The sequence below is a fragment of the Delphinapterus leucas genome, unplaced genomic scaffold (assembly GCF_059928025.1).
Source record: "Delphinapterus leucas isolate spDelLeu-1000000601 "Yukka" unplaced genomic scaffold, BTC_Dleu_Yukka2 spDelLeu_asBTCV2_sq31, whole genome shotgun sequence".
Classification (NCBI taxonomy): Eukaryota; Metazoa; Chordata; class Mammalia; order Artiodactyla; family Monodontidae; genus Delphinapterus; species Delphinapterus leucas.
In genome coordinates, this window is record NW_028322240.1 from 14,194,099 (window position 1) to 14,326,428 (window position 132,330).

General features: G+C 38.5%; 1 protein-coding gene and 1 pseudogene across 6 annotated transcripts; both read left to right on the forward strand.

Moving 5' to 3' along the window:
- Positions 1-3,804: 3,804 nt before the first annotated feature.
- Positions 3,805-5,120, forward strand: LOC111183185 (RNA-binding motif protein, X-linked 2 pseudogene; annotated as a pseudogene).
- A 19,497-nt stretch (positions 5,121-24,617) lies between these two features.
- Positions 24,618-87,371, forward strand: LOC149743984 (clathrin interactor 1). Of its 6 annotated transcripts, XM_089905911.1 has the most exons (13): positions 24,618-24,799; positions 47,739-47,793; positions 60,262-60,366; positions 60,904-61,000; positions 62,562-62,670; positions 63,622-63,786; positions 66,625-66,802; positions 68,669-68,915; positions 70,985-71,054; positions 78,238-78,312; positions 82,084-82,376; positions 84,226-84,430; positions 85,657-87,371. In XM_089905911.1, exons 3-13 carry the CDS (start codon positions 60,275-60,277, stop codon positions 86,001-86,003), a joined length of 1,878 nt encoding a protein of 625 aa, XP_089762037.1. In that variant the 5' UTR covers positions 24,618-24,799; positions 47,739-47,793; positions 60,262-60,274; the 3' UTR covers positions 86,004-87,371. The 6 variants fall into 6 exon arrangements, with proteins under 6 accessions (XP_089762037.1, XP_089762033.1, XP_089762035.1 ...); XM_089905907.1 differs by lacking the exon at positions 47,739-47,793; XM_089905909.1 differs by lacking the exon at positions 47,739-47,793 and having other exon boundaries at positions 24,619-24,799; positions 84,280-84,430.
- The last annotated feature ends 44,959 nt before the right edge of the window (positions 87,372-132,330 follow it).

A 132,330-nucleotide genomic window follows, 5' to 3' on the forward strand; every position in this document is an offset into this window, starting at 1 on the left:
ATCTCTTCCCCAACCAGGGGAGGTGTTTCCCCTAGGGAAAATATCTCAAATTCTGAGTTACTCAGTCTGACATTACACTCAGATATTTGTCGAGGAGGTGCGCTGTAGGGGAGGGGGTTGTTGATACTCCAGGTGTCCAGTCCTCTTTGGTGTCTCTCTTGACATGGTAGGTGACAAAGATCTTCTATCTTGGCCTGTCAATAACTTTTGGACCTACTTGTATCTTCCAAAACTTAACATTAATCATCAGAGGCAGTTAAATCTAAACCAATCCACAGGGATATAGAGAATCATACCTAAATGCTTCATAATTTGCAAATGTATCTTTCTCAACACTGGAGTTAGTGCTCTGGATTACTACGGTTCCTTTATTTGCTTCACTGTCCCCCTCTCCTCAAATAGGGTTCCCTTGAGCAAACTACCTTCCTCCCCATAACTACTTGGGGTGGATGGGAGGTGTGTGGACGAGGGTATGAAGACTTAGGTCTTCCAGCTGCACCACAATGTAAATAAGGTCATCTGAGACTTTTTTTTTAAAACATACTTCCTCTATATTCTAAGTCATCAATAAAAGACTATAGTTGATATTATTCAGTCACATTTTACCCCAGCACCAAAAGTATTCGTTGAGAGTTCCCTGAGAGCTTGGTTGTTAATAAACGCTGTATAACTACTTTCTGTGAGGCAAGTACCAGGGCCTGGCCCTTACCCAGCTAAGTTGTAAGAAATCTCATATTAATGTTTTATTATTGTAAACATCAGTTGGGGCTGGCCCCAAGCACAGGGATAAATTGGTACTGTAAACAATTCAAGGGCAGTTTTTAGAATGAAAGCAATTCCTAGAATAAGAAGTTTTCCAAAGCACTTTTACACCTACTGCATTGTTTCAGTCTCACGATAACTCAGAAAGGTCGTTAAACTTGTCATTATTACCTGCATTCATAGAACAGGAAATTGAGAGTTTAAGTGATTGGGCAAGGTCACCCAGTTAATTAATCAAAGTGCAAAGCTTGCTTTCGGACAACCTAGTCCAACTTTTGCCAAAGCATTGACATTTGCCTTCTTTATATCTGTAATGCATTTCACAGGATTAAAACTCATTTAATCCTTGTGATGGTTAATTTTATGCATCAACTTGTCTTGGCTAAGGAATGCCCAGATAGCTGGTAAAACAGTGTTTCTGGGTATGTTTCTGAGGGTGTTTCAGAAGCGGTTAGCATTTGAATTGGTGAAACGAGTAGAGCAGATGGCCCTCCTCAATGTGGGTGGACATTATCCAATCTGTTGAGGGCCTGAATAAAACAAAAAGGTAGAGGAAGGGTGAATTCACTCTCTCCCTGTGAGCTGGGACATCTGTCTTCTCCTGCCCTTGACATTATAACTCCTGGTTCTTGGGCTTTCAAACTTGGACTGGGACTTACACCATTGTCCTCCCTCAGCCACCTCCCTTAGTGGGTTCAGCATTGTGTTAATCAAGAATACAAGTCTGGGACTTCCCTGGTGGTGCAGTGGTTAAGAATCTGCCTGCCAATGCAGGGGATACAGGTTCGAGCCCTGGTCCTGGAAGATTCCACGTGCCACAGAGCAACTAAGCCCGTGCGCCACAACTACTGAGCCTGTGCTCTAGAACCTGTGAGCCACAACTACTGAGCCCATGTGCCACAACTACTGAAGCTTGCGTGCCACAACTACTGAAGCCCGTGTGCCTAGCACCCGTGCTCCGCAACAAGAGAAACCACTGCAATGAGAAGCCAGCGAACCGCAATGAAGAGCAGCCCCCACTTGCCACAACTAGAGAAAGCCCGTGTGCAGCAAAGAAGACCCAATGCAGCCAAGAAGACCCAATGCAGCCAAGAATAAATAAATAAATTAAAAATAAATAAATAAAACAAAATAAAAATTAAAAGGTAGATATGGGGGGAAAAAAAAAGAATACAAGTCTGAGATCCTGGAATGACCTCTGAAACAAAAGTACCCAAATTGAAGGAGACAAAAATTCTTCATGGAAAATAAGAGCCAGCAATAATTCTAGTCATTATTATTGACATTAGGAATAACTTCTGACAGTTATCATCAATCAACTAAAATAATTCATTGGGAAAAGAATAATCTTTTCAACAAATGGTGCTGGGACAACTGGATATTCACAAGCAAAGAATGAAATTCACACCATATACAAAAATTAACTCAAAATGGATCAAGGACCTGAATCTAAGAACTAAAACTACAAAACTCTTAGAAGAAAATATAGAGGTAGATCTCTGTGACCTTGGATTATGCAGTATTTAGGTACAGCACCAAAAGGACAAGTAACCAAAGAAAAAAAATTAATAAATCGGACTTGATCAAAATTTTAAAATGTTGTGCTTCAGAGGACATTATCAAGAAAGTGAGGGACTTCTCTGGTGGTCCAGTGGGTAAGACTCTGAGCTCCCAATGCAGGGGGCCCAGGTTCAATCCCTGGTCAGGGGACTAGATCCCACATGCACGCCACAAATGAAGAGTTTGCATGCCGCAGCTAAGAGTCTGCATGCCAAAACTAATTAGTCTGCATGCCAAAACTAAGAAGTCCGCATGACACAACTAAAAGACCCTGCATGCCACAACTAAGGATCCCACATGCCTCAGCAAAGATCCGGCATGCCTCAGTGAAGATCCCACATGACACAACTAAGACTTGGTGCAGCCTAAGTAAACAAATAAATACGGACTTCCCTGGTGGCGCAGTGGTTAAGAATCCGCCTGCCAATGCAGGAGACATGGGTTTGATCCCTGGTCCGGGAAGATCCCATATGCCACAGAGCAACTAAGCCCATGTGCCACAACTACTGAGCCTGTGCTCTAGAGACCATGAGCCACAACTATGGAAGCCCGCACACCCTAGAGCCCCTGCACCGCAACTACTGAGCCCACACACCACAACTACTGAAGCCCGCGTGCTCTAGGGCCCGTGAGCCACAACTACTGAGCCCGCATGCTTCAACTACTGAAGCCCGTGGGCCTAGGGCCCATGCACCGCAACCAAAAGCAGCCCCTGCTTATCACAACTAGAGATAGCCTGCGTGCAGCAATGAAGACCCAACGCAGCCCAAAATAAATAAAGTTAAAAAAAAGGACTCAATTGACTGGTCTTAAATCATTATTATAAATAAATAAGATTTTTTTTAATTTTTAAATTTTATTTATTTTTGGTTGCGTTGGGTCTTCATTGCTGAGCGCAGACTTTCTCTAGTTGTGTCGTGCGGGAGCTACTCTTTTGTTGTGGTGCACAGGCTTCTCATTGCAGTGGCTTCTCTTATTGTGGAGCATGAGCTCTAGGTGTGCAGGCTCAGTAGTTGTGGCACACGGGCTTAGTTGCTCTGTGGCATGTGGGATCTTCCCAGACCAGGGCTCGAACCCATGTCCCCTGTATTGGCAGGCAGATTCTTTTTTTTTTTGCGGTACACAGGCCTCTCACTGTTGTGGCCTCTCCCATTGCGGAGCACAGGCTCCGGACGCGCAGGTTCAGTGGCCATGGCTCATGGGCCCAGCCGCTCCACAGCATGTGGGATCTTCCCGGACCCGGGCACGAACTGTGTCCCCTGCATCGGCAGGCGGACTCTCAACCACTGCGCCACCAGGGAATCCCGGCAGTCAGATTCTTACACACTGCGTCACCAGGGAAGTCCCTAAATATTTTTTTTTTAAGTGACAAAGACAACGTACAAAATGCGAGAAAGAAATGCGCGCGTAGCACCGGGGCTGCGCATGCGTCAGACGTCTTCTCCCGGAAGCCGCTTCCTAGGTTCTGAGCGTGAAGTCGGTTTCTAGCTTCTGAGTGTGAACCCGCAGAGATGAACCCTTTAACTAAAGTTAAGCTGATCAACGAGCTGAATGAGCATGAGGTCCAGCTGGGGGTAGCGGAGAAGGTGTCTTGGCACTCCGAGTGCAAGGACAGCGCCTGGATCTTCTTGGGAGGGCTTCCTTATGAGCTGACTGAAGGGGACATCATCTGTGTGTTCTCACAATATGGCGAAATTGTTAACATTGTTTTGGTACGGGACAAGAAGACTGGGAAATCCAAAGGATTCTGTTTCCTCTGCTATGAAGACCAGAGGAGCACAATTCTGGCTGTTGACAATTTTAATGGGATCAAGATCAAAGGAAGAACTATCCGAGTGGATCATGTGTCTAACTATTGGGCCCCTAAGGACTCAGAAGAAATGGATGATGTGACCAAAGAGCTGCAGAAGAGGGGGCTGCGGGGCTCACACTCCCTCACTGAGTTCATCTGAGGGCTCTGAAGATGGCAAACCCACCAGAAAACACAAAAAAGACAGAAAGGAAAGGAAGAAAAGAAAAGAAGAAAAAGAGAAGACTGACCAGGAGGTACAGGCAGAGCAGCCAGCCTCCTCTTCATCACCCAGAAGCAAAATGATAAAGGAAAAGGATGACCCTGGCTCTAAAAAGCACAGTGGCAAGAAATCAGAGAGGGGTCAGAAGTCAGAGTCTAGGGAGGTGTGGAAGCCCCAGCCCAGCTCCCCTGAGATCAGGACGACCTGCCATGGTGGAACAGAGGACCGAGAGAGGGAGCCGAGGAAGGAGAAGCCCAAGCACGAACACAAGTCATCAAGCAGGAGGGAAGAGAGAGAAGACAAGAACAGAGATAGAGACAGAGGTCGAAGCTCAGACGCACATTGCAGCCGGCACAGTGAGCGCTCTGAGGGGCTTAGTCACAGAAGTAGAAGTAGGAGTCAAGATAAATCCCACAGGCATAAAAGGGCCCGGCACTCCCGGGACCGGGAGTCCTCTAATCCTAGTGACCACAGGCATCACTGAAGCCACAGCCTGTTCAGCTGCATGGTAGAATTGGAAATGAACTGTGTTTTTTGTTTGTTTGTTTGTTTTTTCTGTACGCGGGCCTCTCACTGTTGTGGCCTCTCCCGTTGCGGAGCAAAGGCTCCAGACGCGCAGGCTCAGCGGGGATGGCTCAGCATGTGGGATCTTCCCGGACCGGGGCACGAACCAGCGTCCCATGCATCGGCAGGCGGACTCTCAACCACTGAGCCACCAGGGAAGCCCCTGAACTGTGTTTTTAAAATGCAGTGAAATTCAGTTATGCTTTTACTATTTCTATATGTAAAATATCTGAGGATGAATTCTTTTATTTTTTTAAAATTTTTTTACATCTTTATTGGAGTGAGTATAATTGCTTTACAATGGTGTGTTAGTTTCTGCTTTATAACAAAGTGAATCAGTTATATATATACATATGTTCCCATATCTCTTCCCTCTTGCGTCTCCCTCCCTCCCACCCTCCCTATCCCACCCCTCCAGGCGGTCACAAAGCACCGAGCTGATCTCCCTGTGCTATGCGGCTGCTTCCCACTAGCTATCTACCTTACGTTTGGTAGTGTATATAGGTCCATGCCTCTCTCTCGCTTTGTCACAGCTTACACTTCCCCCTCCCCATATCCTCAAGTCCATTCTCTAGTAGGTCTGTGGCTTTATTCCTGACTTACCCCTAGGTTCTTCATGACATTTTTTTTTCTTAAATTCCGTATATATCTGTTAGCATACGGTATTTGTCTTTCTCTTTCTGACTTACTTCACTCTGTATGACAGACTCTAGGTCTATCCACCTCATTACAAATAGCTCAATTTCGTTTCTTTTTATGGCTGAGTAATATTCCATTGTATATATGTGCCACATCTTCTTTATCCATTCATCCGATGATGGACACTTAGGTTGTTTCCATCTCCAGGCTATTGTAAATAGAGCTGCAATGAACATTTTGGTACATGACTCTTTCTGAATTATGGTTTTATCACGGTACATGCCCAGTAGTGGGATTGCTAGGTCATATGGTAGTTCTATTTGTAGTTTTTTAAGGAAACTCCATACTGTTCTCCACAGTGGCTGTATCAATTTACATTCCCACCAACAGTGCAAGAGGGTTCCCTTTTCTCCACACCCTCTCCAGCATTTATTGTTTCTAGATTTTTTGATGATGGCCATTCTGATTGGTGTGAGATGATATCTCATTGTAGTTTTGATTTGCATTTCTCTAATGATTAATGATGTTGAGCATTCTTTCATGTGTTTGTTGGCATTCTGTATATCTTCTTTGGAGAAATGTCTATTTAGGTCTTCTGCCCATTTTTGGATTGGGTTGTTTGTTTTTTTGTTATTGAGCTGCATGAGCTGCTTATAAATTTTGGAGATTAATCCTTTGTCAGTTGCTTCATTTGCAAATATTTTCCCCCACTCTGAGGGTTGTCTTTTGGTCTTGTTTATGGTTTCCTGTGCTGTGCAAAAGCTTTGAAGTTTCATTAGGTCCCATTTGTTTATTTTTGTTTTTATTTCCATTTCTCCAGGAGGTGGGTCAAAAAGGATCTTGCTGTGATTTATGTCATAGAGTGTTCTGCCTATGATTTCCTCTAAGAGTTTGATAGTTTCTGGCCTTACATTTAGGTCTTTAATCCATTTTGAGCTTATTTTTGTGTATGGTGTTAGGGAGTGATCTAATCTCATACTTTTACATGTACCTGTCCAGTTTTCCCATCACCACTTATTGAAGAGGCTGTCCTTTCTCCACTGTACATTCCTGCCTCCTTTATCAAAGATAAGGTGACCATATGTGCGTGGGTTTATCTCTGGGCTTTCTATCCTGTTCCATTGATCTATATTTCTGTTTTTGTGCCAGTACCATACTGTCTTAATTACTGTAGCTTTGTAGTATAGTCTGAAGTCAGGGAGCCTGATTCCTCCAGCTCCATGTTTCTTTCTCAAGATTGCTTTGGCTATTCGGGGTCTTTTGTGTTTCCATACAGATTGTGAAATTTTTTGTTCTACTTCTGTGAAAAATGCCAGTGGTAGTTTGATAGGGATTACACTGAATCTGTAGATTGCTTTGGGTAATAGAGTCATGTTCACAATATTGATTCTTCCAATCAAGAACATGGTATATCTCTCCATCTATTTGTATCATCTTTAATTTCTCTCATCAGTGTCTTATAATTTTCTGCATACAGGTCTTTTGTCTTCTTAGGTAGGTTTATTCCTAGATATTTTATTCTTTTTGTTGCAATGGTAAATGGGAGTGTTTCCTTCATTTCAGTTTCAGATTTTTCATCATTAGTGTATAGGAATGCCAGAGATTTCTGTGCATTAATTTTGAATCCTGCTACTTTACTAAATTCATTGATTAGCTCTAGTAGTTTTCTGGTAGCATCTTTAGGATTCTCTATGTATAGTATCATGTCATCTGCAAACAGTGACAGCTTTACTTCTTCTTTTCCGATTTGGATTCCTGTTATTTCCTTTTCTTCTCTGATTGCTGTGGCTAAAACTTCCAAAACTATGTTGAATAAGAGTGGTGAGAGTGGGCAACCTTTTCTTGTTGCTGATCTTAGTGGAAATGCTTTCATTTTTTCACCATTGAGGACGATGTTGGCTGTGGGTTTGTCATATATGGCCTTTATTATGTTGAGGAAAGTTCCCTCTATGCCTACTTTCTGGAGGGTTTTTATCATAAATGGGTGTTGAATTTTGTTGAAAGCTTTCTCTGCGTCTATTGAGATGATCATATGGTTTTCCTCCTGCAATTTGTTAATAAGGTTTATCACATTGATTGATTTGCATATATTAAAGAATCCTTGCATTCCTGGAAAAAACCCCACTTGATCATGGTGTATGATACTTTTAATGTGCTGTTGGATTCTGTTTGCTAGTATTTTGTTGAGGATTTTTGCATCTATGTTCATGAGTGATATTGGCCTGTAGTTTTCTTTCTTTGTGACATCCTTGTCTGGTTTTGGTATCAAGGTGATGGTGGCCTCGTAGAATGAGTTTGGGAGTGTTCCTCACTCTGCTGTATTTTGGAAGAGTTTGAGAAGGATAGGTGTTAGCTCTTCTCTAAATGTTTGATAGAATTCGCCTGTGAAGCCATCTGGTCCTGGGCTTTTGTTTGTTGGAAGATTTTTAATCACAGTTTCAATTTCAGTGCTTGTGATTGGTCTGTTCATATTTTCTGTTTCTTCCTGATTCAGTCTTGGCAGGTTGTGCATTTCTAAGAATTTGTCCATTTCTTCCAGGTTGTGCATTTTATTGGCATAGAGTTGCTTGTAGTAATCTCTCATGATCTTTTGTATTTCTGCAGTGTCAGTTGTTACTTCTCCTTTTACATTTCTAATTCTATTGATTTGAGTCTTCTCCCTTTTTTGCTTGATGAGTCTGGCTAATGGTTTATCAATTTTGTTTATCTTCTCAAAGAACCAGCTTTTAGTTTTATTGATCTTTGCTATCGTTTCCTTCATTTCTTTTTCATTTATTTCTGATCTGATTTTTATGATTTCTTTCCTTCTGCTAACTTTGGGGGTTTTTTGTTCTTCTTTCTCTAATTGCTTTAGGTGCAATGTTAGGTTGTTTATTCGAGATGTTTCCTGTTTCTTAAGGTAGGATTGTATTGCTATAAACTTCCCTCTTAGAACTGCTTTTGCTGCATCCCATAGATTTTGGGTCATCGTGTCTCCATTGTCATTTGTTTCTAGGTATTTTTTTATTTCCTCTTTGATTTCTTCAGTGATCACTTCGTTATTAAGTACTGTATTGTTTAGTCTCCATGTGTTTGTATTTTTTACAGATCTTTTCCTGTAATTGATATTTTGTCTCATAGCATTGTGGTCGGAAAAGATACTTGAAACAATTTCAGTTTTCTTAAATTTACCAAGGCTTGACTTGTGACCCAAGATATGATCTATCCTGGAGAATGTTCCATGAGCACTTGAGAAGAATGTGTATTCTGTTGTTTTTGGATGGAATGTCCTATAAATATCAATTAAGTCCATCTTGTTTAATGTATCATTTAAAGCTTGTGTTTCCTTATTTATTTTCATTTTGGATGATCTGTCCATTGGTGAAAATGGGGTGTTAACGTCCCCTACTATGAATGTGTTACTGTCGATTTCCCCTTTTATGGCTGTTAGTATTTGCCTTATGTATTGAGGTGCTCTTATGTTGGGTGCATAAAAATTTACAATGTTATATCTTCTTCTTGGATCGATCCCTTGATCATTATGTAGTGTCCTTCTTTGTCTCTTGTAATAGTCTTTATTTTAAAGTCTATTTTGTCTGATATGAGAATTGCTACTCCAGCTTTCTTTTGTTTTCCATTTCCATGAAATATCTTTTTCCCTCCCCTTACTTTCAGTCTGTATGTGTCTCTAGGTCTGAAGTGGGTCTCTCATAGACAGCAAATATATGGGTCTTGTATTTGTATCCATTCAGCCAATATGTGTCTTTTGGTGGGAGCATTTAGTCCATTTACATTTAAGGTAATTATCAATATGTATGTTCCTATTCCCATATTCTTAATTGTTTTGGGTTCGTTATTGTAGGTCTTTTCCTTCTCTTGTGTTTCTTGCCTAGAGAAGTTCCTTTAGCATTTGTTGTAAAGCTGGTTTGGTGGTGCTGAACTCTCTCAGCTTTTGCTTGTCTGTAAAGGTTTTAATTTCTCCATCAAATCTGAATGAGATCCTTGCTGGGTAGAGTAATCTTGGTTGTAGGTTTTTCTCCTTCATCACTTTAAATATGTCCTGCCAGTCCCTTCTGGCTTGCAGAGTTTCTGCTGAAAGATCAGCTGTTAACTTTATGGGGATTCCCTCGGGTGTTATTTGTTGTTTTTCCCTTGCTGCTTTTAATATGTTTTCTTTTTATTTAATTTTTGACACTTTGATTAATACATGTCTTGGCGTATTTCTCCTTGGATTTATCCTGTATGAGACTCTCTGTGCTTCCTGGACTTGATTAACTATTTCTGTTCCCATATTAGGGAAGTTTTCAACTATAATCTCTTCAAATATCTTCCCAGTCCCTTTCTTTTTCTCTTCCTCCTCTGGAACCCCTATAATTCGAATGTTGGTGCATTTAATGTTGTCCCAGAGGTCTCTGAGACTGTCCTCAGTACTTTTCATTCTTTTTTCTTTATTCTGCTCTGCAGTAGTTATTTCCACTATTTTATCTTCCAGGTCACTTATCCGTTCTTCTGCCTCAGTTATTCTCCTATTGATCCCATCTAGAGTATTTTTAATTTCATTTATTGTGTTGTTCATCGTTGTTTGTTTCATCTTTAGTTCTTCTAGGTCCTTGTTAAATGTTTCTTGTATTTTCTCTATTCTATTTCCAAGGTTTTGGATCATCTTTACTATCATTATTCTGAATTCTTTTTCAGGTAGACTGCCTATTTCCTCTTCATTTGTTAGGTCTGGTGGGTTTTTATCTTGCTCCTTCATCTGCTGTGTGTTTTTCTGTCTTCTCATTTTGCTTATCTTACTGTGTTTGGGTTCTTCTTTTGCAGGCTGCAGGCTTGTAGTTCCCGTTGTTTTTGATGTCTGTCCCCAGTGGCTAAGGTTGGTTCAGTGGGTTGTGTTGGCTTCCTGGTGGAGGGGACTAGTGCCTGTGTTCTGGTGGATGAGGCTGGATCTTGTTTTTCTGGTGGGCAGGTCCAGGTTTGGTGGAGTGTTTTGGGGTGTCTGTAGACTTATAATGATTTTAGGCAGCCTCTCTGCTAATGGGTGGGGTTGTGTTCCTGTCTTGCTAGTTGTTTGGCATAGGATGGCCAGCACTGTAGCTTGCTGGTCATTGAGTGAAGCTGGGTGCTGGTGTTGAGATGGAGATCTCTGGGAGATTTTCGCCATTTGATATTATGTGGAGCTTGGAGGTCTCTTGTGGACCAGTGTCCTGAAGTTGGGTCTCCCACCTCAGAGGCAGAGCACTGACTCCTGGCTGCAGCACCAAGAGCCTTTCATCCACACAGCTCAGAATAAAAGGGAGAAAAAGTAGAAAGAAAGAAAGGAAGGAGTTAGGGAGCGAGGGAAGGAGGGAGAGAGGGAGGAAGGAAGGAAGGAAGGAGGGAAGGAAGGAAAAAAGAAAGAAAGAAGATAAAGTAAAATAAAATAAAGATAAAATATAATAGTTATTAAAATAAAAAATAATTATTAAGAAAAAAAATTTTTTTAAATGAAAACAAAAAAATGGACGGATAGAACCCTAGGACAAATGGTGGAAGCAAAGCTATAGAGACAAAATCTCACACAGAAGCATACACATACACACTCACAAAAAGTGGAAAAGGGGAAAAAATCATAAATCTTGCTCTCAAAGTCCACCTCCTCAATTTGGGATGATTCGTTGTCTATTCATGAATTCCACAGATGCAGGGTACATCAAGTGGATTGTGGAGCTTTGATCCGCTGCTTCTGAGGCTGCTGGGAGAGATTTCCCTTTCTATTCTTTGTTCTCACAGCTCTCAGGGGCTCAGCTTCGGATATGGTCCCGCCTCTAAGTGTAGGTCGCCGGAGGGCGTCTGTTCTTCGCTCAGACAGGACGGGGTTAAAGGAGCCGCTGATTCGGGGGCTCTGGCTCACTCAGGCCGGGGGGAGGGAGGGGCACGGAGTGTGGGGCGAGCCTGCGGCGGCAGAGGCCAGCGTGACGTTGTACCAGCCTGAGGCGCGCCGTGCGTTCTCCCGTGGGAGTTGTCCCTGGATCCCGGGACCCTGGCAGTGCCAGGCTGCACAGGCTCCGCGGAAGGGTGGTGTGGATAGTGACCTGTGCTCGCACATAGGCTTCTTGGTGGCGGCAGCAGCAGCCTTGGCGTAGTATGAGTTCTTTAAATCCCTTGAGTGTTAGAATCATTCAGAGAGCTGTAGTTTTTAACAGCTAAATGTCCTGGATTTTTGAGCAAAATCCATTGTCCCTGAGAGTATACTTGGTACTTTTGGTACTTAACCAGAGTATATATCCTAGATTTGGGTTCATTTATGGCCCTTGAATTTGAGACCCCAATTTATGATGAAATGGCCAGGAAGGGGAAATACCAGGCAATTCTAGAATTCCAGTCTTTGTGAGATATTTAGAACACTTGCAGTAACATTTCCAGTTGGCAGGTATAGCCCTAGAGTAGAGAAGTGTAGCTTCACTAGGCTCAGACAGCTTGCTGTGAATGTGGTAAGGATTCTTAACATCAACTTGCTCCCTTCCCACCTCCCCACCCCTTTTTTGAAATTGTAGACTTTTTTTTGTTTGTTTTTGTTTTGGTTGATATGTCTCCACATCTTTTCCTTACAACTTTATTTATTTATTTTATTGTGAAGAAATTAACATAAAATTAACCATTTTTAAAGGGAAAAAAATGAGAGAGAGTACTTGCAAATCATATATCTAATAAGGGACTTGTATCTAGAATATATAAAGAAGTCTCACAACTTAACAACAAAGACAAAAAATTCAATTAAAATATGGGCAAAGGACTTGAATACATAATTCTTCAAAAAAGATATACAAATGGCAAATAAGCACATAAAAAGATGTTCAACATCATTATCCACCAGGGAAACACAAATCAAAACCGCAATGAGGTAGCACTTCACACCTACTAGAATGGCCATTATCAAGCTCTAAAGAGGATGTGAAGAAACTGGAACCCTCATACATTGCTGTTAGGAATGTATAGTGGTGCAGCCACTTTGGAAAACTCTCTGGCAGTTTCTCAAAAAGGTAAACATAAAAAAAAAAAAAGTAAACATAGAAGTATCATATGACCCAGCAATTCCACTCCTAGGTTTATACCCAAGAGAATTAACATATGTCCGCACGAAAGTTTGTACACAAATGTTCATAGCACTATTTATTCAAGGTAACTGAAAAGCAGAATGAATGTGCATCAACTGATGCACAGATATACAAAATATGGTATATTCATACAAAAGAGTAATATTCAGCCATGAAAGAGAAATGAAGCACTGATGTATGCCACAAATGAATGAACCTTGAAAACATCATGCTTAGTGTAAGAAGCCAGACACAAAATGTCACATATTACATGATTCCATTTATATCTATTGTCCACAGTAGGCAAATCTACAGAGACAGAAAGTACATTAGTGGTTGCCAGGGACTGGGAAGACAGGGAGATGGTAAGTGACTGCTAACAAATACGGGTTTAATGATAATGTTCAGGAATTAGTGTGATGTGAATATGCTAAAAATCACTGAATTCACACTTTAAAAGACTATTATGATATGTAAATTATATCTCAATTAAAAAAATAAATTCCAGCTTCTTACAGGTGCTACATTAAGGAAAACAGATAAATCAATTCAGGGCATCTAAGCCCATCATCAGGGAACCCAGTGAGGAAAGAATAATGCTCAGAAAATCACCAGGGAGGTCAGATTGGTTGTTATGACTCTAAAAGTATTCTAGTAGCACTCCATGTCACTCTCTAGGAAATTTGCATCATGCTTTATACGATGACTAGCCCCAAAGTGAAGCTATGGCCTTAGGACCAAGCTGCTTTCATTTCTCATTAACCTCTATCTTGCCATCTTTCAGGTGTTTCCTCTGCAGTATCAGAAACAAGGACCGTCAAGTTTATGACTCTCAGATAACTGAACTCAATTCATTCAACACATTTTATTGAGTACCTGGAAAGTGCCAGGCACTTGCTATACCCAGGGAATCAGATGTGATCAGGATAAATGCTCCCTTCTCTTGATGAAACATATTCTAATATGAAAAATGGATAATAAAAAATATGCTGCTTCTCTTCAATGGCTCTCCCATCCCCAACCTATTCAAAGGCCTTTTCTGACCTGCTTCTGGAGAGGTAGGGTTCACCTCTGAGAACTGTGTAAACCAGGCTCCCTTTTACTAGCAAGAAATTAGGCAGCAGGAAGAGAGAGGTGAGGGTATTTCTTCTCCCTGCCTCAGCCTCACAGTTCTGGCAGTAAATTTCAACTACTACATCTCCTGTAGGATAGACTTCCTCTATAGCACCAGATCTCACTGGAAATTCTACTTTCTTCCTCTGTCTTTTCATACTGAAGCATGTGTGGCAGATTATCTGAAAAGACAGCTACTAATGATTCATTTCAACCTATATATTCAAGCTGATCCTCCCCTTAAAAAGTAGTATCTAGTTCACCTCCCCTTGAATCTGGACTTGCCTTGTGACTTGCTTTGACCAGAAAAATGTGGCAAATGTGATGCTCTGTCTGTTCTGGGACAAGTCCTTAAGAGGCCCAGCAGCTTCCACTTTGACTTTCCCGGGACCCAGCCACCTAATAAGCGCTCAGGCTAAATTATTAAACAGGGAGAGATCACATGGAAAGAGAGACAAGTCTAGCCCACTACTCACCAGTCCAGCCACCCCAGCACAGAGGTACCAGATGTATGAATGTACCCATTTTGGACCCTCACTCAGCTCCAGTTGAATTTCCCCAGCCAACTCTACCAAGTACAGAGCGGAGATGAGCCATTTCTACCAAGCCCTGCTCAAACTGAATAATCGTGAGCAAATAAATGGTGGTTGCTTTTTTTAAGTCACTAAGTTGTGGGCACCTTGTTACATAGCAATAGAGACCTGAAACTGATGGTAATGGGTCCTCAGTGCTGCTTAGTCCCAGATGCCTCGACATCCTTATTAATACCCTTAACCCTGACCTTGGCTCCATGAAGGGTCCACTGGCTTCATTCTCTTCAATTAAACCCTCTTGAGTTCTGTTTTATGTTCTGTTTTGAGCTCTGAGACACTGCCCAACACAAGTAAATAAATGAATAAGACAATCACAGATCCTTGTTGGTACCAGGATGAAAATAAGCAGGCTGCACGATAGGCAATGACAGAACCAACTTCAGGCAGGGTATTCAGAGAAGGCCTTTCTAACTAACTCTGCTTAAGCCAGCTAACATCTGCAGCAAAGAGGCTGAAGGAAATGCAGTGCTAGTGGAAGCAAGGTTGGTGACAAACTCAGCTGAGGAATACACTTCAGGTTCAAGTCACTTTTTCTGGTGTCTCTGTCCTGTGCCACAGAGCTAAGGCTTGCAACTGCTTTCATATCTCTGGGTATATCACTCATTTCATTCATCCCATTAGGCTGAATATCTGAAGTAGAGAAAAGACAAACAAAAAGAATGGGAATGGCTCCTTCCCTGCCATGCTTGCCTCTCATCTCCCAATACACCTGAAAATACAAGTTTGAAGGGTGTGAGCCATACTGCCTAAGAAGAACCAGGACTAAAAAATGGGAGGGATGTTAAAAAGGACTTTTACATAAGGTATGAAAACATATTTTTTTCCCACAGTTAGGAGTAATTTGAAATTAAGGCAACATATTTTTATCAATACAATTGGCAAAAATTCTAAAGAGCAATAGCATCTAGTGCTGGTGAGGATGTGACAAAATGGGCTTTTCAATATGTTGCTTGGTGAGAGAAAGAACTGCTATCCTCTCTTTGGTATACAATTTGGCAACATCCTTAAATAAAAAAACATATAACATATCTTTCCCTGGTCCCACTTTTGAGAATCTACTCTAAACACCATATGTAAAGATAGATGTGCAAAGATCTACTTTATTGCAATATTGTTCACAGTGGCAAAAATAAAAAGCAGGAACAACCTGATTATCCATCAATAAGAAAATGGTTCAATAAATTACGGTACATTCATATTAAGGAACCACACCAGTATTAAAAAGAATGAATTAGATCTATATTTATTGAACTGGAGGGATATCCATAATATATTATTAAGCAGGTATTTTAAAAAGCAAGCATCATGTATAGTATGATCCTAAAGCAAAAGTGACATATGTGCACGTATATTTGTTTATATTTATAGGAACATGAAGACAGTGTAGAAAAATACATATGCTTTTAACAGGATTACCATAGAGGGGTGAAAATAAATGGAAAAGGATCAACTTTTCTTTACATATTTTTGGACTGTTTCATTTATTGAAATGAGTGTATATCACTTTCATTTTTAATTCTGCTGTCCCCACCCTTCTTTCCACCTCAGGCAACCAGTTCTGATTTACTTCACCTTAGATTAATTTTAACTGTTCTAGAATTTTATATAAATGGATTCATAATTTTTTGTGTCTGGCTTCTTTTGTTCACTGTTGTGCCTGTGAGATTCATCCAGGTTGTTGTATACATTGGTAGTTTATTCCTTTTTCATTGCTAAGTTGTATTCCATTCAAATGGTGTATCACAATTTGTCCATATCCTGCTGATGGACATTTGGGTTGTTTCCAGATTTTGGCTATTGTGAACAAAGCTGCAGTGAACATTCTTGCATGAGAATTTTTTTTTAATTGCAGTATAGTTGATTTACAGTGTGTTAATGTCTGCTGTACAGCAAAGTGATTCAGTTATACATATACATACCTCCTTTTTTATATTCTTTTCCATTGTGGTTTATCAAAGGATACTGAATATAGTTCTCTGTTGCACAAGAATTTTGACATAGATTTCCATTTCTCTTGGATAAATACCTAGGATTTGAATTGTTGGGTCAAAGGGTAGATATATGAGGATGTATGAACATATTTTACTTTTGGTAATTAAAAAAAAAAAAAAAACCGGCTTCCCTGGTGGCGCAGTGGTTGAGAGTCCGCCTGCCGATGCAGGGGACGCGGGTTCATGCCCCGGTCCAGGAAGATCCTACATGCTGTGGAGCGGCTGGTCCTGTGAGCCATGGCCGCTGAGCCTGCGTGTCTGGAGCCTGTGCTCCGCAATAGGAGAGGCCACAACAGTGAGAGGCCCGCGTACCGCAAAAAAAAAAAAAAAGTTGAAGGAAGAGTATGAATCTGTACTTCAAAAAGGTAATAATCCTTGCTATCTTTTTCTCCATCCTTCCCCTCCCAACAGGTGTTTGCATCTGTCAGTTCTTAGGCTTCCCAGGCCAGATCAGTGACCCACTACTTTTCAGGATGAATCATCAAAGATGGGGAAATTCTAATGTTATACCCGCCCAACAGGAACTAGGTTTAGATAACGCCCACCAGAAGGCTTAAGACTCAAATGATAATTCAAGAGAACTGCTAACACACAGGAAAAGCGGCTTCTATAGTCAGAAACTTATTGCAAACCAAACAAAACTCATGACACTCCTTTTCTATAATAACAAGTTGTCACCAGAATAGATACTTAGCATGAAAAAGAAGAAACGAGTCAAATCAACACATCAACAAGAGTAGCAGAAGTAACCCTACTGCAAGGGAGGGTTTACAAACAAATTGTGAACCAAACCTTGGCAACTTTCCAAACTTAAACTGAAAGTCCAAGATGCTATAAAAATCCAGTCAATACCATGAAGACCTATTCTAGGAAGGATTGGCTGGAATAAACATATTTTTTAAGTGTTAAAAAAAGGGGTACTGCCACACTGTCAATGACAGATTTTAGCACCCTTTTTCTCAGAACCGGCCTTGAGCCTTAACCCATAAGAGGGTCACAGTTTCAGTATATCCTCCAGGATACAGCTGTTTAGACCAGGGATGGACCTCAGACAGTTCAAGTTTGGATTCGAAGTGCCATGGGAAGCCAATAAAGTATTTTGTGCAAGTAGTAACATGGTCTGATTTATGATTCAAAAAGATCTTGGAAGAATAAATTAGCAAGCATTTGCAGTAGTTCAGATGAGAAATGATTATGGTTGACGATGGCAGTGGAGAAGGAGAGAAGTCCTAGGCAGCCCCTCAACATCTACAAGCCAGGGAGAGGAACAAAGGGTTTGTGAAGGAGTCGACATGTAGACCTAAAAGACTGTGGGGTCATGAAAGCTAAGAGAGAGGGAGTTTTGGAGAAGGAAGAAGTGATCAACTGTGGCTTCAGAAGTAATGACGAGGAGCCTGTCTGTGAAGAAGACAGCCCTCTGTTAAAGGGAGCAGAGAAACGGGGCGGTAGCAGGAAGAAGATAAAGTGACAAGGAAGTGACTAAAGCATGTTTGTAGCTTCTTTTGCACTGCAGATAGAAATCTAAAAGGCCAGGTTCTTAACTTGCCATACAAGTCCCTCCGTAGCGTCACTACTTCTATCAGTCAGGTTCCCAGTAGCAGACGCTGGCACACTCGGAGTTTAGCCGAAGAGAACACCGCAATGGGACAATTTACAGCCGTGCAGGCAGGGTGAGGAAACACATCGTATGGGGAAGCACCCAGGTGTTAGCTTCAGGGTGAGAACATTGCCACACAAAGCCTGAAGAGAAAAGGGAGGGAAACTTAGAGCTGGGGCCATGGAAGGGGGGCCACCTGACACCAGCAGTGGCCACGGAGGGCCAGAACCCTGTTGCTAAAGCAGGAAGGAAGGAGAAGGAAATATCTCTCCCCCTGTTTTCTGATCCACCCTCACAACATTGAACCCAACTGGAAACCACAAGCCATGAGGATGCAGATGATGTACTCCACAGAGGTCAGGAGGGCACGGAGAAAGGCAGAGAAGTCCCTGGGAAGTTGATTGAGCAGCTGACTCACCAGCACACCCTTGCTCACCTCCCCAGCTCATCTCTGACCAGTTTCCCTCCCCTCCCCCCCACACTGAGCCTTCTTTCACATCCAGGAACATGCCGAGCTGCATGCTACCTTGGGCCTGGGTACAGTCTGTTCTTTCTATCTGGAATACTCTTCCTCTCTCCGCCTTGTTAGCTCAAAATTATCTTTCCACCTTCACTTTAGATGTCACTTTCCCAGAGAGGCCTTTCCCTGCCCTTGTCCCTATCCCATCTTCAGGAAACACCACTGTTACATTCTCTCATAGCACCCTGTTCTTTTTCTTCTACAGCATTCTTCATCGTGTGCAATGATAGCTTTACCGCAGCGTTATTTGTTTAACATCCACCTACTCCCTCAGACTAAACATCATGAGAACAGGAATTTGTGTGTTTTCACAGGATGATTTTGGCAATGGGGTAAATGCCCAAACACATATTTATTTAAAGACTTAATGAACCTGTTATAATACCCTCTCCACCTCACCCATGATCTCTGAACACAAACGGTTTAGCAGTGATAACAGATCTTATTTAATCCGTCCTTGTTACATGTCAATCAGTGTGCTAGAAATTTAATGTATGTCATCTCATTCACCGCCGACAACAAAGTCCTAAGAGTCAGGGACTCTTTTCAGTCCCATTTACCCAGAAAGGGCGCCAAGGCATGAGAGGTCAAGGAATTCAGTCAAGGTCACACAGCTATGGGTTGTGAACCAAATCCCACTGATATCACAGCCGGTGCTCTGACCTTCCTCCCCCCACCACCCCCATTATACTGCCTCATTAAACATCTCTCTCTGGTTTTTGCTTGTTTGTTTATAAGTCTATCTTCCATATTAGACTATAAGCCCCTTGGGTAACAACAGGTTTTAGTCAACTATTTAACCCCACTGCACATTGCAGATGCTCTATAAACACTGAACGTCAACCCTTTCCTACCAGAAAAGCACGTCTTGTGCTGACTGACCTCTCCCCTCACCTCCAGTCTTTACCCACATTCATTCTGTTTATTAAAGAACAGTGGTCTCTCAGTCAGACTCTTTTGATGTCCACTGCAGTGAGCTCTTCCACTACAGCACAATTCTTTTAATGAACTGATAAAGAGTTCAAGGACCAGCAAAGCCTCCTGTGAACTCTGAACACCTGGGGGCTTTCCCAGGACGCTTGCCCTTATGCAGAAAGACCCTGCCTCAGAAACCAGCCAGCCCATCCTTTCTGACATCCACCCAATTCAGCCCTGAATCTCACTTGACAAAGCAGGATCAGTTCCCACAGTCACAGGCTGCCTAGTTGCTTCACTGACGGCAACTTGCATTCCTGTGAATAGAGCTTTCAGAGGCCCAGCCACTGGGAGCAGCACATCTACCCTGGGCTCCCCTGTGGTCAGGGGACAGAAGGGGAGAGAGCATTCCAGGAGGCAGAAAAATGATTCCAAGAGCACTTCTGCCTCCATCTCACCTACTGCCAGCACCTGCGCATTCTTGCAGAAGGACCTGGAATGTGTTAGCCCTTTAGAGAACTTACCAGGCTCTCTGAATAGGTCCACCCAAGCCCTCTAACAGCCCTGAAAGGAGACCGAATTTCAGCCAAGAAGAGCCCAACTGTCAGCAGAACAGAGAGTTAGGGAGGGCATGCCCTCCTACCAGCTTACCTGCTGCACGGTGCTGCGGCTCCACTTAACTCCTTACTTCTTCATCGCTTCTTTTTCTTTTCAATTATCCCCATGGCACTCTTTTCTCTTTTGCTCTCCACAACCCAACTTCTGTGTGATGTGGACCAAAAAAAAAAAAAAAAAAGTCAGAGCTAGAAAGAAACTTGTGTCATCTAACCCAAGGCATCCCAAGCCCTGGCAAAATCACTTAAGAGGTTTTTTAAAATACAGATTTCTAGACCCTACCTTAGACCTGCAGTAGTAAATAACTATTGCTTTCGTCTGTCGAGGCATGGCTTTCTTCAGCGTTTCTTCAGAGAACTTTTCTTTCCCCAGCCTACATGGTTCTCCTAGGACTAGCAATTCCATGATGCACGGCCCTAAGATAGGTACATGATCCAAACTGGGCTAATCAGTCATCCCCAGTGCTATCAGACTCAGTGGAGGAAAGACTAAAGTGTCCCTTTCCCACTGGTTGCCTAATCGAAAAAAATGCAACCCACTCTCCACACAGTGGTAGCCCTATTTCCTGCCAACTAGAAGAAACTTATCTGCAATGAAGGAAAGTGAAAATCAGAGAGAGTTCTGACCATATCTGCTAAGTTCCTGAGGCAAATTCTATCTCCAAACTCCTCTGTCTCCTGGGTCAACAAATTCTCTTGCTTTGCTTAAGCTAGCTTTGAGAGTTTCTGTCATCTGTGACCGAAAGTATAGGGATTAATACATCTACTGAGTCAATAACTCAAAGGTTAGGAAACAGAATCTGAAATTTTGAAAGATGTGCAGGGATTTCTGATGTAAGGCTAGGTTTAGGATATTCTGATAGACCAACCCCTCAGCTTATAAGGATAAAAGCTGAGATCCACATAAGGGATTTGATAATAACGATGAGGTAGAATTTAGTGAGCACTTACTACATGCAGGACTCAATGTGAAATGAGTTATATGTATTACTTCAATCCTCAGCACATCACTTTGAATTTAGTATGTTTACCATATCTATTTGCTTGTTTACTGTGTCTGTTTTATCTACAATTATACATCTACCACCTTACCACCTAGCACAGTGCCTGCAACATAGTAGGAGCTTACTAAATACTTGCAATATTGAATAAATTTTACAGATTAATACAATTACTAGCAGCAGCAGTAGTAGTAGTAGCAGCAAGGTTACTAACATTTACTGAGTGTTTATTTTGTGTTAGATTCTATTCTAAGTTCTTTTTAAACATTAGCTTAATTGTCTGAAAAAGCTTTTAAGGTAGGTTTCTGTAATCCCCATTATGATAAGAAAACTGAGTCACGGAGATGTCAAATAATTTCCCCAAGGTCACATAGCTAGTAAGCAGCAACACTAAGATTCAAACCCAGGCAATCTGGCTCCAGCGTCCCTGTTCACAACCACTATGCTATACTGGTTTAATTAACTTATTCAGAATGACCAAGCTACTGAATAGCAGATACAGAATTTGGGCCTAGGTTTGTCTGAGTCCAAAATCTGCACTTTTTAACCACTACTTTATACTTCCTGCCTGTGGTTAATTGTCTGACAGTTCATGGTAGTCCACATAAATGGTCCTGGGGTCGTGCAATATACAATCTGCCTAGCTCTTGTGGTGACCCTCATAATATGATTCGAAACCAAGTATCCTGACTTCTAGAGAGGAATAGTTAGGTGTGATCAAAAACAGCCCTCGCTGGGCCAAGTACTGAAACCAAGGTACAACTGTTTGCCTCTTGTGTCAGTTTGGATACTGCAAGAAGCAAAAGCCAAGATGGAATTAGAAGTATAAGAGATTTATTGAAGGATAAATGGAAGAAGGAACAGGAGTATGTGGGAAGAGTTTCAGACTACAAGGAAGTTCTGTCAAGAGAGAAAGGAGAAGGAAGATTGGGTTGGAAGAGAATCTGTCCAGTTGCAGCAAAGCTCCGAGGAAATGTGGGCCAGGTCAGTGGGGAGCCCAAGGCAATGCTGGCCCAGCAGAGGAGTCCTGCTTTGGGCAGAAACAGCCTCACTCCAGAACACCTTGCTCAGTCATTACTTGGGAGCAGCCCAGTGACAGCACAGCCTTGGCATAAATGCTGTGGCTGATCCCTAAGAAGTGGCTGTCAGAGCTGCTGGTCATCCACACTCCTCTCAACTGGTCCTCTTAAAGATAGATCTGGCCGGAGCCTTCCCATGGCTGCCACAGCCCTGTACTGGGAATCAAACTCCTCTGGAGGAAACACCAAGGAGCCAGTCATAGGAGAGAAGCAGTGTTTACAATTGCTCCTGGCACATAAATAACACTGCTGCGTACATTTGCTTTCAAACCTTGTGTTGGTTTGGCCTTACTAAAAGCCCATTTAGTGAAAAATATGTTTTCCTGAAGAGGGGTAGGTGGGACTTTTTCTTGTTTATTTTTCTGTGGACACATTTAAATTGCCACAAAGAAGTTACTATGGAAACTGCTCCCAAACTTGCAAGATAAAGGGTAAAAATGGAACACTTTGTTAAAATGCAAATGATTAGCCTTTAGAGACCAGAGCACTTTTTAACAAACTCTCCTTGTCTGGCTCTTCTGAGTCCATTAAGGGCTCTCTTAAATCAAAGGTAGACAGGCAGGTTTTTTGTGTTATATTCTAGATGGCATTGGTCAACTGTGAAAACACCACAGGTGACGACTCTGGAATAAATCTAGACACTTTCAAACTTGTTGGATCAGGCAAAGTAGATAACAGTATTGTACTCTCTGGGTAACTCTGGTGAAGCTGACTATGAATTACTATGAATGTGCAAACAGGCCGAGGGCAGGGAAGGTGATTATTTTTATGCCAGGCTCATTCTGCTGGTGTACCCTGAACCCGCTTGTTTGAAAGTTAACTTGCTGAGCTCTTATTTATGGGAAGCAGTTTCCCTTTCTTATCTCCCCAGGCCACATTCCACCCTTTGAATCTTGAGCTGGACAGTCCTTTCAACACGAAACACAAACTTCTCATTCGAAAGGCCCATTTCTCTGCCTATCTCTTTACCTGCCCCTCCCCACCCACTCTCCAACTCACTTTACTTCTGTCTGCCTGAGCAATCCTATCTTGACAAAGCTCTCAGATAGCTTTGTCCTGATTTCTGCTTTTTGTACTTTTCTGCCTGGCAATTCTTTCAACTTGCTTGTCTTGTTGAAATCCCGGAAGTCTTACTGAAACCCTTTTTCAGAGGTGCTTCCAGTTATTAAGTGGATGCAATACGAAGGGGTGATTTGACCTGAAGAACTAACTGAGGGGTCACATGTTCTAGATTCTTGATTTGATATCATTGTTACCTAGCTTCATGACTAGCAGCAATCAATTTCAGGTCTCCTTTGTGAATCAGGGTCATCATCTGTTCCCTTCACCAGGAATTCTTTTCTTGCAGTTGTTTTGTTTGTTTGTTTTTTGCCAGCTCCTTTTTATCATTCAAGTTTCAGCTTAAATAAAATGTCATCAGGGGAATTCCCTGGCGGTCCAGTGGTTATGACTCCAGGCTTCCACTGCAGAGGGCACGGGTTCAATCCCAGGTTGGGGAACTAAGATCCTTCATGCCAAAAAAAGAAAGTCCTCAAAGAGGCTCTAAATACTCCCTAATGTTATTTTCCTCGAACATCATTCTTCATAACATTATCTTCTGTTTTCTTCAAGCACTTTCTATCTGCAATTATCGTAAATGTTCCCTTGATTACTATGTTTTCCTCCAAAGGACCTTTAAGAGCCAAGAGAGCTGAGGCCTTGTCTGTCTTCTTCCCAGCTGTATTCCCCACTCCTGGCACACAGAAAATGCTCTGTAAAAATTTGTATAATGAAAAAAACTATAAAATTTAAGCAGTTGGACCAAATGAACTTTAAGGTTGCTTGTGGCTTTAACATGAACACTGTCAAAAATGAGTAAGTTAAAAATAAAATGACAACAACCATTTAAATAAAACAATGAATGCAGTGTGGATGTATACTTACGCTTTAAGGATATACACCTGCCAAGTTCTTGGGCCTGTCATAGTGTTGTACTGCTGTTTTTATACAGTTTCCCAGGGAGTATGAACTGAATTTCTGAGCTTTATAATACAGTATTTAACAAGGATATCAAGTAGCTGTCTAAATATAAGAGCCCCGTATCACAGAATTAGAGTGGGATAGGTTTTAAAATACAATCTCTTCAATTTACAAGGATGTAAACTAAAGCCCTGGGAAGGAAGTATATTTGGACATTTGGAACCAAATTCAGCGTTGCTTCTGTCAGTGAGGAATACATACACCAATCACACTTCTTTATATGTAATCATTATTCATAACATAATAATGCTTTATATTGGAAAAACAAGTTTGTGTGACGAGATTCTATACCGGTGGTTCTGAAATGTGAGCATGGAGGATTTGTTAAGGCACACACTGCCGACCTCACCCCTAAAGTTTCCGGTTCTGTGGGTCGGGGGCTGGGGAGGGGTGCGGAGAACCCCGAGAGTTTAAGAGGAGCCCTACTAATCTTACCTCAGGAACTCTCTCAGCTTAACTGGCCCGCTTGGCGCGCTGAAAGAACTACAAGTCCCAGCGTGCCCCGCGCGCAGCGGGAGGAAAGTCGGGCACTTCCGCTCCACGCAGAGCCTCTGTCCCCGCGTCTCGACGTGTCACTGGTGGCGCCGCGGCTGTGGCACGATAAGGCGCTGACTGGGGGAGTTTGAGGCGGCGGCGACCTCGGCCTGGATCTGTCCCGGCACGGAAGGGTTCTGGGGTCCGTGGGGAACAGGAAAGGGAGGTGGCGGCTCAGCCCGCTCGGGGCACGATGTTGAACATGTGGAAGGTGCGGGAGCTGGTGGACAAAGCGTGAGTATCTGGGGTCAGTTGTGGCCGAGGCCCACGCGGGGGAGGGGCGGGGGGAAAGGGGAGCCTGGTGTGCGCGCGGGGCCTCCCGCGTCACGCCCCCCGTGTCGGCCGGCCCCATCATGGCGGCGTCCGGCTGTCTCCTCGGCCCCGGGCCGCGTCCCGAACCGCCAGTCTGGGAAGGGACCCTTCCTCGTTCGAAACATCCTCTTAGCCCCCTTCTCTCCTATGCAGGCCGTCCTCACCCTGCCCCTACCGCCACCCTTCTAGGCACAGACACTTTGGTCGGGGAGGGGGCGGGGTTGTCTAGAGATGGGTCAGTGCCCTGGCCGGAGAGCTGTCTTGGCCCCAGGCTTTGGGCTTTTGACTCCTGGGCAGCAGCGAAAGCTTGTGGGTGGAGGACTCACTTCACTGGCTCTCTGTGCACCTCAGAGTGTGGTGCAGAGACCTTAGGCCTGGTCGGGAGGTGTCCTTTACCTTGCTGGGTTTCTTTTAATTCCTAATGAACCTGAAGTGTTGGAGTGGGTGGTAGGTGTAACAAGTGGCCACTGTGGTCAGACTGAAGTTACTCAAGAGGAGACTCATCCTTCGCTTTTCTAACATCAGTGAGAGTAGATCACCACATAGCTTACTGTGATTCTTTTCCTCTGTTTCCTTTTCCACTACACTTCATTTTTGGAGGGCCACTTGTTCCATTTGGTTTAATTAAGAAGTCATTGAATTAACAAGAAATTTCCCCTAAAGAAGGAAACAACCCAGGTTTATATCCTGTTGATCTACTTTTAACTTCCCTGACAGGTAAAAAGACTAATATATAGTTGATTTTCTTTAAGATTTAAGTCGTAACTTTAGTATCTTACACTTAAATTGAGTGTATCAGATAGATAACAATGGTTAAGTAAGGTCTGCTAGGCCAGCAGGAAATAAAGTTTAAGAATTTTCCCCTTCCTCTCGGGTTTTAGTGATGAAACAACGTGTGGTGACAAAAACATTTCATTTGTGCCACTTACCCAACCTAAAATCAGGAACTGTAGATGGCAAATTCTTGAGGCTTTCTTGACCCCAGAAAAAATAATTCATTAAGGGATACAAACTACTAGGTATAAAATAAATTAGATCCAAGGATGTAATGTACAGCACAGGGAATATAGCCAATATTTTATAGTAACTTTCAACAGAGTATAATATATGAAAATATCTAATTGCTGTTGTATACCCGAAGCTAATATTATAAATCAACTATACTTCAATAAGAAAAAAATTCACAGTGGCTTGGGTAATACATCAGATAGAATTTAGAGTCTGACCATATTTTCAAGTTTTCTGTGCTACCAAGAAGGCAGTAGAGTGCCTAAGGAGCACAGGTTTGTGAACCTGCAGAGCTGGATTCAAGCTCTGTAACCTTGGCAGATTACTTAACCTTGAAGTGCCCCAGTTTTCTCAGGTGCAGTATGAAAATATGATAGATACTTAGAGTGTTGTTGTGAGAATTAAGGGCTAAGGACTTAGCATATAAAGCCCTTAATACAGTAGGTTTAGATCAGTATGCTTTTGATAACTATAGCAGATGTTCTGCATCAAGAGTAAGATTAAACTTCATTAAGAGAGAAGCTCCATGTTTAGAAAGTGATTTGGTGATTTTGCTTTATCAACTATTTATTTGACCGTTAAGTTCTCAGTCCTTTATTTTAGGTTTGTTTTGCTATTTATATAACCTTTGCTTTCCAAAGATAAAATAAAATCATGTTGCCTTTTTTTTTCAGATCCAGGTTCGTTGGTTTTTTAATATTTGGTGTAAGTCTAGGATACCAGCTTAAATAGTCTTTAAAAATCCAAAAGCCTCTACAAAACTCTCTCTTTATTTCTTAGCCAGATGACAGTGGAAGAAAAACCACTAAAAAAACACGTTCTTATCTTAGGGGACTAAATCTGTAGTACTCAAAAATTTGAAGAGACTGTACATTTTTTAGGAGACAAATCAAGGCAATATTTCTGCTTTAATTGTTCATTTCATATTGTTTTTAACACTTTTGTTACTAATTTTCAAGTGCTTCAGGTTAAATTTGTCACATAAATAGTCAGCAAGTCAATCTAATGGAAGAGCTGCTGTTGAAAAATAGCTTCTCTCTTCCTTTTTACTACCCAATTTAGAATGGAGACTTGAACCAAGTTATTCAAGAACATGTAAGAACGTTGCCACCAAGGACTTTTTAAAGATTTCGTGGGTGTCTGACACATGATATTAGGATTACAACATGAGGTTATTTTACTGATGAATACTCAGAACTTAATTTTCATCTTTCACTGGCAGGAGAGAAGAAATTGTTCCCCCCAAATGAAAGCATTTTACAGAACCAGTACCTGTGGCACTGTGTGCATTTAGACTCTTCACCTTAAATTGCCATAATGAAGGTGAAGCAGATCCATAGAACCGCTGTTCTGATTATCAAGGGGATAAGGTGATGAGGAAACTTGCAAATGAGGAAACAATGAAGTGACTAAGGACTGCTCTGAGAGCTTTGTTGAATAGAAATGAGGCTTTATATGATAGAGCACTGGTTAGAGGTTTAGGAGACCTGGGTTCAGGTTCTGATACTGCCTTTTAAATTAGCCGTATGTCTGATCTGAGGCAGACTCATATGACTCTCTAGACCTTGGATTCCTTATCTTTAAATTGATGGGATTGGGCTAGAGTAAGACTTTTGCCAACAATATGCCAATATGCCAATATGCCAACTGGCATATTGGAGGCATGAATTTCTATCAGGGGGCAAAGAAACAGAGCAGATATTTCATAAGAGCAGATAAATTTTAGGAAGTCATTATCCTCCAGAGACAGTTTCAGCTGAAAAAGGAATTTTGTTTAAATGTGGCAATCAATAAATGTTATATTTAAATGCTTTATGCAGTAAATAAGTGCAACCCATGACTCTGGAAAATTAGGACTTTCATTTAGCATATATCCCTACCTATTAAGGTTTACTTCAGAAAGAAAAATGTGGTCTTTCAAAATGTGTCCTCTGGAGCTACTGTTAGATCCAGCATGGTGGCAGTTCTTAAGTATAATGATATATTTCAAATACTGGCTTTTGAGATTTTATGGAAGGTTGGGGAGGTATTTTCCACAATTGTTGCACCTGCTGGTGGTATTAAATGGCTCTGTTTTGCAGAACATTGTGGAACTGAGGAAAAGCAGATAAAACCATAGGCCAGCCAGAGCTTGGAGTGCCAGTTTCCTCCCACTTGTACTTGAGTTGCATTAAAGAGAGCTGTGGCAGGAGAGGATAAGTGGCACCACTCCCACCAACTGGGAAAAGCTTGACCATTGTCATCCTTTGACCTGCCTCCCTTTATTTGAGGCTGTAATAAAATTGAACAGTTTTATATTTTGTTATCCTGTTTATCGTATAAATTGAAAGTTGCTACAGTTCTGTTGTCTTTTTTCTTCAAATTTTGGAAATGCAGTGAAGGTAACCTGGTAGTGGTCAATCAAACTGCTACTTACTGTTCAAGCCCAGCCAATCCTTCTCTTTCATGCAGGGAGTAGTATTAACAGTAAATCTATTTCATCAGTGGCCCCTATTTTTTTTTATGATAGTGATTCAAACAGGGCTGGCCAAGGTCCTAAGGCAACTGCTATAGATACTCCATTTTAAGTTATTCTCTTAAGCATAGCTTGCATTTTTTTCCCCCATAAGTTGATTTTTTGGTGTTACTTGCATGATTTTAGTTTCTAAATGGTCACATAATGTAATAGAACTGTGGAAACTACTGATCTAGTCTAGCTGACTCCAGAGGGAGAACCCTTTGCTTTTATAGAAAATATTTCATTCAGTTATTTCAACAGATAATACATTTATTATTTCTTGGAATAGTACTGTATTTTCTGAACTTGAAAAATACAATACCTGCCTTCAAGAAATTTGCCACTGCAAATTGGTGCACTTGAACTTATCATTGGTTTTCCACTTCAGTCCTCGGATGTGTTCCCCCTGTTTCCCTATCTTACCAGTAAATCTCTGTTCAGTTTGCTTCTTAGAACTTGAAAACAAAGGTGATTTTCAGCTTTCTAGTTTCCCCCATCAACTTTTCTTTAAACCAGTTGTTATTGCTGTAACAGTAAATTCATTATCCTTCCTTCCTCTCTTCTAGTAACTGGACACAAGTAGATATTAAGAATTTAATTGCAAAGAAAGATGATTTTATCTTTGCCAGCATTTCTTAGGAGTGATTTTCTGTAGTTCAAATTAGTCTGTTTAGTACCATTGCCAAGGTGCTTTTAAAAAGCTCTTAGCTGCCTCTTACATTTTCCTGTGCCCTTCCTGTTTTCAAGTAGTTTTTCATTTGTTTACTATGCATCCACTCAAAGTATTTGGCCTTTTTAATTTTAAGTACCACTTAATAGTACTCACTCCTAGGTTTTACAGTATGACTCCACAGTTGAACCTTTTTCTGTGCTCTTGTATTATTTTCTTACTTATTTCCAATGTTTATTTAATATTTCCTTTAAGAAAAAAAGGAAGAGTATAGGCAGCTTAAATAACTTTTTTTAGTCTTGAAGAAATTTTATTGTTTTATCTTTAATATTTAGATCTGTCTGGTTGGAATTTACTTTTTGGCTTTTATTATGGAAGATTTCAGATATATCCAAAACTGGAGGGACTGTTGTAATGAACCTCTGTGTACACAGACCTAACTTCAACAGTCTGACTAGTCTTGCTTTATCTGTGCCTCTGCCTCCCGCCCCCACTCCGTATTATTTTGAAGCAAATTCCTGACACTGTATCATTTCATCTATAAGTATATCAATCTACAAAAAGTAAAGAGTCAACTTTTTTTTATCATAACCATAATACCATTATCACACCTTTTAAAAAGGATGATTACTTAATATCAAATGCCCAGTTAGCATTTGTTTCTCATTTGCCTCATGATTCCTCTTTGATGTTTCTGAGTTGGTGGGTATCTCTTGATTCTTTTAATGTGTAGGCTCAATCTCTGCCTTCTTTTTTTCCCTCTTAAGGTTTACATGTTAAAGAAACTGAGTTTTTTGTACTTTCCTCAGTTTGGTTTTTGCTAATTGGATCCCATAGGGTTGTTTAAGTGTTTTTCTAACCTCTGTATTTCCTGCAATTTGGTAATTTTATCTACTCGATAAATTCAAGTTCCAATTTGGGGGGCAGCAAGACTACTTCATAGATTCAAAGTACATTTTTAGTACTTGTAATGGGTCTTATGTATAAAGATTTAGCTCTCTTTAGTCTCAGCTGACATTATTTAACATTCTGGGACAATGTATTTAACTGTTTATTCTTTTTTTTCCTAACGTGTCACTGCATATGAGCTTTCATTGTTTAGTCTAATTATGTGAATGTGTGCATATATGTATATTTTAAAAATATATTTATTTGTTTATTTTTGGCTGAATTGGGGCTTTGTTGCTGCACGCGGGCTTCTCATTGCAGTGGATTCTCATATTGCAGAGCACGGGCTCTAGACGCGCAAGCTTCAGTAGTTGTGGCACACAGGCTCAGTAGTTGTGGCTTCTGGGCTCTAGAGTGCAGGCTCAGGAGTTGTGGCACTGGGGCTTAGTTGTTCCGCGGCATGTGGAATCTTCTCGGACCAGGGCTTGAACCCGTGTGGCCCGCATTGGCAGGTGGATTTTTTTTTTTTTTTCTGACTGGTGACAATGTTCTTTATTCTTTTCCTTCTTTTCTACTAATTTTTTTTTTTTTTTTTTTTTTTTTTTGCGGTACGCGGGCCTCTCACTGTTGTGGCCTCTCCCATCGCAGAGCACAGGCTCCGGATGCGCAGGCTCAGCGGCCATGGCTCACAGGCCCAGCCACTCCACGGCATGTGGGATCCTCCCAGACTGGGCACGAACCCGTGTCCCCTGCATCGGCAGGAGGACTCTCTACCACTGCGCCACCAGGGAAGCCCTCTACTAATTTTTTTTTTTAACATCTTTATTGGAGTATAATTGCTTTACAATGGTGTGTTAGTTTCTGCTTTATAACAAAGTGAATCACCTATACATATATCCCCATATCTCCTCCCTCTTGCGTCTCCCTCCCACCCTCCCTATACCACCCCTCTAGGTGGTCACAAAGTGCCCAGCTGATCTCCCTGTGCTATGCAGCTGCTTCCCACTAGCTATCTGTTTTACATTTGGTAGTATTTGTAAGTCCATGCCACTCTCTCACTTTGTCCCAGCTTACCCTTCCCTCTCCCCGTGTCCTCAGGTCCATCCTCAATGTCTGCGTGTTTATTCCTGTCCTGCCTCTGGGTTCTTCATTAACCTTTTTTTTCTTAGATTCCATATATATGTGTTAGCATACGGTATTTGTTTTTCTCTTCCTGACTGACTTCACTCTGTATGACAGACTTTAGGTCCATCCACCTCACTACAAAAAACTCAATTTTGTTTCTTTTTATGGCTGAGTAATATTCCATTGTATATATGTGCCATATCTTCTTTATCCATTCATCTGTCGATGGACACTTAGGTTACTTCCATGTCCTGGCTGTTGTAAACAGAGCTGCAGTGAACATTGTGGTACATGACTCTTTTTGAATTATGGTTTTCTCAGGGTATATGCCCAGTAGTGGGATTGCTGGGGCATATGGTAGTTCTATTTTTAGTTTTTTGAGGAACCTCCATACTGTTCTCCATAGTGTCTGTATCAATTTACATTCCCACCAACAGTGCAGGATGGTTCCCTTTTCTCCACACCCTCTCCAGCATTTATTGTTTCTAGATTTTTTGATGATGGCCATTCTGACTGGTGTGAGGTGATACCTCATTGTGGTTTTGATTCGCATTTCTCTAACGATTAGCGATATTGAGCATTCTTTCATATGTTTGTTGGCAATCTGTACATCTGCTTTGGAGAAATGTCTGTTTGGCTCTTCTGCCCATTTTTGCATTGGGTTGGTTGTTTTTTTGATATTGAACTGCATGAGCTGCTTGTAAATTTTGGAGATTAATCCTTTGTCTGTTGCTTCATTTCCAAATATTTTCTCCCATTCTGAGAGTTGTCTTTTCGTCTTGTTTATGTTTTCCTTTGCTGTGCAAAAGCTTTCATTAGGTTCCATTTGTTTATTTTTGGTTTTATTTCCATTTCTCTAGGAGGTGGGTCAGAAAGGATCTTGCTGTGATTTATGTCATAGAGTGTTCTGCCTATGTTTTCCTCTAAGAGTTTGATAGTGTCTGGCCTTACATTTAGTCTTTATTCCATTTTGAGTTTACTGTTGTGTATGGTACTAGGGAGTGTTCTTATTTCATTCATTTACATGTAGCTGTCCAGTTTTCCCAGCACCACTTATTGAAGACGCTTTTTCTGCATTATATGTTCTTGCCTCCTTTATCAAAAATAAGGTGACTATATGTGTGTGAGTTTATCTCTGGGCTTTCTGTCCTGTTCCATTGATCTATATTTCTGTTTTTGTGCCAGTACCATACTGTCTTGATTACTGTAGCTTTGTAGTATAGTCTGAAGTCAAGGAGTCTGATTCCTCCAGCTCCGTTTTTCTTTCTCAAGATTGCTTTGACTATTCGAAGTCTTTTGTGTTTCCATACAAATTATGAAAGTTTTTGTTCTAGTTCTGTGAAAATTACCAGTGGTAGTTTGATGGGGATTGCATTGAATCTGTAGATTGCTTTGGGTAGTATAGTCATTTTCACAATGTTGATTCTTTCAATCCAAGAACATGGTATATCTCTCCATCTGTTTGTATCATCTTTAATTTCTTTCATCAGTGTCTTATAGTTTTCTGCATACAGGTCTTTTGTCTCCCTAGGTCAGTTTATTCCTAGGTATCTTATTCTTTTTGTTGCAGTGGTAAATGGGAGTGTTTCCTTGATATCTCTTTCAGATATTTCATCATTAGAGTACAGGAATGCAAGAGATTTCTGTGCATTAATTTTGTATCCTGCTACTTTCCCAAATTCACTGATTAGCTCCAGTAGTTTTCTGGTAGCATCTTTAGGATTCTCTATGTATAGTATCATGTCATCTGCAAACAGTGACAGCCTTACTTTTTCTTTTCTGCTTGGGATTCCTTTTATTTCCTTTTCTTCTCTGATTGCTGTGCCTAATACTTCCAAAACTACGTTGTATAATAGTGGTGAGAGTGGATAACCTTGTCTTGTTCCTGACCTTAGTGGAAATGGTTTCAGTTTTTCACCATTGAGAATGATGTTGGCGTGAGTTTGTCTTATATGGCCTTTAATATGTTGAGGAAAATTCCCTCTATGCCTACTTTCTGGAGGGTTTTTATCATAAATGGGTGTTGAATTTTGTTACAAGCTTTTTCTGCAGCTATTGAGATGATCATATGGTTTTTCTCCTTCAATTTGTTAATATGGTGTATCACATTGGTTGATTTGCGTATATTGAAGAATCCTTGCATTCCTGGGATAAACCCCACTTGATCATGATCTATGATCCTTTTAATGTGCTGCTGGATTCTCTTTCTCAGTATTTTATTGAGGTTTTTTGCATCTATGTTAATCAGTGATATTGGCCTGTAGTTTTCTTTCTTTGTGACATCTTTGTCTGGTTTTGGTATCAGGATGATGGTGACCTCACAGAATGAGTTTGGGAGTGTTCCTCCCTCTGCTATATTTTGGAAGAGTTTGAGAGTGATACATGTTAGCTCTTCTCTGAATGTTTGCTATAATTTGCCTGTGAAGCCATCTGGTCCTGGGCTTTTGTTAGTTGCAAGATTTTTAATCAGAGTCTCAATTTCAGTGCTTGTGATTGGTCTGTTTATATTTTCTATTTCATCCTGGTTCAGTCTTGGAAGGTTGTGCTTTTGTAAGAATTTGTCCATTTCTTCCAGGTTGTCCATTTTATTGGCATAGTTGCTTGTAGTAATCTCTCATGATCCTTTGTATTTCTGCAGTGTCAGTTGTTACTTCTCCTTTTACATTTCTAATTCTATTGATTTGAGTCTTTTTCCTGTTTTTCTTTATGAGTCTGGCTAATGGTTTATCAATTTTGTTTATCTTCTCAAAGAACCAGCTTTTAGTTTTGTTGATCTTTGCTATTGCTTCTTTCATTTCTTTTTCATTTTTATTTCTGATTTGATCTTTATGATTTCTTTCCTTCTGCTAACTTTGGGTTTTTTTACTTTTTCTTTCTCTAATTGCTTTAGGGGTAAGGTTATTTGAGATGTTTCTTGTTTCTTGAGGAAGGATGTATTGATATAAACTTCCCTCTTAGTACTGCATTTGCTGCATCCTATAGATTTTGGGTCGTTGTGTTCTCGTTATCATTTATTTCTAGGTATGTTTTGATTTCCTCTTTGATTTCTTCAGTGATCTCTTGGTTATTAAGTAGTGTATTGTTTAGCCTCCATATATTTGTATTTTTTACAGATATTTTCCTGTAATTGATATTTAATCTCATAGCATTGTGGTCAGAAAAGATAATTGATACCAGTGTAGTTTTCTAAAATTTACCAAGGCTTGATTTGTGACCCAGGATATGGTCTATCCTTGAGAATGTTCCACGAGCACTTGAGAAGAAAGTGTATTCTCTTGTTTTTGGATGGAATGTCCTATAAATATCAATTAAGTCCGTCTTGTTTAATGTATCATTTAAAGCTTGTGTTTCCTTACTTATTTTCATTTTGGATGATCTGTCCATTGGTGAAAGTGGGGTGTTAAAGTCCCCTACTATGATTGTGTTACTGTTGATTTCCCCTTCTATGGCTGTTAGCATTTGCCTTATGTATTGAGGTGCTCCTATGTTGGGTGCATAAATATTTACAGTTGTTATATCTTCTTCTTGGATTGATCCCTTGATCATTATGTAGTGTCCTTCTTTGTCTCTTCTAAGAGTCTTTATTTTAAAGTCTACTTTGTCTGATATGAGAATTGCTACTGCAGCTTTCTTTTGATTTCCATTTGCATGGAATATCTTTTTGCATCCCCTCACTTTCAGTCTGTATGTATCCCTAGGTCTGAAGTGGGTCTCTTGTAGATGGCATATATACGGGTCTTGTTTTTGTATCCATTCAGCCAGTCTGTGTCTTTTGGTTGGAGCATTTAATCCATTTACATTTAAGGTAGTTATTGATATGTGTGTTCCTATTACCATTTTCTTAATTGTTTTGGGTTTGTTATCGTAGGTCTTTTCCTTCTCTTGTGTTTCTTGCCTAGAGAAGTTCCTTTAACATTTGTTGTAAAGCTGGTTTGGTGGTGCTGAATTCTCTTAGCTTTTGCTTGTCTTTAAAAGCTTTAATTTCTCCGTCAAATCTGAATGAGATCCTTGCTGGGTAGAGTAATCTTGGTTGTAGTTTTCTACCTTTCATCCCTTTAAATATGTCCTGCCATTCCCTTCTGGCTTGCAGAGTTTCTGCTGAAAGATCAACTGTTAACCTTATGGGGATTCCCTTGTATGTTATTTGTTGCTTTTCCCTTGCTGCTTTTAATATTTTTTCTTAGTATTTAATTTTTGATAGTTTGATTAATATGTGCCTTGGCGTGCTTCTCCTTGGATTTATGCTGTATGGGACTCTCTGCGCTTCCTGGACTTTATTGACTATTTCCTTTCCCATACTAGGGAAGTTTTCAACTACAATCTCTTCAAATATTTTCTCAGTCCGTTCCTTTTTCTCTTCTTCTTCTGGGATCCCTATAATTCAAATGTTGGTGCGTTTAATGTTGTCCCAGAGGTCTCTGAGACTGTCCTCAGTTCTTTTCATTCTTTTTTCTTTATTCTGCCCTGCAGTAGTTATTTCTACTATTTTATCTTCCAGGTCACTTATCCGTTCTTCTGCCTCAGTTATTCTGCTATTGATCCCTTCTAGAGAATTTTTAATTTCATTTATTGTGTTGTTTATCACTGTTTGTTTGCTCTTTAGTTCTTCTAGGTCCTTGTTAAACGTTTCTTGTATTTTCTCTATTCTATTTCCAATATCTTGGATCATCTTTACTATCATTATTCTGAATTCTTTTTCAGGTAGACTGCCTATTTTCTCTTCATTTGTCAGGTCTGGTGAGTTTTTACCTTGCTCCTTCATCTGCTGTGTGATTTTCTGTCTTCTCATTTTGCTTAACTTACTGTGTTTGGTGTCTCCTTTTTGCAGGCTGCAGGTTCGTAGTTCCCGTTGTTTTTGGTTTCTATCCCCAGTGGCTAAGGTTGGTTCAGTGGGTTGTGTAGGCTTTCTGGTGGAGGGGACTAGTGCCTGTGTTCTGGTAGATGAGGCTGGATCTTGCCTTTCTGGTGGGCAGGTCTATGTCTGGTGGTGTGTTTTGGGATGTCTGTGGCCTTATTATGATTTTAGGCAGCCTCTGTGCTAATGAATGGGGTTGTGTTCCTGTCTTGCTAGTTGTTTGGCAGGTCTATGTCTGGTGGTGTGTTTTGGGGTGTCTGTGGCCTTATTATGATTTTAGGCAGCCTCTGTGCTAATGGGTGGGGTTCTGTTTCTGTCTTGCTAGTTGTTTGGCATAGGGTGTCCAGCACTGTAGCTTGCTGTCGTTGAGTGCAGCTTGGTCTTACCATTGAGATGGAGATCTCTGGGAGAGCTTTGGCCTTTTGATATTACGTGGATCCAGGAGGTCTCTGGTGGACCAATGTCCTGAACTTGGCCTCCCACCTCAGAGACACAGGCCTGACACCCGGCTGGAGCACCAAGACCCTGTCAGTCACATGGCTCAGAAGAAAAGGGAGAAAGAAGAAAGAAAAAAAATAAAATAAAGTTATTAAAAAAATTATTAAAAATAAAAGAATTTAAAAGTAATTTTTAAAAATGGACAGACAGAACCCTAGGACAAATGGTAAAAGCAAAGCTATACAGACAAAAATCACACAAAGAAGCATACACATATACACTCACAGAAAGAGAATAAGGAAAAAATATATATATATCTTTTTCCCAAAGTCCACCTCCTCAATTTGGGATGATTTGTTGTCTCTTCAGGTATTTCACAGATGCAGGGTACATCAAGTTGATTGTGGAGATTTAATCCGCTGCTCCTGAGGGTGCTGGGAGAAATTTCTCTTTCTCTTCTTAGTTCGCATAGCTCCTGGGGTTCAGCTTTGGTTTTGGCCTTGCCTCTGCCTGTAGGTCGCCTGAGGGTGTCTGTTCTTCACTCAGACAGGATGGGGTTAAAGGATCAGCTAATTAGGGGGCTGTGGCTCATTCAAGCTGGGGGGAGGGAGGGGTACAGAATGCGGGGCGAGCCTCTGGCGGCCAAGACTGGCATGATGATGCAATGGGGCAGGTGGATTCTTAACGACTGTGCCACCAGGAAAGTCCCATCTATATATTTTTATAGTAATTTGCTAGCTCTCCAGACTTTTTTTATTAAATTTTTTTTGGCTGCTTTGGGTCTTTGTTGCTGCATGCAGGCTTTCTCTAGTTGTGGTGAGCGGGGGCTACTCTTCATTGTGGTGCACAGTCTTCTCATTGTGGTGGCTTCTCTTGTTGCAGAGCACAGACTCTAGTCCCGTGGGCTTCAGTAGTTGTGGCAGGCGGGCTCAGTAGTTGTGGCTTGCAGGCTCAGTAGTTGTGGCACACAGGCTTAGTTGCTCTGCGGCATGTGGGATCTTCCCGGACAAGGGCTCGAACCCATGTCTCCTGCATTGGCTGGCGGATTCTTAACCACTGCGCCACCAGGGAAGTCCTATACACACTTTTATATTTAGACAGCGCCATGTGATGTTTACTGGATCTGGGAAGAAGTGTGGTTCAGAGATCGGAACTGGATTGAAATCTTACGTCCACCACTAAGAAATAGTGATCTTGGGGATTGGGACAGTATCTCCAAACTTTCCCATCTATAAAATAGGATGGTATTTATTTTACAGGGTTCTTGTGAGGATTATATTTATGTGAAACACTTAGCATAGCACTTGACATAAAATAAAGTCTTGAAACACTGTCATTATTGTATAATTTAAAAAGTAATTTATAACAATTTATAACGTGTAGAAAAAAGTGAAAGGAATATAGTGTTTGAAGGAGTAAAGAAAATGTCAGAGTAGATTATTTACAAGTATATAAGAGCTGTGTCTTAATCCATAAATCATCATTTTCAATGTATATTCACCTCAATAGACATGTTAAGCAATGTATAGGAGAACTTATAAAAATATCTGTAATATGTGCCTTATGTTGTGTTCACCAAATCACAAATGCCTTGAATATTGTAAAGCATATTACAGAAATAACTCTTTCAAAAGACATAAGTAAGGAATAAAGTCTTTGGAAGGACATATTGCATTTCCATCTGCTAATTTTTATTCAGCTTGTTTTGTATTTTCTCAAGATTTTAAAGATGCTGCTAATCTAAAATATTTCTTCTAAAATATAAAAAGATTTATTTTGTGAGGGCAATTTGAAGTTGACAGTCTATCCTTAAAGAAACTGAACAAAATCAAGAAAAAGAATCCTCTAAAATGTGATATCCAATTCATAATCTCTGATAATGGATGAGCAGTATATATAAGGAAAGCACATTGCAGTGTGCTTTCCAGTTTTTCAGTACACTCTCCCAAACTGGCAAGAAATTCTTTCGGCTTACCAGAGCCCTTTAGCCAGAAAATTTCATACAGGTAAAATAACATAATGCATTCCCATGTATTGATAGCTCCTCATGACTATGACTGTAGTAAATATGAGTGATTTTGTTAATGTGCAACAATAGCCAAGAGTGTTTTGTACTTAAGAGAAGTCTAGTTAGCCAATTATTTTGGAGTGTCTTCTCTTGACATACGAATTGTATTTAGTTTAGAAATTCTTAGGAGAGTAAGTTCTACCTAATTCTAATATAAATAATTTTTTTTATAACTTCCACACAAACTCACCATTATGTGATAAACGTGTATGTATGCATTTAAAAATGTTTCACTCAAAAAATTTCTCGTCCAGATAGGGTTTTTTTTTTTTGGCCATGCCTCATGACTTATGCAATCTTAGTTCCCCGACCAGGGCTTGAATGGGACCCTCTCAGTGAAAGCATGGAGTCCTAATCACTAGCCTGCCAGGGAATTCCCTTAGGTAGCTTTTATTTTTATAATAGAAAGAAGACATATATTTAAAATTCAATTTCTTATTTTTCTTACTATTTGTTTCTATGAAGTTTTAGCAGTTTTAGCAAATCATTAAAGAACAGTGCATATTCATCACTTGTAATTTTTAAAAGTGACTTAAGATTGTATGATTAAAACTTTTTACTTGAAGTTAAACCATAATGGTTAAAAATAATATCCTTAGTTTGATATGTTTGGTTTATAGTTATAAGTTTGGTACTGAATGGGTTTCTGAAGTGTGGCTCATTTCTCATGAAGCCAAATAAAAATTTTAATCCTATAATCTGTTCCGTCTGCTGCCTCTGGGATATAAGCTCCTTGAGGGCGGGGACTTCGTTTTGTTTACTGCTATATTACTTACTCCAAGTACAGTGTGTGACGTACAGTAGGTGTTCAATAAATATTCTTTTGAATGAGTATGTTAAATTTGGTAAGTTGTTTTATATTACTGAGGAAATCTTTTAAGTACAGATATTTCTAATAAAAACAAATCGTTATTGAGCATTTGTCATGTGCCAAGAACAATAGTGACAACATTATTATTATTCTCAATTTGTGGTTGAGGAAAATGACCACAGAGAAGTCCAGAAACTTGCCCGAAGTAACACATCTAGAAAATAGAGTCTAGATTTAAATCTAGTGTCTGCTTTCAGAACATATATTTAACAGTTTTTGCTAACTTGTACAAGACATTATTCACTGTAATAGAGGTGAATTACTAGTGTATGCCTTAAACAAGTTAAAAATTACTTGAAAAAAGTTTATAATAAGCTTCTGAACCAAATTCAATGAGTATTTATTCCTTTCTTCCGTATATGTACCAGTCATAAAAGAAAATTTTTCTGGCCTCTTGTAATACTCTGAATAATGTAAGTAGGATGCCCCTCAATGATCGAGGAGCAAACAGTTGTAGGTGAAAAAGGAAACCTTTTTTTTCTTGTAATGAACTTGCTCACTGTAATTAATCCTAAAAAAAAATGTCACGACAGTCATGAGCTGTAGTATGTGTTTCAGAATTAGTCCCCTGTAGCCAGCTTCCACAACTTTAATAAGTTTCACACAATTTTTTGATCTTTATATTGTGGTCAGTTAGCTGTGCCTGTAGTGCTATGTCTTATTACCCTGATTTATGTACAACTTTTCCCAATTTTTCTTATGCTCAGATTGAATAATTTGGGAATAATTTTCCTTAGTTCGTTATGTACCTATCCAAGGAGTATGTTTTTGGCATAGGTTTTTTTTAAATGGTATATAATAACTGAAAATACATTACTGATATCCTTACTAATCTTTGCCATATCTTATAAGGATCTTTCAGTGAGTGCTTATTAAATATCTACAACAAGCACTGTACAGTACTGTAAACTGACTGACAGACCTTATGGTTCCAATAGCAGCTCATGATTCTGTGAAGTGGATGCACATGACAAGCACATGAAAAAGACAGAATAATATAAGATATGATATCTGAATTTGGGGTATAGGTATATATACTGTAGAAATTCAGAGAATGGAAAGAACAATTAAGACAGAGCAAAGGCTTAATGAAAAAGATAGATCCTGGTATTTCAAAATATGTGTTTGCTGAAAGGAGGATAAGGCCAAATAAGGAATCAAACATGGAGTGAAAAATCTTAAACACAGGTCAAACGATGTGGGCTCACTGATAAGAACCTACTCCCAAATGGTTCCAAGCAGGGGATGACATTACTGAATACTGTCTAAGCTGTTCTGTTGCAAAGGGAGGTCCCCCTTCTACCCCAATCACATAGTCCAGATTAAATAATTTAAAGTGTAGATGTTTGCTGGTTTGTGTTTGTTTGAGTTTGAGGGGAAATAAATTATATAGGCTTCAAAATTTTAGTAGTGAGGTTCTGGAAACAATTTCCTTCGTGTCAGAAAAATTGAGCCTAGTTTTTGGGATTTGGAAATGCATTTGAGTAAATCTAAGTTTAATCGATCATGGATGAAAATGGGGGAAAAAAACTATTGCTGACTTAATATTTTTAAGTTTTAAATTTTATTTAAAAATTTTAAATTATTTGAGTTCACTTACAGGTAGTTTTACAAACTTATCACTGCTGAGGTGCACGATTTCTCATTTTATTATTCTATTGATAGGATTTCTTAGTTATATACTTTCAGTTAGTGTTTGATATTTGGCAGTGCATCTGAACTTAATCACATAGAAGTGAAAACATCTATAAGTGATGTGATCAAACTACAACGTCAAGCATTTGTGTCTACAAAGATGTAGTTTTCACATATTGTCCCAGTGCAGGATGTTTCATAATTTTCTCATTCTCTTAGAAGGGTTTTATGCTTTTTTTTAAGCTTAAGTAATTTTAGTACTTTCTTTTAGATTTTTTTCCTGAAGGAGTCTCATAATACAGTTAATAAACTTATCTTAATAGGGTATTTTAAATAGGGTGCCACATATTTTAAAAGATACTTTGTTATGAGTATGCCCAAGCTGAGCAAACTTCTTTGGGTTTCAGTTTTATTTTTAAATGAGGGGTGGGAGGAGTAATTTGAGGGAAGACATCATAAGTCAAGAGACTTTTTGTGCATTTCTGTATGAAATGGGCATAAGGTCTACCTTCCAGGAATGTTGAGAGAATTAAATGAGTTAATATATTGTGAAAAGGTTTACCATTGTGTTCTCAGTAAATAAGATATAGGTGAACAAAAACTGTCATTCCTTAGATTAGTTCTAAAGAGTAGGAATTTAAAAGTTGGCAAATAATTTTAATAAACTTTAAACCCCTTTAACAGTAAAATTTTTACTGTTATTTTAGTAGCTACTCTTTTATTATACCTGTAAAAACTAGAATTGGGATTTATAATGCTAAGAATTCTTATGCTGTACTCTTTTTTTAATACACTGGGTTATTTGATTTGCTTCTGAAACCAGTTTAACATATGACATCTCTTGATAAGAAAAACATCACACTGTCCTTTCTTTTTTGGAAAAAAAAAAATTGATTTACTAAGTAACCTGAGCAAGTGACCTTAAGCAACTGTCAGCAATAGGAAAGATTGTTTCACAATTAAACTTACACACAAAACAATGCAAGTCTGAAGCTGCTTAAAGTAGAGAAGGACTGTTTCTGGTTGTTGAATAGGAATAATATTCCCATACTTTAAAAAAAATATGGACCTCAGGAGCTTACGCTTTCAAAATTTATTAGAAGTTGCATTTGAGGAACTTCTGCTTGAATTGTTAACGTGTGTCATAAGATATACAGTTGAATTTGAAATGACTGGTATTTCCAGAACAATTTTCAAATAAATACGTTATGCTAAATATTTAACTAAAAGTTTTTCTAGCAAGTGGGAATGGGTGTCCTAGTTATTTAGAGTCATAAATAGAACATTACTGTTGTATCTAAATATAACATTTAGCTAGCTTTTATTAACTTTTGTCATTAAAAAAATGGTAATAGATTACTGTTTTTCATGAGAACTTTGTAACTACAATAATCCTAAGAGAGTCCTTGAGGGTGTGATTGGCCTATTTATAAGTTGTGTGAAATGTTTAACCTTGAGGATTTTTTACTCATGTAAGTACTTAACACTGCTTGACATGTTAACGTGGTTTGGGGTGTGTGTGTGGTAGTTGGTGTACCAAAAGAATGATTTGCATATGCTATGCTACTAATTGTTCTTTTTTACTATAATTTAATTATAAAATAGAATGATACTAATTATAAAAAGTTAGGTGAGCCTAAATTTCATAATGCATTTTAACTGTGATAAACTTCCTTTACATTAAAACTGATGCATTCTATATCTAAAAGCATAATGTATAGTGTTCACTGTATCGAAACTCTTCGATGCTTTAATGGAGGAATGATTGCACTTGAGAAAGCTAGTTACTGCCTAATTTGACACTGAAATAAATTTTCTCCAAATTATAGAATCAAGAAAATGACAGCTTGAAATGAAAAAGAAATAAACCAATCAATCCTTTCATGAAGTTTGACTTTGTTGCAAGTTATTTGTGTTACTTAGAGGGGTAGTTTTAGGGAAAAAAATGTTTTTTATTGCCGTTAAGATTCACATAGCATGAAATTAACCATTTTAAAGTGTTGAATCCAGTAGCGTTTAGCACATTCACAGTGTTGTGCAGTGAGGCAGATTTTTAAATAACTTTTTATTTTGAAATCAAAGTTTTAAGAATAGTAAAGAGAATACTTGTATACCCTTTATCCATATTCACCAATTTTTAAGATTTTGCCATAATTACTTGTCATTTCCCTCCTCTTCTACTGTCTATTTCTCTGTGCGCGTGCACACACTCTCTCTCTCTCTCTCTCTCTCTCACTCACTCACTCATCTGATCCATTTGAAAGTAGGTTACATGACCCCTTTGCCTCAAGACTTAAGTGTGTATTTTCTAAGAACAAGGTTTATTCTCCATATGGCTATGATATAGTTAGCAGATTCAGAAGATTTAACGTTGAAACAATAATTTTATCTCCCTGTAGCCCATATTCCAATATTGCCAGTTATCCCACTCCAGTACAGGATTCTATCCGGGATCATGTATTTAATTGTCATGACTCTTTACTCTCCTTTAATGAAGTTCCTTAACCTTTCTTTCCTAACAAAAATGACACTGGCACTTTTGAAGGTTACAGACCAGTTATTTTATAAAATATTCCTCAATTTAAGTTTAGCTGATACTTCCTCGGGTTATGTTTTCTGAGCTGGAAAATTCCATTAAGTGATGCTGTGTCCTTTTCAGGGGGAAAACAATTTCTATATGTTGCTCAATAGTGATGTTAATTTTGGTCACTCAGTCAAGGTGTTGTCTGACTCCTCTACCATATAGTCACTATTTATCTAATTGCAAGTAATAAGCAATCTGTGGGGAGATACTCTGAGACCCCCTCCTCATCAGACTCCCCCCTGGATTTAGCATCTACAGATGATTGCTTGAGCCAGTCTTTACTATAATGGTTAAAAATAGTGATGCTCATCCCTCCCCTTCTCTTCAGAGTTATCAGTTTACTTTAAGCAAGAGCTGTTATTTTTTTTCTTTCCTCCATCCCTCTCTCATGGATTTTCATTTTATTCAGTGGATTGTAATCCATTACTGTCTGCCACTTATTTCAGGACTCAAATTGTCACTGATGTAGCCAGTGAGAGCCCCATGAAGCTGGCCTGTATCCTTTCGTCATGCCGTTTTATTTTTTTTCGCCCTTTCTGGCACAAGGTGTTTCAAGCTTGTCCTGTATTTTCACTGCTTCAGCCCTGGAGTCAGCCATTTCTGCAAGGACCCCTGGCTTTGGTTCTTTTTAGCAGTGGGACAGATTTTAAAAAGATTTTTTGGTAGATTAGAGAGATTTTTGTCATAATTAAGATGTTGCTAGAACTTCTTACATGTAGGAACACCTACAGTACAGAGAGGTGGCACATGGGATAAAGACCTCTTTGGAAATGTGGTGGTGGTATTTTTCTTTTGGATAATTAAAGTTTAACATTTTGTTTTCATATTTTTAAACCTTAAGAGAATAAGATTTGTGAAGGATGCTGCATTGCTATTCTCTCCTGCTATTCCCACATCCAGCAATGTAATTTGCTTTCAGTGAATCAATTAAGTATGAAAAGACAAAAATCAAAGCACTTGCTATACAGGTATATACATTGTAGATAATCTGATTATGTCAATAAAATGCTGTCACAGAGTACACTTTTCCTAATGGTATTTCATGTTACAGCCATCTACCTGTACTTCACATACTTTTTATTATATCTCCTGTTTGGCTTTCGAATTGTTTATACTAGCAGCTGATTACTGAGTAATTTAAGTCTCACTTAATTATGGCAGTACTGTTCTAATTAGAATGCTGGATGTTGGTGCTTTATTTAGCTAGCAAATGTAAAATACTTGTGTTTGTGATGTTTGTAGAAATAAGTATTGAAGATTAATTTCCTGTAGATAATCTTAGGATGTATAGCTTAAGTGTAGACTTATGCCTACTTTACCCCCAAACCAAATAGATAAAACTCATTTGGAATATGAAACGCTTTTGACTTAAATTGGAAAAAACTGGCCATATGTTGAGAGTCTCATTTTCTGAACAATTAGAAAAATAACTATATATGCATAAATGTTAAAACGCAGCAAAATTGTACAATTTTAAATAATTAAATAAAAGTAATTTGAACATTAAGAGTTAGAAGAGCTTGAGAAATTTGCTGGAGATACAACACTGGTGTTTGAATTTAACATAGGTAATATCCCTTTGTTCATGTTGAGATTTATAAGGAATAATTTGAAAATAATAACTACATAATTAACATTCCCTTTAGACTGATAATATTTTTCAGATGAGTTTTTTGGAATAAATGGTAATGATCATCTTTTAATGAATGAGTTATATTCTTAATGCTTAGATAATCTCTGATAGAGAAAACTCAAGTTATAGGTATGCTTCTCATGTCAGATACCCATACAACAAAGAGAATGAGGTGTTGTACTAAGGATTGCAGGAAGCCACAGCACAACCTGGCTTATTCACTTAATGAGTATTTACTGATCATCTGGAACTCTTTCAGATACTTGAAGTATAGTTGTAAGCAAGTTTTGGTGGGGAGAGATAAAAAGAACAAGTAAGCAAAATAATTACGTATTTTTTTGAGTGTTATGAAGAAAAGGGGCTGAAGTAGAGAATGATGAATGGGGCTGTTTTAATTAGGGTGGTGAGATGAGACCTGAGAATATGGTATCTACATTAAGACTTAAAGAATTTAGAGCACACAGAGTAAAGGAGGAGTGTTCCAGAGAGAGGGCATTATGGAGTGAGCAAAGACCCAGAGTGGGGAAAGAGCTGGTGAGAAAGTTAGAGAACAATATGGTAAGAGCATGTGGAAGAGAAGGGATAGCCTCAGGGACTTGTAGGCCATTCCATGGAGTTTGGATTTATTTTAAGTGTATAAAGCCAGTGAGGAATTTTGATAAGCAAAGGAGTGAAATGATCTCACTTATGTACCTTACTCTTGGTACTGAGTTGAATAATAGATTGAGGGTGGGGACAAGAGTAGGAGGGGGGGCACTGGTTAAAGTCATGATTATAGCATAGCAGTTAGGAGTGTAAGCTCTGGACCTTTATCTCCGGAGTCAGATCATCTCGGTTCAAATACTGAGGTCACTAATGGTTGTGTGGCCTAGAGTGAGATAACCTCTTTGTACCTCAGTTTCCTCATCTGTAAAATGGGGATAATAATACTGTCTCATAGAGTTGTTAGGAGAATTAGATGAATTGTTTTTAAAGGGCTTAGACATTGCCTGGCCTGTAGAGTTACATAAGTGTTTAAGAACCAATAAACAAATATATATGGCCATCTTATGGAATAGAATGTGAAGCAGGCAATAAAATGTGCTCATTTACCTCTGCCATTTGTGTTACTTTGGAAGGAACACACAAGAATTACTGCTATGCAGTCTTTGCTTTGCTCAGTTCTTCTGTGGTAATAGATTGTGCCAAGTGAGGGCCTGGTCCAGTATGTATGAGTTTCAGTTAACAAGGTGCCATGCAAAGGGAGGGCTGCTTGTATATTAGAATTCCAGCATCTAGAGAAGTGAAATTCATGATGGTCTCAAATTCGTAGTTGATACTGAGCATGAGTAGGAAGTTTAAAGTGTCTGAAGTTTTTGGGGGGGTTTTTTTAGCCTTCAATTTCATATTTAGCTCTTTACATGTTTCTGTGGGACACAGAAGTCCTATGCCAAGGTATCTTAACTTTTTAAGTCTTTGCTAGGGGTCAGTAAGCTAATTTTAAGGGATATATAGTAAATTAACAAGTCTTTCTTGCTGTGATTCCAAAAAGCCTGAGATTGAAACATTCTATGTCAGCTTTTTAAAAAAGAAATTTTGTGAGGGTAGTATTTCTTATGTCATTCTCTTTGGTGTATTTGTTGGTCAGTGGGTGTTTATTTTAGTCCTCTCTATTCATATCTTAATCTCAGCTTCCTTATCTTCCATCCGCCCCTCTCTGTTACCAGGAGATCATAGATTTCATTTATGTATTCACCGGTCAGTTATTAAATACCCATTTTATGTGAGGCATTCATTGTTAGGCACTGAGAGGGAAACAAAAATGCATAACATGGAGTACAGTCAATTCTGATTATTTGAGGTAGTTATGTTTTAAAAAGTCACTGCAAACACTGAACCTTTGTTCATAGGGGAAGTACTGGGTTAGTTTCCTGTAGGCCTCTGGTCACATTTTCATCAACCAATTAGTAACCTTCTTTTATGTGTGTTTCTGTTTAAAGTCACCTTCTCTAATATTGTTGATTCATTAACATTGAACTCAGGGCCAAGTACCCTATACTTCATGTCTTATCTAACATAGGTATATTCTCTGTAAGGCACATCATAAGCTTCTTACTTTTAGAAACACTAGACAGCTCTTCAGCAGTCAGCTTGGGGGCCATATTAAACAATGAAATCAAGAAAAATCATAAAGATGTGAAAAAGCAGTACTGAATAGACCAGAGAAAGGATGTTTGTTTACAGTACAAGAACTCAAACAAGAAGACAGAGCATCAACTTTTTGACTTCATCTGGGAATGCATGACAGATGACTCAAATGTTTTGCTGCACTCTTCACAAATGACCACAAAAGCACTGTGAATATTGATTTTGGTGTTAAAAATACATTTCAGTGAGCAAATATAAACTAACAAATACAGAGTCCTCAAATAATCAACTCTACTTGCTTTTTAAAAACTTATATTTTATTAAGGGAATTAAGATAAATTCATACATAGCCGTTGTACGGGCAGAATATAATTCATAATGTTTATTTCTTCATAGGAAAGGGAGACTATGGGCTGGAAAGAGTCAGGAAGTCTTCATTTTTGCATCTTTGTTTAATACTAGGCTTGATTTTAACTGAAAGAAGAGGTGGGGATTCCAGGAGTGAACAGTTACTCAGGTAAGAAAGTAAAGGGCATGTTTAAATTCCAACTAGTAATACAGTATGATTATCCTGTAAAGTAAATGAAACAGAAGTAGTGGGAGAAAAGGCTAGACAGATAGGTTGAGTCCAGATTATGTAGGTCCTGATCACCTGCATGATCAACAAGGACTTTTTTTAGTCAGAGGAAAGAAGCTATAAGGATTTTAATCCTTTTGTTTAATTAGTCAATAAATATTTATTAAACATCTGCTGTCACCAAGCCTGTTCCTGGTACTGGGGATTTTAAGTGAGTTAGACAATTTGTGTCCTCTGGATGTTTTCAGTCTAGAAGGGGAGACAGGCAAGTAAACAAACACGTCCATTATATAGTGCACTGGTTTTAGTTTTAGTTCAAGGTAATAGAAAGCACATAATGTGCTTTGCTGTGTAGAGCACATAGGCAGATCCCCAGAGTTGAAGGAAGATTTCTTGGAAGAAGTAGCATTTAAGCTAAAATCTGATGATAAGGTGGGATTAGGTGGGGGGGATGGGATGTTTGGGCAGAGGATTTAGAAACAGAGGGAATAGCATGTGCAGAGACCTGGAGAAAATAACAGTGATGGGACTGAAGAAATAAATTGGTATCTCATATGAAGGAATGTGGACTTCATCTTGAAGGTAATAAGGAAGACTTTGCTGGATTTAAAATGGGAGCTGAAGAGTCATGGACATATACACACTAACAAACGTAGTAAGGTAGATAGCTAGGGGGAAGCAGCCGCAAGGCACAGGGATATTAGCTTGGTGCTTTGTGACAGCCTGGAGGGGTGGGATAGGGAGAGTGGGAGGGAGGGAGACGCAAGAGGGAAGACATATGGGAACATATGTATATGTATAACTGATTCACTTTGTTATAAAGCAGAAACTAACACACAATTGTAAAGCAATTATACCCCAATAAAGATGTTTAAAAAAAAAAATAAATAAAATAAAATAAAATAAAAAAAAATAAAATGGGAGCTGAGATAGATAGGATTTGTATTTCAGCAAGAGTTCACTTTGTTTCTAGCCTGTTGGAAGATAGAGGGGAAGCAGAGAGACTGGTTACAAGGTTGTTGGCAGGAATCCCTGTGAGAAATGGTGGTCACCCTGGACCAAGGTAGTGGCAGTGTGTGTAGCTAGAAGTGGATGGACATATTTGAGAGATACTTAGAAAATGGGGTTGAAAAGACTTGGGAATGGATTGGATGCTAGCTAGAAGACGGGAGAGAAGTAATCAATAGTGATGTTCAAGCCATAACCCAGGATGGTACTGTTCACTGTACAGGAGGAGGAAGATGTTTCAAGGGGAAGGTGGTAATGAGTTTGTGGTAGACTAACATGACCAACACTAAATATTAGGAAGATGAATCTGATTGTGCTTTGGAGGATGAATAAAAGGAGAATACACCTGAAATGGAGAGATTGTTAAACGCTTTTGTAGGAGTCTAGGCTAGAGGTAGTGCCTGTATTTTTAATGCAGATTGAACAGGTTTTGGAAATTAATGGGAAGTAGGCATTGAGGGAAAAGACTCCTGAAGATGACTCCAGACATCCCAACAACTGCACCCAGCCTGCCCAGCTTTATGATGTGCCCTGAGATTATATATCAGGATGCAAAACAGTGAAGCTACCTTCATGTTGCTACCTCTCAAATACATAGGAACTAACATTTTATTGTTAGAAAGCAGCACTAATTTGTAAGAATAATCATTTTTTTCCCGCTCTTGGGACTTTCTTTTGGGGTATCTCATATATGTATTTAATTGATCCTTGTGAAAAATGTTAGCTCTGCATGAGGGAGCCTAGAAAAGCAGCTACCAGTGTGAGAGTAAGGGGCCATGGGGAGAGGCCATCCATCTCTTTTCCTGAGCTCTTTGCTGTGGTTCTTCTTGTTCAGCTGTGCATTATAAAATATCATAAAATAAGTAAAATATATAGGAAATAAAGATGTTTAACATATGGTTATTAAATGAGGATTAAGAAATTAAAACTTGAAGCTGAAATAAAGTGAGAACTTTGAAGGGGTTGGAATAAAGTTTTAAAGTTTTTTAAAACCCAATGCAGAAAGGACTTTACAAAAAGAGTAAAACAGATGAGTCTTAAAATAATATTGAGGGAATTCCCTGGCGGTGCAGTGATTAGGACTCACTGCTTTCACTGCCAGGGCCTGGGTTCGATCCCTGGTCAGGTAACTAAGATCCTGCAAGTTGCATGGCACAGCCAAATTTAAAAAAAGAAAAAGTATATGTATAACTTAGATCAACAATAAAGTTCAATCAAGAGTTTTTTTAAGTGTGATAAAAATAAATAAGAAGTAAAGTAAGGTAAAAGGCTGAAAGCCAGTCAACAGATAAGAGTTTAAAAACATAAAAGGTTTTCATTAGGTTAAAAATGAGAAATAACAGATACTAAAAATAATGGTAAGGTAAAAGGTATCAACTGACAATATTTTTGGAAGTTTGGAAAAAAGGGCCTTTTTAAAAAAATACATCAAAGTGGGTTTCTTGGGACACTTTCAAAATGTCCCAAGGGAAAAGGTGTCTTGTCCCCAAAGTTTTAGAAATGTTTAATATAGTCCCTGTTGGAGATTCATAATGCACTTGAGAATAGTAAAGCCTCCAACAAGTGTTGCAGTAATAAAGTTGCCTTTGTTTTACATAACATTTCCTAAACCTTACCATGTAACACATTTCTCACACAACACCTATTAATGTCTCCCAGAGTATTTTTCACAAAACACTAGAGTACTGTTTCAAAAGAAAATAAAAAATGAAAATCATAACAGTTACAGAGATATGTGATAAAAAAAAAAGTCAGCTGGAAATAAGAAAATGGTTTTGGGTTGGGACTGGCATTCATTCCTTGGGTATGTCTCCTGTTGAGGCAGCAGTGTTCTGCAGGAGCCAGGGGGCAGAGAGCAACCTGATACCTTTACCTTCTGGCCCTCCATCCATAGCTGTCTTCTTAGAAAGCTTTTTATCTGTGCAGACAGAGCATTGATATAACACACAGGCTGCTGAGGCAGGGGGGTGCAAGCTGATCCTCCTCCAGCCAATGGACACTTACCTAGCAAGTGAAAAGAAGTTTTATATACAAGTACTGTTTTTCTTTTCTTTAAAAAAAGATCATGTTTTTTCATTGTATAAGTGAAATTTTAAACAAATGTGCCTCCACCTCAACACTTCTTACGGGCTTTTTTCCTTTAGGCTTTGTCCACATGCACATGTGTTTTTATATAGTTGGTAGTGGTTAATGTTCATACAATTTTGTGTTGTGAGAGCTTTTTTCCTATGGCCATGAAAGGAAGAATTTCCTAGTGGTGGCTGCCTCTGCCTGTTCTGTTGCTACATTGTTCCAAGCACCATTTCTGCAACGTCTTGGGAGGAGCTTTTCATTCTGCTTCCCTGAACCACTCAAAAAGTCTTCCCTTTTTCCAGCCTTCCCAAACCTTACTGCTGCCAGAGTGCCTCTCTGGAAAATAATAACTCCTTAGCATTGTGGGACTAGCCTATGTTGGGACAGCTTTTTTCTAAGCCTGTCGTCTGCTGCCCAGGTCATGTTAGCAGTGCTTATGCTAGAGAGACATTAGAAGGGCTTCCATATAAACCATCAAGACCTGTGAACATCCAGACATTTCCTAGTATAATGATTTTGCTGTTACAGAGGAAACAGGATAGAGAAACTGGGTGTCATGGCTTTTCTAACATCCTTTGTTCAGCTAGACACCTCATGGAGTGAGTTACATGGGCCTTATTTTTGGTACTTCGAAGCTCAGAATTCTGCAACTTTTTCAGTATCCCCAAATTGTAGATATAAACTTCATGCTAAATATGTTTCTTCTTATAATAGCTTAAAAGTCTTTGTTTTTTGTGTAATTTGCTTTGGGATGTGTGGCTTCAGTAGCTGATATTTATGAGTTAGTTTAGTGAATCCAAAAAAATTAGAGACATTATCAGATGATGTCAGATTACCACTACAGGAGAAATTGCTGCTTAATGTAAAAATAAAACCCTAGCTCATGGTTGGTGGTGTACCAAGATTAAGGAGAGTGAACTTCAAAATACAAACTCTGTTAAGCATAAAATGGCAGTTCTGTGCTAGGGCTTGTATTGATACTTGTCCTGTCTCTTAGTGAAACTCATTTCCAGATCTTTGGCCGTTTTTAAATAATAGCCATCCTGCCTTGTTGTATAGTTACAATAATCTTCATTTCAGTGTGCACACCGGGGTCAGATAGGCTGCCAGTTACCATGACTGTAAAGTCCCACAGCAGTGAATGAGATGGGTAAGTAATAAGTATTAATGCCAGTGTACTCTAAGGAGCCATATAAAGAATATCTTCAAACTAAAAATGATAAATACTGGCAGAAAAGTAACCATGTGTGCTAAATGCTTTACATGTCATTTCATTTAATCTCTGTAATACATAGGAACTACCTTTCAGATGGGGAAACTGAGACACATCAGTGGTTGATTTGTCCAGGGATCTGAGACAAGATATGGGCCCTATTCATTTCTAATAAATTATTGATCAATTAATATACATATCACTTTGCTTTTCTACAAAATAACCATAAAAGATGAATCAGATCATGAAAATACATAGATGTGCAATGTTTTCCTCTAGTGTGGCCCTTGTGTTTTGGAACAGTTCCTGGAGTCAAGGCTCATTTTAATGTCTGAATAAGGGCTGCTATAAAATGGGTTATGTAATTTGCTATTGCTAACCACTGAAGTTGTAAGGAAAGGGAAATAGTTTTATAGTTTCTCCCACAGGTCATAATTTAGTTGTGGACATCAGGATGTTTTTCTTGGCTTATCTCATCCATGTAGTTTTCCTTTGCACATCTGTTACATAAATTACTAAACTATTTTCTTGAAAAGTTGCCAGTTTAAGTCACACTTAATAGTGATCAAGGGGTTGGTACCTTTTGGAAAAATGAATTAAATGACAGACTTTGAGGGGCAGAAATCCAACTACTATCCCAATTTAAGTATTTTTTTGTTTTGGATCAATTCCTGTATTTTTTGAAAATTGAAATAATTATATGTGGTTTCTAGTGTTTCCCAAAAGACTTTATGTTGGACTATAAATATTTAATGATCTTTCATATAAAATGAGGTATTTTAGTTACTGCTTCTGTAAATTATCTCTCCAGTGATCAATTTATGTATACATTCTAGTCTGGTACAAAGTTTGCCATTTGAAATTAAATTTGGAGTATTGACTTCTTTAATGATTATTCATCTTATGTACCCTTACCTTGAATTCTACATAAACTATAAAATAATGATTTTTCTGGGGGGTTTTTTTGGGGGGGAAAATTCATAAGATTTATTATTTCTGCTAGTTACATGTTAGGACTACTTTATACTTAAATGATGAACAAGTCAGTTAGGAATCTCAGAAATTTTAGATGTGGGTCTGGTTAATTTTGGCTTGTGCAAACTGATACTGAATCAATACTGGAAATTTTCATGGAATGTTTGGTAAACTGTTACATAAGCAAGGGCCCAAGTATTTTTTTAATGCACATTGTGAAATTGTGTAGATTTGGAATGCTGGTTTTTAAGCTTGAAATCTTTAGATAAAGATATCATTTAGAATACTGATAATCTGTAATGGCTGTTTTTAGAGATGGGAAGAGAAAGTACGTTATAAGTCGGTGTCAGTTACTGATAAAAGTTCTTAGATAAAATTTTTTTACATTACATTTCCTACTGTGTAACCGTTCTCCTTTCTAAATTACGGTAGAGTCTTGATAGATTTTTCTGTTCAGAGTTTTGACTTTTTATAACAGATCTTAGAAGATTTGTTAACAGAAAATAATGTATAATTTTGTGATGATCCAAATCTGACTTGCAGTATGGGAATTAGTCACTTAGCTAATAAGCAAGTCACTGGCATCCACCTTGCAGCTCAGCCCTGTTGTGCTCCAGTTCTGGGGCTGTGGTAACACCTTAACTTTTTGTGTGTGAAAAACGACTCAAAAGAAAGCCAACCTCTGGTACTGGTATTGAATGTGGCAGAGCCTAAGAAAATGATGATTCACAGGCAGAAAATAGAAGTATTATGTGTATTTAAAGAGGAACACATTTAAGGGTTTGGTAGTACCTTGGACTGATGACACAATCAAATCCATATGGAATCAGTAAAAGAAATTTATGGAAAGTGTTCTGCCATGCAAAAGTTTCTCACCTAAGAGATAAAATTTAGTGAATCTAAATATTGGTTACCCTGTGTTAAGGAAGTATAATATGCACAGGATACTTTAATTTTTGATTGAATCTGGGAGATTGTCAGGAGTCTACATTAACATTTTTATTTTCACAATTTTAAAGATACACAAAGGTCTTCAGCTCATCTTTCAAGAATGCTACGGGTTTATTATAGTTCCTTCTACCTGCAGAGTAGTGTTTAGTGTTTTATTTTGCTCTCTGCCTTGTCCCCCCCACCCCGGAATGAAAAATACTTTTATAGAAAACAGTTTTGTACAATTTATCTTTCCACTTTATCTGTAAGTGTACAAATGCAGTGTAAAATTTTGAGTTAAGATTACGAGAATATTGAGCCATATCTATCAACAGTGTTCAGTAATAGTAAAACATCACAGGTGATTAAAATTCTATAGTTCATTTCTCCACCCCATGATAATACTGGTCTGAAGTATTTATTGAAATTGAAGGCCAGCATCACTCAGAATGGATCAAAGAATTTGGTAGTAGAATTGATGTGAGAATAGCTTTTGATTAAGAAAAGAGTATAAAGTCCTTAATTTTCTTACAACTTAAAACAATTAGAATTTCAAAAATAGTTATGTCAGTTAGGAGTACTTTTCATAATAATATGTGGGGAGGGAACAGTTAAAATGGTGTTTTGAACATTAATACATTTTCTGTGGTTTTAATGTCATATTTTAAAAGTTAGAAGCTTTAAAAAGGACTATGGGACCCCCTTCCTCCCTCAATAAAACCTGGCAGCAGATTGCTCTTTAATATTTATTTGGGTTTATTTATTTATTTTTTTTACTGTGATAGCTAAAGGAAGAGGTGTAATATTTCAGTGCATATTCTTGTTGATTATTTTTAGAAGTAGCAATTAAATATTATAGCATTTTAATGTTCCCTGTTGAAAAGTGAAGAAGAGAACAGAAGGTACATAATCCAGCACAGTCCTCCGTGTAAATAGGTGAAGTCATAAATAATATGCACATGAGCATACTACATACCTATAAGTGGATTGAAATAGGGCATTTTTTTTTAAGTAAGCAGGTTATTCTTTTCTGAAATCTTGTTACTGCAGAAGAATGGTTGAGAGCCTCAGGTTTTAGATGTCTTCAATTTCAGTTCTTTCCTATTTAAACTGTTTTCTTTACCTTGCTTTTAAGAATATGTATGTTTAAGAGGGGGTACATTGATTTCCTTATTTTCAACTGGATAGTTTGTTTTTAATTTTACTAAAACCAAAGAAAATGTAATTTCCATGACCGAGAATATATCTTTTTAAACATTAATTCAGCATTTAGTTCTTTTAGTAGCACAATTTGTGATGTCATCTTACATATTAATTAGTAGACTTTTAGCTCAGATGATACTACTAATTCTCTGATTTTAGAGCATTATGGCATAATAGAAAATGGGCTACATTTAATTAGAATTAGAAAGCCTAACAAAATTTGGACATCTATTGCTATTTACTAGTCATGTGATCCTGAGTGTAAGTTTATTTAAAGTTCTCTACTAAGGAGATGCTATTAAATATTTTTCCCTCTCTCCTCACTCAAATTTTTAAATTATTTATTTTTTGGTAGGGGGGCTTTTCTAGTAATGGCAGCGTGGTAGCACTAGAGAGAAAGTGGCAAGCATCAGATTTGTTATTTGTTTCTTCTGTACTTATCAATATTTCATTAGTTTTCTTTTTATGATACAGATGGAGTACTGTAGTTTTTTCCTTGCTTTAGCACTGTAGCTATATAACTATGTTACTGTATAATCAAATATGATAATAACATCTGCTTTAGCAACATTAATTCTTCTACTGAACCATTGCTTGTGTTAAGACATAATTCATTGCTTTGTGTTTCATTTTCAGATCAAGAAAAAGCTTTTTTTTTTGGATGGGTAGCAATATGAGTATTGAACCTGTAAATGTTCACCTTGCAGATAAGGGTAATGTGGTGAAGACCATCATCCCCTGATGAAAAATGAATGTCACATGGTCCATTATCTAGCTTTTAGAGCAAGTATTCTTAAAACTGTTTCTCTGCTCTTTTGGTTAGAAACATTTTTAAAAAGGAACAGATTTTTCTGGCATAAGTAATTTGTTACCTAAGAAAACTGTCTTTTTCACTGTTCATTTTAAGGGTATTTTATTGTTTTTAAAAAGTTTCTTAAAGATTGATATTTTTAGAGGGAGCGTAATAGTTTTACCTGTATCGTAAAAGTATCTTCTGAAATCTGTGGCATTAAGATCAAGAGGTCACTTTTAAATATAGATTTTGATGTTGGGAATTATTCTTCCCTAATACAGTTTTTTTTTTAATCACATTAATTTCAATATTATGTACCTAAGTTGTCCCTGTGGTTTTACACACATAGCATTTGGTATACATATTTTAGTTTGTATACATATATTTTAGTTACTAGTTTGCTACACTTACTAGCCTGATAACAAGACATTGTAAGTACAAATAATACTAATTTGGTCTACCATGATGCTTATTTGCCTATAAATAGTTAAAGTGTTGCTAATGATGATATAGTACTCGATTTGTATTCTTAATGGCATTTTAATACTTTTCCCTTGGTTACAATATAATGTTCATAGGGGAAATTTTGGAAAATATAGAAAAAAAGAAAACACAGTTTGAAGAAAAAATACATTATTTAAAGCCATTACTTTGAATGCTGTATTTGTCTCTGTCTCTTGCTGCCTCTGTTTTTCTGACTCTCCTGTGTTTGTAAGTGTGGATGTTCGTATGAAAAAACACAAGTTTAACCACCTAATAGAAAATACTGCTGAATATTTTTTCCTGAGCTCGGAATGAATAAAGTCTTTACAATAACTTTAAAACAAAACGAAGGGGCTTCCCTGGTGGCGCAGTGGTTGAGAGTCTGCCTGCCGATGCAGGGGACACGGGTTCGTGCCCCGGTCCGGGAGGATCCCACATGCCGCGGAGCGGCTGGGCCCGTGAGCCATGGCTGCTGAGCCTGCGCGTCCGGAGCCTGTGCTCTGAAACGGGAGGGGCCACAACAGTGAGAGGCCTGCGTACCGCAAAAAAAAAAAAAAAAAAAGCAGTGGTTCAATATTACTTTAAGGTAAAAATCTTCAGAACATGAGCAGCTTCTTATATTTTTCACTCTGGTCACTCCCTGGTAATTTCCTTTAATTTTGTTTGCAGAACAGATCCTTGACCTTTGTCTGAATTTTGTGTGTTTTAAAAAACTGATGAGAGATCCCCCTCTAGTGTCTGAATTATCCATTCTCAAAACATTTGTGTCAGTCATAAGAAGTTTTAGGAATTAAGCTGAATGTTTTTTCCTTTCACATCTGGACATAACTTTTTTTTTTTAACTTTTCTTTTTTGGGGGAGAGGGGAGGAGTTATTTTCCTTTCTTAAAAAGGGCATTGGAATTATGGGTAGGGTGTGGATTGAGGGCAATAGAAAACATGGGAAAGGAAGGATCAAAATGCCATTTCTACCTTTTTAGAAACAGTTATTTTTAAATGACCTGGAATAAGGCCAAACTATACAGTGTTGTTTTGTTTTAGTTTATATTTGTTTCTGAATTAAGTGCAGCTTAAAAATACTTTGTTTTGGAATTCTTTATGCCATCGGATCTCATCTTGAGCATTCCAGTCTCTGGAAAGCAGCGGTATTGTTAGAAAATGGTTTTAAAATAGAGCCTGATACTCTTCATGGAGGTGTTCTAACTTTGTTACTTTTTGTTACTATTGTTGCCATAGTTTTCCATGTTGTTGCCATTTTATATTTTATGTTGTGTGTTTAATGGCAAATTGTCCTTTTACATAGTTCCCATGGTTTCTTAACCAAGGAAATAGGGAGATTCTTAAGCTATTGGCTCTCTGCCACCTCTTCCTCTTAAACACACAGCACTCAAACACATATAGGCCTTCAGCTAAGAATCTTGTGAAGGGTTAGGGAAACAGGACCTTTCTCATTTGACCCATGGGTTTTTGTAGCTTGAACAAGGAAAGTAGTGTTCGGAAAGCTACAGCATTTATGAAGGCTCTAGTAAAAATATTTCATGTACATGAGCTAGAGATTAACTCTTCATCTTGTTCTCCAACAAATTAAACAGTGCAAACAATTTCAGGTGCATTCTTGGTCATGAAATGCTTGGATGAATTATAATTCTAATTGCTATTGTTCATTCCCACAGCTACACTTTTAACTGCCTAAGCCGTGCATTCTTCAGCCAGTAGGATAAACAACAACATTTTGAAATCCATTATTTTGTGGCATCTTAAATTGCAAATGTGTCATTGCCTGCCTTAATTTTATTTTGATTCAGTTGTTAACAAAATTAGAAAAAAAGTTACTATTTCTTTATATTTATACATAAAATTTTTAATAGAATGATTATGGGGTTTTTATAAAAATACATTCATTAATAGTCTTAAATTTTGAAGGAGGCAGTGGAGACCAGGGATTTATTTTAGTGCCATGGAAATAATCTGTATTTGTTATCAAACAGTTGATATTTTAGGAGAAAGAAAGTAATAGGATTTCGCTTTTCTACCTTAATAGAACAGTATTCTGAATGTAAATCTAGAAGCCATATTTATTCTGTGATTTGTCAATTCATATATATGCATAATGGTTCCTTTAAAATTTGAACTGTTTATTAATTGAAGTATTTGTAATAAATTTGAAATTTATATTTGAGAGATTCGAGTGCCAATTATAATCAAGCCTTCCTTATTTAAAACAACTTTTTGATGACTGAAAAACCGTACAGCAAAAGTGGGGTAGATGTAAGTAATAAGAGTTAACCAAATTCTTATTTTTTCACTATTTCTAAAACTCAATTTTAAGTGGAAGATTTGAATTACCATATTTACAGGCATCTGTTATATAACAATTATTCAGTAATAATTGGAGTGTTACATGTCAAATGAGTACTACTATAATATGTCACATTTCCACAGTATGTATTCCTCAGAATGTCTTTGAATTCTTCAATCCATATAAGCATGAGAAATTCTTTTTTAACAACCACACATTTTGCCATCTCATCTCTTAATTGTAAGATATTCTTTTCAAAGTTAGTTCTTTCTTATAAAAATATTACTTAATATTGATATTTTAAAATTCTAATAGGTGATATTATCTCTAATAATAATAGCTAACTTTTATTGAGCACTTCCTCTATATGTCAGACACTGTACCATTGTGTATCATTTGGTATGTTACCCTTTGAGATAGTAGTAGTTTTCTTCTTTATTCCCATTTTACATTTGAGGAAACATTAAGAGAAGTATTGGGTTGGCCAAAAAGTTCGTTCAGATTTGTCTGTAAGATCTTATGGGAAAAACCCGAACGAATTTTTTGGCCAACCCACAAAATAATTTTGCCAAAGATCACAAAGTAAGTTAATTGGAGTCAGATCTTTCTGACTCCTAGAATCCATGTTCTTGACCACTGCTGAAGTCTTAAGTGAAAGTTAAATACATTATGATGCAGTCTCCAGATGGAATATTATGTAGCCATTAGAAATGAGGGCTGGGACTTCCCTGGCGGTCCAGTGGTTAAGACTCTGCGCTTCTACCACCGCAGGGGCGCGGGTTCGGTCCCTGGTTGGGGAACTAAGATCCCACATGCTGTGCAGCACAGCCAAAATATAAATTAATTAATTTAAAAAAAACAACCACTGAGGGTTACAGTGACTACACAGTGACATAGAAAACACATGTGGTACAGTAAGTGAAAAAAGACAAGGACTACAGTTAAATGTTCATAGTGGTTCTAAACATCTTTAGACTTATCTTTGATTTTTCATTGCTTTTTTTATACAGTATAAATAACATTTAGCTTTTATATAATTTTGCTCATTAAAGAATTTCTGTGAACAGGAAACCTAAGACTGCATGTAAACCAGGTCTGGCCAGCAAAATGACAGCTTTATAATAGACTGTAGCATGTTCAGTTTCCTTTTTAATTTGACCTAAAGCCATTTCTTACTGGACTTATGCCAGCTCTAATGTAATCTCTCATCTGTATTCTTGAAGCCTAATGGAATAGTAAAATCTTCTTAAAGATAACTTAAATGTGTTATATAGTGTCCTCAGGGTAGCTTGTGCACAAAAGATGTTTTCTTTCCCACCCTGTAGAGGTATCTCATTAGGACACCCAGTAGTGTCATTATTAAGTTTTCATGTGTTTCTCAGTTTTGATGCTAATCTTTGTGCGTATGTGCATGCATTTTTTTTCTCTGCAGCACCAATGTGGTTATGAATTATTCAGAGATAGAGTCTAAGGTTCGAGAAGCAACGAATGACGATCCTTGGGGACCTTCTGGGCAACTCATGGGAGAGATTGCCAAGTAAGTGATAATTTGACTCAGCAGTGCAGAAAGAATGCAGCTATCTTCACCCAGAAATGTGAAATTTGCTTTCAGTTTTAAACTGTTTAGCTGCCAGATATAAATTTTGCATATAATCATTCATGTATTAGTGGGCGAAGTTCTACAGAGGATCCATTCCCCTTAGATATTAGCTCAGAAAAGTAAAACAAAATTTTTCTTTTTCAATGAAGTTTAGACAAACTTTGTTAAAATTTTGACAAATGCATATAAAATGACTTAAAATAAAGCTAGGAAAATTTTTTCCTGATGAACATCTGGACGATTATACCAGTGAATGAAGGGCTTGTAAAATATGATATTAATTAGTGGGACTTATGAATGTGCTCAATGTTGTATAAAATATAAGAAAGACATTTTTAAGGAAGCATATCTAAAGTTTTTTGAATTAAGCTTATTAATTTTTTAAAGCTCTTTAGGAAAACACAGAACAAGCCTGCCATCTACTGTCAGAATTAACACACTGCAAACTCTTAAGGAAAATTATTCTTTTTTCAGGGCTACATTTATGTACGAACAATTTCCAGAACTTATGAACATGCTTTGGTCACGAATGTTAAAAGACAACAAAAAAAATTGGAGAAGAGTTTATAAGGTATGGGTTTTAGTCTGTATTTATTATTTGACACGTTGAAGACAAATGCTTGAAGTTTTAAGGTGTACATACATAAGTGATTATGAAGGATGTTGAATCCTAGAATAGAATATTCTAAAACAGGTAAAAGAAGTAGATTTGCTGTTTGTGTTCTGTTTTCTAGTCACCATAAACCACTCTTCATATATTTGTCCATATCGAAAGTAATGAATCTATAGTAGTATGCATGTTTAGTGTATGAGCAATTAGGATGAAAACCACCCTCTAATATGCTTTGTCATCTCTACATAAAAATTTGCCAGTATTATTACAGTATTGTACACCAAAAATATGTGTTAAATTTAAGCATAACAGGAGATTCTAAAGCATTAAAATTCTAACTTTTTAAAATTTGCAAATATGTACTCTTTTGTTAGATTCTTTTCATTTAATACTGATCTCATCATATAATGTAGAATTCTAAAACAAGATAGTAATCTGTTCTTCCATCCCCACGATATTTTCTTGCTGCTCAGAAAGTTTTTCTGTGCTTTCCAAAATGGTGTTATTATATTTATATTTGAAACTTTGAAAGCAACGTTTCTGGCTTTCAGTATTGAAAATCAATGCTTTATTTAGTTCCATGTTTTTGATGTTGTTTGTCTCTGAAAACATTCACTGTCATTCCTTTAGCTTATACAGTAGTAGTGATGAAATAGTTTAAATTTCTATAAATTAATTTTTTAAATTAGAGCTTTTTGTTTGTTTTAATAATTCTTGGGTAAACTACTTTTTTAACGAATAAACTCCTGGTAGAATGAGGGTTTTTTGCCCCTCAATTTCTTCAACCTAACTAGATTTTCATAGATCTAATCATCTTTATGTGAGGTTTGTTCCAAACAAATCTAAGTTCAGAATTCATAATTCATTGGTTTTTAGTGCATTCACAAAGTTGTGTAGTAATTACTAACGTCTAAACCAGAACATTTTCATCACTTCAAAAAGAAATCCCGTAAACATTCTTTTCTCATATTTGTTGGCAGCGAGTTTTTTTTTTCCTTTGATTCTTTTTTTTTACGTGTCAGCATAAATCACCTTTTTAGCAGAAAATATCTATATTTTCCAAAGCAAGCAGCAAGAACAAAAGCCATATCATAAACCTCCCAAATTAAATTTTATCTGGGAAAAATGCTGTGAGGTCATATAATTACCAAATAATTGTTCTCTTTAAACTGATGCTTCTAACACTAAAACTGAACCAGCTTTCTAAAAAGCTTAGTGTTCATTTATATCATACATTCAGATATTTAACATCTAAGTTTTTTTTTTAATCTTTTGACACGTGTATCCAGTGGACAGTTTACAATTACTTAGTACGCTTGGTATAAGAGGAACTTTAAGTTGATAGTAAGAGTTTTTAAAGGTACTTTAAAAGTCTAATGTAAGGTAAAGAACCCACATACACATACGCACACAGAGATTATTTATTTGCAATGTTAGAATTTTTTTTTTTTAGCCATTTACCAGAGCTCTACCAGAATTTATTTCATTAAATCTCATTTGGTGCTTTGTATTTTTACAGTCATTGCTGCTCCTAGCTTACCTCATAAGGAATGGATCAGAGCGTGTTGTTACAAGTGCCAGAGAACACATTTATGATTTGCGATCCCTGGAAAATTACCACTTTGTAGGTGAGCAATGGAAAAACCTATAAGCAAATTAAAACAGTAGTTGGAGTTGTCAGTCACCTGAACCAGCTTAGAAGCTTCTCCACTCTAATTAGAATGTGACTGTTGCTGGTTGTGTGACGAGTGCAGAATCCAAGACGTGGGGCCCTAGAGTATTAATTAGTGAAGACAAGAACTTGCAGAAAATACTGGCTAATAACAACAGAACCAACACAACATGAGTGTTCGGGTTTATATTAAAATATGCACTGGAGACTGGTCCCCTGTGGTGTCCATAAAGGAATAGCTTTAATCATATGGGAAGAAAAGGTTAGAGCTCCAAAACACACACATCTGTTTGAAGCTGGGGGTTTTTTTTCCTCCCACCAAATAATATTTACTGTGCAAAGGCAGCAAGGCCAGAGTGTGTTTTGAATGTGAAAGAGGATACAGAATGAACCACATTTCATTTTGTAGCATACCCCAGTTGAAAGCATTTTAAAAATTCAGTTTTTCAGCTACACTAAATCCTGGTAATTAGTGTTTCCAAACTTGTATTGGGGAGACAAAGGCGTTTGGGTGCTTTTCAGTCATTAAAATGTACGTTTTGTTTTGTTTTGTTAAAATACCATAGAAAAAGAAAATAACATTTTTGGATATTAGTCCATTTTGTATGGTTATTGTTAGTAATCATTTTTAGTGGATCTTTAATTGATTTTGCATAGAACCGTTATCTGTGGTCCTTTTTAGTTCATCTTTGCACTCTCTTATAAGCCAAAATTGCATCTCAAGACTTAGGATTTGATGAGGAAATGACAAAATTCAATAACACAATTTGCCTCTTTTTATTCACTTTAAAATATTGAAGTTGGTTTCTTGTGTTGAAATTTTCATGTCTTTTTTGTGTGTGTTAAAGAGTTTGATACATATTAACTGAATTCTTAAGGTTTTGTTTCTCCCTTACCATCCTCACAGATGAGCATGGCAAGGATCAAGGTATAAATATTCGCCAGAAGGTGAAAGAATTGGTTGAATTTGCCCAGGATGATGACAGGCTTCGTGAAGAGCGAAAGAAAGCAAAGAAGAACAAAGACAAATATGTTGGGGTTTCCTCAGACAGTGTTGGAGGATTCAGATACAGTGAGTATCAAAGACAGACTGGCACCTAAGCATCAGTTTAGCTTCTTGGGTGTATTTTAAGAATCATTGAAATACAGAAGACAAAAATGCTATTTTGAATACATACAATACTGAGATATATGTAATACTCATTTTGGCTCCTGTGGATCTTAGGAATCTTTCTATTTTTTACTTTTGTGTTTCAAGAATATGATTTTAACCATTAAGCATTATTGAATGACGAAACTTTGAGTTGACATACAGAGAATAAAATAGATATATGCCCTTTCCTCTTGGGGTTCCCATTCTAAGAAAAAAAAGGATTTCTGTAACTTACCATGTAGAGCATTAAAAAAAAAGTTTGATGAAGAGATTCATCCTCCTAATTCAAAACCAGTTTAGTTCTATTTTTGGCCAAAAATAGAGCTACAGTTTAGTCCATCCTGAGTCTGTTCCCTTAATTAAGCACTGCGTTAATTTGATGTAGAAAAAGGTAACTGACAATACCATCAGTTTTTCATCTAGGCCTATCACTGTATTGTTCCTAACATATTTAAGAACAGCTAGAACATTCATCTCTCATGTTTATTTTTAATGTAATAATATGGTTTTCCTAAAATAGATCACTAGGCAGGTGCTTGAAACAGATACAGAAAATAAGAACTCTCTTTCATGTTCCTTTGGACTCGTTCTGTCTTCTCTGAACACTGACAGTCCCTTGTCATTTTGTATATACACAGACAGGCCAGTGCCACGTATACTTAGCAGCTGCATATTGGGGATCTCTAACTGCCCCCCCAACCATATCTAAGTTTGTTTATATTTGAATTATACTGAGATCTCGTAGCTCCTTCATTGTAACTGTGTAAAAATCTTCTATTTCTTACCTTGCGGGTATCTATAAAATGTCTTCGCTCCTTTGCTCCTCTGCTTTCTTGCCCTCAAATTAAAAATACTGCACTTAATTGGTTAATGTTTCTAACAGCAGAAAAATTCTTTTTAATGTCCCATATCACATTTAAGTCAGTTCTTGAATTGGGCAAAAATGTTTCTCTTAAATAAATCACATAAATATGTTTTGGAGTTTTTATTTGTTTAGGGGAGTAAGAAGTCTTTCAATTATTTACCCAAGTAAATATTTTATTCTTTAGATTTTTCAAAGTAGCTTTAGCAGTTTAATGTGTTTTTGAGTAGAAAGAGCTGTTCGCCACTCCTTTCCTCATTCTACTTGCTAGTAGTCCTTTTTTTAATCAGCACAATATATAATTAGATAAATTTAGACAATTGAGTAAGTTTTTAGACTTAGAGTGAACTAATTACATCATCTGCATTAGAGATAGAGTTGAATGTCCTGTGCATTGCCTTCTTTTATAAATTATTTTTAATGTTATATATATTATTCAGAGACTTAATCAACTTTAGCTATTTTACATGCTTTTTATTTTGACATTAGATAATGTTTTGCCAATATCCAGTATCTCTGGCACTCATTTAGTATGATGTCCACCGTGCTAATTTAGTTTTCACCTGCTTTCATTTATCCTGTAAATTTGTTTCTTTTCAAAGTCTAGTTCATCACATTGTTACTGAAGTGTACATATACATTGTTGGAGAGCCATTCATTTTTATAATACCATCCTGGCTTAAATTTTGTCTAGAAAACATTTTTTTCATGTTCTCTTTAAGTTGGTGGTCACTTTCAGATTTAGTAGACATATTTTTAAATCCTCAAACTCTCACAGAAAATTTTGGCTTTGCAGTTTTACTGAGTAATTCAGCAAAATGGTTTTGTTCGACCTCCAAAGGGCATGTATGCCATCAGAACTTGTTAACCAAAGTTTAAACAAAAGCTCAGTTATCCACCTTTTGATTATGTTGCTGTTTCTCATTGGTCTTTCCTTTTTCTCTGCACCCTGCCTTAATTTTCGGTCTTCTTTTTAACCACGCATGATTTTTCTGCACCTTGTACTCTTGCCTCTTGAGTTTGGACATGAAAATGGAAATGGAAAAGGGTCCATTTAGCGCCTGTAATTCCTATCTCTTCTTTAGGCCCTCAAAGTCAAGGACTAAAACAAATCTTGACATTTTGGGGCTTTTTTCACTGCCAGTGATCTACTATCTCCATTATCAAATTCACACAGAGGCTCCCTAGGTTTTGCCAGTCCCAGCATAATGTTTGGACTTGGTGTTCGAATAGATCATCACTGTTCTGAACTGCTTGAGCATATTTCATGATTCTAGTCTGTATAGTTTTTGGTAGTTAGAATATTCTTTTCTTTTTAAAATAATTGAAGGATGCTTTCCCATGCCATGAATTACATTTATTTTTCTAGTTTGATGGTAAAGAATGACAGTTATGAGTCTTTACAGTATATTGGGATATGTAGCATTCAGAGTAGTGTTTCCTGTAGTTGGTGTTTTGTAAGAGATTGTTGCTGTCCAGTGCTTTTCTAATAATTGAAAAACCATTAAGAAATGGGAATGAAATATAATGCATTAAGTGACTTTTGTGAAAACAAAAGATTTCCATTTCTCTTTTGCTTATATAGCTCGTGTTGGTTTTTGTGTTTTCCTCTACTCCTTTCAGCAGCCCTTAAGAACTTCCTGATATGCTGTGCTGTGCATTAAGGTTGTGTTAGTTTCCATAAACAAAAGCTTTTGAATCTGCATTCTTGCCACTTAATGACTGGCACTACATGCTGTGCCTTGCTGCAATTGTGTTGATTCAGCACTGTGGGAGCTTTCTGTTTTCCTTTGAAAACTATTTTATTATGAGGAAAAGTTTCAGAAATAAGGACTATAGACACCTTTTGAATTTAATGTCCTTAGAGTTGCTTCTTTTTTTAATGCTTTATATAGGTGAACGATATGATCCTGAGCCTAAATCAAAATGGGATGAGGACTGGGATAAAAGCAAGAGTGCTTTTCCATTCAGTGATAAATTAGGTGAACTGAGTGATAAAATTGGAAGCACAATTGACGACACCATCAGCAAGTTCCGGAGGAAAGATAGAGAAGACTCTCCAGAAAGATGCAGGTATTATTAACACTTTGTCTCCTGGGTCTCTTGGAAAGGGTACTAAATTGACACAGCTGGGTCTTGGGTTTTTTTATTTGTTTTGGGTGTTGGCATTATCTGAAATTCAGCTTTATTTGTTTGTTTCTTTAATTTATTTTTTAGAGCAATTTTAGCTTCACAGAAAAATTGTGCATAAAGTACAGGGAGTTGCTGCATAACCCCACCTCTCCGAGTGCAAGAATGCATGCACACACACACGGTTTCTCCTGTTATTAACATCTTGCATTAGTGTGGTACATTTTTTAACAATTGATAACCAATATTATTAACTAAACTCTTCAGTTTGCATTAGGGTTTACTGTGTTGTATAGTTGACAAATGCATAGTATCCACCATTACAGAACCATACAGAGTAGTTTCACTTCCCTAAAAATGCCTTGTGCAAAAATATGGAAAAATTCATGAATTTGCATGTCAGCCTTGCATGGGGACAGGCTAATCTAGTTCCCTGACGAGGGATTGAACCGAGACCATGGCAGTGAAAGTGCCAAGTCCTAACCACTGGACCACCAGGGAATTCCCAGGTCATGCGAATTTTCACTGTATTGTTCCATTTTTAGTATATTTGCTGCTGATTTATACATATATATAGTGTGTGTGTGTGTATTTACACACATATATACAGTGCAGCTGTTTATAAGATGCTATGTCAGACATTTGCATTTAGTATTGACACACTTTCCTTGTCTGTGTCCATTTATTTCTAAAATTGATCACATTTCCTGTATGTTTTTATTCAGGCCATTTATTGGAATTTTTTTTCCCAGTAAGAACTTTGATAGCTTATTTTGCAATTGGGCATCTGATGATCCAGGGATCTAAGGTATTGCTGAGGGATAATGAAGTTCATTATTTTATTAGATTTAAACAAAAGTTAGGGGTTTGAAAATTCTTCCTGTGACATTTCATTAAGATTCTGTGTCAGTTTATACCAGAAAAAAAAAAATCCAGATGGATATTTGGACTAAAATGTTTTTGAGTATGACCTATATTTTCATAGATTACTGACATATTTAATTTGGGGCATATGAAAAACACAGTTCTTTTACTCGTTCTGTATTTTTTTCCTTTCGCATGTTAAGAAGAAGAAAAAATCTTTGAATGTGCCTGAAAAGGAATTCTTTTAAAATATTTTAAATATATTTAAATTTTCTGTAAAGCAGTTTTCTTAGTTTTGTGAAAGTTTGATCTCGTGATTCTATATAGTAAAATAGAGCATAGTTCTTGTAAAGTGCATTACCTCATTTTTCTGCATTTACAGATGAGAGTTTAATCATTTGAATGCAGATAGGATAATATTTAAAAGATATCCATTGAAATTATAGTATTTTATTATATATTTGCATTAGTATATGAGAGTCAGTGACAGAATCATGTTATATAAATGGAACTGTAGTTGTTGCACAGTCCATTTCAAGAAAATGGTTATCAAATGCAGCTATTTGAGCTCCTAGACTCTAATCAATTGATTCTGATATGAGAATAATCCTGCTATTTTATTTTTTAATTAAGCTTTAAATCTATAATAAATAAGCACTTGAATTATTTCAGGCTTTTTTATTTGTACACATTTATGTAAATACTTTTTTGTAGCAGTATTTTAGACTTACCTGGGGAATTTGATGGGTTCCCACTTCCGCTCCCCAGTGCATACATATGATTATTCAGATAGCTTAGATAACATTCTCTTGATCCCTGTCAGATAGTCAAAGTGTGGAATTTTGGAGTTACTACATTTGAAATTCTTTAGCTCAAATCACTGAGGGCTCCATTTTAAAGTAATCCCTAGTCTTATTATTTTCCTTCTTTTTTAATATCTTTTAGTGACAGTGATGAGGAAAAGAAAGCAAGAAGAGGCAGATCTCCCAAAGGTGAATTCAAAGATGAAGAGGAGACTGTGACGACAAAACATATCCATATCACACAGGCCACAGAGACCACCACCACAAGACACAAGCGCACAGCAAATCCTTCCAAAACCATTGATCTTGGAGCAGCAGCACATTACACAGGGGACAAAGCAAGTCCAGATCAGAATGCTTCAGCTCATACACCTCAGTCTTCAGTTAAGGTGGGAATGGCACGAGTTTACACATTATACACAGTTTTATTCTTATAAGTTACTTTTAGAATTACTGCATTAGTAGTCTCAGGCATTTCTAGGTAATCATATTAATTATAGATCATCTGGCATGTATTAGTCATTAATAATAAGAAATCTCTTTGGAGGAAGAAACCTGTCCAATTGCTGAATGATTATCTATGTACTTTCTATGAAAATAGTAATAACACTCTTGGTTCACTTGGGAAAGGTTGTGAATCAGAATGTAGTGCATCTGTTTCCTTCTGGACACCACCACTGGTACCAAGTGTGAGATTCACTAAGGAAAACATGGTAGTGTTTGGAAATTGTAAGAAATGACCACTTGTATATATGACAAGTAGTTATATAGCGGAACTGGTCTTGTTTAATACAGAGATCGTTCCTCTGAAAAGAAGGTTTATTTGCCCTGTGGTCAGTATTGATCAGTAGCAGCACTAATTCTTGTAACTGTCTTCACTTTTTATTCCGCACAGAAATGAAATCCACCTGATAGATACCTGGCTGCAAGCTAGTCTTTTGGACAGAAATCTGCCTAAGAGGGAGGTTTGCCCTGAAAGCCTCAATAGTTGTTTTGTTACTCTCCCCCCACTAGTATTCACCCAGCTTGTATCTTTGCATCAAATGTAGCTGAAAGCTAGGGAAAATATTTTTCTAATGTATCTTGCAAATTGCAGGGGACTCTAAAAATAAAGCTAGTCCTACTTAGTGTCAAGAACTGTGTCAAGTTTTCCCACATATCTTCTGGTGTATAATTTCACCCATATTGTGCTCGTTTTAGTTTTGAGGAAAACCTCAAAATTACAAGTCAACTTTAGTTGTAGTTAAAAGGGGGAAATGGATGTGTTATTTCCTTGTGGTCTTAGTTTTCCCCTACTGTGGATACAGTTGCTTACTGATGACTGTCTAAGATCTGGTAGATAGTCATAATTAAAACCCAAATAATACATGATGGCTGTTATATGAAGAGTTCATTTATGGTTGCATGGGGAAAATCATCCAACCTGTATAATTTTTTTAACAGTAAACTGAGACTTTTATATCTTAAAAGGATTTTAAGTATCAATATGTAGTACAGCCTGAATGTATGTCACTGCCATAAATACTTTAAATTTATAGTGTAAGCTTTTTGACTTTGTTTTTATTACCAAAAAAATGCATAGAACTCTGAAGTTCTCAGCAAGTTACTCAGCTGCTTCAGATCTCTTTCAACCTCAAGGCCTTTTTGAACCACAGTATATAGTGTTTTAATCTTCAAAGCTCAAATTAACATGCCTAGGAATTTACAGTGTTTTCCTATTGCCTAGCACTTCTGTTCTAATTTAACGTGTATGTATTGAACATTGAGGACCTATGCATTAGGGTGCTTAGAACTATGTATAGGAGAAAAATCATATTACAACTCCAGCCCCACAGTTTAGTTTTGGAACTAAATATAAAACAGATGTCAAGGTATATCAGACCAACATAGAATTATACTGACCTGAGCTAGATAGGAGCTAGATAGGATGTTGGCCTTCAGTCCAGTAGATCTCAGACCTTCTTATGCATTGGAATTACTTAAAGGAGCTTTCTAAGACTGTACAGACCAAGATCCCAACCTGGGCAATTATGATTCAGTATCTTGTGATGGAGCTGGGCATATATATTTCTTTAATGCTTCTCAAGTGATTCTGTGTTAAGATTTGAGTGGGATCTGGAAGGTATGTTTTTTCAGAGTGAAATGCAGTAAGAAATGAGAAAGTAACCCAGGAGTAGTGGACATGGCTAATCTTGTCTGATCTCCGAAAAGAAGTGAGTTAGGGAAAAGAGGAGTGTGGATGTTAGGGACTTTTACAATGGTAGGCATTTAAAAATACTATCTCTCCATAAGGATTCAAGGTCACTTCTCTTTTTTCAGAAAAGGAAATCTACCTTTATTAAGATAATTACAGGTATTTGTGTCTCAGTTGGGAATTAAAGATGAGTAGAGCAGATTTTTTAAAAAAAATAGTAGAAATAAGTTTTCTAAGCTTATTTAGCTCTGTGTGTGTTTTCAGACTTCAGTGCCTAGCAGCAAGTCATCTGGTGACCTTGTTGATCTGTTTGATGGCACCAGCCAATCAACAGGTAAGCTTCCATATTGGCTTTTTCTTTTTATCAATAGTATTCTTGGTTTCAGAGTAATTTTTTTTAATGGCACATAAAAGATGGAATGAAAATTTTAAAAAAAAATTTTTTTGCATTAGATTTATTTTTAATGTGAAATTAATTCACTTTGAGCATTATTTGGGAGGAAGTGTTTAATTGCCTTAAATAAGGAAGGTGAGCACTTAAATATTTGACTGGTAATTCAGTAATCTCTCTCAATTTCTTTAGCACTGAGTATTTGGGGTCCCTTTGCTTTTTCTATAAGCAAAATGGACTGCTCTGCCCATTTCACTGTCTTTCCATAAATCTTAATTCTGGCTGTCAAACTACCCACGCCTAGAGTTCATTTAAACTTTTCATTCATTTATTCACTAAACATTTATCGAACCAGACACTGGCCTGGGTGCTTGCAGTATAATGCTTAGTAAAACAGTTCTTGCCCTCATGGTAAGGTCAAGTGGAGGAAGTAATCATTAACCAAAGAGTCACAAGTAGTTACCTAGTTACAAACATACAGAGTGCTTTGGAGGAAAGGGGCATTCTGTGAAAGTGTGACATATTTTAAAGAGGGCTGCAGCAAAAGAATAGTCCATTTACCAAGATTTTCTCACAGAGAAGATTAATGGTTTCTTCAGTTTGATGTCCAGTATGTGCTAGATTTTTTTGAGTAATTCCCTATAAATTGTTTTCAAGAAAATTGATTATTTTAGGTTGCATTTGATGATTATGGAGTCGTAATAAACTGTACTGCAAGTCAAAACAGCTTAAGAAATAAGACTTATGTTTAAAGTTCATTTCACATTAAAATGTAACTGGCGAGATTGGCATAGAAATAATGTCAAAGTAAATCTGTTGTTTCTAGTTGTGTGTAATAATTTTTCAAAACTGAATTGTTTTAAAATCTACATTAGTGTTTATGATGAAAATTACTTCTCACTGATAGTTTAGTACATATGATTAATTTAAAGTCTCCTATTATTTTCTCCCTGTCCTTGCCTACTATCATAAAATTAATTCTTAGACTAGGTGTGAACTTACTAGGGTGTCTGGTTCAATACAATTTCTGAGATTCTTCAGTTCCCACTCCCTTTTTTCTGTAAATGTAACTTCGTAAAATTATTCCTTAAACTCTATTGAACTGTCATGCCCAAGTTTGCAAACAACTACATTAGTTGTTTAACAATTTATGTGCTGTCTTTTTGTACATTGAAGATTTTCATAGTAGTATTAACTGGTAGCTAGCATGTAGTCATATAATACAGACTTAGTGTCACAGAATATCAACTATTTTGGATTTCCTGGTATGAAATATTAAAGAGCCCTTTTCATGCATCTGTGAAAATTTTTAATGGAGCAATCAGAGAAGAATTAACTAGGAAGGTCAGATGAGTGAATCTAACTTTTTTCCTTGGTGTTAGCCAGATTGCTTTGAGCAGAGAGAATTATTAAATACCAGCATGCTTCCTTTGCTTGGCAAGAAACCTTTGAGTGGTTTTTCTTCTCCAGTGCAAGCAGTAGATTGGCTAATTAAATAGAAGTAGCAATTAATATTAATACAGTAATTGAGACAAAGTCTGAATGAAATTTGGAATATTTCTTGCCTTAATGTTTTTATCTTAATAATTTCTAAAAACCAACCGAAAATGGGTTGACAGCATAATTTTTTTTAATTGTTCACTGTTTATTGTTACGGTCACTTTTTTTTTAATTAATTTTTTTTTTTTTTTTTTTGGCTGCGTTGGGTCTTCGTTGCTGCGCGCGGGCTTTCTCTTGTTGCCGCGAGCAGGGGCTGCTCTTTGTTGAGGTGTGCGGGCTTCTCATTGCGTTCTCGTTAAGGTGGCTTCTCTTGTTGTGGGGCACACGGACTCTGGACGTGCGGGCTTTAGTAGTTGTGGCACAGGGCTCAGTAGTTGTGGCACAGGGCTCAGTAGTTGTGGCTCGTGGGCTCTAGAGCGCAGGCTCAGTAGTTGTGGCACATGGGCTTAGTTGCTCCGTGGCATGTGGGATCCTTCTGGACCAGGGCTCGAACCCGTGTCCCCTGCATTGGCAGGAGAATTCTTAACCACTGTGCCACCAGGGAAGTCCCCATAATTATTTTTTAAAGTTCACTCCTATTTGAAACAGTTTAACCACTTTGTGTAGAACCCCCTCCAATCAGTAAGATGAATTTCATTACTATGAATTTCTATTTAAATATTTTAGTAGTAATATATTTTAAATTGAATTCAGCAGTGGAAAAGAAATTGGATGTTAAATCTTTAGCACCTACATGTAAGAAAGTCTAAGACTCTACCATATTAGCATTGCTATTTGGTATGCCATTTGGGTGTCATTTCCCATATGTGCCTATATTTATAATACTGCTGTCATGCAAGTAATATGGACATGAACTGTAAACCTAAGCAGATACAGCTTCTGTACCATTCACCAGATAAATGTCTCCTTGGAGAAAATGCTCAGATTTTCTTTTTTTATGTGTTATTTCGTCCTTCTTGTTAGCATCTTCAGAAGTATATGTGGTAAAATCATTGTGGAATATCAACCAAGTTTAAAAGTACACATGTGAAACCCATTCATCAAAATTTTCTTGAGACTCTGATGATAAATGTCCCACTCTGGTGATGTTCTTTTAAAATCTGTACTCAAATGATATTTTGGTGACATTTATACATAGTATGTTTCTAAGTAAACATTTTTTAAATGAATAATAATGTATTTAGAAAATAAGCCAGTTACAAATATAATGCCAAGAACCATTCCACTTCATTTTTAGTATATCTCGACTTCAGAGTTTTCGTTGTCTTCTTTTGTCCCTTTTGTAATTAAGGAATTTAGGTCTTGATTAACATACTACTACGTAAGTTGTTTTTAGTACAATGAATGAGGTTGAAGAGAAAATATAAAGACTTTACAAGGCTTGCAATATCTTTTGAATTTTTGGTTGTTAAAAAATATCTTTTAAGATTAACATATAAAATCCAAAATGTTCATTACATTTACATTTGAACCTGTTGCCTTGTACTCCGTTATCACTAAAGTTAGTTGAGGATATTTACATGGATGTGAACCACCTTGTTATAGCCAAGTTACTGGTTATTACAACCCAACTTACATATTAGAATTTTCATGGGCGTTGTCTCTAGTTTAACCTAAGTTTACTAAGAATAAAATGTTTTACCATATTCTGTTTTCACTAATATAAAAGTAGTGTGTGCTCATTTTAGAAATTTTATGGAAAAAAAGTAATTCACCGTAACTTAGGTGCATAAAGTTAACTATTAATAATTTTGGTGAATAGTCTTTCTTTAAACATTTTCTATATAATCAGTCAATATATTTATTTAAGCATTTATTTATTTATTTATTTTTCACAACTCACACACACACTGTATTTTATTTTTACAAGAGATAAACTGACACCAAGCATTGTAAATTAAGCATTTATTATGTTGCAAATCTTTTTCAGGCTTCTAGATAAAGATTTTATTGTTATTATATTTTTTTGTAAACTCTTTTTCATCTAAAATCTCATGACCATTTCCTTATTATAGTTGGTATTTTACAGACCTTTTAATTGCTTTATAATCTTAACATTGTGTAAATATGCTGTAATTTACTTGACCAGTCAGCCTCTTATTTTTTGGACATTAGGTTTTGATTTGTTTCCAAACTTCTCTCTGTTATAATATTTCATTCTATTTTGCATGTGTTTGATGACTGACTTTGAAACTTTTCATGGTTTTATATTGCTAGTTGTAACTTGTCTATTCATGTCCTTTGTCCTTTTTTTTAAATTGGGGTTGTTTATCCTTATCGATTTTTTAAAAACTTATTTATATTAGTTCTTCATCATATGTTTACAATTTTTGGCATTTCTATTAATTTTGTATTTATTAGAACTCCTTGTGCAAAAGTTTTCATAACGTAATCTAGATTAAATTCTTCGTTAAAGAATATTTCCGTTTATAGTTAAAGCACTGTCTAGTTCAACTATATTTTTCCTGTTCACAATGTTGCTTTGGAAAATACATGTTCCCAGCTGGTGATTGTAAATAACCTCCTTGCTTCCCTGAAAAGGCAGATGGAAATGGTTCATTTATAATGACACCTCTTGTGGGAATCTTGAAGGGTAGCTCTTATTGTGAAATTTAGCAGTCTTCCACATGCAGCAATTTTTGGTAGACTCTTATTTAGATAGAAGTTATCTGGGAAAAATGCTTAAGTATAGAAAATGTCTGTTAAATTTAAGGCATTGGTATGAATAACATCATGCATATAGGTTTGGATAGTCCCTCCTAGGAGGGAGAAACTTTTCCTAATTGAAATAAGAGATTTTTAATTTCTGAGATAGTTTCCAAAGTTGAGGATCACATTATGTAAAACACAGTAGAAGTATAGTCTGTGGCACTTCAGAAGATGGAGAAAAGTTAAATCCTTTTCAAGGAAAGGTGGCTTCTATTTGTTAAATTCTTAGGTGTGTTTCCACTCTTTTACCTCCAGTGTTCTTAAATTAGTCATGTTTGAAATTAAACTCCCTGTAGTGTGGATGGAAAGAATAATATTTGCTATAGACAAGTTATGAACGTAGTATAATTTTAGCTTAGGTGTTAGAATGTAGAGCAATAGAATAACAAAATAATTATTTGAAATGTTAAATTCAGGATAGGACAAAAATAAAATATGTCACCCAGTTTGAAGATGTGATTCACAGTATTCAGTGCTATACTCCACAGCATGAATTTTCTTTGTAGCCCAGACTGGATACGGTTTGAAAATTCCGAACTCATTTGGCATAATAAATTACATATTGATGTTTATTCACTGCTTGGATGAAGAAAATGAAAATAATCCCCTATTTTCAAATCCCTTAATGTTATAATAAAAGATGAACTATCATTCTGTTACCTAACAGTATACGTTGATCAATATTTTTAACATGAAGGAATATTACAGAAGACATACTTATGAATATTAAGCAGCAACTGTTCACACCATTGATTTCCCTGCTAGATTTTATTAATATATGTGCTTGTTTATATAGTTTAAAAATATAGCTCATTGATCTTTTGTACCTATTGTCACATTTATTATGACATATGTACCTTTAAAGAAGAGAAAAATCACTGTGATATTTTCCTTTGGATAAAGCAAAAGCAGACATATGAGCTGTAGTTGTTGCTAGGAGTAGAGAACCTTGGCCTTGGTGGAAGTTAGTTCACGGTGAGTGAGTATACATGTGAATATGTGCATCTGTAATGAGGTGAAGGAATAAGGAATTTGTTAGGCCTGCTGATAGTTGACTACAGTAAATGTGCCTTAAAAAGAAATACCAAGTTCACCTGTGTCAGAAACTGATTTGTTCCTTTTATTACTGCTGGCTATTTATTAAGAAGGGGAGATGGTTCTAGTTTAATTAACCCAGTTGAGTGTAGCAGATGGGACAGAATGTCTTGCAGCGATAAGACAATTCAGAAATGGCACCAGATGTTGGAAGCTGTCCCTGGTGGTATTTGAGTGCAGCCCAGATGTTCCAGTCCCACCTGGCTAGTTTCTAAGCACTGCAGGCTAAGCAGCTGTGATGTAACCTATATAATGTTCACATAACAGTAAAAGCACAATAATTGAACTGCCGCTCTAAATTTCTAAGGTTGTGACTCTTAAGAGGTGAAATCTTTAAGGACAAAAATAAGGACAACTATTTAAGGTTTTAGATCCTTTGACTATTGCTGTTTCATTGATAACTGAATTGAGGAGAAGTGGAATATAAAATTTAACAATGTTACTGTTCAAATTATAGATAAAAGTAAATATTCGTACCTGTTTAGTGTTTACAAATGAAAATTTGTATGAGAATGTGATGTTATGCATGCAGATTGATCTGCAGCCTTATGATTTGAATCTCACCCCTTTAAAAACACCAGTCTGGAAGCAGCAAAAAGCTACTGGTTTTTTTTTCAAGGATTAAAAATGGAAGTGTTTTGCAAATATTTGCAAGTAAACAATAGGAAAAAATAGTCCACCTTTTCATTGCATTCATTTTTCTTCCTATAGCTATTAAAACTGATTACTATGCAGATCAACTTAAAGGGTTTTTTTTTCCCCTTTTATTTAAATAAAAGTCAAACTGCAGAAAATTTGTCACATTTTCTTTGTCTCTCTCTAGTTCTTTTTTGGTTTTGTTTATTTATTGTGCACCGTTTGAGAGAATTGCAAACATCATAACATTTTGCCCCTAAAATACTTCAGCGTATATCTCCTTACAACAAGGACATTCTCCTTCACAATCATAATATAATTATCATATTTGGGGAATTTAACAGTGAAACAGTACCGTTGTATAATAGACCATATTCACATTTCCCTGGTGTCTCAATTACATCATTTCAGTATAGCACTTACTTAAATATCCAGAGTCCAGTCAAGGATCACCCATTTCATTTACTTGCCATGTTTCTTTAGGCTTCTTTAATCTGGAGTGGTCCTGGTCTTCTTCTTTTATGATGACATTTTCTGAAGAGTCTTGACAGCTGTTTTGCAGAATGTCCCTCAATTTGTATTTGTCTGATTCATTCTTCGTGACTGGAGTCAGGTTAAATATTTTTGGGAAGAATTTGGATGATGATTTCTTTTTTAGTCTCTTTATATTAGAAGACCCATGAGTGCTATTTTGTCCGATTGTTAGTGACATTAAGTTTGAGCACTTGTTTAAGGTGGTATCTATATGATTTCTGCACTGTAAAAGTAGCTTAATCTCTTTTTATTTGTAATTAATCTGTGGAGTGATGATTTGATTACCCAGCAACATTTTACCCAGGTTTTAGCATCCACTGAAGATTCTTATAAAGAGCATAATTGGCCAGATAAACTACATGCCTACATTATGTTCGTGAAATGTGAGTAAGGGGTAACTGTAACCACAGTTGTAGTATCTATTATATTACTAGTTACAGAACTGAGAGATACTGTAAGAGAGTCTGTCCTGTGGTAGCTTAAAGGGAACATGGTGACATGAAAAGCTGGATCAACTAACTAGCTGTTTATGATGGGTCTTGGGGCTCTAGTATTGGGTATTTTTTGAGTGCAGTGCTAAAATGGCTTCCTAAAAGTGCTATCAGTTGTGCTGTGGTTCTGACAGTTTTTTTTCCTCATACTTAATTTCTAGGAGGATCAGCTGATTTATTTGGAGGCTTTGCTGACTTTGGCTCAGCCGCTGCATCAAGCAATTTCCCTTCCCAAGGTACGATATGATTTGATTGGCCAGAAATCTAGGGGCAGTGGAAATGTTAACCAAAACAAAACAACCCTTCACCACCCCACCCCCATCTGCTGCTTTTGGCCATTTTCTACTTGTAGTAGTATTTATAATTCCCAATTCCCAAAGAATTTATTCACAAAGGTACTTTATTGGGCCAGTATCCTAAATGTGCCAGACGAATTAATCTGGTTGCAGACTACTCAGGTACACCTAAATAAAATTGCCCTCACTCATAAGTGACTCTTGTTTTATTTTTGGGGGCGGGGGGGGGGCAGGGAGTAGGTGCGTAGGGAGTGTGAATAAGTATAAATCTCATTTTAGCAGCAAGAATATTATGGTTTATGTTTAGCTTATATGATTTTCTTGAATGAAATTCAGGGACATTGGAGTTGGGCAGACCATCTTACCAAAATTCATTTCTTTATAATTTAGATATCTTAAAAGAATTTCTGTGAAAAATAACTGAACTTCATTTTGGCATATCCTTAAATGTGAGCAGTTGAACCTCAGGCAAAAAAGAATTCCTCATTCCATGTTAAATTAGAAATTTTAAAATACTCTAGATTTGTTGTGATCATTTCACAATATTTGTAAAGATCAAATCATTATGTTGTCCACCTGAAACTAATATAATGTTATGTGTCAGTTAACACCCTCAATTTTTTTAAAATGGCAAAAAAAAAAGCTAACATCCAAGCAGAATATAGGCTTAAACATAATGGACTGAGGTGAAGGGCTTGTATTTTTCCCCCTTATTATTAATATTTTTATCTTACTACCTCTGCCATATACTTTGGTAGCTATTTAACTTTATGAAAGCCTCTGAGCCTCCACCTTTCTAAAATTGGGAATAATGCTACTTGTCATGGTTCTTTATAAGGATAGAGTAACGTCTGTAGAGACGTGTAGAATAGGGTCTCAGTTCATTATTAAGTGTCTTTTAGGTTGTAAAGGGGTTGGTTCTAATGTTTTTTTCCATAAAATTTGGTCAGTCTGAAGTTTGAGAGATAATATAAAAAATTTAGCTATAAAAATCAAACATGAGGTGAGGCAAGGAGGAAATATTTAACTGAATTAGTTTTATTCATTTCAAGTAGAGTCATCTATCCCCATTAATTGGATTAAAATTTATATTTAGTACTGTCTAGTTTAGGTTAGTGAGGATTTAGGAAGAAAGACGCATAGGTTTTAATGTGATTTGGGTTATTTGGACCACTTGTGTAAATTCCAAGTATTTCCCAGAAACCAGGATTGTGGAGTAATGAACTGCTTCATTTTAGAAGTGTGGTTATACCTTGTAAGGGTTAATACCTTGCTATAGGCAAATCAAAGTGGAAAATGAACATTGCCCTAATTTTACAGACTGCCTGTGTAATTCTCAAAGTTTTTATGTATATAAAGTTGCCTACTATGCAAATAATTCAAATATGTTAATGTTGCTAAGTGATAACATCTCTTCATCTTATGTGATTAACATAACCTGATCACCATTACGCAAGGGGCTGAAGCTGTTGCAACAATGATTAATGATTGCTGAACAATGTATGCCTCACTAGAAATCTCTTCCTCCCATGATTAATCATCTCAGATAAAGTTTTCAGATGGGGCAACACATTTTGCCCCAGTTTCCATTCTTATTCTGTTTTCTAGATCAAGCAGATAGAAAATCAGCATAAAGTTTACCTTTATCCAGCAGTCTTCCTTAAATTAGTTTAAATTGTTTAATACATAGAACTAACTGTAAAACTCTTAATTCAGTCTTTTTTGTAAAGAAGATCAAAGACATATTTTAGCAAAACCCGGAAGTAATGAATATCAGCCCAGTTCTTATATTAAATTGTTGGTAGAACTTGGGGTTTCTAAGTGAATTATTTTCTCTTTTGAGGGTGCTTACATTACAAAATGGTAATAGAACATATAATTTTAAAGACTTAATGTTATTGTTCTCTTGATATTTAGCATAATGAGACACAATATCATAGTGGGTGGTTACCTTTTAGGCTAGACAAAATGTATTTCCTAGTTGTAAGTGAACATGTAGTGCAAAGAAATTAACTTGAGCTACATACTGTTCGCTTTCAGATGACAGTTTATATGTAGCTCTTTCTTCACCTTTGCTTTTTTCAACTTCCATTAATTCATATTTATCTGTTTGTCCCTTTCTTAAAGCAAGGTTTGTTTACTTAGTATAGCCTAGTTTAAAAAAATTTTTTTGCAAGTATCACTTGCCTTTATATTTATTGTGTTCCAAATAGTATTATGTATGCAGAATTTATAGAAGCTTGACTTATACTTTTATATGGCATACCTAAAGGAAAGAAAGTGTGATGCTTTGCCTCTCCTCTGTCTTTTCACAATTAATCCAAAGTAACAATAAACCTCAAATGGCACTTACTATATATTAAGTTATTCAGTCTTCGCAACTTAGATTTTTTAAAAAGTATGGCACGGGGGACTTCTCTGGCAGTCTAGTGGGTAAGACTCTGTGCTTCCACTGCAGGGGCATGGGTTCGATCCCTGGTTGGGGAACTAAGATCCCGCATGCCTCACGGTGGGGCCACATAAATAAATAAAAGCTCTCCTTTAAATAAAATAAAAATACAAAGGCACAGAGAAGGTTAAGTAAGGTCACACAGCCAGTAAAATACAAAATCCGTTCTCTTAAATATTTCAGTCTATTAATCTATTAATTTTTTTTTTTTTTTTGCGGTACACGGGCCTCTCACTGCCATGGCCTCTCCCGTTGCGGAGCACAGGCTCCGGACACGCAGGCTTAGCGGCCATGGCTCAGGGGCCCAGCCGCTCCACGGCATGTGGGATCTTCCCGGACCAGGACACGAACCCACGTCCCGCACATCTGCAGGCAGACTCCCAACCACTGCGCCACCAGGGAAGCCCTAACCTATTAATTTTTATATTATTAAATGCATTAAATCTTTTCTATGCATTAAATCTTAAACTTGTTACAATTATACTTTGAAGCATAGTGATAGTTTTGTTTCTCTTTTTAAATATTAGCATGAGTTCCCCTCTTAAGACTATACCCCGCTTTTTACTTAAATAGATTGAACAGTCCCATTTGAAGTAAACAGTGTACTAAGGTTATATATCATGGCTCTCTGTAGCCTTTGTGTTGTCAGTGGAAGCATGGCCAAATGGGTGAGAACTTCTTACAGAAATTTAGTAATCCTAGTCTTAATTTTATTGAGTTTTTGAGTTTTTCTTTTTAATGAATTTGGGGTTTTATTTACATGAGATGGTATAAATCATAGTCTGATTTCTCTTTGAACCTTTCCAAATAATGATTGAACAAAATGAGCTGAACTGTCTGATTTTACTGAGTTACTCCTTGCATGAGGATTCTGGATCTCCCAGCAAAGAGTTTAACCAGTTTAGAGGTTTTTTTCTTGTTTTTTGGGGATCTCAGGCTAGTTCATATTTGTTTAGCTAGAAACTTATTTGATATGCAAACTTAGGTTGAAGGAAAGCTTTAGTTTCTGTAATTTCTTTGTGTCACCTCAGACCTGCCAATGCCAAGAGATGGATTTTACTTTATATGTGGAAGTTTTTTTTCTTTGCCACCTTGTTAACACTGGTGGAATATTCATGAGAAAGAATAATGTCCAGATGGAGATGGTACCTGCAGATGTTAATCTGGATGGACACAGATCAGCTCTAATTTGTTTCACTTGGAAGACTGTCATATGTGTTCTGTGCATTTCAGAAACTTTCTTACCCTTTTTTCTTTCTCAGTAACAGCAGCAAGTGGGAATGGAGACTTTGGTGACTGGAGTGCCTTCAACCAAGCCCCGTCAGGCCCTGTTGCTGCCAGTGGTGAGCTCTTCAGCAGTGCCTCACAGCCAGCTGTAGAGCTTGTCAGTAGCTCACAACCAGCTTTAGGCCCACCTCCAGCTGCCTCAAATTCTTCAGACCTATTTGATCTTATGGGCTCATCGCAGGCAACAATGACATCTTCCCAGAGTATGAATTTCTCTATGATGAGCACTAATACTGTAGGTCTGGGTTTGCCCATGTCAAGATCACAGGTAAGTTGTCTGCCTCCCTTGGAAATTGTGATTCATAATCTTTGAGATGCTCTAACTAGCTAATGGCAGATTAGCATAAAACAGAAAAATAAGCAAGTGACACATAGATTACTTTTGTACATTGGCGTTTACCTTGTGTCCCTACCCTGGTATAGTCATTTGGGTTCTCCAGGGCAAGGCCTTCTCACTCATCTTGCTGTCCATGCAAAGCCAAGTGTGATGCCTTGCACAGAGGAGGCATTTGTTGAAAATTTATTGAACTAATAAACAAATTGGAATTTAATAGTTTAAAAAATTGTTTTTAAGATTAAGGAATAGAGGAGTTCCCTGGTGGCCCATTGGTTAAGACTCTGCGTTTCCACTGCAGGGCATGTGGGTTCGATTCCTGGTTCGGGAACCAAGATCCCGTGTGCCGTGCAGCACGGCCTAAAAATAAAAAATTAAAGACATTAAGAACAAGAAAAGAGGGGCTTCCCTGGTGGCGCAGCGGTTGAGAGTCCGCCTGCCGATGCAGGAGACACGGGTTCGTGCCCCCGTCCGGGAAGATCCCACATGCCACGGAGCGGCTGGGCCCGTGAGCCATGGCCGCTGAGCCTGCGCGTCTGGAGCCTGTGCTTCGCAACGGGAGAGGCCACAACAGTGAGAGGCCCGCGTACCGCAAAAAAAGAACGAGAAGAAGAAGGAATAGAGATATATTGCTAATATAGAAAATTATTCTCTAAAATAATGAATGTTCTTCCCTATTCTGGACCTGCTCTACATTATATAATGTTTATATAGGCTCTTCTTTCAACTTTTATTTTCATAAAGGAAAATAACTAAACAGGAACTTTTAAATTCAGTTTTTAAAATTAAATCTAAATTACCTAATACTAGCTTAGAATTCAAACAAGTGCAGAATATATGTGTCTGAGCTGTATCAGGAACTTGCTATTTTTGACTCAGGCTATTCTGAATATTTGTTTATGATGCTAATTATTCATTTTAATATGTAGAATCTCCTATTTTGGGTGTTAGGATGAAGGAAGAGAAGAAAGAAGCAGAAAGGTGACTGATCTGTATAACAGATATTAGACCTAACATTAAGAAAAAGGACATGAAAGCCATACCAGTACCATTAAATTGAACTGCAGTTCACTGTTTCTTTCATATGGTCTAAGCATAAAGCCAATCTACTAATTTTCAATCTTAATCGCAACTGTGTTGTGAGTCTTTGCATTGGTCCATTTTAAATTATCCTTCCTATTTGTATTTATTTCCCTTTTTCTGTCCTTGTTACAATTATTCTGGTAGTAACTACCAGGCACCTCTGCTGCTTTTTCCTGAATTTCTCCTTTCTTCTGTATTGGTCCATACTGTACCAAATTCCACTAGTGTTGCTTGCTTTAGGCAATAGAAATATACATGGAGCAGGGATATGTCCGTCAGGTTATGTGGAATATAATTTGCTGTTTTGATGGTTTTGTTTTTTTAACATGAGAAATCATACCCCGAATTCCATTTTGTACGAATAAATTTCCACTTGTATATTTCCTTAAAGTTGTACTAACCCGAAGTTAATAGTTGCCCCAGGATTGTGGCTTCTAGAATTGGGGTGATGGGAGGATAACTGTTAGTGTACATATGTTTTTTCCCCACCCCAAACATGATTTGGACTTCAGAGGAATATTATGGGAAGCTGGTGATTCAGGATATTGAAGACCTTAATGTAGAACATTTGTTGTTCTTATTGGTTTCAAGAGTTTATTACAAAGTCTAGTATATATTTGGAGTTACTATGATTAAATTGCCGTCTGGTAATCTTTATAGAGCAGATGCTTAATTTTTAGAGCATTTTTCTATTTTCCAGCCTTTGCAAAATGTTAGCACAGTGCTGCAGAAGCCTAATCCTCTCTATAATCAGAATACAGATATGGTCCAGAAGTCAGTCAGCAAAACCCTGCCTTCTACTTGGTCTGACCCCAGCGTAAACATCAGCCTAGACAACTTACTACCTGGTATGCAGCCTTCCAAACCCCAGCAGCCATCACTCAATACAATGATTCAACAACAGAGTAAGTTACTGCAAGACATCCCATTTCTTTGTGTATTTGTAGTCCTTTGCCCTTATGCCAGGACTACTTCAAGCCATGAAATAAAACTGTACTGAAAGCAACTGTGTATTCACTTAATTTAACACTTAACTGTGTTTTCACATAATACCTGGTATCCCTCTTGGCACATTGAATTGCTTTGTATTCTGCTCTTGACATGTTAACATTTATTGTATGGTGGTGAGTTTTGGGAGCCTGATCACTAAAATAAAAGTATTTGTTGAGAAAAAATTTTTAATATAGGCAGATATGTCAAGAAACAAAAATCATCTGAACTCCATAATCCAGGGATAATCACCATTAATTCATGTTTCTTCATAGTCCATCTTTTCTAACCACATTTTTAATACTTGAGATCATTCTGTCTATATTTTGTTTCTTGCAGTTCATATTCAACATTATTGTTTTTTCTGTGTTGAATATTCTTAAAGAAAGCAAGCGTGGGGCTTCCCTGGTGGCACAGTGATGGAGAGTCCGCCTGCCGATGCAGGGGACGCGGGTTCGTGCCCCGGTCTGGGAAGATCCCACATGCCGTGGAGTGGCTAGGCCCGTGAGCCATGGCCGCTGAGCCTGCGCGTCCGGAGCCTGTGCTCCGCAACGGGAGAGGCCGCAACAGTGAGAGGCCTGCGTACCGCAGAAAAAAAAAAAAAAAAAAAGAGAAAGAAAGCGTGATTTTTGGATCTTTATAGTTATCCATCATATTAGTGTGCATTTCCTCTCTTGCTGGTTATTTCAGTTGTTTCCAGCTTTTTTCCTATTATAAATAACTCCATGGTCTTGTATAAATCTTTTTACTTGTGATTTTTTCCCTTAATATAACGTTCTAAAAATAGAGCGAGTCAAAGGATATAAACTTTTTAAGGTTTTTGATACACAGTAGCTCTTGACAACTTGTTAGGTCGGATTCAGTAATAGATTTTATAGGAATGGTTTTAAATTGCCTGATGTTTTCTGCCAGCCCACTCTTACTGTTTCTACATCTTGGGGAAATCAGAGCTAACAGCCACTGAATATTTCTCAAGAGTAAACAATACAAGTTAATTGACTTCTCTTATAAAAAAATCACTACAAAGTAATTTTATTGGAGCTTACAAGTATTGATGGTCAGGAAGATTGTATTATTTTTCTGCTCTGTGAATCTAAGAATTCAGTGTGATAAAGTTCTTTTGTCTCTTTTCTGCTGTTAGATATGCAACAGCCTATGAATGTGATGACCCAAAGTTTCGGAGCTGTAAACCTCAGTTCTCCATCGAACATGCTTCCTGTCCGGCCCCAAACTAACCCTCTGATGGGGGGACCCATGCCTATGAGCATGCCCAGTTTGATGACTGGCACCATGGGAATGGCCCCTCTTGGAAATAGTCCAATGATGAACCAGAGCATGATGGGCATGAACATGAACATAGGGATGTCAACTGCTGGGATGGGCCTGACAGGCACAATGGGAATGGGCATGCCCAACTTAGCCATGACTTCTGGAACTGTGCAACCCAAGCAAGATGCCTTTGCAAATTTCGCCAACTTTAGCAAGTAAGAGATTGTAAAGGAGCAGATTGAATGAAGGATTTTTAGTGGTGCAGATAGGTGATGTTGGGATGGAAAATGCTAGTCAACTCCCCTTTCTTTCATCAATTAGTTAAAATAAACCTACATTAAGAACCAAAAAGGTTGTTTTATAAAAGCAAAATATCTAGTATTTCAGATGGCCAGGCAAGGGCGCTTCAGATGAGGCAGTCAGAATCATTCTTCCCAGTGAGACTAGACCACAAATGGGGCAGTGAGACCACTGAAAGCCTTTATAAATTGAGGAGCCCATTTTAATATCATAATATGTGGGAATACTAGAATAGGGCTGAATAAATGTGTTTGAATCTCTAATTTTATACTTTTCTTTTCCTGAAGAACTTGATTTTTCTGTCCCTGAATTGCCTTGTCACAATTGGGTCTGTTCCTTTTACTACCACTCTTGAGTCCATATATGAAATCATTAAAGTTGGATGATCAGTTTTTTATAAAAATATATATTTTTGTCCAAAAAAGGCATACATATGTGATTATGGCTAAATCAAAGGTAACTGGAATGTATATACTTTTGCTAATGTTCCAGCAATACTATTATACTATCCAAATTTTTATTGTAACAAAACCTCTTTAAGCAATTGGTGATAGCTATGGGACTTTTCCCATTTCTTCTGCTATGATTATCCTGTGCAGAACTCGGAAAAATATTTTTTTCAGGACTGCTCTATGGTTTCCTTTAAAAGAAAAGAAAAAAAACCCTCCAGTATTTTTATTTGTTCTTAGCAGTCATTATTTACACTTTGCAGTGATAACTTGGCAAGGCTTCCTTCTGTGTTTATCCCTGTAGCCACCATGTAATAGTCAGGAACAGTCAAAAAGAAAAATTTTTTTTTTTTTTGGTGTCTTCAAAAAATTTTTGAAAAGGGTAAAAATCCATTAAGACCTTAAATATAAATGTTAGAACTCAACAATGTTGGCTTTTAGATTTTTATACAGTATTGTTTTGGTTTTGAGTGTATATAATATGGCATTAGCAATATGGTTCCAATAGAGAGGAGTTAAATATATATATTATTAAAGGAGACCTGTAGCAGTCAAAGATTTTATTGATTTAATGGCAAATAAAGGAAATTAATTAAATTGTTTTCCTGCTGTAATTCTGCATTAAGGTCACATGAAAATCATGATTCTAGAGTTTGGAATGCAAAATTGTTTCACCCTTAAGCTGGGAATATTTTTTAAAAGAAATACTATAATATAGGCATCAAATTATTACCTCCCCACTTTGTGTTGAAATTTTTTTTATTGATAAAACTTTGTTTCCATTGTATTCATAATATAGTTCTGTTATACATAACATTAAAATGTTCATTAAAATCAATGTTGAACTGCTTTTTCTTTCATTATGTTAGACATTAGAGACCGTTTGGGGAAGAAATAATTATAATTTGGGCAAAGTAATTTTTATAAATAATTTAAAATTATTTAATGACTTCTCTATTCCTTCCTATCAGACTGCTGTTAGGAATTAAAAATGAAGCAGCAAAGATATCCTGACCTGCTCCATTCTTGCTAATGTTCCATCTACAACATTTCTAATTAGGCAGAAATTCATGTACTTCAGCTAAGTGGTAATGAAAAGTGATTCATTTGCTGAATAAGAGATGAGAGAGAGTGTAATTAGCTGACTGTGGTTTTTAATCTTTCAACAATTCAGTGTGTTTAAATTAGTTTCAAAGAATAGGAGCTTTCAAGTGTTGTTACTTCAGAGCAATCAAGCCAGGCTCTGGTGGCAGCTTGGAGAATATCTTCACTGATATTTAAAACCCGCAATCTTAAATGAATTTTTTCTTTAAATTGAGAGGTATGGCATCACCTTTTCGAATATGTGTGGTTCTTAAAGGAAATAAATATTTTGTTTCTAAACTTTTGTGTTTAAAATTTCTTTCCAATAAAACTGATTTATTTCTAAAGCATTTTCTTTACTACTATGCCTTCTTCCAATGTTGTATTCTGAAGACAGAAGGGAACCCCTACCTTAGTTATTACTGTACCTCAACATACAGTCTGCTGTCTTACCAGTGTTTTTTGTCTCAGAGCCCTTGAAAGAAGAAAACAAGAATTGCCTCATTGGGGTTCCATTCAATTTAATGACTTGTCTCTGAAGGGGTTATTAAGTGATACCTAAAGAAAGGTCTGTATACCCCAAAATAGTTTGGAGCTGGCAAGAAAATACTCTTCTTTAATAGTCGTTTGGGCTCCCTTTTGCCCATCCTGTACCTCTTTCCTTTTTCAATAGCTTCTCTGTTGTATCTGTTTTTCATTTTGCCTACTATTTTGTGGAGAGAAGGAATTACTCTTCTTGCAATTTACATATGATGTGTGAATCTCCCCTGCCATTCCAGATTCATTTTTTTCCCTCTTAAAATGTTTTTTACTTCTCTGATATGATCTTCAGGAACCATAAATAGACACAGTGTTCTTGTACAGTACTTGGGATGTCTACTTTTTTGTTTAAAATAAATTGCCTGAATGATACCCATAATGCCGTTGGTTAGGAGCTAGTCACTAATAAGTTGAGGCCTATAGTTACTTATATTTGGAGGGAAGGGTTAATACCTTTTTCTTCTCAAATATTTTTGAAACACTAGAATAAAGCTAACTGTCCTAAGCACAGAACATACCTTATGGTAAATAGATTTCTGAAATAAACTGGCTTTGTGTTTCAGCTCTCCTGGGAGATAGCACTGCATTGTGGAAAGAGCATGGACTTGGAAGCAGACAGATCTAATCCTATTTCAAGCCCTCACTGTCTGTGTGACACCTTGATCAATTGATCTGACTTTTCTGGGCCCTAATACATTTTTTCTAAAATTAACTTAAAATCTGGAAGTGTTGGATAATTAAAATAAGTGAGATCAGCAGCACTGACATATACTGTAAATGTTTCTCTGCCTCTCATTTTTATTATTTATGCAAATGTGCTTACATATCAGGAACTTCCTGTGTGCCAGTCACTGTGCTAACCGTTTCACATGCACGTCATTTAATCTGCATAGCAAACCCCAAAACCTCATACTCTTAAAAGGAGTGTGTAGTTAAGAAAGCCTGAGAGGGACTTCCCTGGTTGTAGTGGTTAAGAATCCACCTGCCAATGCAGGGGACACGGGTTCAAACCCTGGTCCAGGAAGATCCCACGTGCTGTACAGCAACTAAGCCCGTGAACCACAACTACTGAGCCTACGCTCTAGAGCCCGTGCGCCACAACTACTGAGCCTGTGCTCTAGAGCGCACGAGGCACAAATACTGAGCCCGCATGTCACAACTACTGAAGTCTGCACGCCTAGAGCCCGTGCTCCGCAACAAGAGAAGCCGCCACACCGCAATGAAGAGTAACCCCTGCTCGCCGCAACTAGAGAAAGCCTGCGCGCAGCAACGAAGACCCAATGCAGCCAAAAATAAATTAAAAAAAAAAAAGTTTAAAAATAAAAGAAAGCCTGAGAGACTGTTACTAAGCTGATTTCTAATTGAGGATTTTCCTGTCTGTATTTAATTCTACTTTCTTTTTTTAACCGACAAGCAAATTGTAAATGAACTGCTTTGTGAATGTATTGAGTCACTTATACTTACCACATTAGTGCAGATGTGAGGGAGAGAACTATGAAAGTGAGCTCTTGACTTGCCACACAAATAACCCTCAGAATGTTCTCAGCTTTTAGAAGCAGTAGAGATCTCAATTTTTCTATTGACTTCTTGCAATTTTCTTGACTAAGATCTTGTTATTCTAATATCCAGAGAAGCAATCTCATATAAAAACTAAAAAAACAAAAACATAAAAGAGGATTATTTTCTTTCTTTTTCTTTTCTTTTCTTTTTTTTTGGCTGCTTGCAGGATCTTAGTTCCCCAACCAGGGATCAAACCCCACACCCCCTGCAGTGGAAGCTCAGAGTCCCAACCACTGGACCACCAGGGAAGTCCCTAAAAGAAGATTTTATGTTTACTTTTAACTCATTATGACATTAATTCTTACGTGTCTTCCTTCTATGAAAATGGCAGCCTTGCTAATGCACTGCTCTCACAGACATAGTAAGTAACTCCTAGCACCCCTTCACACTGCACTGGATTACCCCAGTGGGGGAAGAATCAGCATGCAGCCAATTCAGATGCTTAGTTTCCCAGGGATTTTGAATGGATTTGAAAGTCCTGATGGGCAAACATAATTTTCATGTTACCCTTTAAAACAAGTGTCAGGAATTCCTTGGAGGTCCAGTGGTTAGGACTCGGCGCTTTCACTGCGATGGCCTGGGGTTCAATCCCTGGTCAGGGAACTAAGATCCTGCAAGCTGTGCAGTGCAGCCAAAAAAAAAAAATCATAAATGTCATTACTTTAAATAACTGAGTTCTGGACTATGGAACCCTACATTTCCATTTGATTTTTCTTAACTGTCCATCTGTGTTCTTTAAATGCTCCAAGCACATTTCTTCCATTTGAGATAAGAGTGCTTGGAGTTGGTATATGGAACAGTTTGACCTCAGGACGCCCTTAATGCCATTAACAACTAATGAGGACCCCAAAGAACTTTTGTTTATGTGGGTCATTATCTGTTAATACTAACTGAAATAAAAGGTGAGAAACTTCAAAATTTGAAATAAAATTTGAAATAAAAGCTGAGAAACTTTAAAAATATTAATTGGTTTTATAGTAAGCCCATCACCTGCCAAATTACAGTTTTATTAAAAACTTTTTCAAAATAAAAATCTGTGAGAAGAGTGGCATTGTTTTACATTTCTGAAAATCTCTTTATTACCTGGCTTAATAGAATACAGCTGGATTCCCTTACCTGCTTCTGCATTCGATCTGCTGTGCCATGTTGTTCTGGTGGAAATACATGAAAAAAGTCCGGCCTCAGAAATATGTGGTTGGAAAAGGTGGAACCTCGCAGGTCCCCTGAATGGGTCTCAGGGGTCCCCAGTTGTCCTCAGGCCACGGGTAACTGCTCCTGTCTGTTGAGAATTAACAGATAAGTATTTCTTAGTAACGATGTATCCATTTACTTGATTTATTCTGTTTATAAGGTGATCTGCTTGAGGTACAAAAAATTTAGTTTTGCCTTTCACTTCAGTCACAAGCAAAATGCCTGTCATGAACTTGCTCTCTGGACCCTGAATATTAAAAATTGGTGACACCAGAGCTCTTGCTCAGTTTTCAACATTATTTCTTCTGATACATAGTGCATATTTACTAGCTTTTTATAATTGTGAAGAAGTGAGTTTCTTACCCATTTTAGGTTTTTTTAGGAAAGCTTAGATTGAGAGACTGGGTGTTGAGTGCTTCGTGAATTATAAGACTTTTGAACCTCCTTTTCTATCCTTTGAGAAGAGAGAGTAAAATGGATCAAACCTGAAGGCCTCTGAGTTATTTGCAAGGGGTCCTGGCAACTTTGTACACTGTTCTCTGTCAAATACTTCACAGAAGGATATGGCTATAGAAATAGTGCATCCACATTCATAGTGTTCCTTATGAATCCTAGATAAATTTTATCCCTAACAGAGGAGGAATCCAGCAAAATTTCCATCCTCTTCATGAAATGGCGGTAGCTAGCTCCGTCCTTATATACATCAGCTCCCTTCATTGTCATAACCTATGGAACAATGACCTCCCTCTGATAAGTAAAGAACAGGCATGTCAGAAACAAATTAACCAAAAGTAGCTTTGCAAAGATTGTTGTGCAGGGTCCCCAAAACAGATTTCCAGTAACAGATCACCATGGTCAGCCTTCAGTAAGTATGCCTGGCAGAGTTGTTTTTTTTTTTTTCACGGTACGCGGGCCTCTCACTGTTGTGGCCTCTCCAGTTGCGGAGCACAGGCTCCGGATGCGCAGGCTCAGCGGCCATGGCTCACGGGCCCAGCCGCTCCGCGGCATGTGGGATCTTCCCAGACTGGGGCATGAACCTGCGTCCCCTGCATCGGCAGGCGGACCCTCAACCACTGCGCCACCAGGGAAGCCCCTGGCAGAGTTTTAATCATGGAAATGGGAAGGAAATCCTAGGCAGAATTCCCTCCCATATCAGAAGAGCTCTGTTTTAGAAACATGCATATAGTAGTCACAGAATCAGCTTTTGTTAATGAATGAAGTGTTGAAGATTTGATCTTTTGTGTCTGGTAATTTAAAAACCAGTTTTATTGGACTGTATTTTCTAAAATGTAGCTAAAATATTAGGTAGTAGACTGAGTTCCAGTATTCCTAGATTTTTTTCATGATATTTCACTTCTCTGTCATCAAAATTTTAAATCTAGGAAAACAATCACAAAACAGTCATGATAAAAGTGTAGAAAGTCCAAACACTCCCAGCTACGAAACAAGACTACAATGTGGTAATGAGCCACTAAACCAGAGGACCACCACCCACATATTCTTCCATGTGTTTATGCATACAGAGATCTGAAGAATGATGAGAAGGAGCCACCCCTGTGAACTACACATGTGAACGCCCCAAGTAGACAAGAAACATCAGAAGTTTAGTAGGGTGTGCCCAGAGCTTGATGTAGAAGGAGTGGGACTGGGGAGATAAGCAAGGACATGGTAATAATAGGTGCTTTGGGCAATCTACAGATTTCATGCAATCCTTATCAAATTACCCATGACATTTTTCACAGAACTAGAACAAATAGTCCTAAAATTCATATGGAACCATAAAAGACCCACAAATGCCAAAGCATTCCTGAAGAAAAAGAACAAAGCAGGAAGCATAACCCTCCCAGACTTCAGCCAGTACTACAAAGCTACAGTAATCAAAACAGTGTGGTACTGGCAGAAAACAGACATATGGATCAATGGAACAGAAAAGAGAGCCCAGAGATAAACCCACACACCTATGGTCAATTAATCTTCGAGAAAGGGGTCAATGGGAAAAAAGTCTCTTCAGCAAGTGGTGTTGGGAAACCTGGACAGCCACCTGTAAATCAGTGAAGTGAGAGCACACTCTCTCACCATACACAAAAATAAACTCAAAATGGCTTAAAGACTTAAACATATTACATGACATCATAAAACTCCTAGAAGAGAACATAGGCAAAACATTATCTGACATAAATGGTACCGATGTTTTCTTAGGTCAGCCTCCCAAGGCAATAGAAATAAAACAAAAATAAACAAATGGGACCTAATCAAACTTACATGCTTTCACACAGGAAAGGAAACCATAAACAAAACCAAAAGACAACTTACAGAATGGGATAAAATATTTGCAAACAATGCAACCGACAGAGGCTTAATTTCCAAAATATACAAACAGCTCATACAACTCAACAACAAAAAAAACAAACAACCCAATCCAAAAATGGACAGGTGACATAAATAGACATTTCTCCAAAGAAGATATACAGATGGCCAAGAGGCACAAGAAAAGATGCTCAACATCACTAATTATTAGAGAAATGCAAATCAAAACTACAGTGAGGTACCACCTCACACCAGTCATTATGGCCATTATTAAAAAGTCTACAAATAACAAATGCTGGAGAGGGTGTGGAGAAAAGGGAAACTTCCTAACCATTGGTGAGAATGTAAGTTGGTGCAGTCACTGTAGAAAACAGTATGGAGGTTCCTCAGAAACCTAAAATTAGAATTACCATATGATCCAGCAATCCCACTCCTGGGCATATATCTGGATAAATATATAATTCAAAAAGATACATGCACTCCTATGTTCATAACAGCACTATTCACAATAGCCAAGACATGAAAATAACCTAAATGTCCATCAACAGATGAATGGATAAAGAAGATGTGGTACCTATAAACAATGGAATACTATTCACCCATAAAAAAGAACAAAATGATATCATTTGTAGCAACATGGATGCAACTAGAGATTATCATACTAAGTGAAGTAAGTCAGAAAGATAAAGGCAAATACCATATAATACCACTTATATGTGGAATCTAAAATATGACACAAATGAACTTATCTATGAAACAGAAACAGAATCACTAACATAGAGAAGAGACTGGTGGTTGCCAAGGGGGAGGGGGTCAGAGGAGTGATGGAGTAGGAGGTTGGGGTTAGCAGATGTAAGCTTTTATATATAGAATGGATAAACGACAAGGTCCTACTGAATAGCACAGAGAACTATATTCAATATCCCATGATAAAACATAATGGAAAAAATACATATTTTAAAAAAGGAATGTATATATGTGTATAACAGAATCACTTTGCTGTACAGCAGTAATTAACACAACATTGTAATCAACTATACTTCAATTTTAAAAAAGGAGTCACAGTCCCTCCCTTTAAAAATGCACAAACACTTTATACTCTTTTTTTTTTAACATCTTTATTGGATTATAATTGCTTTATAATGGTGTGTTACTGCCTTATAACAAAGTGAATCAGCTATACATATACATATATCCCCATATCTCCTCCCTTTAGCGTCTCCCTCGCACCCTCCCTATCCCACCCCTCTAGGCAGTCACAAAGCGCCGAGCTGATCTCTCTATGCTATGCGGCTGCTTCTCACTAGCTATCTATTTTACATTTGGTGTAAAATGTGTATATATGTGTATATATGTCAATGCCACTTTCTCACTTCGTCTCAGCTTACCCTTCCCCCTCCCCATGTCCTCAAGTCCATTCCCTACATCTGTGTCTTTATTCCTGTCCTGTCCCTAGGTTCTTCAGGGCCTTTTTTTTTTTTTGTAGATTCCATATATATGTGTTAGCATACGGTATTTGTTTTTCTCTTTCTGACTGACTTCACTCTGTATGACAGGCTCTAGGTCCATCCACCTCACTACAAATAACTCAATTTCGTTCCTTTTTATGGCTGAGTAATATTCCATTGTATATATGTGCCACATCTTCTTTATCCATTCATCTGTCAATGGACACTTAGGTTGCTTCCATGTCCTGGCTATTGTAAACAGAGATGCAATGAACATTGTGGTACATGACTCTTTTTGAATTATGGTTTTCTCAGGGTATATGCCCAGTAGTGGGATTGCTGGGTCTTATGGTAGTTCTAATTTTTAGGTTTTTAAGGAATCTCCATACTGTTTTCCGTAGTGGCCATATCAATTTACATTCCCACCAACAGTGCAAGAGGGTTCCCTTTTCTCCACACCCTCTCCAGCATTTGTTGTTTGTAGATTTTTTGATGATGGCCATTCTGACTGGTGTGAGGTGATACCTCATTGTAGTTTTGATTTGCATTTCTCTAATAATTAGTGATGTTGAGCATCCTTTCATGTGTTTGTTGGCAATCTGTATATCTGCTTTGGAGAAATGTCTATTTAGGTCTTCTCCCCGTTTTTGGATTGGGTTTTTTTTTTTTTCATACTGAGCTGCATGAGCTGCTTGTAAATTTTGAAGATTAATCCTTTGTCAGTTGCTTCATTTGCAAATATCTTCTTCCATTCTGAGGGTTGTATTTTCGTCTTGTTTATAGTTACCTTTGCTGCGCAAAAGCTTTTAAGTATCATTAGGTCCCATTTGTTTATTTTTGTTTTTATTTCCATTTCTCTAGGAGGTGGGACAAAAAGGATCTTGCTGTGATTTATGTCATAGTGTTCTACCTATGTTTGCCTCTAAGGAGTTTTATACTGTCTGGTCTTACATTTCGATCTTTAGTCCATTTTGAGTTTATTTTTGTGTATGGTATTAGGGAGTGTTCTAATTTCATTCTTTTATATGTAGCTGTCTAGTTTTCCTAGCACCACTTATTGAAGAGGCTGTCTTTTCTCCACTGTATATTCTTGCCTCCTTTATCAAAAAATAAGCTGACCATAGGTGCGTGGGTTTATCTCTAGGCTTTCTATCCTGTTCCACTGATCTATATTTCTGTTTTTGTGCCAGTACAATACTGCCTTGATTACTGTAGCTTTGTAGTATAGTCTGAAGTCAGGGAGTCTGATTCCTACAGCTCCGTTTTTCTTTCTCAAGATTGCTTTGGCTATTCGGGGTCTTTTGTGTTTCCATACAAATTGTGAAATATTTTGTTCTAGTTTTCTGGAAAATGCCATTGGTAGTTTCATAGGGATTGCATGGAATCAGTAGATTGCTTTGGATAGTATAGTCATTTTCACAATGTTGATTGTTCCAATCCAAGAACATAGTATATCTCTCCATCTATTTGTATCATCTTTAATTTCTTTCATCAGTGTCTTATAGTTTTCTGCATACAGGTCTTTTGTCTCCTTAGGTAGGTTTATTCCTGGGTATTTTATTCTTTTGCTTGCAATGGTAAATGGCAGTGTTTCCTTAATTTCCCTTTCACATTTTTCATCATCAGTGTGTGGGAATGCAAGAGATTTCTGTGCATTAATTTTGTATCCTGCTACTTTACCAAATTAATTGATTAGCTCTAGTAGTTTTCTGGTACCATCTTCAGGATTCTCTATGTATAGTATCATGTCATCTGCAAACTGTGACAGCTTTACTTCTTCTTTTCCAATTTGGATTCCTTTTATTTCTGTTTCTTCTCTGATTGCTGTGGCTAAAACTGCCAAAACTATGTTGAATAAGAGTGGTAAGAGTGGGCAACCTTGTCTTGCTCCTGATCTTTTTTTTTTTTTTTTGCGGTACGCGGGCCTCTCACTGCTGTGGCCTCTCCCGTTGCGGAGCACAGGCTCTGGATGCGCAGGCTCAGCGGCCATGGCTCACGGGCCCAGCGCTCCACGGCACGTGGGATCCTCCCGGACCGGGGCACAAACCCCTGCATCGGCAGGTGGACTCTCAACCACTGTACCACCAGGGAAGCCCTTGCTCCTGATCTTAGTGGAAATGGTTTCAGTTTTTCACCATTGAGAACGATGGTGGCTGTGGGTTTGTCATACTTAGCCTTTATTATGTTGAGGTAAGTTCCCTCTATGCCTACTTTCTGGAGGGTTTTTATCATAAATGGGTGTTGAATTTTGTCAAAAGCTTTTTCTGCATCTATTGAGATGATCCTATATGGTTTTTCTCCTTCAATTTGTTAATATGGTTTATCACATTGATTGATTTGCGTATATTGAAGAATCCTTGCATTCCTGGCATAAACCCCACTTGATCATGGTGTATGATCCTTTTAATGTGCTGCTGGATTCTCTTTCTTAGTAGTTTGCTGAGGATTTTTGCATCTATGTTCATCAGTGATATGGGCCTATAGTTTTCTTTCTTTGTGACATCTTTGTCTGGTTTTGGTATCAGGGTGATGGTGGCCTCATAGAATGAGTTTGGGAGTGTTCCTCACTCTGCTATATTTTGGAAGAGTTTGAGAAGGATAGGTGTTAGCTCTTCTCTAAATGTTTGATAGAATTCGCCTGTGAAGCCATCTGGTCCTGGGCTTTTGTTTGTTGGAAGATTTTTAATCACAGTTTCAATTTCAGTGCTTGTGATGGGTCTGTTTATATTTTCTATTTCTTCCTGGTTCAGTCTTGGAAGTTTCTAAGAATTTGTCCATTTCTTCCAGGTTGTCCATTTTACTGGCATATAGTTCCTTGTAGTAATCTCTCATGATCCTTTGTATTTCTGCACTGTCAGTTGTTGCTTCTACTTTTTCATTTCTGATTCTATTGATTTGAGTCTTCTCCCTTTTTTTCTTGGTGAATCTGTCTAATGGTTTATCAATTTTGTTTATCTTCTCAAAGAACCAGCTTTTAGTTTTATTGATCTTTTCTTTAGTTTCCTTCATTTCTTTTTCATTTATTTCTGATCTGATCTTTATGATTTCTTTCCTTCTGCTAACTTTGGGGTTATTTTTATTCTTCTTTCTCTAATTGCTTTAGGTGTAAGGTTAGGTTGTTTATTTGAGATGTTTCTTGTTTCTTGAGGTAGGATTGTATTGCTATAAACTTCCCTTTTAGAACTGCTTTTGCCACATCCCATAGGTTTTGGGTTGTCATGTTTTCATTGTCATTTGTTTCTGGGTATTTTTTGATTTCCTCTTTGATTTCTTCAGTGATCTCTTGGTTATTAAATAGTGTATTGTTTAGCCTCCATATGTTTGTATTTTTTAAAGATTTTTTCCCTGTAATTGATATCTAGTCTCATAGCGTTGTGGTCAGAAAAGGTAACTGATACGATTTCAATTTTCTTAAATTTACCAAGGCTTGATTTGTGACCCAAGATATGATCTAACTTGGAGAATGTTCCACGACCACTTGAGAAGAAAGTTTATTCTGTTGTCTTTGGATGGAATGTCCTATAAATATCAATTAAGTCCATCTTGTTTAATGTATCATTTAAAGCTTGTGTTTCCTTACTTATTTTCATTTTGGATGATCTATTAGTGAAAGTGGGGTGTTAAAGTCCCCTACTATGATTGTGTTACTGTCGATTTCTCCTTTTATGGCTGTTAGCATTTGCCTTATGTATTGAGGTATTTCTATGTTGGGTGCGTAAATATTTACAATTGTTATATCTTCTTCTTGGATTGATCCCTTTATCATTATGTAGTGTCCTTCTTTGTCTCATGTAATAATCTTTATTTTAAAGTCTACTTTGTCTCATACGAGAATTGCTAGTCCAGGTTTCTTTTGATTTCCATTTGCATGGAATATCTTTTTCCATACCGACTTTCAATCTCTATGTGTCTCTAGGTCTTAAGTGGGTCTCTTGCAGACAGCATATATACGGGTCTTGGTTTATTTTATTTATTTTTTGTTGTTCTTGTATGCTGGCCTCTCACTCTTGTGGCCTCTCCCGTTGTGGAGCACAGGCTCTGGACATGCAGGCTCAGCGGCCATGGCTAACGGGCTCAGCCGCTCCGCGGCATGTGGGATCTTCCCAGACCAGGGCACAAACCCACGTCCCCTGCATTGGCAGGCAGACTATCAACCACTGCGCCACCAGGGAAGCCCAGGGTCTTGTTTTTGTATACATTCAGCCAGTCTATGTCTTTTGGTTGGAGGATTTAATCTATTTACATTTAAGGTGATTATCAATATGTATGTTTCTATTACCATTTTCTTAATTGTTTTGGCTTTGTTATTGTGGGTCTTTTCCTTCTCTTGTGTTTCCTGCCTAGAGAAGTTCCTTTAGCATTTGTTTTAAAACTGGTTTGGTGGTGCTGAATTCTCTTAGCTTTTGCTTGTCTGTAAAACTTTTAATTTCTCCGTCGGATTTGAATGAGATCCTTGCTGGGTAGACTAATCGTGGTTGTAGGTTTTTCCCTTTCATCACTTTAAATATGTCCTGCCACTCCCTTCTGGTTTGCAGAGTTTCTGCTGAGAGATCAGCTGTTAACCTTCTTACGGAGATTCCCTTGGGTGTTATTTGTTGTTTTTCCCTTGCTGCTTTTAATATTTTTTCTTTGTATTTAATTTTTGTTAGTTTGATTAATATGTGCCTTGGCGTGTTTCTCCTTGGAATTATGCTGTATGGGACTCTCTGTGCTTCCTGGACTTTATTGAATATTTCCTTTCCCATATTAGGGAAGTTTTCAACTATAATCTCTTCAAATATTTCCTAAGTCGCTTTCTTTTTCTCTTCCTCTTCTGGGACCCCTATAATTCGAATGTTGGTGTGTTTAATGTTGTTCCAAAGGTCTCTGAGACTATCTTCAATTCTTTTCATTCTTTTTTCTTTATTCTGCTCTGCAGTAGTTATTTCCACTATTTTATCTTCCAGGTCACTTATCCGTTCTTCTGCCTCAGTTAATCTGCTATTGTTTCCTTCTAGAGAATTTTAAATTTCATTTATTGTGGTGTTCATCATTGTTTGTTTGCTGTTTAATTCTTCTAGGTCCTTGTTAAACGTTTCTTGTATTTTCTCCATTCTATTTCCAAGATTTTGGATCATCTTTGCTATCATTATTCTGAATTCTTTTTCAGGTAGACTGCCTATTTCCTCTTCATTTGTTTGGTCTGGTGGGTTTTTACCTTGCTCCCTCATCTGCTGTGTGTTTCTCTGTCTTGTCATTTTGCTTAACTTACTGTGTTTGAGGTCTCCTTTTCACAGGCTGCAGATTCGTAGTTCCTGTTGTTTTTGGTGTCTGCCCCTAGTGGTTCAGTGGGTTGTATAGGCTTCCTGGTGGAGGGGACTAGTGCCTGTGTTCTGGTGGATGAGGCTGGATCTTGTCTTTCTGGTGGACAGGACCACGTCCAGTGGAGTGTTTTGGGATGTCTGTGACCTTATTATGATTTTAGGCAGCCTCTCTGCTAATGGTGGGGTTGTGTTCCTGTCTTGCTAGTTGTTTGGCACAGGGGGTCCAGCACTGTAGCTTGCTGGTCGTTGAGTGGAGCTGGGTCTTAGCGTTTAGATGGAGATATCTAGGAGAGCTTTCGCCACCTGATATTATGTGGAGCCGGGAGGTCTCTGGTGGACCAATGTCCTAAACTCGGCTCTCTCGCCTCAGAGGCACAGGCCTGACACCAGCTGGAGCACTAAGACCCTGTCGGCCACATGGCTCAGAAGAAAAGGAAGAAAAAAAGAAAGAAAAAAACAAAATAAATTTATTAAAATAAAAAATTAAAAACAGAAAAAAAAGAAGAGAGCAACCAAACCAATAAAATAATCTACCAATGATAATGAACTCTAAAAACTAAACTAAGATAAACATAAAACCAGAAACAAATTAGATGCAGAAAGCAAACCCCAAGTCTACAGTTGCTCCCAAAGTCCACTGCCTCAATTTTGGGATGACTCGTTGTCTATTCAGGTATTCCACAGATGCAGGGTACATCAAGTTGATTGTGGAGATTTAATCCGCTGCTCCTGAGTCTGCTGGGAGAGATTTCCCTTTCTCTTCTCTGTTCGCACAGGTCCTGGGGTTCAGTTTTGGATTTGGCCCCGCCTCTGCGTGTAGGTTGCCTGAGGGCGTCTGTTCTTCGCTCAGACAGGACGGGGTTAAAGGAGGGCTGATTAGGGGGCTCTGGCTCACTCAGGCCGGGGGGAGGGAGGGGTATGGAATGTGGGGCGAGCCTGCAGCGGCAGAGGCCAGCGTGATGTTGCAACAGCCTGAGGCGCACCGTGTGTTCTCCTGGGGAAGTTGTCCCTGGATCCCGGGACACTGGCAGTGGCGGGCTGCACAGGCTCTCCGGAGGGGTGTGTGGATAGTGACCTGTGCTCGCACACAGGTTTCTTGGTGGCTGCAGCAGCAGCCTTAGCATCTCGTGCCTGTCTCTGGGGTCCATGCTGATAGTCACGGCTCATACTGGTCTCTGGAGCTCGTTTAGGCGGTGCTCTGAATCCCCTCTCTTCGTGCACCCCAAAACAATGGTCTCTTGCCTCTTAGGCAGCTCCAGACTTTTTCCCGAATGCCCTCCTGGCTAGCTGCAGTGCACTGGCCCCCTTTAGGCTGTGTTCATGCAGCCAACCCCAGTCCTCTCCCTGGGATTGGACTAAAGCCCGAGCCTCAGCTCCCAGTCCCCACCCGCCCTGGCGGGTGAGCAGACAAGCCTCTTGGGCTGGTGAGTGCCGGTTGGCACCGATCCTCTGTGCGGGAATCTCTCCGCTTTACCCTCCACACCCTTGTTGCTGTGCTCTCCTCCGTGGCTCCAAAGCTTCCACCCCCTGCCATCTGCAGTCTCCGCCAGTGAAGGGGCTTCTTAGTGTGTGGAAACCTTTCCTCCTTCACAGCTCCCTCCCACTGGTGCAGGTCCCGTCCCTATCCTTTTGTCTCTGTTTTTTCTTTTTTCTTTTGCCCTACCCAGGTACGTGGGGAGTTTCTTGCCTTGTGGGAGGTCTGAGGTCTTCTGCCAGCGTTCAGTAGGTGTTCTGTAGGAGTTGTTCCACATGTAGATGTATCTCTGATGTATTCGTGGGGAGGAAGGTGATCTCCACATCTTACTCCTCTGCCATCTTGAAGGTCTCCTATACTCTTAATAATTTGTACTAGAGTTTAAAAGCTTAAAAGAAATAATCGCTGCTTTGGGGACTAAGGTAAGTGATTACTCCACTGTCCTCAAAAGTTCCTCAGAGGGAACTATGACCACCAGAGGTGGTTTGTTCTAAAGGCATGGCTTGCTTTCATTGCCATGGTTGTCATACGGCTCACTTTATTTATTTATATTTAAATTTTTATTGGAGTATATTTGATTACAATGTTGTATCAGTTTCTGCTGTACAGCAAAATGAATCAGTTATACATATACATATATCTATTCTTTTTTAGATTCTTTTCCCAGATAGGTCATTACAGAGTATCACAGGGCTCCATTTAAAAACTTTATTTGGACTTTAAAAACCTGAGTGGAAAATTGTATGGCAAAAGTTTGATATTTATTGTTGAACCTGAAATACATTAATAGTGAATTTATATGTGAAAGATATGAATTTTTGGTATCTAAGGGGCATTTATAAAGACAAGTTGAGTATTTCAAATAGTCATAACTTGCCTTTGCATATTAGTTTACAGAATGGATTCACACTCATTTCCTCCCTGATATTCACAATAGCCCTAAGCTAAGAAGGTAAAACAGTTATTATCCCCTTGTTAAAGATGAGGAAACAGGCTCCAAGAGAGCAAAGCTGTCAGTGAAGCCATGTCTCCTAGGATAGGTTTTTGGAATCCAAATCCAGTTTTATTCCACTATCCCTCATTACTCCTCTATTAATATTTCAGACCTTTCAATTTAAAGACTGTACATGCCATACAGATGTACTGTCAGCTTTCTGTTACATATCCCTGATCTCTGACCACATTGTCCCAGATGCCACACATAGTAGACCGCTAGTAGATGGTTAACTATTATGTTTTTTAAGTAAGTACTGAATGTTTATGAAGTCGTTTTACATTTTCTAAAGGTTACCAGCTGGAGATGAGCCACAGAGCGAATAAAAACTGATCTATTCTGAAGAGTAAACCTTTGATTTCTTTTGCAGGAATGGTGATATAACTTGCACAGGACATTAACCAAATCTCAAAGTCAGGGACTTCCCTGGAGGTGCAGTGGTTAAGAATCTGTCTGCCAATGTAGGGGACATCGGCTCAATCCCTGGTCCAGGACGATCCCACATGTTGCGGAGCAGCTAAGCCCAGGCACCACAACTACTGAGCCTGCGCTCTAGAGCCTGTGAGCCACAACTACTGAAGCCCACGTGCCACAACTACTGAAGCCCGTGCACCTAGAGCCTGTGCTCTACAACAAGAGAAGCCACCGCAATGAGAAGCCTGCGCACCACAACAAAGAGTAGCCCCCACTTGCCACAATTAGAGAAAGCCATGTGCAGCAATGAAGACCCAACACAGTCAAAAATAAATAAATTAACTAAATAATGTGTAAAAAATCTCAAAGGCAGGGCTTCCCTGGTGGCGCAGTGGTTGGGAGTCCGCCTGCCAATGCAGGGGACACGGGTTCGTGCCCCGGTCCAGGAAGATCCCACATGCCGTGGAGTGGCTGGGACCGTGAGCCATGGCCGCTGAGCCTGCACGTCTGGAGCCTGTGCTCCACAACGCAAGAGGCTGCAGCAGCGAGAGGCCCGCGTACTGCAAAAAAAAACCAAAAAACTCAAAGGCAGAAAATTTCAGCAGATTTGGACTAGTGTAACACAATGGCTCCTCAAGGGATGGGAAGACATATTAAGAGCAAGCCACAGTACAGTTGGATGGTCTTGGATTACTTGTTTAGGAAATCCATTTTTAAAAGAGTACTGCAATGTTTTCGAAAGATTATGTGCTCTAGGCTATTTTTAATTTGCTCCTGTGATTCTTGCACTTGAGAAATAGAATTGAGATGCCCAGTCACCAAATAAAAGTAGAAGTGGAGATTGTAGATTTAAGGTGCTCTTAAGGGAATATTTGAATTGACATCTTTAGAATAGGATTTTTAAAGGGCATTTAGAGACATTCAGGGGTTAAGATGGCAGAGTAGAAAGATCCTGAGTCTTGGTGTGCTCACCTCCTCTCACGAGCACACCAATATCACAACTATCTGCAGAAGAGCCGTCGATAAAAAAAGACTGGAACCTCCCAGAAAAGATCTTCTACAACTAAAGACATAAAGAAGGAACCACAACGAGATGTGTAGGAGTGGCAGACTCACAATATAATCAAGTCCCATTCCTCTATGTAAGCAACCCACAAACTGCAGAATAATTATAATTGCAGAGGTTCTCCCACAGGAGTGAGAGTTCTGAGCCCCAAGTCGGGCTCCCCAGACTGGAGGTCGTGCACCAAGAAGATGAGCCCCCAGAGCATTTGGCTTTGAAGGCCAGAGGGGCTTAGTTTGGGGAGTCCAACAGGACTGGTGGAAATAGAGACTTCACTCTTAAAGGGCACATTCAAAATCTCACATGCACTGGGACCCAGGGTAAATGCTGTAATTTGATAGGAGCCTGGGCCAGACCTACCTGCTGGTCTTGAAGAGTGTCCCAGAGAGGTGAGGTGGGGGAGGGTGCTGGTTGCAACTCACCCTGGGGACATAGACACTGATGGCAGCCATATTTGGGGACTATCTACTGCATGGACACTCCTGCTGGTGGCCACTATCTTGGAATCCTCCCTCTAGCTCATTAGCACCAAGACCTGGCCCAACCCAACAGCCTGTAGGTACTAGTACTGGGATGCTTCAAGCCAAACAACAAAATGTGGGGACACAGCCCCATCCATCAGCAGAGAGGCTGCCTAAAGTCTTCCTAAGCACGCAGCCATCCCTAGACACACCCCTGCCCACTAGAGGGCCAAGACCCAGCTCCACCCAGCAGTGGGCAGGCACCAGCCCTGCCCTCCAGGAAGCCTGCACTAGCCACTGGACCAGCCTCACCCACCAGGGGGCAGACACCAGGCACAAGAAAACCACAATCCCACAGCCTGTGAACCCAGCTCACCCATAGCAGGCCAGACCCTGCCGTGAGACCAGCTGGGTTCTGGCCCTGCCCACTAGCAGGCCAACGCAAGCTTCAGGACACCCCAGACCCCATACCCAACTGTGTGCCAGGAACCAGACCCCTCCCCCGGCCTCTACTGCAGTGATCTGACACTGGCTCTGGGATCCCTGAGCCTTGCAGCCAGCCAGACTCAAGGACCCAGCTCTGCCAGTAGTCCAGCACTAACCCCAGGACCTGGCTTCACCCACCTGTGGGTGGGCAACAGTCCCAGAGTCTTCTGGACCCTGACTTTGCCGATCAGTGAGCCAGCACTAGCCCCAGGACCTCCTAGGGTTCAACAGTCAGCTGCCTAGTGACCAGGCCCTGCCAGCCAGCAGCCAGCAGCACCCACACAAAGCAGGGCCTGGCAACCACCCAGGCTAGGGGCCAACCAAGCCTACCAGACCACCCACATACTTAGCTTGCCACAACAGAAGGACACACACGGCCCTCTTAGGGAGACCCCATAGAGCGTACTGCTTGGGTGTCCAGAGGGGAGTGTACTGCTGGGACACACAGGACATCTCCTACAGAGGGCCACTTCTCCAAGGTCAAGAAATGTAACTAACCACAGACATAAAAAAACAAAGAGCACCTTAGGCAAAATGAGGCAGCAGAGGAACATGTTCCAGACGAAGGAACAAGATAAAACCCCAGAAGAAGAACTAAGTGAAGTGGAGATAGGCAATCTACTTGAAAACGATTTCAGAGTAATGATCTAAAGATGATCAAAGAACTCGGAGGAAGAATGGACACACAGAGAAGTTAGAAGTTTTTAACAAAGAGTTAGAAAATATAAAAAACAATCAAACAGAGATAAAGAATACAATAACTGAATGAAAAATATACTAGAAAGACTCAACAGTAGACTAAATGATATAAAGGAACGGATCAGCAAGCTGGAAGACAGAGTAGTGGAAGTCACTGCTGCTGAACAGAAAGAAGTAAAAAGAATGAAAAGAAATGAGAACACTTTAGGAGACTTCTGGGACAATATCAAGTACAGTAATATTTGCATTATAGGGGTCCCAGAAGGAGAAGAGAGAGATAAAGGGCCTGAGAAAATATTTGAAGACATAATAGCTGAAAACGTCCCTAACCTGGGACAGGAAACAGTCACTGAAGTCCAGGAAGTAAAGAGAGTCCCATACAGGATTAACCCAAAGAGGAACACACCAAGATACATTGTAAACAAAATGACAAAAATTAGATAGAGAATATTAAAAGCAGCAAGGGAAAAGCAGCAAATAACATACAAGGGAACTCCCATAAGGCTATCAGCTGATTTTTCAGCAGAAACTCTGCACTCCAGAAGGGAGTGGTATGATATATTTAAGGTGATGAAAGGGGAAAAGCCGACAACCAAGAATACTCTACCCAGCAAGGCTGTCTTTTAGATTTGATGGAGAGATCAAAAGATTTACAGACAAGCAAAAGCTAAAAGAGTTCAACACCACCAAACCAGCTTTACAACAAATGTTGAAGAAACTTCTCTAGGCAAAAAAAAAGGCCACAACTGGAAACAAGGAAACTATAAAATTAAAATGCTCACCAGTAAAGGCAAACATACAGGAAAGGTAGGAAATCAGCCACACATAAAGCTAGTAGGGAGGTTAAAATCCAAAAATAGTAAAATTATCTATACAGCAAGTCCCCTACATACAAACCTTCAAGCTGCAAACTTTCAAAGATGGGAACCTGTGTTCTCATGTCCAATCACATAAGTTACTTCCCTTGTTTGGTGTATGTTGTCACGTATGCATCTACTATAGTAGATGTACTATATACATCTACTATAAGTGGTTGTGCTTTTGTGGACTTTACTGTACTGTACTCTATACAGTATCTTTATTTCAAGCCCAGGATGTCCAGAAGCAAGTGTAAAAGCAGTGGTGATATAGCTGGTACTGCTGAGAAGTGCCAAGTGATAATGATGGAACTTGCTGTGCAACATGAGGAGCTTACTAATGAAGACCTGATGGAACTGGAGGCCCAGAGAAAGGACGAAGAGAGACAAGAGGAAGAAGTAACTGAAGAACCAAAGAGATTCACGATGCAGGAAATGGCAAGGGGATATTCTTTATTTGAGGAGGCACTGTTAGTTTTTGAGGCACAGGACCCGAATGTAGAACAGTACACGAAGGTTGCAGCAGCTGTTCAGAATGCAAACCAGTGCTACTGTGTCATCTATGATGAGAATAAAAGAGCTGCTACCCAGACATCACTGGATCATTTTTTTCAAAAGGTTAGATAGAATTGAATCCAGCAAGGAACCACAACCTGTGCCATCAACGTCAGGTGTGAGTGAAACTGCAGCTTGCCCTCCATCTCCTATTGCTGATGATCCTTCAGCTCCACCAACTCCTACCTCCTTTCCCTCTCCAGTCAGTAACTCTTCTTGCCTGTTCACTCGATGTCAGCCCCAGTATGCCAGCTGTTGTACTGTACTAGTACTGTAAGATTAAAAATGTTTTCTTTATTTTCTGTGTTTGTTTTTTATGTATTATTTGTGTGAAAAGTATTATAAACCTATTACAGTACAGTACTATATAGCGATTGTGTTAGTTGGGTACCTAGGCTAACTTTGTTGGACTTATGAACAAATTGAACTTATGAACGCACTCTCAGAACAGAACGTTTGTATGTAGGAGAGTTACTGTATCCACGATAAGCAGTTAAGGGATACACAAAACAATTAGATGTAAAATATGATATCAAAAACAGTAAACATGAAGGGAGGAGAGTTCAAATGCAGGGTTTTTAAATTGCATTTGAGGGACTACCCTGGTGGCATAGTAATTAAGAATCCACCTGCCAATGCAGGGGACACGGGTTCAATCCCAGATCTGGGAAGAGCCCACAGGCCACAGAGCAACTAAGCCCATGCACCACAACTACTGAGCCTGTGCTCTAGAGCCCGTGCTCTGCAACAAGAGAAGCCAGTGCAATGAGAAGCCCATGCACCACAAGAGTAGCCCTTGCTCACAGCAACTAGAGAAAGCCCGTGTGCAGCAACAAAGACCCAATGCAGCCAAAAATAAACAAATAAAATAAATAAATTTTTAAAAGTGCATGTGAAATCAACAGATCACCAACTTAAAACTGTATATGTGTATATATACACACACACAAACACACACACACACACACACACACACACACTGCTATAAAGGCATTTAGAAATACTTGGCAATTTGAAAACACTAGTTTGATTGCCAGTAATTGAACTATCTTTTTTTGTGTGTGTGTGTGTGTTACGCGGGCCTCTCACTGTTGTGGCCTCTCCCGTTGCAGAGCACAGGCTCCGGATGCGCAGGCTCAGCGGCCACAGCTCACGGGCCCAGCTGCTCCACAGCACATGGGATCTTCCCGGACCAGGGCACGAACACGTGTCCCCTGCATCAGCAGGCGGACTCTCAACCACTGGGCCACCAGGGAAGCCCTGAACTATCTTATTTTTGACAGGGAAAAAATACTAATTTTAGTGAAAATATAAAAGTAAGTTTGGGCTCCCTCTTGCGAGAGCAACAGAATCACAACTAACTGCTGAACAATCATTGACAGGAAGACACTGGAATCAAAAGCTTTTCAGACAAGCAAAAGCTAAGAAAATTCAATACAACCAAACCAGCTCTACAACAAACGCTAAAGAGACTTCTCTAAGCAGGAAACACAAAAGAAAAAGGCCCACAAAAACAAACCCAAAACAATTAAGAAAATGGTAATAGGAAAATACGTATCGATAACTACCTTAAATGTGAATGGATTAAATGCTCCAACCAAAAGACACAGGCTCGCTGAATGGATACAAAAACAAGACCCATATATATGCTGTCTACAAGAGACCCACTTCAGACCTAGAGACACATACAGAGTGAAAGTGAGGGGATGGAAAAAGATATTCCATGCAAATGGAAATCAAAAGAAAGCTGGAGTAGCAATACTCATATCAGACAAAATAGACTTTAAAATAAAGAATGTTACAAGAGACAAGGAAGCACACTACATAATGATCAAGGGATCAATACAAGAAGAAGATATAACAATTATAAATATCTATGCATCCAACATAGGAGCACCTCAATACATAAGGCAGATGCTAACAGCTATAAAAGAGGAAATCGATAGTAACACAATAATAGCGGGAGACTTTAAAACCTGACTTACACCAATGGACAGATCATCCAGACAGAAAATTAATAATGAAACACTAGCTTTAAATGACACAATAGACCAGATAGATTTAATTAATATTTATAGGACATTCCATCCAAAAACAGCAGATTACACTTTCTTCTCAAGTGCACACAGAACATTCTCCAGGACAGATCACATCTTGGGTCACAAATCAAGCCTCAGTAAATTTAAGAAAATTGAAATCATATCAAGCATCTTTTCCAACCACAACGTTATGAGATTACAAATAAATTACAGGGAAAAAAATGTAAAAAACACAAACACATGGAGGCTAAACAATATGCTACTAAATAACAAAGAGATCAAGGAGGAAATCAAAAAATACCTAGAGACAAATGATAACGAAAACATGACGATCCAAAATGTATGGGATTCAGCAAAAGCAGTTCTAAGAGGGAAGTTTATAGCAATACAATCCTACCTCAAGAATCAAGAAACATCTCAAATAAACAATCAAACCTTACACCTAGAGGAACTACAGAAAGAAGAACAAACAAAACCCAAAGTTAGTAGAAGGAAAGAAATTACAGAGATCAGAGCAGAAATAGATGAAAGAGAAACAAAGAAAACAATAGCAAAGATCAATAAAACTAAAAGCTGGTTCTTTGAGAAGATAAAAAAAATTGATAAACCTTTAGCCAGACTCATCAAGAAAAAGAGAGAGAGGACTCAAATCAGTAAAATTAGAAATGAAAAAGGGGAAGTTGCAACAGACACTGCAGAAATACAAAGCATCATAAGAGACTACTACAAGCAACACTATGACAATAAAATGGACAACCTGGAAGAAATGGACAAATTCTTAGAAAGGTATAATAACCTTCGAAGACTGAATCAGGAAGAAATAGAAAATATGAACAGACCAGTCACAAGTAATGAAGTTGAAACTGTGATTAAAAATCTTCCAACAAACAAAAGTCCAGGACCAGAGGGCTTCACAGGTGAATTCTATCAAACATTTAGAGAAGAGCTAACACCCATCCTTATCAAACTCTTCCAAAAATTGCAGAGGAAGGAACACTCCCAAACTCATTCTACGAGGCCACCATCACCCTGATACCAAAATGAGAACACAGCAAAAAAAGAAAATTACAGATCAATATCACTCATGAATATAGATGCAAAAATCCTCAACAATATACTAGCAAACAGAATCCAACAACACATTAAAAGGGTCATACACCATGATCAAGTGGGGTTTATCCCAGGGATGCAAGGTTTCTTCAATATATGCAAATCCATCAATGTGATACACCATATTAACAAATTGAGGAATAAAAACCATATGATCAGCTCAATAGATGCAGTAAAAGCTTTTGACAAAATTCAACACCCATTTATGATAAAAGCTCTCCAGAAAGTAGGCACAGAGGGAACCTACCTCAACATAATAAAGGCCATATATGACAAACCCACAGCAAACATCATTCTCAGTGGTGAAAAACTGAAAGCATTTCCTCTAAGATCAGGAACAAGACAAGGATGTCCACTCTTGCTACTATTATTCAGCATAGTTTTGGAAGTCTTAGCCACAGCAATCAGAGAAGAAAAAGAAATAAAAGGAATACAAATTGGAAAAGAAGAAGGAAAACTGTCACTGTTTGCAGATGACATGATACTGTACATAGAGAATCCTAAAGATGCCACTAGAAAACTACTAGAGCTAATCAATGAATTTGGTAAAGTAGCAGGATACAAAATTAATGCACAGAAATCTCTTGCATTCCTATATAGTAGCAACAAAATATCAGCAAAGGAAATTAAGGGAAAAAATCCCATTCACCACTGCAACAAAAAGAATAAAATACCTAGGAATAAACCTACCTAAGGAGACAAAAGACCTGTACTCAGAAAACTATAAGACACTGATGAAAGAAATCAAAGATGACACAAACAGATGGAGAGATATACCATGTTCTTGGATTGGAAGAATCAACATTGTGAAAATGACTATACTACCCAAAGCAATCTACAGATTCAATGCAATCCCTATCAAATTACCAGTAGCATTTTTTACAGAACTAGAACAAAAAGTCTTAAAATTTGTATGGAAGCACAAAACACCCTGAATAGCCAAAGCAATCTTGAAGGAAAAAAACGGAGCTGGAGGAATCCCTGACTTCAGACTATACTACAAAGCTACAGTAATCAAGACAATATGGTACTGGCACAAAAACAGAAATATAGATCAGTGGAACAGGATAGAAAGCCCAGAGATAAACCCATTCACCTATCGTCAACTAATCTATGACAAAGGAAGCAAAGATATACAATGGAGAAAACACAGTCTCTTCAATAAGTGGTGCTGGGAAAACTGGACAGCTACATGTAAAACAATGAAATTAGAAGACTTCCTAACACCATACACAAAAATAAACTCAAAACAGATTAAAGACCTAAATGCAAGACTGGACACTATAAAACTCGTAGAGGAAAACATAGGAAGAACACTCTTCGACAAAAATCACAGCAAGATCCTTTTTGACCCACCTCTTAGAGGAATGGCAATAAAAACAAAAATAAACAAATGGGACCTAATGAAACTTCAAAGCTTTTGCACAGCAAAGGAAACTATAAACAAGACAAAAAGACAACCCTCAGAACGGGAGAAAACATTTGCAGACGAATCAACAAAGGATTAATCTCCAAAATATATAAACATCTCACGCAGCTCAATATTAAAAAAAACAAACAACCCAATCAAAAAATGAGCAGAAGACCTAAATAGACATTTCTCCAAAGAAGACATACAGATGGCCAAGAGGCACATGAAAAGCTGCTCAACATCACTAATTATTAGAGAAATGCAAATCAAAACTACAGTGAGGTATCACCTCACACTGGTCAGAATGGCCATCATCAGAAAATCTACAAAAAACAAATGCTGGAGAGGGTGTGGAGAAAAGAGAATGTACTTGCACTGTTGGTGGGAATGTAAATTGATACAGCCACTATGGAGAACAGTATGGAGGTTCCTTAAAAAACTAAAAATAGAATTGCCATATGATCCAACAATCCCACTACTGGGCATATACCCAGAGAAAACCATAATTCAAAAAGACACATGCACCCCAATGTTCATTGCAGCACTATTTACAATATCCAGCTCATGGAAGCAACCTAAATGCCCATCAACAGACGAATGGATAAAGAAGATGTGGTACATGTATACAGTGGAATATTACTCAGCCATAAAAATGGAATGAAATTGCGTTATTTGTAGAGATGTGGATGGACACAGAAACTGTCATACAGAGTGAAGTCAGAAGGAGAAAAATAAATATTGTACATTAACGCATATATGTGGAATCTAGAAAAATGGTACAGATGACCAGTCTGCAAGGCAGAAATAGAGACACAGAGGTAGAGAACAAACGTATGGACGCAAAGGGGGGAAGTGGGGGGATGGGGGGATGGTGGTGGTGGTAGGATGAATTGGAGATTGGGATTGATGCATATAAACTAATATGTATAAAATAGATAACTAATAAGAACCTGCTGTATAAAAAATATATTAATTAAATTAAAAAGAAGTAAGTTTGAAGCATAAGTTACACAAAAACCCATTTTTAAGTCATCTTTTATAGGAAAGTGATTAAGATTAAAGAAATATTAAAGTAGCTTTAATTAATTTACTAGGTTCATCAGTGTTGTCCTTTGGACCTAATTCCTATAATGAACCAAGGAAAGGATATTGTAGCTGAAATTTTTCAGTTGTTAGGAACGTTTCACTTACTTTTAATTTCTCCAACATGGAAGGGTGTGTATGTATATCTCCACACATACAATATCAGTCTCTATATATTTATAATTATATAATAAAGGTTGGCTCTTAAATATTGTCTCTTTACCAAATTTTTTAGATGTCCCAAGAGCTCTCAAATTTGAATGATAAAAAGGTGCCATAAGGTATCGCTTTAGTAATTAACTGGTTCTTTAATAAGGCCTCAATTACTTTGTTTCATGATAAGGAAAAAAAAAATGTTCCAAGACAGAGTTACATTTGACACCTGGGAACCTCCTAACAGCTGGCTACCTAATGAATATGCATCTGCTTAAGAGGCTGTAGACCATTAATAAACCAATAGATGTAAAGCAGAAACAATCTTTGTCAGCTTCAAATGAGATTGGATGCAATGTGCTGTGAAGTGTCACTGTCACATTGAATCGAGTTTGGGAGGTTAATAATCCACCGTTAGCTACTCAGGTCTTTGTAGCTGTACACTCGTGCTAACACTCTCTCCAAACTGGTGGCCACGTTTCCAGTGTACCACTTCTTTCTCCTACGCACCTGATTTGAGGCTTACAATGTCTGTGTTTCAAAAATGTCTTCCGTTTTATTCCACTTAACAACACGTTTGCCAAGACTCTTTTAAAACAAAGGAGACTTTTCCAGATGGGAAAGGTAGGAAATATCAGGGTCAAGTTGGTGCAAGATGGACTTGCAAACTATTTAGAATGAAAATTCTGTGTGTCTGCAGGTAACCTGGGTACTGCTGGGTCCCTCTAAGGGAACCCTTCACTCCCCGTGCAGGCAGCGAGTCGGGTATTGATAACCTGTCTGAATGAGACCCTCAAGTAAGTGCTACACCCACCTAATATTAATAGTTGTGTGATCAGGACCATACTTCCCCAGTTTATCAATGAGATTTCTTGAGGGACATATTCATGGAAGACTTGAGATTATATCCTAGATGAGGGGAGATTATACCTAAAAGAGCTTGCACTTTCAAAACTAAATGTGTACCCATCACTCTGTTCTCACTGAAGTACTTGCTTACATATATATTTTGGGAGAACGTTAAGCGCAATGAGGAAAATTGGACATTAATTCTCATAAATTCAATTCAACTACCTTCTCTATTTCACTTGGCTTCTCTTTTTAAATTATGGTAAAAGATACATATTTTATGTGTATAATGTGGTGAATTTATGTGTATAAATGTGGTAAAATAACATAAAAATTACTATTTTCATCATTTTAAAGCATTGGTCCCCAACCTTTTTTGCACCAGGGACCGGTTTCATGGAAGACACTGTTTTCATGGATGGGGGTGGGGAGATGGTTCAGGCAGTAATGCGAGCGATGGGGAGTGATGGGGAGCGGCGGGGAGCGGCAGATGAAGCTTTGCTCACTCGCCGGCTGCTCACCTCCTGCTGTGCGGCCCGGTTCATAACAGGCTGTGGATTGGTACCCGTTTGCGGCCTGGGGGTTGGGGACCCCTGTTTTAAAGCGTCCAGTTCTGGTAGATACATTCACATTGCTATGCAACCATTACCACCATCCATCTCTAGAACGTTTTCATCTCCCCCAACCAAAACTGTGTACCCATTAAACACTAACTCCCCACTCACCCCTCCCTCAGCCTCTGGAAACCACCACTCTACTTTCTGCCTGAATTTGACCACTCTAAAGACCTGATAAAAATGGATTCGTATCCCATTTGTCCTTTTGCGTCCGGCTTATTTCACTTAGAATATCTCAAAGCTCATCCAAGGTTTAGAGTATGTCAGAATTTCATTTCTTTTAAGGCTGAATAATATTCTATAGTGTGTACATACCACATTTGGTTTATCCATTAGTCTGTTAATTAAATGTACACTGTTTCCACTTACTGGTTATTGTGAACATGAACATGGGTGCACAAATACCTGTTTGAATCTCTGCTTTCAATTCTTTTAGGTATACACTCAGAAATGAAATTGCTGGATCATGTAATAATTCTATGTTTTAGGAAGTGTCATTTGGCTTATTTTGGATTTCTGTTCATCTTACCTTGATATGCGGCCCTTAATCAGGTTCCATTTTCTCCCCTTGGTCTTTTCAAGGAAAAAGCCCAATACAACCTTAGGCTTTATTCTTTTTACTTTGATTTTTTTTCTCATTTCATGGCTGGAAAATAAATGAAAATGCACACCATGGGAATAAGTTTAAAAATGGGAATTAAGACACCCCCATTGCCCGCAACAGGAAAATGATTTATTACAAATGTGGTATTCTGTTATAAGCTGAGAATTTTGTTGTCTTTGAAAGAACCCATACATCAAATACAAATGTAAAAGTCTGTAATCTCTCAGTTGTATGAGTGACTCCTTTGTTAAATAAAACATCACCTTGAATTCCTACACAGGAATTATAACATTTTTTGTAGGAATGTAAGATCTATTTCCCCCCAAAACTCTATAAAAATTGACACCACAACTACCACCCCATTTAATATGCTCACATTACAGTTGGAAAGCCAAACACTAAAAATTTCAAATGGTGGACTGGCTCAGTGCTGGATGGAAGTAGTTTTGTAGGGAAGGACAGGTTGTGCTGTTCATTTCACTATGACAATATTCTATACCACAAACTAGTAGGAAATCATATATTTGGATATGCAATAATATTCTCTAACTCTGAATGGGAGGGGAGACATTTATTTGAAGGAAGCCAAGGCCATACTCAGGTTGACACTATTAGGCAGATGCAATCATACCTGTAGCATTTTCAATACAAGTTTTACAAAAAATAAATTTTTGTTTTTAAAGAAAAAAATTGCTTTAAAAATTGTGCTGCATTTTGTACGTACACCTGCATATCTTAAACACTAACAAATAAATGACTTAGACAATGTAAATAATAATATTCATTCACCCCTTGTAACATATTTGCAAGGCAACTTCATTTTATTATTCTTTTATTCCTCCTTTACCTCACCACGTTACAAAATTATTTGGGAGCAGATAATATGTTCATTTGGTTTCAGTTAGGAGTGTAATCTGAGATGATGGTATTTTTCTCTGCCAAGGTTATATGTTATATTCTTATTGTTATATGGCAAGTATGGTCCCCACATTGGGGATTTTTCCATGGGCTTCCCACTTGCATTCTCAGGATTCAGCCATCGGTGCTGGGGTTGGTAAAATTCTTCAGTAATGTTAAGTCATTACTTGAATTCCTATTGTAGCTTTCAAAATTACATATTTATACTTTAAAAGGATTTTTAAAAATTTGTTATTGGTTGAAAATATGAGAATATATAACTATTTATAGCAAAAAAGAACAATAAAAAATCCAAGATCTGCTCAGGAAATATACAGGATTATAATCGCTCTGAATCAACTAATATCTTTTCCATTCCTTCTGCCATCTCTCGTTTGAGCTCAGAAAGACTTCTCACAAACACCTTGTAACAGCTTCCTAACTGGTTTCCATGTTTCTAACATTCACTTTCTAACTTCACTAACCTTCACTTCAGATATCCTGTGCATCTCTCCCCGCTCATAAATCATCAGTGGCTCCCCACTCCCAACTGAATCAAGTCTAGATATTCAAGGCCATCTAACCCCAGGGTACTTTTCCAGATTTTATCCACTGGCTCTGCTCTCATGTGCCAACCAAAGGAAACTGCTCCCCAGTCCTGGCACACTCAGTGCCTGTTCTCCTCCCCATTGCTGCTCCAGGCCACTCCTGAACCAGGACCCTGGAGGCCTTCACCTGGACTCAGTGTCTATCAGTTGAAATACCCATACTTCTCTGAGAAGACTGAGTAACCCCAGGGGAAGTGATTTCTGTCTCTCTTTCCTTAGATAATTATATTAACAATAACCAGTAGGCACTTACAGCTGATATTTCCCTCTCTGGATGGAAAACAATAATAACATTATAATCATGGTTCTATTAACCTTTAGTATTAGCTATATGTCAGGCACTATGCTAAAAAGTTTATATACATTCTCCTATTGAATTCTCATGATGTCCTGTCAGCTGGTCTTACAATGAAGTTACAATTCCTGTGGAGGTCTGACTGTAGAAGTAGGAATATGGTAGATGTTGGGTAGGGTCAGAATTGCCCTTGAAAATCCCTTAAATTGTACATGGTTTTGTGTACATAAACCTACATAACTATATATGCATAAACATATAGCATTATATACAGCATATAATAAACATATGTAAGTGGAGCATAATCCTGACCATGGATTGAAACCAGGCCCTGGCAGCAGAAGCGCAGAGTTCTAACCACTGGACCATCTGGGCATTCCCGGCCCTGAGTCTTTAAACACTAGGACACACTCGAAGTTCACATGAGAGTCAGGTGGCAATTGAACCCAGCAGAGGAAACAGAAGACTTGGGTCTCCCATCATCCCTTCCAGGCCAAACATGCATGAAGAAGAAAGGGCCTTGAAAGAGCCTATACTCTTTCAAGTGCTACTGAAGTAACATACAAATCCACTGTGTACGCCTTATTTTCCAGATTAGGAGCAAACTGGGGCTCGGCAGGGCTGGAGAAAATGGCTCACGGTCCTGGCAGCCCCCGCAGTTGCACCAGATCTAACTCCCAAGCTCACGCTGCTAACCAGGCTGCTGAAGGTGTGGAGTGTGGCCCCTTCTAGCTGCGCTTGAGTATGTTTCCCACATGCTGCCTTGACTTGTGGCTATCCATCGTCTTTCCTCCACAATACTGAATGTGTGGAGCGTACAGGCCCTGTTGACTCGGCCTGCCACGGCACTCGGGACACAGCCCTGAGGAAATGTGATGGCTGGGCTGCCAGAATTCCTGCCTGTCTGGGTGTTTGGGTGTTACATAGATTGGTTCTTCCTTCACCAGGCAGCATACTTTTTTCTTTTCAAAAAAAAAAAAGGGGGGGCTTCCCTGGTGGCGCAGTGGTTAAGAATCCGCCTGCCAATTCAGGGTACACGGGTTCGAGCCCTGGTCCAGGAAGATCCCACATGCCACGGAGCAACTAAGCCCGTGTGCCACAACTACTGAGCCTGCGTGCCACAGCTACTGAAGCCTGCGCGCCTAGAGCCCGTGCTCTGCAACAAGAGAAGCCACTGCAATGAGAAGCCTGTGCACCGCAACGAAGAGTAGCCCCCGCTCACCGCAACTAGAGAAAGCCCGCACGCAGCAACGAAGACCCAACGCAGCCAAAAATAAATAAATAAATAAAATAACATTTTTTTTAAAAAAAGGGACTCTTCTGCCCATGATGCTTCAGTTACCCTAGGCTGACTAGTAAGTGCGTTAACTTCCTTTTCCAGAAGGAGAAACTGAGGTCCCATAACGTTCTTAATAGAGCTAGGAGAAAACCTGGGACTAAATATTTCCAGAGAATATACAAGTGAATTCTCAAATATTTAGCACTGCTAACACCAAATGAGATCATTTTTTTAAACAGAAATCTATGATATGGGAGGAGAACCATCGGCATTGACAGAGCTGAGAATATTGACTTCTCAGTGATTCAGATCAGTGAATGGCTGGGGGAAGCGAGGTCCTGCATCACACAGCACGTCAATCAATGGCAGAGCTACGAGGAGCCTGAGAACTAAATTTTACAGCCTCCAAATGGAAGAGAAAAGCACGTCATGGAGCTGAGGATATAATCTGTTGCTTGATTACACGTGTCAAGATAGCCAGCAAAACCCTTTAAAGAAGGTCTAGCAGATACATTGTTAGTTTTTAAATAGCTTAAGGCAATCTTTCCCAACATGTGGTGCTTTGGGTTTTTTGCTTGTTTGAGTTGGTTTGGTGATTTGGGGTAGCACACGGAAGATTTTTTTTTTTGCAGGGGGCATTTTTAAAGCCTTTTCCCCCCAGCTTTATTGAGGTATAACTGACAAAATTGTAAGTTATATAAAGTGTTCATTATGGTGATTTGATACACATATACATTGTGAAAGGATTCTCCCCCATCTAGTTCATTAACACATCCATCACCTCACATATTTAACTTTTTTTTTTTTGGTGAGACCATTTAAGTTCTACTCTCTTAGCAACTTCAATTTTACAATACAATGTTATCAACTACAGACACCATGTTTTACATCAGATCCTCAGACCTTATTCTCCATACAGGCGAAAGTTTATACTCTTTTACCAGTCTCTCCCTGTTTCTTGCACCTGTCAGTCACTTTTCTACTCTTCGTTTTTATGAGTTTGACTTTTTTTTTTATTCCACATATAAGTGATACCATGCAGTTTTGTCTTCCTCTGTCTGACTTACTTCACTTAGCATAATGTCCTCAAGCTCCATGCATGCTTTCAAAATGGCAGGATTTTCTTCTTTCTTGGGGCTGAATAATATTCCATTGTATATATATTCCACATCTTCTTTATCCATTGATAGACACTTAGGTTGTTTTCATATCTTGGCTATTATGAATAATATTGCAGTGAACACGGGAGTGCAGCTCTCTCTTTAACATCTTATTTTCATTTCCTTTGGATATATACCAGAAGCAGAATTGCTGGATCATACAGTAGTTCTATTCTTAATTTTCTGAGGAACCTCCATACTGTTCTCCACAGTGGCTTCACAAATTTATATTCCCGCCAACAGTGCACAAGGGTTCCCTTTCCTCCATACCCTCGACAACACTTGTTATCTCATGTCTTTTTGATAACAGCCACTCTGATAGGTGTGAAGGGACATCTCATTGTGGTTTTAAAACATTTAATAATTACACACTTAGTTTTTTAAAAAAATGTCTTCCTATTTATGGCAAGTAAGGTTGGCATTCCATTTATGGCAGTGATATAAAAAATCTTTTTGAATATATTAAGTGAAAATAAGAAAATTTAAAGACAAGTATTTCTAAAATAATAATACCATGGTACTTTGACAAGGTAAAAATTGTGATGGTAATATGAGCAGGGCAGAACTTGGGGAAACACTGGCATATGAAATAACTGCACATCTCTGAAAGCTTTGACCAGTGATCCCAAAAGTAACTCCAGGGAAGGTCAAAGGCCAAAATGTTCTGTTTAATGCACTTTCCATCCAGATTCTTATGCAAGAAATGCCCCGAATTTTCTTAAGGTGCTCCTAGCAGTAGATCTGTTCCCCATCAACATAAGGCACATTTCTTCAAGAACCCTTGGTTATTTACCACAAGTTACATCAATTGTTCAGTGCAGTGATCTTCAAAGGTAGGTTCACACAGGCCCTGGGTGAATGCCAGAGGATCCGCAAGGCATGACAAGGCTGGAATATCTATTTGTATTTTTTTAATCTAAAATACAGGGCTTCCCTGATGGCGCAGTTGTTGAGAGTCCGCCTGCCGATGCAGGGGATGTGGGTTCGTGCCCCGGTCCGGGAGGATCCCACATGCCGCGGAGTGGCTGGGCCCGTGAGCCATGGCCGCTGAGCCTGCGCGTCCGGAACCTGTGCTCCGCAACGGGAGAGGCCACAGCAGTGAGAGGCCCGCGTACCGCAAAAAAAAATAAAAAATAAAATAAAATACAGAAAAATAAATTTGCTAATGATTAATACACAGACTGACAAAAGAGCAGATGTCTATTTTATAAGTGTACACATTTGGGAGTGGGACACTAAACACCGTTTTACAAATAGGACATTCAATCAAAAAGGTACGATTACTACCAGATGTGAGAAAGGGGTTGATTAGATCTAGGACTTGCACTACTGGTGTATTTGCGACCTGTTTTCTCTAGGCAGGCTTGTTCTCTCTCCCCCTATCTATCCCTGAGGAAGGGTGAAGTAAGAGAGGGCAGAAGACCCTGAAGAAGCCACCCTTGAATAAAAGATGTGTGTCCAAGAGGTCACCCTCACATGTGAAGGATCATATGCTGTTTTTTACAGTCCTTTGGAGATCTCAAAACCCAACAATCTTGTTCCAGTTCCAAATTTCAAAAAGGAAAGAAGACCCAAGCCACAAATGGACTGGGTTCCCAAATCTTCTTAGTATTCATCTATAACTCAGAATTAATTTTTCTATAAAAATGGCTTATAGTAATTCATTTTCTTAGAAGAGATCTATTTAATACTCAATATGGCAGAAACAGACATTTGCAATGACAATTTACAGATTATAATGCTGTTACAATACTAGTGATTAATGGAACAAAAATTGAATAATTTATTTTGAACCATGTTGTAGGTAGAGAAAACCATGAGAATGAAAAATAGAGACTTTCATGAAGACTTGGAAAATGGCTTCTAGTCTCCTTCGAGGACATGAAAGATACACAGAACTGGTTTTTTATTGTCCAAGTTCACTGCAAAACTCACAGCGCCTCTCTTCCTTAATACTAGAGTATCACTAGTACGCTCCTTTCACTTACATTCATGATTAGCATCCATCTTGGGTTGGTAAAGACGGAAAGAACAAAGATTCATTTGACTCCGACAGAACTTCACCCACCAAAGTAATTATTCATTAATATAGGGGTCTGCTTATATTTAACCTTTTCTTGTCTCATTAAAATATTATGTTTCAACACACCTCTCAGAGATAATTCAGCTGGTGCTGGGAGTTGGGTATATACTGCTCTTCATGGGTGTTAAAAAAAAAAGGCCCAGTGGTTCACGAGCTAAGGTTCCACTTTACTGGAACACTGTTTAGTTTACAATTGACAGAGATTATGGGGGTCCTTTCTGAGGCTTTCTCTTAAGGACCCAGGCAGGATGATACTCTTTCCACGTACTTGAGGAGAACACACATCAGATTTATTGTTTAGGCTAGGTCGCTTTTCCCAAAGAACTTAGAATCCATGGGACAATGTGGAAATTTATGAATATTTTAAAGTTTCATCAACACATCATGAAGGCACTAAAACAGATTGGAAATACATAAAACATAGCTGTAACCACTTGCAGAGGATGACAGTGGCAGGAAGACATAAGGGAAGAGAAATAGCTCTCTCTGCAGTTTCTCACGTACACACACTAACAACAAAATGCACACAAGTTCATATTGGGGTCTGATTGCAAAAAAGAGCCCGCACTTGCAAAAGAACAGTAATGCTAATGATGGCAGCGTAATGATGCCATCTCCATTTTCTTTCAGTCTCTCTCACCTTCCACTCTCACTCCCACCCTGCCTCCCTGTCTGTCTCCCTGGTTGCCTTCGCCATCCTCCTGCTCTAACATGAACAGGACACAAAGCAGAAAAGAACCGAACAACTGGTGAAATGGGGTGGCTGAGGGGGTGGAAACTCTGAGTTGTTCAAGACTCCCCTGTCCATTTGCCATGTTACTTTCCTCAGAGAGGCCTCCCCTGATGACTCAGTCACAAAGAGCTGCCCCAGTCACCCGTCATCACACTCTCCCATTCTCCTGGTTGACTTTTTTCCCTAGCACTTTGCATTGTCTAAAGTGGTTGTTTATGTTTTGTTTCCTCGTGATGTATGATTTTTATTTCTCCTCCCTAATAGAATGTAAACACCATGAGAGCGGGGGATTTGCCTGTCCGGTTCATTCCAAGATCTCCAGTGCCCAGAACAGTGCCTGGTCCCAGGAGGCACTCAGTTAATAAATGTTGACTCAACAAATACCCTGAAATATCCAACAGATGACATGGACAACCAACAGTTTCTAGGAAGTAGATAGTAAGGACTCAATACATGGTGGTTATTATAGTTTTATTATTATACTGCTGTTAGCCAGAAAAATTACCTGGCCTCTAGGATTTGACCACATTCTTTCCCAGGCCAGCAAAAGAATCTGGTTCCTCTCGCCTCACCCTGATCCTAGAAATAAAATTTGTCCCCAAGCCTCAGAGCTGCATCCTACCCTTCCTCAGCCATAGTCCCAACATCTCTGTGCCCTCAGAAGCAGGCTCACTGCGCGGCCGGGGCCTGTGCTCCGCGACGGGAGAGGCCACAACAGTGAGAGGCCCGCGTACCGCAAAAAAAAAAAAAAAAAAAAGCAGGCTTAGTGCTACGATCCACAGTCTCCTTTGAGAATATTGGGTGAAAAATCCCCACAGCCTTGGCCTCAGCTTTCTTTGTTCACACTGTTTGCTTTGAAGACCTTAACACGGTGCTGAGAAATCAATAAGCAGGGATGCTGCCAACCCTGCGTGTATCTCCTTCTGATTCTCCTCCGGGAGGCTCGGCTCACTCTGACACACTGATAAGTCATGAAGTGCCCAGCTTGGCCTGCAAATTAAGCCCCTCATAAGTAATCAAGGAACACCAAGCTTAGTGTGCTGTGGGTTTTCCATCGTGAGTGTCATTAGATGAAATGAAAGTACACAGTACAGGTTTTCGTAATGAACAAGCCTCAAGTCAGGTTTGCTGTGATAGCGTTATCAGTCATTGCACAAATTAATTATTTAGGAAAGCACTTTTTACAGTGGGTTTTCATTTGAGTTTTGCCCCTTGATGTATGTGTATAAAAATGACTAATCCATTGGACACTGCTATTGTACTTGTGCATCTATCACTATCTGGCCTTTTTTTAGTAATTGATTTATTAATTATAGCATCTTAATGATCTGTTTAAAATAAATAACCATTTGCACCATTTCAAAGGTATTTTGTGAGGCTCAGCTGATATTAAAATAGCACCAGCCTTATGTGCTTTTTCAGCAAGTGACCTAATTAGTTAATAAAGTAATTGAATATTAAAAAGGATGTTGCAGGTGATTAAAATTTAAGAGTCTTCAGAATGTTATTAAAGCTATAAATCATACATCACTGTTTTAATTTGCATAGCTACAGAATTACTAATGGTCCCACGTGCACATGGGGCTTGGCAATTATTCCTTTAACAAAATGCTGGTGATGCTGAGGTACCAAATTCTTTCAACTTCTGTTGATAGCTGCATAGAAACCTGTTTCTGCCAGATTAAATATCTAACTGTTGAAATTGCTGCTTGCTCCCTTTTGACAGGTATAGACATTCATTCACTCAAGAATGAATTGTCCAAGAATTGTTAGGTGTTGAGTATAATGGTGAGCAAAACAGACATGGTCCTAATGGCGTTTATATTCTGGAGTTAGTTGGGCAGAGACAATAGTCATAAACTTCCCTAAATTCATGTATAATTACAAAAGGTAATAAGGAGCTATGAAGGAAAAGTACAGGATTTTGCTGGTGAAATCTGACCTCATCAGCTAGATTACGGATCAAACACTTAATTCCAGGTGAAGGGGCTAGGACTTCACCCAGCAGGCTGTGAGCTCTTGTTCAAGCAGGAAATCCCTGATGAACCTGCCAGTGGTATGTAGGAAGGACTGGCTGGAAATGCTGGTTGTTTACCCAACAGCCATCACTCTTTCCTGGCTATCAGAATCCCAGTTCTATTTGGGTATAGAACTAGTACTATGCTCAGGGAAAGTAGGCCAAGGCCCAGGGATAAATGATGAGAAGTCCAAACCAATTGTTGTAATCCCATTGCCCTTTGTCTATGATTGGTTTAAGGTAGATGTGTTCTGAGGAACTCAAAGAGGCTTTCTGAAGAATGGAAAAGGAAATATACAAGGAGAACACTCCTTTCCTCTATGTTTTTGGATGTTAGCATGAGTGGTGGTGCTACTTGGAGCTATAGCAGCCATACTGACACCATGAGGGGGAAGACAAAACAAACGAACAAACAAAGCCACACACACACATACACAAACATAGTCCCTAAGCCTGAGGCCTAATATTGTTGAATTGCTGAACCAACTCTAGAAACTTTGGATGTCTTAAAATATGAAAGAATAAATTTAAGTTGAATATTCTGTTACGTGCTGCCTAAAGCATCTTAACTGAACCAGAGGGGTCAAAAATGAAGATACTGGAAGCTGAAAGACAAATTAAGAGGTGAATATAACTGTCAGGTGAGCAGTGATAAAATGCTAAGCATGGTAGGGTGGAACAAGAGGAATGGAAAGTAAAGTCAAGAACGGAGTTGAGGGGCTTCCCTGGTGGCACAGTGGTTAAGAATCCACCTGCCAATGCAGGGGACACAGGTTCGAGCCCTAGTCTGGGAAGATCCCACATGCCACGGAGCAGCTAAGCCCATGCACCACAACTACTGAGCCTGTGCTCTAGAGCCCGTGAGCCACAACTACTGAGCCCACGTGCCACCACTACTGCAGCCCGGGTGCCTAGAGCCTTTGCTCTGCAACAAAGAGAAGCCAACACAATGACAAGCCCGTGCACCGCAACAAGGAGTAGCCCTCGCTCACTGCAACTAGAGAAAGCCCACGCACAGCAACAAAGACCCAACGCAGCCAATAACTAAATAAACAAATAAATTTATCAAAAAAAAAAAAAAAAGAACAGAGCTGAGGCATTGTGGACACAGAATCAACAGAATTTGTCAACTTACTAGTTATCCAAGGTACCAGGTAATGGTAACTGCCATTCACTGAGTATTTCCTATGTTCCAGGCATTATTCTGAGCACTTTACATGCAGCATCTCATGTAACCATTTCAACAACTTTATGAAGTACTATTAGTTGTCACCATGGTTGAATCCTGTTTCAGTCATGCCTTGATTTATCAAGTCAAATCCCAATATCCTCTATAGCCACCAGTGGGCAAAAGCAGATGACTTGCTTCAGACTCCTTGGGAAAGCTGCCGGCTAGACTGCTGCTCCTAACATTTTCATTTCATAGCACACATAGAAAAGTATAATATTAAAGCACACACTGGGGTAAATGCGAGGGGACTCGGGCATCTATATGGGGCTTCACAAAAGCCTTCACTACTCTTTATTATATAATTATAAGAAAATAAAATTCAAAATTTAGGGAAGATATTAAATACTGAATTTGTATAAAATTTCTAAAAAATAATCTCTTTAATTTTTAATGAAAAATTTGTTTTTTATGAATATAGTTTTTTAATATCAGATTTTATGCTTGAAATAGCAATTCCTGAAGACTTTTAATCCAATCAAGACTTACTAATCATGGTCTCTTCAAATTCTTGATAGTCATCACTAACAATAAATTTTGTTCACACAAGTGATATAAATAAAAGTAAAAATTCTTCTGACACCCTTCCAAATTTTTTACAACTTTTGAGTCATATTTAAAGTGTGTGTGTGCACGCGCACGCAGTTGTTCAAAGTAGTTCTTGTGGTTAAAGTAGTCATCAGGTCCACACACAAGGGAAGAAAGCTGATACAACTGCATTCCCACTTCTTAACATTTTGATTTTCTAATCTGAGTAAGTCTTCTGGCACTTATAAAATGGTCTGGCCCTTTTGTTACTAATTCATGGCTTTCCAAGGATGAGAAAGCTACAAAACTGGGATAACCCAAGCAGCACTGAAATAACAGGAGTTATTCTGGTGGGCTGTTCTTGTGCAGCAAGAACCCACAAGGTAAGGGAGACATGAAAAGTAAAGGAAAAGCTATTCACCTGCTGACACTTCTATGGCCCTGACAACTTCGTGTTTCCATACCGCTAAAATGTTACACTCTGCCTTATGGTATATTTGAATCCAGATCCCTATATAAGACAATTTTCATGGTTGGGGCTCATCTCTGGACCTGGAAGCAGGGAGAGAGGACTCTTTGGACTTCACATTCACAAACACCTCACATACAGACTGTGGCTCTACCTCCAAATGAGGCTATGCACCCACTCACAGGTACACAGTGAGGATTGGAACCTGTACGTCATTCAGCCTGAATTTTACAAATACACCACATTTATGACTCTTTGACATTTCTTCACTATTTTCGTGTATTGCAAGCCTCAAATAATGGAAGTGGCCAGGCTCTCTCTCTACCCTGAAGAGGCCCGTGTGTGTCTCTGTGTGTGTCTTTTTATGTGTATTTGTCCTCCAGTACACAGTTTCATAAGTGGATTGGATGTAACATGTTCAATTAATTAAGGAATACATTTTTATTACCAACACCACTAACGGTTATATCTTGATCTCCATAAGGGACTGGCCAACTGGGGAGATTAGTGTGCACTGGCTCATGACTGGAGGGGAACAAAGATGTGCGGTCAACACATCTGCTTTGCATGTTTGTGCTTTGTTTATCATAAAATGGGCGATAATGATAAGGATGTGTAAGAAGCACAGTGTTAATGACAGTGCCGATGGAGAGTGTGAACAAAAGCCATGACTTCTGAGAAAGAGCTGGATGTAAATGAAACCCCAGATTTGTTCAGACTATAGGTTTTATAGCTACACGTTTATGGCTATTAGAAAGACCTTTGGTGTTGAAATTCCTGCAAGAATAATTTCATCACTTCAAGTGTGAAACTCCCTAGTCACTGATTCCAACTTCTCCCATGGAAGCAACTGCTTTAGAATATTGTTTTTGCTGACGTGACCATGTTATTACAGAACATAGTGTGTATTACATAACACATGCAGCTTATATCCATGCATTTCATAACACACAGGAGGAGACTGACCACTTGTGGCTCAGGAGGTCTTTGCCTATAGTCTGAAGATAAACATTTTAATTTCAATAGTTGCCTATTTATTTTCATGTACACTTTCAATTTAAGGCAAATTTCCCTATCTTGCACTGATGGTAGTGATGCTTAGCTTCTTTTTAAGTGTTAGCTAAAAAGTGAGTCAATGTATAAAACATATCAAATAAATAAAAATGCAGTGGTCTATTTGGGATAAGGCAAAAATCATGGAGATGCTCTGCAAATGACCCAAGTCTTGGAAACCATGGGCTAGGTAATAATAAGAAGGAAGATGTAGGCTTTGGGTTGCGTTTCTGATAGCGATGATGGCCACACATTCATCCTGGAGACCAGTGCCATACACACGTAAAGCTGCTGCCTGATGCCCCAGGAGCGTGCTTTTCCATGTGACACTAATTGGCCCACACAGGAGTGAAACCATGACCCTTCCCTCATTAGCCACATGCTCAGACCAGCTGAGCTAGCTCGCTCTGGGTCACTGGGGTCCCATGTAGGAAATTACCATTCCAGTGCCCTGTGGTCCTCTCGTAACCCCAACTAATGAATGTCCCGTGGAGCCTAATGTCATTCCTGGGGGAGCACATAGCTCTCCCAGCAGTGAAGAAGTTGATGACATGCTGAAGTTTTAACCTAGGGAGAACCAACTGAGGTGGCACGGAGAACTCAGGAAGCCTGGGAACAATCTTTCAAACATCTGTGTGTTAGAAAAAGGCCTGGCCTCAGGACATGAAATGCAAGCACAGGGAAGTGAAGAAAGCAGCTGAGCATCACACAGCAAGTTTATCATAGCATAAATGACAGTAAGTGCTTGCTGTCTGGGCTGAGCACTTCCTGTCACCAACCCTATACGGTAGGTGGTATTATCCCTATTTTAGAGATCAGGAAACCGAGGCTCAGAAGTCACTAGTAAGCATCTAAGATAGGCACTCCTCCTAGGATTGCCATATTGTGGAAATTAATACATCACCAAGTAGAAGGGAAATATTACCAGACAGACAGCTTGCCAAACCTTTCTGCTTGTATCCCCTTTTAGGTCTCAGGGGAAAGACTGTAGGCCTTCAGGTAATCTTTATTTTTCTGTTGCTTAAGCACATCCACAGTGTAGCCTTTAGAAGAGTTTTTTTTTAATAAGATGAATAATAAGATTAAGAAGGCAAGGCCTAGGGAAAGCATTCTTCCCAGGTGTTGGAGAACACTGGAAAGAAAGGGATGGCAGGCTTTCTATATGCATCCTGAAGACCTGGGAAAGCCCACTAGCCACTCCACCTGCTTTTTTAACAAGACTATTGGATCGATACCCCTTCCAGGGCCAAACTAACTGGTGGGTGAAATGAAACACCAAGTGGCCCTCACTTGGCAGCCACTCTTACCAGAGCCACAGCTGGCCCACTGCCCTGGGGCTGCCCACTGCCACAGTCCTTTCTGGGAGCCATGAAGGCCCATGTGAGTGTCCACTTCCAGCCGAAGATCAGGGCAAAAGGAACTAGAGACACTTGGCACAAAACAAAAGTCCTAGTTTAACTCAGCCCTCTGTTTTCTGATTAGTCTAAGGGGATGACTCAGCTTGTCCTCAAAGCTTCCTACTCAATGCCTGAGAAATTTGATAGTTTTAAGGTGCAACTGGCTAACAATCAACCTAAGAGTCAGATAGATAGAGACAGAGTCCCAAATTTGACATTTATTAGCAGGAGAGATGTTGATAAGTTATTTAACCTGTTTCAGTTCCCTCACATATATACTGGGGATAAAATCTTCCCCTCACAGTGGCTGTATCTGAACAAGGCAATGTGTGTAATACACTTGGCACACAGGGCTCTAATGCTCAAGAATGACAGTACTTCTTATCGCATGCTCTGTCCTCTGCCCCCTCACGGAGCGCAACTGAGTGAAATGTGATGCAAGTTGTCATGGTCCAAAAAGGCATGAAATAAAACTCCTTATTATCATCTTATTTTTAGTTGTTCATTTGAAGACCAGTGTCTAGTTATTTCACATACTGTATGCCTCTTCACCACAGGCTGCTGGGAAATTATTCCTTGACATAGAGAGGGGAAGGTCTTTTGAAGGCCTTGATGTGAAGCGCTTAGAAGACTTACCAGCACTGCCCACCCACCCCTCCTGCCCCCAGTGTCCAGCCTAAAACAACATACTTTTCTGTGTCTATTAGAAATTTTTCTTGCTTGCAGCCTTGGAGTGGAGGCTTAATTCTGGTCACAGAATTGTGAGAGAACTGCAACCTCTCTCATAAATGGGCTCTCAGGCATCAACACTGGAGGAAACTGAATTGTTTCCAAAAGTGAGACAGCGGCTAAGAAATAAGGGTATCAAGACAGTTTTCCTGGAGTAATCTCCTACCCAGTGGGAAGAGGCCAGGCGGAGTGGACAGTATTCTGAGAAGAAATGAGGAGCCCACAATGTGAGAACAGCAACAGACTCCCTAACATAGTGGACAGTGGGCCATCTCTCTCTTCATCACTCTTCCGTGGGCACGTTGGCTGGCTGATTGCCATCGGTCAGGCTTCCTTAACTTCACATTATGTAAATTCAGTAGTGGTAAGAGATGTTTATATTGCCACTTGGGTTGAATATAGTTTGTTTTTCTTGATTATCTCAGTCCAGACTGGTGAGCATTTAACAATAAATTGTAGCAGTGCCTGGGGATCTGGAGACTCAGATCCCCCCTGGGACTCTGTAGTTAAACAGTTCTCTTTAAACCACTGCCACCTAGTGGTAACTGAGCAGACTGAAATGCGCTTCACTTATGTCCAACGAGAGAATGGGGATGGGCAAAAAGGAACTTGTTTTTTCCCTGCCACCCTACCCAGGAAGCATAGGGAAAGAAGTGACAGAAGATGAATCTCATTCCACTGGCCTTCACTCCCTGCCAATGTTTAACCATCACTGTACATTTTATATGTCAAGCTAGCGCACTTTTCTGACTTTATTTTGACTAATGAGGACATTTTCATTTAATCACAAGCCTTTGAGATAAAAAACAAACAAGCAAGGGCCAGAACTGGAGCACCTGGGTCTTGCCTCCCTTTCCTCCACCGTGGTGGTTAGAAACTTCCTGATGTCAGCTGCGCCCAACTTAATGTGTTCTTTGAAAGTAGGGAATTGGGTCTTGACAATTAACTTGAGGTTTCCCCCTCTAAGAATCAACATCATTTTTGCTTCTCCACCTTACTCAGGTGACTCAGCGCTAGAAGCACACAGAGGAGATCAAGTAATCAATGTGGCAAATCTCTGCAGATCAATTTCCTGTACATGCACAGAGGAGCTGGTGGCAAATTCAGATATTCCTGGAAGCATACGAGGATCAACGAGTCAGACGCGGTAAAATCCTCCGAGGTGAGCAGAGTCAATGGTGATCTCAGCAGGTTGTGAAGAGAGTGGATTAATGCCAGTGAGCTATTAGGTAGAATAAATTCACAGAGCAATTACCACTGCTTGGGGCTTAGAGGAGATAATTCACAACGTGGGCCAATTTCCTTTTCTAAGCGTGAACTTCAAATAAACTTGGAACAACAAAGCAAGCTCAAGGATAGTGATGTAGGTGTGCGAGCTCTGGTAAAGAGAAGGCACAAGGTTACAACAATGAGACTGCAGAAAGCCTGAGATGTTTCAGCTTTCTAGATCAGTGTCTTCCCTTGGTAACAGACTCCTCTGCCTCCTTCTCTGCACCCACCCCTCTCCAATCAGCAGACACAAAGCAGCCAGTATATTGTATTAATCATATTTATTACAGTTTCCAGACTCCCATATGACAAATACCTAAAGCAGAAGAACACTGCAAGCTGACGTTACTAGCAGCAACCCACCTAAACCCTTCCTGGGAGGAAGGGTTTAGGTGAATTTAACAATGAGGAGTAATTTCAAGACAAGAATAAAAGTCATGTTTTTTCTTTTAGCAGCTGGTATATGAACAGTGAAACTATAAATACAGAGAGTCATCCAGGTTTAGCCTTGTCTAAAAAACATTAATAAGTCACGGTGCAGAGGGGTATCCCCAGGGTTGCCAAACAGAAGGCTAATGCCTTTAGATGTCAGTATGAAATAAGCAAATCACTTTTCAAGACACTGCTTACTATCCGCTTTGCAGTCAGGACAACAGAAAAAGAACTGGACTGCTGCCCTAGAACTTAGCTCACACATAATTCAGCCAGACAATCATTGTTTCAATCACCCCTAAATTTTGTTAAAACACTTCCCCCCCCCCCACCGACAGCTCTAAAAACATAACATCAAACATTTGCTCGGAAGGACTAAAAATCAAAATCAATTGCAGTGTATTTGGAACAGCTTTTACGGCTTTCCTGAGGGACAGTTCCTATCTCTTCAGAGAATGTTTTTAAAGAAGCACTAACTCTGGTAGCTTATCAAACTACTCTTTATTCTAAATAAATAAGACCAACTGAAGGTCTCAGGTGTACTTCTTCCACACACACCCCCTCCCCCAGATCTCCAAACCATCCAAAGCCATTTCTTGACAGAGAGCTTTCATTTTTATTAGAGGAGTGCAAGAGAACTTACAAACATTTGAAAAATACTCGAAACACTGACAGTAAAGGAGGCCCAACCCTTCCTCAGAGCCCAGAAAACTGTGACAGGAACCCCAAAGGCTTATCTTAAATCCATCAACTCAATTTGCCAGAAAGTCATGACAGACCACTCACCGTTGCCACACAGGCCTAGATGGGATTTTCTTTCTTTACAATCACTAAGAAAAGCCTTCTGGGAGTTACTGCCCAGAAGAACACAGGCTGATGAACAGAAGCTACTGAAAAGGGGTCGACTGCATTCTATATCTGGCACAGGAAAAGGAAAATTAAAACATCTGGAAACCATTATATTTATACCATGATACTCTTAGGTGAATCTTTACCTTCCCTCAGCAACCATTTCTTTCATAAAAAATACACAAAGGCTTAGAAAGCTTTGGGGCAGCACCAGTGACAGCTAGCTGTCTTTCAATAATTTTAATTTTTTCCTAAAGGCAAAATTAAGAGAAACTTAAAGAAGTAATTTACAGAACAGATTCTATTTCATGGTTTTGCTCATGTCAGCTGCTATGGAAACAGTACAAACAGAAATACAAATAGCCACTCTACATCAAGTTAGGTTTCCATTTTTTCTCAAGGGATAGAAGCAGTACACCTAGGTTTCTGTAAGCCTTCTGAGGATGAAGGGCAGCTCATAGCTCATGACC

Excerpts from the sequence above, each read along its gene's own strand:
- LOC149743984 (XM_089905907.1), top strand. The coding sequence starts at position 24,759 with ATGTTGAACATGTGGAAGGTGCGGGAGCTGGTGGACAAAGC. Across the intron at positions 71,055-78,237 it reads TGGCACCAGCCAATCAACAG|GAGGATCAGCTGATTTATTT; the intron begins GTAAGCTTCCAT and ends CTTAATTTCTAG. Across the intron at positions 78,313-82,083 it reads AAGCAATTTCCCTTCCCAAG|TAACAGCAGCAAGTGGGAAT; the intron begins GTACGATATGAT and ends TTTCTTTCTCAG.